This window comes from Trichosurus vulpecula, chromosome 8 (genome assembly GCF_011100635.1).
Source record: "Trichosurus vulpecula isolate mTriVul1 chromosome 8, mTriVul1.pri, whole genome shotgun sequence".
In the NCBI taxonomy this organism is placed as follows: Eukaryota; Metazoa; Chordata; class Mammalia; order Diprotodontia; family Phalangeridae; genus Trichosurus; species Trichosurus vulpecula.
The window spans coordinates 147,495,644-147,602,846 of NC_050580.1; the positions used below are offsets into that span (position 1 = coordinate 147,495,644).

The 107,203-nt window shown below is 37.3% G+C and overlaps 2 protein-coding genes across 2 annotated transcripts; one reads left to right on the forward strand and one right to left on the reverse strand.

Annotated features, from left to right (window-relative positions):
• Positions 1-5,631: 5,631 nt before the first annotated feature.
• Positions 5,632-101,755, forward strand: RAB8B (RAB8B, member RAS oncogene family). The gene is made up of 8 exons (XM_036735142.1): positions 5,632-5,776; positions 76,578-76,638; positions 80,755-80,815; positions 83,292-83,369; positions 85,650-85,739; positions 87,187-87,252; positions 96,332-96,382; positions 97,196-101,755. The coding sequence occupies exons 1-8, from the start codon at positions 5,653-5,655 to the stop codon at positions 97,286-97,288; spliced, it is 624 nt and encodes a 207-aa protein (XP_036591037.1). The 5' UTR covers positions 5,632-5,652; the 3' UTR covers positions 97,289-101,755.
• On the reverse strand, positions 11,092-16,935 carry LOC118828365 (60S ribosomal protein L37a-like). The gene is made up of 2 exons (XM_036734952.1): positions 16,887-16,935; positions 11,092-11,446 (listed from the first exon to the last, which is right to left on the reverse strand). The coding sequence occupies exons 1-2, from the start codon at positions 16,933-16,935 to the stop codon at positions 11,100-11,102; spliced, it is 396 nt and encodes a 131-aa protein (XP_036590847.1). The 3' UTR covers positions 11,092-11,099.
• Positions 101,756-107,203: the final 5,448 nt, after the last annotated feature.

Sequence of the window (107,203 nt, forward strand, 5' to 3'; positions counted from 1 at the left end):
TGATGGACACAACATATGTAATTCATCCCTTTCTGATTGACCATTAGAAGATCATCCTGTTGAAGGAACATAAAGGAAATTGCATGTTTATGAGATTAAAGTCCTTAAAGATAATTAGTGTTTTAAAGGATTTGGAATGCAAAGTGATTTTGACAAATTCGAGCAGTGATTGGTAATGATTCAACGATTATTTATTAAACACCTACCAAGTTCAAAACATTGTATCGGACTGTGGCTACAAAGACAAGAAAAGAAACAGTCCCTGTCTTAAGAAGCTTTCGTTCTACTCAGAGGACAGGGTCAGGGTGATACAAAGTGTACACTAAATAACAAGGGCAGAGAGGGAACAAGCATTTATCAGGAATCTATAAGGGGCTGGGCACTTTACAAAGATTATCTCGTTTGATTCTCATGACAACCCTGGGAGGCATATGCTATTTATATGTCCATTTTACAGTTGAGGACTCTGAGACAGACATAAGCGATTTGCTCAGTAAGTGCTGAGGCCACATTTCAATTCAGGTTTTCTTGACTCCAGACACAGCTCTCTACCTACTGCACCACCTAGCTGTCTCTAAATGGTAAATATAAAAAAAATACAAAGTAATTTCAGGATGGGGAAAGCACTAACCGCTGACAGGATCAAGAAAGGCCTCGTGTAATAGGTAGCACCTGAGCTAAGTCTTGAACGAAGTTGGGGATTCTAAGAAGCAAAAGTGAGAAGGGTGTTCGTTCTAGGAATGGAAGAGACTTTGGAAAGGATTTAAAATGGGAGATGGAATGTCATACGTAGGAAAAAGCAAATGGGCCAAGTTATCTGAACCAAAGAATATTTGAAGGGCAGCAATGTGAAGTAAGGCAGGCTGGTGCCAGACTGTGCAAGCTTTAATGCCAACCAGAGAAGTTTGCATTTTATTCTAGAGGGAGTAGGGAATCTCTGAAAATTCTAGAGCTGCAGAATATTTTAGCAAGATTGTTTTGGTAGCTGTGTGGAAGATGTACTAGAGAAGGGAAATATTAGAGGCAAAGAAACCAGTTAGGAAGCTATAGTTACATATATATATGCACACATATATATATATATATGCACATATATACATATATACACATACATACATACAAAGAATTATTTACTTAGAATCATCTTCCCTGTCCTCCAAACACATACACAAATATAAAGGAATTGGAAGAACTAGGTAGATACCAGAATGGAATAGTATTTAGGGCACAGACTGGATTTTTGAAGGTATTATTATTATCCTTTGGAAGCACAGTAAATAAAGTTAAATCTTTTACGGTATTTTAAAAGTTATCGTTATATTCAAGTGTATTATTAGGAATAGAACTTGTATGAATTATAAAGCTGTCTTTGCACTGTGCTGTTAGGCTCTTATCCAGCACCTGGTTTTGTTATACATATTTTAGGAGGGATTTTAATTAGGTATAACAACAAATTAAATTTTAATACAATGCTATGATTTGTCCTATAAAGAAGGAAGCTATGGTTGACCTACTAACTGTCTTTGAATTTCTGAAGTGTTATATGAGCAACTCAATTCCACAAGCATTTAATAAGGGCCTACTATGTGCAGGGCACAGTGGTAAGCACTGGGAATAGAACAACAAACTAAAACTGTCCCTGACTTCAAGGGGCTTACATTCTATTGAGGGATACAACATTTAGATGGATAAATAAATAATATGCCATTTAAGAAAAAGAAAACATGCTCTTTAAAACCATCGACTTTCCATCTAGGAAGTTAGGAAACACTCAGAAAGTGTTTGCTATTGATTAGGCGACCCAAAACTGATTTAAATTCCAGCAGGAAAAACTCTAAATAATAGAAGAAAACAGGTATGGAATCAAGTTCAGTAGAGATTTTGGAAAACAGGATTATTATTTGATTAAAGCAGCAGAGTCCTCCAAAAAGACCTCTTGAGACACATTTTTGGATTTGGCCAATATGGGAATTTATTTTGCTTATATATGTTTATTTGTTATGACTTTTTTCTTTTTCTTTTTCAGTGGGATGGGGAAGGTAGGAGAGAGGAAAAAATGCTTTATTATTAAATTTTTTTTAATTAAAAGAAGACCTTTTGAACATCCTTCTTATGTTGTGATTTTTACAGAAAACATAGAGTAGTAATTTATTTTTAACCTTGTAACAGTAGACTCCATTGACCCTAGTAGTGATTCTTTAACACCTTATGTGAATGGGAAATCTGCATTTGCATCATCAGCTAACATTTATTGATTCATACAGTGCCTAGAGGCTGCTACTAACTCTAGTGTCTGATTCAGTTAGTCCACTTCATTAGGATGTAGTCCTTATGAGGTCAAGGTCACAGGTTCAATCCTATTTTGGGATTCAACTGTGAGCAAAAACTGTGGCTCAAAATTGAATTTCCCAAACGCAGCTAGCATCCTTGCAAATATCTGTTTTAGTCAGGACTGGAGCAAGGCAGTAGATAGTGAAAACCTCATCATTACAGGAAAGACAGCTTAAAGGTCAGCAGCATCCTCTTTCTATATGAAAGAAAACATTTGTCTGTTACAAAATGAGTTAAAGAGGTAAAAAAAAAAAAAGAGAGGAATCAGAAAATTTAAATCCCCTAAATTTCCTTGGGGGAATTCTGCTATGTAATGGGAGTTTTTAAATAATTCAGCATTTGTTTTCATTTCTTGGATTCTTCTCTTCTGTCACATCTAATGTTGGTACATCCTAGAATGATGTTTTGGTGTGCTGCTGCTGGGTGAGGGCTAGAGCCAGCTCATTCTTTCTTGTCATGTTATTAATATCCATCTTCTATATAAATGTAGCAAATGTGTCCATTTAGGATCAGACGCTAATTGCTTGTGAAATCTTAGAGAATTTGAATGTAAGCTCCCTAAGGGAGCTTTGTGTGAAAGGGCTGGACAGAGAGTTGCATGAGACCAGAGCCTGGGCTGACATAGGTCAGCTTTCCAGACTGCTCTTCTCACCCTCTTTTTAATGGATTTTACTGTGTGATCAAGGAAATAACAACAGCACTTTTCACCAGCAACTTTACCTTGCAAATGATCAAGTGCTTTGATCTATAGGGCAGACACCCTGATTAAATTCAATTCAAAAAGTATTTAGTGGGTACCTACCAAGGTAGTATGGTATTGTAGAGGGTGAACTGGATTTGGAGTTAGAGGATTTCTGAATCCTGGATCTCAACTCCCTACTTGACCATGGGGAATCAGAGGGACAAGATAAGTGGAAGGTGAAGAACTTGAAGGAGGTCAAAATGAGAGAAACTGGATAAGAGCAAGGAAGTGAGGCTGTCGGAGTTCTGAAAAAAAAAAAGAGATCATCAGAAGTCAAAATTAGAGGTCAATTAATCTCTGGCCTTCACCTACAAAATGAGGAGATTGGATGAGATAACCTGGAAGGTCTTTGCCATTTCTATCTAGATCCTATGATTGTGATGAGGGAGGGGAGAGTGAAGAAGTAGGACATGCTTTCCATCATAGAATGATCCAATCTAAGAGCTGGAAAGGATCTGAGGGATCATCTAATCAAATTTCATTGTTTTACAGATGAAGAAACTGAGACCCAGACAGGTGATGTGTCTTATCCAAAGTCACACAGGTCACTAGAGCACTGGACTTACAGTCAGAAAGATCTGGATTTAAATTCTATTTCAAACCTTTTGTTAGCTGTGTGACTTTAGGCAAATCATTTACCCTTTCTCAGCCTTAGTTTCTTTATGTACAAAATGGAGATAATAAAAGTACCTATTTCATTGGGTTATTGTGAAGATCAATTGAGAAAATGTATATAAAGAGTTTTGCAAACTCAACATAAATAGGTGCTCTTATAACTATCTAAGATTATTATAACTATCTAAAATTCAGCAATGAGGACTCTGGACTTAATATATAACATTCACAAGAGGATTATGGTCTATTTGGAAGCAGTCATGAAACATATGAACCGATTAGAGAGCAATACAAAGACAGTGACACAATATTCAATTTAATTTAATTAAATACCAAAATATATGTCATCCACCTGATAAGAACAATTATGCTATGATATAGACATGAATGAAAGAGAATAGCAGCACAGTCTAGAATAGTACATAATGTAAAACTTACTCGAAGCTTTGCAGTGCATGACTGGGATAAGAGTTAGTAAGGAAGATGAGACAAAGGGATAGGGCTGGCAGTGGGGGGCACTAGATGGAAGGAGAAGACCACAGAATGACTTGCCTAAATGTTTTGCTCAGGCTAATGTCATCGTCTTCATTCTCGGGAATCACACCTATCAGAGTATCACTCATGGCCATCATTCTGATTCAAGCCAATATCATCACTCGTCTGGACTATTTACAATAGCCTCTTAACAGATCTGCCTACCTCACCTTTCCCCTGTCCAATCCATCTTTCCAACAGCTGCCAAGTGATTTTCCTAAAGTATGGGTCCCGATGTCACTCTCCTGCTCAATAAACTCCAGTGGCTCCATATTATCTCTAGGATCGAGTGCAGACTCCTGTTTGGCATTTGAAGCCCTTCTTAATCTATTCGCAACCTCTTATTTCCGAGCTTCTTATATGGTATTCCCTTTCGAGAAATGTCCGGTCAAACTGACCTTACTTTTTCCTCACACTAAACATTCCATCTACCCTCTTCATAGCTGGAATGTAACACTGCCTCTTAGAATCCCAGGTTTCATTGAAAATTCAGGTGAAGTGCCACTTCCTACACCTCCTACTGAAGCCTTTCCTGACTCTCACACCATCTCCTCCGTGGCTACTTCTTCCCCCAACCCCGGGAATATTTTTTTCACATTTATTTTCTCTCTCTCTCCACTCCCCCCCCCCCCCCCCCAGTGTATGTCTGTATTTCCGTCTCTGTCTCCATGTTGCCTCCCCTTACAGAATGTAAGCTTCTCGAGGATGCGGACTGTTTTCATTTCTGTCTTTCATTTCTGCCTAGCACACAGTGAGTGTTTAACATAGACTTGTTGATTTCTGACTAACAGCTGGCGGAAGGGCCTACAAGTGGTGCTAGACAACTGCAGGGTAGGGTGTTCTGTGACTAATATTGTCCGCGTTAAAGCATAAAGCGGATAATCTGCAGGCAGCAGAAAGGCCAGGACCCCACTGTACTGAAAACCGGCCCCGCAGGGAAGGTCCCCTTCTGGCCTGAGAATTTCGGGGTAAACTTCTCAATTAGGAGGCGTCCAGGATTGAAGGTGTGCGATATGAAAGACGTCTTACACAAAGAAACAGAGAGATTCAGTTTCGCTCCCTGGGTAGCAAGGCTAGCAATATTTTAGTCCCTTCCCTTCGGTCCCCTCCCGGTTAAAGAGAAATCCCCGAGTCCATGCACTGCATTAGGTCTTTCGAACCCGACTCAGCTTAGAGTGTTCACGCCAAAAGGTTGCGCATCTCTGAGCAGGGGAACGCCCGAAGATCGCGGAGGGGACTACAACTCCCGTAGGCGCCTGTGGCGCGGGTGGTGATGACGAAGGCCCCCAGGATTGGCCGAGCGGGGCGTGGCGCGCAGGCTGGCGGAGGAGGGGCTGGGGCGGGGCAAGCGGCCCCCTTGAGGCCACACCCCCGCCCTCCGCCCCCCATCCCCTCAGCTCCCTCCCGGGTCAGAGGGACAGAGCGAGAAGATGGCGAAGACGTACGATTATCTCTTCAAGCTGTTGCTGATCGGAGACTCGGGGGTGGGCAAGACCTGCCTCCTGTTCCGCTTCTCCGAAGACGCCTTCAATACCACCTTCATCTCCACCATCGGTAAGGGGCCGCAGGGGCTGGGGAGGGGATGGCTGAGGGGGAGAAAAGGGGGGGACAGCAACTAGAGACGCGGGGGGAGACCCTGGGGGGACGGGGCGGGGAGAGAGGGGGGACGCGGGCCAGGGAGAGGGAACAGGGAGAGACTCTGAGGGACGGAGCGGGGGGAGAGGACAGAGGGGGACAGGGAACACCCTGGGGGCCGGGGGGGGGGTGGAGAAGAGAAAGAGGGGACGGGCGAGATCTCAGGGAACAGGGGAAAGAAAAGAGAGGGGATGGAGCGGGAAGCAGAGAGAGGGTAAAGGGGGAGGAGAGGGGGGACAAGTGGGGAGATCCTGGGGGAGGGCGGGAGGAGGCAGAAAGGACAAGGGGAGAGGAGAGGAGACGTAGGAGGAGAAGGGAGAGGGGACAAGTGGGGAGACCATGAGAGACTGGAAGGAGGAGAGAGAGGGGACAGAGGGGAGACCCTGGGGGATAGAGGGGAGAGAGAGAGGGGACAGAGGGAAAACCCTGGGGGATGGAGGGAGGAGAGAGAGGGGACAAGGAGGAGACCATGGGGGACTGGAAGGAGGAGAGAGAGGTGATAAGGGGGGAGGCCGTAGGTGACAGGGGGAAGGAAAGAGACACAGAAGAGACCCTGGGGGACAGGGAGGAGGAGAGAGGGGGGAAGAGAGGAGTAGGGAGACCCTAGGGGATGGAGGGAGGAGAGAGAGGGGACAGAGGGGAGGCTCTGGGTGACAGTGGGGAAGAGAGGTGTAGGGAGACCGTAAGGGACAGGTGTGAGGAGAGGGGGCAAAGGGGAGACCCTGGGGGATGGTGGGGAGCATAGGGGAACAAGAGAGCAGATCACAGTGGGATAGAAGGAGAGAGGGGGGCGGGAGGGAGGGATGGAGGGAAAGAGAGAGGGAGAGAGACACCATGGGGGATGGAGGGAAGAGAGAGGGTAAGAGGCAAGGGAGACCATAGTGGGACAGGGGTGAGGAGAGAGAGGGAACAAGGGAGGAGATCATGGAGGAGGGTGAAGACTGGAGGGAGCAGAGAAGGGTACAGGGGGACAAGGGGTACAAGAGAGGAAACCAGAGGGTATAAAAGAAAGGTGAGAGAGGGGGGACAAGGGGAGAGACCATGGTGAGACAGGATAGGGGAGAGACAGGGGTTGTGGTTCAAGGGAGAAGACCACGAGACAGGAGAGAAAGAGGATAGGGGACACTATAGGTGGACAGGAGAGAAGAGGGGGAGGGGGGACGGGACTGGGGGAAGTAGAGAGAAGAGAGATGAGGGGACAGGAGGGAAGAAAGAGAAGACTAGGAGGGGGAGAGTACAGTAGAAAAGGAGGAAGGAAAGAGAAAACATGAAGGGGACAGGAGGGAGAAGAGAGAGGGAAGCTTGAGGAGATAGGAGGGAGGAAAGGGGGGATGGAGGAATCAAGAGGAAAGAAAGAAGGAAGTTTGAAATAGGAGGGAGAAAAGAGGGGGTATGGGGAGATAGGAGGGGAGGAATATGTGGGCACAGGAAAGAGAACATGAGTGAAAGGAGGGAACATCAAGGTGGAAGTGAAGGAGTACAGAAAGAAAAAGAATGTGCGGTGGGAAGAGGGGACATAGTGAAAAGAAGGGACATGGGGAACAAGGGGTATGGGAGGGAGGAAGGACAGAAGAGAGGAGACCATGAAGGAGGAAAGAATGGGGTATAGAGAAGACAATAGGGAATGTTGTTGGGAGATAGGAAGGAGAGCATGGGAGGAAGGGAAGGAGGGGGATATGATTAGGGAAAGAGGGGAATATAAGGGGAACAAGAAGGAGCAAGAGGGGGACAGAAGAATGTAAGGCATGGGGAGGGACATAAGAAGGGTTAGTTCGGAGGCTCATGGAGGAAGAGGAGGGATGTAGGGTGAACAAGAGGAAAACAGGGACGAGAGAGGGAATAGGACAAGAAATGGGAAGGAGGGATGAGAGGAGGGAATATGGGGGACTATATCGTGGGAGGAGACCAGGAGACAGAAGAGGGAGGGGTACATGGAGAGAGGAGGCAACGAGAGGAAGTTAAAAGAGGGACATGAGAGGACAGGAGGAAAACATGGGGAGTGACTGAAGGGTAGAGGGAGGGAGGGGAAAAGGAAACCAGAAACATGAGAGGGATAGATCTTGAAAAGGGGAACATGGAAGGAATAGAAACATGGTTAAGAGAGGAGAACAGAATAGGGAAGAAGGGAACTTTGTGGGTATGGGAAGAAGGTTAAATTAAGGAGAGGGAGAAAGAGAGGGTGAAAAGGGGGTGAGAGGTTAGGGAGAGAAGATACCAGAGGAAAGGAGAGAATGAAGTGGTACAGGAAGAGGAAAATAGAGGAGAAAATTGGGTGACTGCAGAATTGTAGAGGACAGAAATGGGAAACTGGAGGAGATAGGACTTAATGGAGGTAATTAAGAGAGCCAAGTTAGAGGGAGACAGGAAAGAAGAGAGCAATAATGGGATGGGAAAAAGGACAAAAATGGGAAAGTGCGATATTGAGGGATTGTAGGAACAAGAGGAGTCTGAATCTAGATAAGTGTCAAGGAGTGGAGAACATGAAAGAGATCAGGATAGGGGAATGGAGTGAAAAGGGGGGAGTGGGACTATGGGAGTCCTGGAGAGAGGGATCACTGGAGCAGACAAAATTAGGGGGGAATATAGAATTAGAGAACAAGTGGTGAAGGAAAGAAATGAGGATAAGGAATGGGCTAATAGGAAAAAGAAACAATAAAAACAAAAAGGGAAAGGCTAGGATACAGTAAATGTGATGTGAGCAGAGGAAGAAACTGAGGGAGAAAATATGAGAGACTTATAGAAGAAATAGAAAGGAGTAGGGGCTGGACTCTTTCCATAGTAGTTTGCCCTTTCCTAGGCTTTCACTTCTTTTGGATCAAATTTAAGAGACAAAGATATAAGTGAGCCACAGTGGAATAGTTTGAGTTTTAATTGATATTAAGTATTAAATTGTTGTGACTGAAGGAATTTGTGACTTTTCCTTTTCTGAAGCTACACTTTCAGGTTTTTATTTTTGTTTGCTTTTAAAAATTTAAATGTTCATTAACTTCCTAGCCAAAGAATGTTATCTCATTCTCTTTCCTCTTTCACTCTGCTGTATATCTTTCTGTGGTTTTCATAATTACTTGTTAAATGTATTACAACATGCTATTTACCTCAGTTGGCGACTTCTAATTGATTTGACAAGATTATTTTGGTTTTGCTAGCCCCTGACCTTGTAACTTTGCTATTGGTAGCCATTGTGTTTTCAGGTATGTAGCAATATATGTAGCAATCTTGCTGCAAGCTTCATATTAGAATTAAAGCTGATTTTATGCTCGGTTCAGAGTTGGCATTGCTTTCATTTTTCTTGAAGAAGTACCTGACTAAGAAACTACTATGGTTTTCCTAGCAAATTAACCCATGAACTTAAAAGCCTTATTAGTATGTCATTCTTGCATATATGAATGTAGTACTTACAACTTGTTTCATTATGAGTTGCTGGATTAGGAACCACCAAAAGAGGTACTTTTGGGGAAGGTATATTTGAGTCATCCACCTTTATGGTTTTTATCTCTACATGTGTTTTTAAAAATAACTATTTCATCATACTTTATAAGCCAAATGTTATTTTGTTAAATTAGTTCAGTTCTAATTTTCATGTGATTTGATCAGGGGTGGGGAACCTGCAACCTCGAGGCCACATATAGCCTTGACTATCTAAATTCATGAAATATTATAGTTTAGGGAAGTTTGGGCTGCTAGCGCTTGACATGTGTATGACAAAGGGACAGTCTTCGGTGGGGCTTTTTCTTTCCTGAGGAAGCAGATTTTAAATGTCATCCTTTATGAGTTTTTTATAAGGGGTTTTGTAGGAACTGCTATACAAACTAAAAGGAGTTAATGTCTTAAAGTGTTACTCATTTCAAAACTGCAAAACACTCCTTTTTTTCTTTGTTGAGAATATGCTATTGCCCGCATATAGTATAAGGAATTTACAGATAAGTTGAGCATCATATGGTTTCTTCATCTCCTTTAGGGCTGAAGGGAACAGAATCCTTCAGTACTGTTTCAGATAAACTTCTCGGACTACATTTGTTTGTTTTTATTTGTTCTTTTTTGTTACATTATTTTAATTTTCATTATATTTCATATATTTATTGTAAGGATGTCTATGAGTTGCTTTTTATTTATTTTCCTTTAAAATAATAGTTTCATAAAATACTTTTCAATGTGAAGAATTTTAATATTTGTGTCTGAAAAAAATCTATTTTTAAATGATTGAAATACAACTTCTGTGGAGGGTAGCATTTATTAAGTCATTCGTAGCAGTTCCATGTAATAGTTTAGGGTGAGAAGCAGGAATAAAATTGAATCTGTTCTCACTGGATTTTAGATCTTATGTTGTCCTTAGAATTTATAGGTAAGAAGGTGTGACCTGACAGAAAGTAACAAATAACATTCTTTTGAAATAGCAGATAAATTTAGATTCCATGAAACCTTATGAAATAGGTCTGGAGTGGGGAGGAGTGAGACTAGCAACTTTCAGGCAGAAAGTACCATACCAAGTCTTCTGTAACCACAGGCATAAGAGTGGAGTTGATGGAGTTTTTTTAGCAACAGTACTGTTGCTAAGGCTGGGCAAAATGTTTATATTAGAACAGGTAAAAGAGACCACCCCCTACCTCCTGAGTCATTGCTATTTTCCTAAAAACTTTCGTACAATTTGTGGAGATTTTCTGTCAGAGTTCTGAGGAGGACTGCCACAGGTTCCCAGATAAAATTGAGGAAGATCCAAACTACTGTCATTCCTTGGAAAGAATCATCTCTTCCTCTCAGACTTCTTTACACCAGGGAGTGACTTAGTTTTTAGTACATGCGTCAACCAACAAGCACTTATTAAATGCTGAGTGTGTGCCCATAATCATGTGGGAGAGACAAAAAAAAAAAAAAAGAAAAATGGTCCCTGCCCTCTTGTAGTCGACAGTGTAGTTTTGAAGACAATACAGATCAGGGTAATTTCCCTTGGTTGAACTCCTCACCCCATGCTATTTATTTATGTTTCCATTTACTAAGCAATCGAAATCTGCCTCTACTTAGAATCATAATATAGATTTTTCCAGTTGGAAGGAGTGTGAGATATCATTTAATGCAACCTCTTCATTTTATAAATGAGAAAACATAGAATGAGAGTGAAGTGACTTGTCTGAGTAACCCGGCTGGCCCAGCTAGAAATCAAGAGCCTAGGTTTATCCAATCACCATCCAGAACTTTTTTTTTATTTTTATTCCATAAATTAACCCATTTATTGTTGGACTATGGGCTACAGATATTTGATAAGAAGATTTTGCTGGTCTTTCAATTCCTTCAGTCTTCTGATGGCAGATTTGACTGTGACTGCAGAGGTGGTATTGTAGGTCCATGCACCAGCAGCTACTGTTTTCATACAGGATCCACAATGCCAGATACCCACAGCCCGTTTCTTCATTTTGGTCTTGCCACAGAAGGAGCAGGTATACTTGGCATGCTGGCTAATTTCAATTTTCTTCACCATTTTTCTGAGGGATACACCACAACGTGTTCTATATTTACCAACAATTCCGACCTTCTTGGTGCGTTTAGCTATGTTGCCACTGGCGGGGCTGGAGCTCGGAGAGCCAGAACTTTTATCTGAGCATTAATGATCATTCAGGACTTCTCTTCATAGGGCAGGAAAAATAGCACTCTAGGTCAGGCTGCTAACTTTTTCCAGTTAGGAAGTTAGAATTTAGATAAATCTTATATTTGGAAATTTAAAATATTCCTCTGTTCAGGGAAATAGTTAATGTTAGTTTAACAGAGTTAGCCTACCAGATACTGGTACTTTGCATACTCTTTTTGCGTATTTTTCATGCTTCATAATTTCAGGTTAGGAGATCAAAGTGCATTAAAATTTTTGAAATTTAGTACATTGTTGGGTAGTGGAAGACACTGGATTTGGAATCTGAGGACCTGGGTTCCAATCTCAGCTGCACTGCTTACTACCTCTGACCTTAGGCAAATCACTTAACCTGCCCAAACCTTAGTTTTCTCTTCTGTAAAATAATGGGGTTGGACTAAATTACTCCTGAGACTCTTTCCTAATTCTAAATCTATGATCGTATGAAAATTCATTTTCATGCTCATGGTGACAAAAAAGATCAATTCAGTTTCAGTATGTCTATAAAAGTTGAGTATAATAACTAAGCCAGTAACATTGGATCATTTTGTGTCCACCAATTGGGAAATGGATAAACAAATTGTGGTATATATACCATGAGAAATGTCAAATATGAGGAATTCAGAGGAACATGGTAAGACTTGTATGAACTGATGCATAGTAAAGTAGACAGAACCAGGAAAACAATATATGCAATGACTGTAACAAAATACATAATAATAACAGTAGAACAAAATTGAGTGTTTTATAGTTATAATGAATAATTTTGTGAAGAAATGAGGGCAAAAAGTACCTGTCTGTTGATTCTCTGTCTGTCCCTCTCCATGTATACATAGACATATATTCATTCATACATACATATCTATGTATCTTATTTGAACAAGGTTATTTGCATGTTATCTCACACATTTAATTATGAGCTCTTTGAGAGCAGGGACTGTTTTTTGTTTTATTTTTATCTTTCTTTATATCCCCAGTGCTTAGCACAGTACCTGAAACATGGGCACTTAATAAATGCTTGTTCACTGACACATGGATGTAGTATGTTGCATGTGCTGTCAGAAATACTTGATATATCAGTTGACTTAACTTTTTTTTTTCTTTGTTATGGGTGGAGATCACTGGAGGGGGAGGGCAGTGTATCTCCAAATGACAGTAATGTATGATCAAAAGGCAAATAACAAAGTTTTATTAAACTTTTTAAACAATGAAATAATTTTGACAAATGTTTTTTGGTCTTGTGTTTTTATCCCAAGTTGAATTTCTGATGGACTAAAATTTTTGTTTGGTTGATAACAATTCAAAACTTATACTAAGACACTGATTTAAAAACTTCGTCATATTTACATTTTTATTGAAGATGATATCAACATGGCTAAATATTACCAGGTTATGTTGTATTCCTTCTGACATCTGGAGAAAGTTGACCTTAATTTTTAGAATTATTAGCTTGGTTTCATTTATGCAAGGAATGTGTAACTGGAAAGTAAACTTTTATATATAATACATTATTTCAGAGACTGTTGTGCTATTCTTTTGACGTTATCAACAGACATGCCACCTAGGTATTATTTACTCTGACATCATATAGTGCCTTTTATATTAACTACATTCCAGAAAAAATAATAGTTAGTAATAGGTGATATAGGGTAAAAGTAGTACTACCAAAATAGTAGTGTAAATGTTATAATGAGCTAAAAAATTGAGTGGATCATAGAATTATAGATTTCAACGAATAGATAGATTAATAGATAGAACAAGCATATATTAAATGCTTACTTTGTGCCAGGCATTGTGCTGGATCTTGAGGTAAAACAGACTTTAGAAGCCTTTGAATCCGACACCTTCATTTTCCAGATGAAGAAAGTGAGGCACGAAGAGATTAAGTGACTTATCCAAGGTCACCCAACTAGTAAGTATCTGAGGCAGGATTCGAGTTCAGGTCCCAACGAGCACTTTGACCATTACACCACCTAGTTGCTGGATATTAAGGATAGGATGTGGAATATAAGCACTCTGGATAAAACCTATAGCTATAGTTTAAGAATAAATGGACTCAGGAACTGAGTTAAAGAAAATGTCTTTATACCAAAGGTGTAACTCACTTCAGGGGTCAGCTCACTGTAGTATGGCTTACAGCCTGTACCAGATTAAAATGTCCTTGAGAAATGTTTAATAAAATAAATACAAATACAATACAATACATTTAATGTTAATTTTTGGTTTTCTAAGGCACTATGTAGCCTGCAGGGGTCCATTACTATTTGAGTTTGATGCACAGTAACAATTTGAGGAGAAGCTCCTTGTCAGGAGAGATTAACCAAGAAAAGTAAAAATAACTAAATATGTGTCATTTTGAAGAATGATAAGGTAGTGAGTTGAATATAGATGAAAATTAGAAGCTGGTTTTGAATTAGATATCAAAATGAATCTACTTAGTTCTTTTCAGTTGTGTCTGATACTTTGTAACCCCATTTAGGGTTTTCTTGGTAAAGATGCTGGAGTGGTTTGCCATTTTCTTCTCCAAATGAGGAAACTAAGGCAAACAGTTAAGTGACTTGTCCACATTAACACACCTATTATGTGTTTGAGGCCATATTTGAACTTAGGTCTTCCTCACTCTAGGGAGAGTACTCTATCCACTGCACCACCTAGCTGCCAGAAAGACTGTATAACTGGAACTAAAAAAAAGAACTAAAAAGTTCTTGGAATCCCTAACTTCCTTCTAGGCATGGTAAGATTTTAACTATTATTCAAGGCCTTTCTTGATCCCTACTACTCTCTCAGTTGTCAATATACTCTCCCATATAAAATTACTTTGATTGAAGTTAGCCCTTATGGTATTTCAGGTTACTAGATTAAATTTGAATAAAAATGAACATGAGTGGGAGTAATTGTACTTAAACACTAACAAAAGTCCAAATATCCGCTCCTGCACCCCTGTGGCACTCCTCCCCAAATTTATTTGATACATTTTTTTAAAGCCTCAATTTAAAAAAATACTTTGTTTTTTCCAATTATGTGTAAAAACAATTTTTAACCTTTGCTTTTTACAATTTTAAGTTCCAAATTCTCTACCACTCTCCTTCCCCTGCCCGCACCCTCCCCCCCCCACCCCCCGCCATAGAGAAAGCAATTTGATAAAGGTTATCCACGTGCAAAAGTTAAGAAAAATCATGCTTCCATCTGCATTCAATTCTGTCAGTTCTTTCTGTGGAGGTAGATAGCCATTTTTCATCATAAGTCCTAATCATTGTCTTGGATCATTGTATTGCAGAGAATTCACAGTTGATCATTGTACAATATTGCTATTACTGTGTATGATGTTCTCCTGGTTTTCTCGTTTTACTTTGCATCAGTTCTTGTAAGTCTTTTTAGGTTTTTGTGAAACCATCCTGCTTATTATTTCTTGTAGCAGAGTAGTATTCCATCACAATCATATATTTGTTTAGCTATTCCCTAATTGATGGGCATCCCATCAATTTTGAATTCTTTGCCACCACTAAAAGTTGCTCTAAATATTTTTGTAAATTAGAGCCTTTTCCTTTTTAAAAAAATCTCTTTGGGATACAAACCTATTAGTGATATTGCTGGGTCAAAGGGTATGCACAGTAAAGCCTCAATTTTTAAAGTGATATCTTAGGATGAGGGCATTTTATTTATCTATTGACCTTTTCAAATTGTTAAACTGTGGTAGATTTAATACTCTGATTTCTTTCTTTTAGTTAATTGAAGTACTGAAGACTACCAAATCAAAAATGGGCGAAATCACTTGGTTTGCATTAGAAGAGCTGTTTCTTCTTTGTCTTTGCTCATTAGCCTGAAACAATGCAACAGATACCCATTAACAGTTTCTTCCTTATTTTTAATTGGCAGAAGGATCTGAGTTTGTTTCTGTTCTCTGCTCCAAATAGGGAAGTGGATTAGAGTTGTTAAGAGTTTGAACTGACTAAATCAAATCCTTTTGTAAAACAGAATATCTGTATTAGCACTTACTGTGTAGATTTAGTTGTGTATCATTTGCACAACATATTGTCTAGAGTAAAACTTATGATTAGTTATTAATATTTCTGCTTAGCAAAGCAGCAATAAAATTTAAGACTAAGACATATTATGGATTGGCAGCTATCACCATTTTAAAAAATTCTAAGCAATGGATAGAGCAGTGGCCCTGGAGTCCGGAGGACCAGAGTTCAAATTTGGCCTCAGACACTTACTAGCTGTGTGACCCTGGAGAAGTCACTTAACCCTGTTTGCCTCAAAAAAACCCAATTCTAACATATCACCATTATATCAAAGAACAGATACAGGGTACTCTTAAAATAACATTGCTTTGTATTATGTTAATTATAAATTTAAAGATTAAAATGTTATTGATAGGAAACTATTGTATGTGATTAGATTCTAAAATTGTGATGTTTTGATATGTATCTGAACTTCCAGTTCTTTGATTCTCTTGTTTTATGACCTTTTCCCCCCATTTTTTACATTAATTAGAATTTTAAAAAAGTACTTCTCTGTCCTTATAATAACTGATGCTCATATATTCCCTTAAGAAGTTTTCAAAGCAACTTACATAAATTATCTTACTTGATCCTTACCACAAACCCATGAAGGGTAGATACTTCAGGTGTTATTATCCTCATTTGACAGATGAGGAAACAGATTTGGATGTGATTTGCCAGTGGTCACTCAGCTGGTGAATGTCCGCAGCGGGATTGTTGTACACAGGTCTTCCTATTTAAGTACAGCACACTATCCACTATCATCTGCCTTTTAAAGTTGCCTATGGATTTTGGTTGCTGGAGTGTTATTTAGTAGGTAATAGTAAGTAGATTGAAATTTGAAATGTAGTTTTTATTTTTTCTAAAGACAGACTTCAGGTAGAAAAAAAAATAAGATGCTGTATCTTTCATTGGTACCAGAATAATAACAGCTAACAGTTATATGGCACATACTATGTGCCTGGCACTGTGCAAAGCACTTCACAATTACAGTCAATCCTCATCATTTGCATGTTTAACCTTTGTGACTTCAAGCATTCATGTGATTTTATTAGTAATCTCATTTTCACTTTCATGTATATTCGTGGCTATATGCAGTAGAGAAAAAAGAGAGAGGTACAATGTGCCCTCGAATTCTGACAGGTGCTCCCCAGGTAGATTGAGTGTCTTGCCTCCCCCACTGCCTGTGCTGGAATCCCAAGTGTCCAGCCGGTGCAGCATGGAGGAGCATAGCCCTCACCGAGTCTGGCTGGTATAGAGCGGGGCCCAGCAGCTCTAAGCCTCCCCTGCCATGGAAGTTACAAGCTTGGGAAGGGGCAGAGACTCACCCAGTGGCTTCTGGTAACAGTTCAACAGAGCTGAAAGGGAGATTAGAGATGGCAGGTTGTATCTTTCTCTTTTTTTTTACCTGGGGGGAAGGGTTCTTCTGACTTTGCAGGCCCTTTTCCTCCTGTCATCCTTCCCTGGGTTGCCTTTCCTCTCCACTACTTTTTATGGGTTATGTCATTGTTACTGTGTTAGGAAAAGTATGTGTCAGAATTAATGCTTTTTTTATAAAGAATTGTATCCAAAAAACTATTTTCAGCAATTTCTAGCAAAAGATTACAGTTTTTGGTCATCTAGGGGACCCAATTCCCTATTTCCCATAGGTTCAATGCATCAACATTTGCTTTTGTGATTTAAGCACCATTTTCTAGGAACATTATCCCCTAAAGTTGATCATTGACTGTATTACCTCATTTGATCCTCATTACAACCCTGGGAATTAAGTGATATCATTATCCCCATTTTGCAGTTGAGGAAACTGAGATAGAAAAAAGTTAAATGACTTGACCAGAGCCATACAACTAGTAAGCATCTGAAGCTGGATTTGAACTCATGTCTTTCTGACTCCAGGCTCAGTGTTCTGTATACCATGGTGCCGCCTAGCTACTCCAAATCAGTGTTTCTTTAATCCTGCTTAGTTGTATTAATTCAAATTTTTCTTCCTTTTTCTGTATTCTGGGTTTTGGTGGACTTTTTTTTTTTTTGCATTTTGCCTTTTAAAAATTTTTTTTATCATTTTTATTTAATATTTTAGTTTTCAACATTGATTTCCACAAGATTTTGAGTTACAAATTTTCTCCCCATTTCTACCCTCCCCCCATTCTAAGATGGCATATATTCTGATTGCCTCGTTCCCCAGTTAGCCCTCCTTTCTTTCACCCCACTCCCCCACCCCATCCCCTTTCCCCTTACTTTCTTGTAGGGCAAGATAGATTTCTGTGCCCCATTCCCTATATATCTTGTTTCCCAGCCATATGCAAAAAAACAATTTTTTTTAAGCATCTGCTTTTAAAACTTTGAGTAACAAATTCTCTGTCCTCTTCCCTTCCCACCCACCCATCCCTAGGAAGGCAAGCAATTCAACATAGATCACATAAGTATCATTATGTAAAACACTTCCACAATGCTCATGTTGGGAAAGGCTAACTATATTTCCTTCCATCCTGTCCTGTCCCCATTTATTCAATTTTCTCCCTTGACCCTGTCCCTTTTCAAAAGTGTTTGCTTTGGATTACCTCCTCCCCCTATCTGCCCTCCCTTGTATTGTCCCCCCTTTTTATACCCTTCCTCCTTCTTTCCTGTGGGGTAAGATACCCAATTGAGTGTGTATGTTATTCCCTCCTCAAGTCAAATCTGATGAGAGCAAAATTCACTCATTCCCCCTCACCTGCCCCCTCTTCCCTTCCAACAGAATGCTTTTTCTTGCCACTTTTATGGGAGATAATTTACCCCATTCTGTCTCTCCTTTTCTCCTCTCAATATATCCTCTCACCCCTTAAATTTATTTCATTTTTTAGATATCTCTTCATATTCAACTTATCCTTTCCCCTCTGTCTGTATTCCCTTCAACTCCCCTAATACTGAGAGAGGTCTCATGAATTACACACATCATCTTTCCATGTAGGAATGTAAACATAACAGTTCAACTTAGTAAGTCCCTAAGGAATTCTCTTTCTTGTTTACCTTTTCATGCTTCTCTTGATTCTTATATTTGAAAGTTAAATTTTCTATTCATCTCTGGTCTTTTCACTGAGAAAGCTTGAAAGTCCTCTATTTTATTGAAAGTTCATATTTTGCCTTGGAGCATGATACTCAGTTTTGCTGGGTAGGTGATTCTTGGTTTTAATCCTAGCTTCTTTGACCTCCAGAATATCATATCCCAAGCCCTTCTATCCCTTAATGTAGAAGCTGGTAGATCTTGTGTTATCCTGATTTTGTTTCCACAATACTTGAATTGTTTCTTTCTGGCTGCTTGCATTAGTTTCTCCTTGACCTGGAAACTCTGGAATTTGGCAACAATATTCCTAGGAGTTTTCTTTTTGGGATCTTTTTCAAGAGGCAATTGGTGGATTCTTTCAATTTCTTTTTTACCCCCTGGGTCTAGAATATCAGGGCAGTTTTCCTTGATAATTTCTTGAAAGATGATGTCTAGGCTCTTTTTTGATTTCAGGTAGTTCAATAATTTTTAAATTATCTCTCCTGGATCTATTTTCCAGGTGAGTGGTTTTTCCAATGAGATATTTCACATTGTCTTCCATTTTTTCATTCTTTTGGTTCTGTTTTGTAATATCTTGATTTCTCATCAAGTCACTAGCTTCCACTTGCTCCAATCTAATTTTTAAGGTGGTATTTTCTTCAGTGATATTTTGGACCTCCTTTTCCATTTGGCTAATTCTGCCTTTCAAGGCATTCTTTTCCTCATTGGTTTTTTGGAGCTCTTTTGACATTTGGGTTAGTCTATTCTTTAAGGTGTTATTTTCTTCAGTATTTTTTGGGTCTCCTTTAGCAAGTCATTGACTTGTTTTTCATTGTTTTCTTGTATTACTCTCATTTCTCTTCCCAGTTTTTCTTCTACTTTTCTTACTTGCTTTTCCAAGTCCTTTTTGATCTCTTCCATGGCCTGAGACCAATTCACATTTTTCTTGGAGGCTTTTGATGTAGGCTCTTTGACTTTATTGACTTCTGGCTGTATGTTTAGATCTTCTTTGTCACCAAAAAAGGAATCTAGAGTTTGAGTTTGAGTCTGGATTTGAGTCTGAGTTTGTTTTTACTGCCTGTTCATGTGCCCAGCCAACTACTTGACCCTTGAGCTTTTCGTTGGGGTATGACTGCTTGTAGAGTAGAGAGTACTTTGTCCCAAGCTTTAGGGTCCAAGCACTGCTGTTTTCAGAGCTACTTCTACTCCACCATCACCCCAGGCTGTGTCACTGCAGCCCTCCCCCAAGAACCGCCAGGTAGGACTGCAGTACAGATCCAAGCAGGGCGCAACAAGAGAATTTGTCTTTGTGTCCACAAAGCGCTCCTTACACTCCTGCTCTGATCCGCTGCTAGAATCCTCATATGAGCCAGGGACTCGGGAAGTAGCTGATGCTGTAGCTCTGGAGGCAGCCTCAGGAGTTTCCTGCTGCTGCTGCTGCCACCTCTGCACCAGCTCTACCACCCCCAGGCCTGGTGATTGGACTGTTCTGAACTCGACTCTGAAGTTTCCCTCTAACCTGCTCTTTGGAGTTTGTGGGTTGAGAAGTCTGGTAATTGCCACAGCTCAATGATTCATGGCCCCAAGGCCTGTTCTGGCTGGCTGATTCCAGGTCTGGTCTGTCCCGGCGTGGCCCATGCCGGGCTGCCCTCCGCTCTCAGCAATGGTGACCATCCAGGCTCTCCTGGGCTGGAGATCTGTTTCCTTCTGCTATTTCGTGGGTTCCGCAGCTCTAGAATTTGTTCAGTGCCATTTTTTACAGGTGTTTGGAGGGATTTGGGAGAGAGCTTAAGCAAGTCCCTGCTTTCCTCCTGCCATCTTGGCTCCACCCCTCATGCATTTTGCCTTTTAAGGACATTTTTGGGAGGGCAAGAAAGATGGAACTGGAAAAATAGGAGAAATGGATAAGTTAAAACTTATAGTTGTGTGGAAGTAAGGGTGGGAGTGTTAACCTTTAATAAGCGCTTTGTGAACACTTACAAGTGGGGGGCGGGATGTCAGACACAAACCACACAGTTTCCTTTCTCTCTTCCTCTCCTTACTCTTTCTTCCTCCCCTAAAAAGTTTTGTAGGATGAGGATGAGCTCTGCAAAATGAAAGTCTTCCTTCTATCATGCCACTCCTAGACTACTCTTAATGCATAGATCTGGTTCTAACCCGATTGGGTTAGATCAGTCCTTCCAGGACTTCCTATTGCTTACCAAATGAAGATGAAACTTGACTTGGTATTCAAAGCCCATAGAAGTCTTGCACAAACTAGCACCATCCTAGAGTCAAATTGGAATATTTTCTGCTCCTTGAATTATTCTGTGCTTTCCTTTTTTTTCTTTTTCCTTATGCCATTTCCTTTGCTAAGTATATTCTCTCTCCTTTTTCAGCTATTGAATTTCCTACCCATCTTTTATATTAAAAAAATAAGTTTTTTTAGCTTTCTTACCCAACTCAAATGCTAATTCCTCCACAAAACCTTCCCTGACCCTGTCTTTGTGACAATTTGTTTTCACCCTGGGATTTCAGGTAACATTTTGTTTTGAACCTCTGTAATAAATGACTAACGTATTATGGTGTATCAGAGTTATCTGTGTACTTATACTCCTGTTAGACTGGAAGCTTCATGAGGGCAGGCAGATAGAAACTTACAGGGCTTTGCTTTCATACCTGGGTGCTTAATATGTCTTGAATGATTTGCAGAACCGTCTTCATGTTTCACAGGATAATAAATTTAGAGTTGGAAGGGACCTTCAAAACCTTTTTATTGTCCAGGTGAGAAAACTGAAGATTGGAGTAGTTAATTGACTGGCCAAATGTCACAGAGCTAGAAACTGACAAGGGCAGGATTTGAACCCAGGTTCTGTCTACTCTAGCACACTGTTACAAAAGAGAAAGAAACACTGTAAACATACTTTGTGTGCCTAAACTCTTACGATTACTTTGTATGACATGATTAAAAGCTGAGCTTTCAGAAACTTATGGTACAATGACTCTTGTTTTCCTTGCTGTAGTTCAGTGTTTCCTTTCCATATGACCTGTAGCATTCAGCAAAATTACTCTTTGGCTCCTTGGAATTTACCTGTTACTGAACCTTTGCAGATTTTCGGGGCAGTTCTTTGTCTCTCCAGGCTCAATTTTTTAATTCTTAACTCCCTGGTGACAGCTTTAAAGCTTTGTTTTTGTGTGTTAATTGAAATACAAGTATTGTTAATCTCAAACATATCATCTGTCAGTCAACAAACATTTAATATATTTATGATACTCTCTTATGTAGTCCTATAGTATCATTTAGGATCTCAAAGCACTTTGCAACAGTCTGGATAACATTGATTTCCACTCCATTAATTTCCACTCCATTGGGGGGAAAAAGGTTACAAAGAGGTTAACAGAATTTCCCATATCATAAAGCTGTTTAGCAGCACTGGAACCTATACCTAGAAATGTTGCCCCAATCCTAGTGATTTAGCTGCATATTTTGGCAAAGTGCTTTGCAGAAACTGTTTTAAAAACCTGGATCTATTTTCTCTGAATCATTCCATTTATTAAACATTGTCAAAAGATAAAGTTGAAGGAAGCAGATCTCTGATGTGTTATAATTAAGTATTGGAGGAAACCATTCTGATAAGTGACCAGTCTAAAAGTTGAAGCACAGTCATTTTTTTTTGTTCTGTGGAGCAGTTGCTTATTTAGTATAGGGGTTGCATCCATAAAACATGTTTTGTTTTTCTTTGTCGATGCAAATTACAAAGTGTTTGTAGGTAATCCTTCTATAACAAATCTACGAATTTTGGAAAGGCAAAGTAGTTCACATTCCTCAGAGAGGAAGAGGTTTAACTTTCTTTGCTGAGAGCTCTTGAACTAGAGTATTAAAGAAGAGTAACTTAGTCTTGGTGGAGAGTTCATTGTCTCAATTTGGAGATGATTCATGCCACTTACTACCCAGTTACTCTCGAGGTGACTGCCTTTTGGTCATTTTACTACTTGATAGCACCTCTTGTACCATAGTGGGAGGGGAAAAAATTAGAAAATCCCCTAAAACCCAGACTTTATTCTGCTTCTCATTTGCAATCTGGTTTGCTGCTTGGTGAAAGCTAGGTAATAGATTTGATGAGGGAGGAATTGGAAACTCTTGCCTAAAATGGAGTTTGGGCATTACTAATGATTTTCAGTCAGTTGCTTTAGTCCCCTTTTACCAAAGATCATTAAAAGTTGATTGTGGTTCTCTAGTTAGATTTGAAAATTAACATCCATCCTCTGAAAAAAGCAAACTTTGAGTAAAGGCTATCAGTATACTCAAAGAATATCTGAAGAAAATAAGTCCTTGTCTAAAAGAAGTTTAATAAATACTGCTTTTAGCAGTTATTGTTTTATTAAGTTGTAATAAGAATTCGTATCTATGACTAAGTATTGTTTCATATTGAAATGCTCATGTTTTAATCCCTAGTAATATGAAAAATAGAAAGGAGACATTGTGGTACTAATCACATAGCTTAGAAGTATCAGAGGCAGGATTAGCACTCAGGTCTTCCTAACTCATAGTCCAGCACTCTGTCCACTGTGACACTCTGTCTCTGATTTAGAGCAGCCTGTTCATTATACAGACCCAGAAACTGAGGACCCAGGAAGATGATGTAACTTCCTTGAAGTCCCACTGTAGATAAGTAGTTGGCCTGGGAACCAAATCAAGGCATTCTGCCTCTGAATCTGCTGCTCTTTTACCACCATGCTGCTTGGTGGGAAGCAAATGCTACAGCATCAACTACATCAAGGTATCAGCATCTGTCTTTATGGCACTTGGCTTTACCAGGTTTGAATACCAATTTTGCTACCAAAAACTCTTGAAAAAATACTAGAACATATGTATATATATCTATATATCTATCTGGAAGGAAACTCTCAAACACAAATTTCCTAGTCCTCTCTTCTATACAGTGTTTTTACATGATCTATTAGTTTGGCTTATAGAAAAGGTGCAGTTTTAGATATATCAGATATCTATCTATATCTATACACACACACACACACACATATACACACATACACACAAAGACACTTTTTAAGAAGATGCATTATCACTATGCATTCTATTTTATTACAAATTAATTAAAACAACTAGAAATTTCTTCTACTTGTATTCAACTCAAATGTTTAAGTCCTGTGCAGAGATGTAAATAGCACATGTAATAGAAGTAGTTTCTTGTTTACTCTTCAAAGCAAGATGATTGTGGGCAGGCTAACAGTTCATATATATAATAATAATTAGAGCAAACACTTATATAGCTTTTGAAGGTTTGCAGAGTACCATTTACAGGCATCTCATTTGATCTTCACAACCTCAGGAATTAGGCCCTATAGGTATCATTACCACTTAAATATGAGGAAGCTAAGACAGTGGATAAGTAACTTGTCCACAGTCATACAGCTGGCATGTGTCAGAGACAAGTTTCTAAGCCATGGCTGGTTGACTCCAGATCCAGCATTTTTTCTACTATATGCAAGTTCTTTCAAAAACTTCTCAGAAGCTATAAAATGGATGGAGTCTATGTTTCGTAGAATTACCCTTAAGAAGGCTGCAGTGCTCACTATGTGGTCATGGTTAAGTAATTATGATGAATACTAGAAGATTATAATTTTCATTACATGGGAACGTTATACTAAAGGAATCACAGAATCTTGTGATTGAACTTGTAGTTTCTCTCTTCATTGAATGAATCTAGAGCCCTTTCTCTGGGGAAGTCATGTTTTAGGGCCTTACTTGTTGGAAATGACTTTCAGTGAGTTCTATATAAGGGCCAACCTTTCAAGAAGCACGTTAGGGGAGAATAATTTTTTTTTTTACATTACAACAAAACTGCACCTTTTCTATAAGCCAAAATAATAGATCATGTAAAAACACTGTCTAGAAGAGAGGACTAGGAAATTTGTGTTTGAGAGTTTCCTTCCAGTGACTATAACGTTCGGGTTTGATACTGCCTTTAGGGAAATAACACTGTATGCTTAAGGTAGAGTGTTGCACACTCACAAATAGAAGGAAGCGTAATTATAGCTTAAACCTTATCGCTCTTTCTTCACATTGGACCTACCATACATTTTAGTAATTGTGGGGCCTAGATAGAATGTGGTTGGAACACTAACTGTGAACTTCCTTCCTTTGGTATGCTCAGTTAAAAGCTTTCATGTTAGTTTGATCTTTCTTTTAAGGATAAAAATGCATATTTTAGTTTATGCAACCTTTTATTTCCTAACTTTCTCACAAAGATTCAGTTTTAATATATAGTAACACCTAATTTCTCTAGCAACCTCAACTCTTTGGAACACAGTTGAGAACCAGTAAGAAAAAAAAAAGTCTTCGGAGTAGCTAAAGTTAATGTCACAAAGTCGATGAACTAGCTAAAGTGAATAGTCTTTACTCATAAGAGTATGAAATCTCTGAGTGAATGTCTCTTATAGTACATAAAGTTTTAAATTTGACTAACTTCATAGCCTATTGAATGTTAGAATTAGCAGAGTAAGGAAAATGAGAGCATGAGAGAGATAGGTACTTTGACAACTAGGTATCAAATAGCCTAAGTATAAGCGAGTACAATAACTCTTTTATTCTGAAGTCATTTAATTGAGGCCCTACATACCTCAATAGACCCTGAGATTATCACTCTTTTATCATAATACAATGCTGTTCAATGAACTTGAATTATCAAAAAAAGGTCAATTTATGTTTATTATAGTACTTAAGAAGGCAGCAAAGTATGCAATACATTTCAGAAATGATACCATGGAAAAAGATTATAATTAAACAAGTTTTAAGGTATACAAAGTTATATACTTCCAATTATTCTTGGCATTCTCTGTTCCTTGGATTTTCTAGTGCTCCGTTCTTATGGTTCTGATTCTCTGACAGCTTCTTATACCTTCTTCCTTGGTTCCTCATCTTCTTCCTTTTACCTAAATGTACACATTACCCAAGGTGCTATCCATAGACCTCTTTTGTACCTTTCGTTTTATTGATCTCATTTGCCTCTGTGGCTTCTGTTATCATTTCCATAGGGGAAACTTCACAATCCACATCTTCAGGTTGAACTTCCTTTATAGGTCTAGTCCTTTATTTCCACTATCTGATGAATATTTCCACTGTTATGTCTTTGAGAGGCAATCTTGCATTAATGGAAAGAATACTGGAAGTCAGCTTCTGATTCTGACACTATGTGAATATGGTTCAATTTTTAGAACTCTCTGAGCTCAGTTTCCTCATCTATAAAATGAAGATAGTGCCTGCAGATGTTTCCATTTATTTCACAGGTTTATTACGAATATCAAATTAGTTAATTCAGTTAAACATTTATTAAATTCTTACTGAGTGCAAAACATTTTGTGGTATTGTGGGTACAAAGGTAAACAAACTGGTACCTTCCATTAGTGAGTTTACATTCTGTTTGTGGGAATCTAGGAAGGCTTGCTTCACAGAAGAGGTAGTACCTGAGCTGATCCTTGAAGGCAGGTAAGGAAGTTAACTTGAAGGTAATTAGCATATGTAAGCTTGGTAAATCTTAAAGCAGTACATAAATGCCATTTATTGCCAATACTGCAAAAGTTAAATATTTACTATATTAATCTGTCCCACTCCCCCCAAACAAAACTTTGCCCTTCTCCCAACCTCAGTTTCTGTTGTCACCACCATTTTCCATCCCAGTCACCCAGGCTTGAACTCTCTTAGTCCTTTATGTCCCAACCACAATCTGTTAAGTCCTGTAATTCTACTTCCACAATACTTAAGTACTCTATGATTTCATCATTATGGGTACTCCTTCCACTAACTCAGATCACAGTGACTCTGTAGATGATTGGCCAACCTGATGATGAGCCTCTTCGATATTAGACTGGTGCTCACAGAACAGACTGTGCATACTCAAGCCTTTTTAGCTTATCAGTACTTGCCAAAACTTGTGTTTTACTAGTCTAGGGTCAACTCCAAGTCACTCTTGATGTCACATTGAACTTTTAATGGAGTGATCTCCACAATATCTTTCCCCTTCATTCTCTCTTTAGCATTCTCATTGGGAACACCTCAATCTATCATCTGTTGCCAGAAGTGTGCTGGAAGAAGCTCTTGCTGCTTGACTTTTCAGTGTGTATGTTTATACCTGGGAAATCAGCAAATCCTATAAATCAAGGCTTGGTCTATTGTTTTGTTGATTGTCTAGACTTAAGAAAGTGAGGAGGAAATGTTAATAATGCAGATTAAACTTAAAAGTTTCTTTTTCAGAAAGCCAGTTGTTTAACATTTACCAACACAGGAGAGTCTCCTAACTAGTCTTCCTGCCTCCACTCTATTTTTTCTCTCATCTGTTAGACTGTTGTTCAAGTAATCTGATCATGTTATTCTTCTCAAAAACCTTTAGTAACTCCCCATTGCTTACCAAAATATCAAATCCTGATCCTAGCATTCAGGTTTGGTTTCTTCCTGTTTTTCTATCTTTATCTCACTGTACTTTTGTATTCTAGTCATGATGTATCCTTCTCATCCTGCCCCTTTCCTATTTATATTCTCTTCATCCCTAGAATGGGCTCTTTTAACCCCATCTTTGCCTATTGGAATCTCTTCCTTTATGATAACCTCCATTAAGCTTTCCTTAATCCTGCTAGCTAAAACTAATGTTTCCCTCCTTATGTTCCTTAGAGTTTTTTGTTCTGATTTGACCTTTGTATTTCTTGGGTTCTGCCTTACATATATTCCTACATGGTCTTAAATCCTTTATTTTAAACTTCTTAGATCATCTTTGTGTCCTCCAGACCTGGCACAATGCCTTTCACATGATGAATGCTTAATAAATGTTTGAATTAAATTCTAGCTGGAAGCTTTACTTTTGTGAAACAGCTAATTCCCTAATGATACCAGAAAAAAAGATAGTTAAAGCATTTATCAGGTTCTTACAATGGGCTAGGCACTGTGATTAAATGCAAAGGTTATAAATACAAGCTAACAAGACAGTCCCTGCATTCAAGGACCTTACAATCTAATGGAGGAAGACAACACATAAAGGCAGGGTGGGGGAAGAAGAGGAGTGTTCAGTTTGCAGCATAGTTTGAAAGTTGTGGGCTGGAAGTAAGCTGGAGACCTGCTTTTGAGTAGACTAAGGTGAGAGCTCACTTTCAGAGCTCAGCATCCCAAGGGCAGCATCCACAGTTGAAGTGGATGTGGTTGGGGGAGAGGGAGAATGAGGTTGGTGGGTAGAGTACAAATAGCATAGTTTGGAAATAATGGTCAGCAAAAATTAGATCTGTTTGGTGTTATGGTGTTAGGTTATGGAGTTGTCCAGTCAACTTACTGATCAAAAGTTGAAGGATAGGTAGTAGGATTTATTTGGTGGGGTGAGGAGGTGGTTTTAGTTGTATGATAGACCATTCAGTACTGGATAGAGGAAGAAGAGATGAGTGGTTGTGGTTTGTGATTTCCTGTTAAGGAGAAATAAAAGAGAGCTACTGTGGCCTCCCTGGGCATATATCTGGGAGGTGACCCAGAGCTTTTCAATGTTCAGGCTCCTTTGCTTGCATTTAAGTGCTCTATAGTCTGCTCTAATTCTAGCTTTTCAGTCTTATCTCATTTTTCCCTTCCACATACTCCTTCCAACTAAAATGCCTTTTCAAAGTGCACTAAGCTCTCCTCTCTCTGGGTCTTTGTGCATGTTGGGCTCTTTGTTTAAAATACGCTTTTTTCCCCAATTGACTTACCCAATTCCTGCTCTTAATTTGAGGTCCAGCTCAAATGCTTTTTCTTCCAGAGGCCTTCCCCCTTTTATCTCGACACTTTGCTTATCAACTCTCAAATGCACTTATTTGCTTTATACTATAATGTAATATTGTAATCTGTGTTCATGATTTTCCCTTTCACTAGACTGTGAGCTCCATGAGGGGGCAGTTGGTTATAATGTTTTGCACAAGATGCTTAAATGTTTTTGAGTGTATTATCCTATAGAACTGCCCTTTCAGCTATTGATGAAAAATATTAATTTAGGGAAAAAAATTCTTTCAACCTATTCCTGGGGTGGAGTTTGTTGCCATATCTGCTTGCCTCAGCTGGTTTGAGAAAAGAGTGTAAGAACAACTTTGGGTACAAAATATCAGTGTGAATGCAAGAAGTTAGATTCTCATGGTCCACAAGAGTGGGCAGGCACCTAGGGCATCTTGGAATCTTGTGGAAAAGGGGGAAAAACTGTAGTGTAGACAATGCTCTCTTCTGGAGGAGGGAAATATTTCAATTTTGAAATTCCAGCTCAATTTCCTATGTTGAACTTGTGAATTTTAAGTGCTGATGAAATAGGATTCTTTCTTTGTGGAGGCCTTATGAATTTTAATGAGTTTGTTCTCATTCATGAATAGGAACAATACTTTAAATCTTTGAAACATCCAAGCTAAGTTTTGTGCAGAAAAGTGCCAAACTTGAATATTAGTTAATAAGTTCTTTCTTTTCCTTGCATTGAAAATAATTTCTTAAGGTGGGAAACAATACCATAAATCATTTTTCACAATGTAGATAAAAGCTATTAATTTCTTTTGAAGGTTAATTTTCTGGTCAGAAGAATTATGTAGATAAAATGCACAAGCATATATTAATACCATTTTCTCACTTGATTTTTTTTCTTTGATGTGCAATCCAGATAATGAATATACCCACAAAATATGTATAAAGGTTGGTTTGGATTAAATTTTGTACTGTACTCAATTTTTACTCTTCTCAAATTGAGATTTGAGGATGAAGTAGGATACTAGCCTACTTTTCTTTAGAAGGGCCTGAAACCCTCCTGCTGTCTTTTAGTAGACTTGCCCCAAAGGACTGTTTGTAGAAAAGCTATACTCCTCTTCTTATTTTTCAAATTGAATTTATACCCAAACACCCCACTTTCTTTATTCTCAAACCTACATTTGGAAACCTTTCATTAAAAATAATGTGCTTTCTACATTGTATCATATGTATCATCCTTTTACAATATTATAACCGTTTTATAACTTGGAATGAAGAATCAAGTTGTTGAATTTTGATGGTGCTGATTGGTTGGGTTTATACTATATTTACACAAATTCAACACCAGTTTGACATGACAGCTTTAAAAGAGGTCACCAAGGGTTAAGTGTGGTAGCCTGGAAAGACATGACATGACCTCAAGTCCTGTTGTGCCCTGAAAATGTGTGATATCCAAAGATTTGAAAGTTCTGTGAGAGCAGAGACTTGCAGTGTTCCTCATTTTTGTATTCCTTAGTCTAGTGGTTCTTCTATCTCTCCCATGATGTCGCCTTCTTAAACATTCAGTGTACCAACATTCTACTGCACCACCATCAGAACACAAACAAAATCAAAACCAAAAAAACTTGAGAACCACTGCTTTAGCCCCTAATTAGTACCTTGTATTTACTAAATATTTGAATCGAATGAACTAAATATTTTACAGTGAGTGTCATCTAGATGGGGAAATGGTCATATTGCAACAGTCATAGTCTTTAGACAAGTGATGTTAAGGAACTTTCAGGTATTCCTCAGTGTTACTGGTTGGTATCTCAAAAACAGTAGAGACAGTGACAAAGAGGCATTCCACAAGCAGAAGGTCCTAGGAGGTATCCTGTTGGTAGGAGAGAGAATGAGGAAAGAAATGTTTTCAAGCTGAACCTAGGATTCTCTTGTAGCTTATAAGGCATTAGCAAGAACCTGCTAATTTTAGATTAGATGCATCTGTGCAAGTGGTGTCAGATATCTTTATTCAGGAACATCTGGCAACAAATCTCCCAGTGCAGTGAGCAGTGAGCAGAAAGTTCAGGTCAATAAGTCTGAAGATCAAGGGAAATACTTCTCCCCCCCCCCCATTTATTTATTTATCAAATTATGCTTCGTTTTTTCCCAGTTGCATGTAAAAACAATTTTTAACATTCTTTTTTTATTAAGTTCCAAATATTTTGAGTTCCAAATTTTCTTGCTCCCTTCCCCCAAGACAGTAAGCAATTTGATATGTTATACATGTACAATTATGCAAAACATATCTCCATATTAATCATGTTGTAAAAGAAAACACGGACCCAAAAAAATCATGAAAAACAAATGAAGTGAAAAATAATATGCTTCAATCTGCGTTCGTACTCCATTAGTTCTTTCTTTGGAGGTGGATAGCATTTTTCATCATGAGTCTTTTGGAATTGTCTTGGATCTTTGTATTGCTGAGAATAGCTAAGTCTTTCACAATTGAAAATCATTCCAATATTGCTGTTACTGTGTACAATGTTTTTCTGGTTCCACTCACTTCACTCTGCATCAGTTCATGTAAGTCTTCCCAAGTTTTTTTTAAAGCATCCTGGTTGTTGTTTCTTATAGCACAATAGTATTCTATTACAATCATATGCCACAATTTGTTCATCCATTCCCAAGGGAAATATTTCATTGAGCTACATTCTGTTTGTGTTTCCACTAGTGCTAGTACAAAGTAACAAGTATTATGTGCAGATTGGTTCCTCTACTACCGGAGAAAGTGAAAGATTAGAGGAATGGCTCCCTACTCTTTGGCTTACCAGGGAGAATCAATCAATCACTAAACATTTATTAAGTGCCTACTATGTGCCAAGGGCAACTAGGTGGCTCAGTAGATAGAGTGGCAGGCCTAGAGTCAGAAAGACTCATCTTTCAGAGTTCAAATGTGGCCTCAGACACTGACTAGCTCTTTGACCTTGGGAAAGTCACTTACCCTGTTTGTCTCAGTTTCTTCATCTATAAAGTGAGCTGGAGAAGAAAATGACAACCACTCCAGTACCTTCATCAACAAAACCCCAAATAGGATCATGATAAGATGGACATGACTGAAAAATGACTGTAGCAATAACAGCTATGTGCCAGGCACTGTGCTAAGCACTGGCGATACAAAAAGTGGCAAAAGACAGTTTCTGCTCTAAAGGAACCTACAAACTGTGACCTGTTCCTTGAAAAAAAGTGGAATGTTTCAAACTAGGTGAAGTTGGAAAGAGACAAATTTAAGCTTAGAATAAGGAAAAAGTTCCTAACAATTAGAGCTGTCCAAAAAGTGGAATGAATTACTTGGACTGTTGTTGATTTTCTCTCACCAGATTTTTAAGCCAAAAATGACCACTTCTCAGGTATATTATAGAAAAAAATCCATTCAGCCATGAGTTAAACTAGATGGTCTCTGAGTTCCCTTCCATTTCTGAACATCCATGATTCTGTGCTCAGAGGAAGAACCTAAGGTGTTATATAGTGCTTGGCAGTCCCATGTTGTGCGAAGTCCTGAGATGACCATATATCAGCATGAAATGAATATTTGGGAGGTGGACATTCTTTCTGGGGTACGTACGTGGAATGTGATGGAGTCCCTTCTGAGACTGTTAGACCTGAGAACCCCACCCATTTTTGGTGATTCATGTGGGAACAAATGAATCTAGAAATCACTGCTAACGATTAGGAAGTCCTGGGCATGCAAACTAAAGACCCTGAGGGCCTAGATGCTGTTTTCCTCACTGCTGCCAATTGAAGGTAGGAGTTTTAGAAGAGAAAGGTGAATTTGAAGGGGAAAAAAAAAGGGATAGTAGTTTATGGTACTGTTATTTGAAAATGAGACGTGGATTTCTGGATGAGGGCTTAAAGTGTAGCAATGATAGCCTCTTGGTTAGTGATGGGAATAAATTTAATGAAGATTACCTCATTAGATTATATCTCTCTAGAGGCTTGTGGATCAAATAAAGAAGTCTTTAAAATCAAATTGAAGAGGAAGGGAGAAAATTACCTTTTTATATCCAGTAACTCAGATACCACAGAGAATCATGTGCAAATAGGAAGAAGAAAATCGATTAAGAGGTCCAGGAATTCACAGAAGATAGTTTCCACTAAAGTGGGGCAGTAATCAAACACATGGCTTTAGAGGTAGTTGGTAATGCAGTGGATAGAATGCTGGACCTGGAATCAGGAAGACCTGAGTTTGAATTCTACCTCTGACACTTACTTACCAGCTATGTAACCTGAGGCAAGTCACTTACCATATGTTTCCCTCAACTGTAAAATGGGGATAATAACAGAACCTACCTTACTGGGTTGTTGTGAGGATCAAATGAGATAACATTTGTAAAGTGCCTGGCACTTAGTAATTACTATGTAAGTGGTAGCTATTGTTATTATCATTAGATATACATATACAAATATCCAGAGTATAAGTGCATAGACTAGAGTTCTTAAAATACCCTTTCATAATTTTATAGTGTATTCCTTTCTCTTGTACAGATTGCAGTCTGTCTACCCCTTTTTATTTTTATGCCATTTGTACCTGACTTTCCAGAAATCTATAAAGCATATAGCCAACTTGAGTGTGGCCTTTTGTGGCTACTGGCATAGTAGTTAAGCTGTTCACTGCATGTGTGTGTGCATCACACACACCCACACACACACACTTTTTATTTCATGACCAAAAAACTTGTTTTTTGGTCATACTTCTCCTTGATGGCTTTTATGCTGCTACTTGTTCATAAGTCATTTTTGGTAATATCTAATGGTAATAAAATGAACTAAGATCTTAATGCAAGGAAGTAAATTTGACATCATAGATATCACTGAGACTTGGTGTTTTTGACTGAAATATGGCAGTAGAAGGGTAACCTTTATTTAGAAAAGAACAGATTTAGATAAATGAAGCTGTAGAGTAGTAACCTTGAATATTAAGACTTTATATTCATAATTGGAAATCTATGAACCAATATTGAAGCCAGGTGGAAACCATTTGATTGAAAAATAATGGAAGGAGAAACAGAAGCAATGTTACATTGGGGGTATAATGTTTAAAAAAAAAACAGACAAACAAAAACCCTGTTCCCAAGTGCAGAAATATGTTAAGTGTTCAGGAAGCCAGTTGAGTCAATTTATTAAGTGCCTACTGTGTGCCCAGACACTGTGCTAAAGTATTGAGGATACAAAAAAACCATCAAAAACACAGATCTTGCCTTCAAGGGGCTTCTGATTGAATGTGAGCGACAACATGCAAGCAACTATGTACAAACAAGGCATATATAGGATAATTTGGAGGAAAGGCACTGGTATTAAGGGCAATTGGGAAAAACTTTTTAAAGAAAGTGGGGAAATCATAAACCTGGCATATAGACATTATATAATCACAATAGAGTTTCACAGCTACCTGCATATCTTCAGGAGTGCTCTCTGATAAAAACAGAGAAACTCATTTTTCAAAAGTTGGAAAAAATGCTGAGTGGAATTGCAATTTTGCACTAAATTTTGACCAGTAGGGAGGGTTTATTTTCCAGAGTATAATGGCAGTGAACTTGTAACCATTGATAGGTGAGGTGAGGAGGGGACAGCCAGACATACTATAAAATACTTTTAACACACTGCCTGTTGGACATTACCACCTGGATGTCATAGGCACCTCAAACTTAACATGTCTATATCTGAACTCATATCTTTCCCCCAAACTCACTACTTGTCCTAATTTCCCTGTTTCTGTCAAGGGTCTAGTCAGTCAATCAGTAAACATTTATTAAACACCTACTATGTGTCAGGTACTGTGCTAAGAACTGGAGTATCATCATTCTTCCTATCACCAAAAATTACAACTTAGGAGTTATCTTTGGCCTTTTATTTCCATCTATTCCACCCACATCTAGTTGGTTGCCACATCTTCATTTCTGCCTCCTTAACATAACTTGCAGTGTAGATCTTCATCACCTCTCTTCTAGACTATTGTAATAGTCTAATGATTGGTCCCCTTGCCTCCAGTCTCTTCCTTCTCTGTTCCACCTTCCACAGAGCTACCAAACTGATATCTAAGGCACAGGTCCAACCATGTGGTTTCCCATTGCTTGTAGCAAAAAAAATGCAAACTACTCTGGCATTTTAGGCTTTTCCCAATGTGGAGGCAACCTGTCATTCAAGGCTTATCACACATCACTTCCTGCTTCTCCCCCACAAGGCATTCCATCTCATAAGTCTCTGTTCGTGACTTTGTATAGGTAGTCCTTTATGATTGGAATGTTCTCTCTTTTTACTTCTGCCTTTTGTAAGTTTTCATTCCTTTCAAGGCTTAACTCAGGCACTACTTTCAGAAACCATTCCTGATTCCCCAAGCTGTTATCCTATCCCAGCAATTTCTTTGTATGTGTTTTATATGTATCCATTATTTACTTATCTGTGCACATATATCCTTCCAGTAGAATACAAGTTCCAAAAGGGCAGGGACTATCCCACTTTTGTATTTATATACCCAGTACATGATTTTTTAATTGATTCTTGTTGGTAGATTTTGGAAGAGTATATTTCTGTTGTTTTAAAAACTATTTCTTTAAAGAAATTTTTTAAAATACTTTTTCATTGTGAATCTGACAAACATGAACATTTCCACATACAAAGAACAGGAAGAGGATTATATATGATGTCTTAAATTTCTATTAGATACAATATTTTTTTCAAGTGCACTAAATTTAACAACACTGTTCTGTTTCCCCTTCTGAGTTTCCTACTCTCTTCTGTGTATTTTTGGTGTTTTAGTTGTTGCCTTTTTTCTGCTGTTACTTTCACCTGCTCTACATTTCCCATAGAGCTCCCCTCTCTTGCCCCACCCCCAAATATAAAAGCCCTTTCTTTTAACAAATCTAGTCAAGCAAAAAAGAAAATCCCAACTTGGTCATCTCTGAAAATATATGTCTCTTTCTGAACCTTTAGTCCATCAATCACCTTTCTGCCAAGACGTGGGAAGCATGCTTCATTGTCGTTCTTCTGGAGTGGTAGTGGTTTGGTCATTACATTGGTGAGAATTCTTAAGTCTTTCACAGCTATTTTCCTTCATGGTGTTTTCTCATTGTATACATTGTTCTACTGCTTCTGTTCGTTCTACATTATTTCATTTTACTCTTTATTGGTTCACACTAGCCCTCCAAGGTAACTCTGAATCAGTCCTTTTAGGGAACAATAGTATTTCCTTATATTTGTATCCACATACCATAATTTGTGATTTTTTAAAAAGGAAATATATTTCCTTTTAAATGGAAGACAGGAAAGAGGCATGGTTAAATAGTAGTAAATTGTCGGAAAATTTTGGAAATTCTAGGTGACTGCGGACTTAATATGAGCACATGACAACCTAAAAAGATATCATAATGTCCAAGATGAAGGAGGTTTTGGTCCCACTGTTCACTATCCTGATCAGACCATATTTTAAATAGTCTGTTCATTTGGAAGACTCTTGACAAACTGGAATGTATTCATAGGATAGGGACCAAGATGCTGAAGGAACTGGAAGCCAAGTTGTGTGACAAAGGAGCTGAGAATGTTTATATTCGTTATATAAGAGAGAGGAGAAGATTTGGACGGTAGCACTGAGGTGGGACACGCTAGCTTTCTTTTTAAGTGTTTTGAAGGCTAGTGGGTGGATGAGGGATTGATTAGACTTGTTTACTTGGCTTCAGATGATAGAATTAGAAGTGCATGGCAGTTTCAGAGAGGCAGATTTCAGCTTGATATAAGGAAGAACCTTGACCATTAAAGCTTTCCAACATTGTAATGTGCTGCCTTGGGAAGTAATATTTATCACTGGCGATCTTCAAACAAAGGCTGGACAGATCTTTGGTGGAAAGGTTTCATGTTTCACAAATTGGTGGAAATAATTGAAATCCCAGGGCTCTTCTGGGTCTGCTAGGTGGCACAGTGGATAGAATGCAGGGCCTGAAGTCAGGAAAACTCATCTTCCTGAGTTCCAATCTGGCTTCAGATACTTCCTAGCTGTGTGACCCTTAACAAGTCACTTAACCCTGTTTACCTCAGTTTCCTCATCTGTAAAATGAGTTGGAGAAGGAAATGGCAAACCACTCCAATATCTTTGCCAATACAACCCCAAATGGTGTCACAGAGTTGGACAGGACTGAAATGACTGAATAACAACAACAAGGCTTCTTCCAACTCCAAGGTTCTTTAATTGTAAGGAACTAAGGCATAGTCACCCAGTCCCTTCAGGGCATAACAGAACCATCAGTTTTGAGGAATAACTTGTGATTTCACTGTTTCATGAGTTTTTGTCTATTAATGCATATAGTAAAATTATGTATAGTGGAAAAAATTGTTTTCTGTGCCTTGTTAGGCATATCAGTCTGTTTTAGCAAAAATTTTAGGATAACACATTTGAAACAATTGTCAAATTAAAGAATTTTTTACTCTTCTGGGGAGGGGAAATCTATTTTTTTTTTTTTAGTTTTAGTATTTTATAGTTCTGAAACTGAATCTGTAATGTCTAACAAAAACTAATTTGAAATGACTGAATCTATCTAGTCTAACCAATTTATTTCACAGATGGGTTTGTGACTTTTAAGGTCATACAGGTAGTTGGTGGCAGAGCCAATACAAGAATATTGACTTTCTCTTAGGCTGTGGTCTTTCTACTATACCATATTACCTCTCATAATTTATTCTAGAATATTATTATAGACATCATATTAAAGGCTTTCAGTTCTACTATGAATTTGTGGTTTAGTAAGAAACTTTTTATATATCATCTGATATTTGACATGAAATTTGTATTTATAATTGATTTAGTTAAATTTTGCCAAAATACTTACTGAAATTCTTTTCTTCCTCCAGGCTTAGTTACCACATCCTTGTCTACCACTAAAGTGCTGTCTCTGACTTTGTATATAATGAATCTCTGAGGGAATTAGAACATCAAGTTCACCTGCCACATCTCTAAGTGTGCTTAGAAGAAAGCAATCTTTGTCCTTTTTACAGCCCTGTCACTTACTTTTTTACTCTCACTTAAAACATTTACTTTTAGGTATCAGTTACTCCTCTTGCTTTGCCTAACCCAATTTCTTAGCCTTTTGTTTCTTAAAAATGCAAACTTAGGTAGGTGATAACTTAGATAAGTCTTTTAAAGTGTCTTTACCCCCTTGGAGACTATTGTTAATAACAGTGTTCAGTAATCACTACTTCAGAGATCCCCAGTCTTTTTTGTCTGGGGCACGTAGCAGAGAAGGAAGGACACAAGGTAATGGCAATCAACTTGGAGATATCACAGGTAGGACTTTCAGAGCCTAATTTTCACAAGAGTTGCTTGCCTTTTTCCTTCCATATAATTAGTGCCTTGTCACACATAAAAATAAAAGGATAGAAATTGAATGAGTTCTCTAAAAGTCCAAATACCTGGAGTTGTACCAAAGTAATTTTTTTTATCAGGTGATAATGAGTACTTTAAGACAATGGTATCAGACTCAAATAGAAATGAGCCTTGTAGGCTTAGGAACCACAAATGAACATTATCTATGTTGTATTATATTTTTATTTGTTTTGTTAAACATTTCCCAATTGCATTTATTTTTTATTTTTTGGGACTTTTTTGTTGAGGGGGGAAGGCAGGGCAATTGGTGTTAAGTGACTTGCCCAAGGTCACACAACTAGTAAGTGTATCAAGTGTCTGAGGCTGAATTTGAACTCAGGTCCTCCTCCTGACTCCAGGGCCAGTGTTCTACTCACTGCGCCACTTAGCTGCCTTCCCCCCCCCCCCCCCACCAATTGCATTTTAATCTGGTTCTGGCAGCCTTCAGGAATTTTGGGGGCCTCATGTAGCTTTATGAATTTGATAGCTCTGCTTTAAGGTACATATGTATGATATCTGTGAAGAACATTGCCTTATCTTAAATTAAGCTTTTGTCTCTTAAGTAATTTTTATAGTCTATATTTTATGGAACCTCTTTTTATAAGTAGTAGAAGGAAGACCATGGTCATAAGTGAGGTTTCTTTGTTTTATTTAAAATATGTGTCATATTTAGGGGTGGGGGGAAAGAATGAAGGACTAACTTCTTCCGTAGGGTTATATATTTTTCTTGATATTAAAATTCTTGGATTTTAATTTTACCTTTTAATTCATTAACTTTTTTTTTTTTAGTGAGGAGAAAAATGCTGAAAGGATCCATTTTGTTGATCACAAGTATAGAAATAACATTATCAGAAAATATTTTACAGATGTTCTTAAAACTAAGCCAAATGGAATAAATTCTTTCCTCTTTACTTGTTGGGTGGTTGGGAAAGTAGTTTGATGTGGCACAAATGTGTCTCCATCTTAATCTGGACATAGTCACCAAACTTTTCACTTAACAGATTTACTTATTAACTCTATATGCTTGGTTCTGGTAGTCAGTCTGATGAAAGAATGTAAAAGAAAAATTGAGAGAAGACTTTAAAAATTATTGTACTTTCTCTTTTATAAGAACTTAACAAAGTTGAGTTTTCTTAAAACACATCATTGTAGAGAAAAAACACAAGCTAATATGAAATGATGTGGTTGTCCAAAAGCCTGCCTCAACTGAAATCTAAAACAGCAGTTTTTTTTGCTGTGTATTTGATATGCACCAAACTTTTCTTATGTTACCATGAGTTGACTGGCCAATACATTTAATATAAATTTTAAATAAAAGTGAAATATTACTCATCTTTCTTTTACTACAGTCTCTTAAAAGCATGAATGTTTTTAATTTGCTGCTAATTTAGCAAATAGTATTTCACAGTTTGTTCTTCCTTCTTACTTGATTTAGAAGCAGAAAATGCAGGACCATCTTGTAAACTTTCTAGGTAGTACAAATTAATAATATGATCCTTTTAACACAGGAATATAATTAGTATACTTTCTTGTTTCAGTTCATAAGTTCAGCTCTGAATTCAGTTTGGTGATGGTTCAACTCAATTATGATTAGAATGAATTCATATTAGAAAATATTCCTTTCTATTAAATAAGAAGGAAACGAACCAGTCTGGATTCAACAAACTTCAAAATTAGTGGTTGTAATTTGAGGTAATTTTTTTCTATTAAAAAATATAAAATGAAAAATATTCTAAGGGGCAAAATGCTTTTTATAATTGGGTGGGAGAAAAGAAATGATACCTCTAAACTTCAGGAGTAATGAATCAGAATTAGTAATATAAAATATCTATGTTTAATGAGAAAATGATCAGTTATTGGAGTCCCCTGTTTGGCCACTTAGAGAATCACTTTAGTGAATTGTCCAGTATTTGGAGCATGATCAGAAAATACTAGAACTTTTAAACTAGATCCCAAAAGTCCTTTCCTCATATATAATCATTCACAGATGTGTGCATGTTGTTATATGCTCCCATGGTGAAGAATGCTGGATGAAGCATGATATAATTTAGCTTTGCTTGCTTGCACATTTTCAGGATATAATTAAAAGCACATGTCATTGGCAGTAGTTTACTGTGATGTTCACTTACATTTTTATTAGCCTTTGGCAGGAGCCTGAAGCATGTCATAGTGTCTAAATCATCTAAATTTTTTTTTGTTTGTTTAAGAAAAGCTTTTTTGGAATCTGCAAAACTGATCTCACTGTACTGTGATTATTCTGCCTTACAATTATCCTATTTGAATGGCCATGGGTAAATTCAGCCTACTGGTAGATTTTGCTTCATTAGTAGAGATTTTCAGTTAGAACTATGTTAATGTATAACTCCTTTTTGTATCTCTCAAAAATAAAACCTGCAGAAAATAAAAGTATTCTAGTCCCTGTTTCATTGTTGAGTTTATGCTTTCATGTTCTACCTACAGCCAGGTATCCATTAGTGCAAACAGCAAAACAGGAATCCCTTCATGAAGTGGTCGCACTATTTGAATTTATACTGCATACTTCCATTGGGCTGGAACCAATTGCCATATTTTACATAATTATAACTTTGAATAGTGCAAATTTGAATGCATGTGATTGCTTCATGGGATTCATTATTTTCACTAATCAGAACTTGTGGTATATACACTAGAATTTGCACTTTCTTACATTTTTAATTTTTTAAAATATTTTGCCAATGTCTATGTTGTACCAATGGAGAAAACTCTAGTTTGTTTTAATTCAAATTTGGCCAAATTCTTCTCAGATTCACTCCCTTGAAGTGTAATGCTATTGAGTGAGTAACTCTTGTCAGTAAATCTTTACTCCATTGTGCTAAATTATACTCAAATGTCCTGAAAAGTTATTATACTCTCTTAAGATGTCTGCATTATTCAAGTCTAATAGAGTTACTGTAGTATGTTGTAGTAGCAATTTAAATTTGAAGATCTTTCCCACCCATTAATAGGCCATGTGACCTGCTTACATCACAGGAAGCCTAAGACACATGTGGTGGGAGGAGCTTCCTGACAGGAAAAGGAAGTTGTATCACAAGAAGTGCTGAGAGAGAGAGAGAGAGAGAGCGAGAGCAAGAGAGCAGTTATGGCTGCTGATGGTACTGTGAGTTTGTTTTGGGGAGGACCCCAGCAGGGGGTCTGAGAGGTTTTGGGATGATGAGGTTGCAGGCTGTGATATGGTGTTTTAAGTTCCTTGCTGTTATGATAAAGTGGGCTGACTGTCTGTGGGAGCTGAACGTTTGGTTATGGGATCCAGTTATCTGGTGTCTGAATAAATATTATACTTCTTTTACCTTCTTTATGGAGAGTCTCTCATACTTTGCGATAAAGAACTACATAGGCATATTCACTATTATTGTTGATGTTGTGTTTATTACCTTACTGTTACATATGTCTATGCCCAAGACTATAATCTGTCATCTCATTTAAATTATGTGAACACCAGTTTTGTAATTCTAGCTATTCATATTGTAGGTTGTCTTCTAGCATTGTTAATTTTAAAGAGCCTAAAAGCTTATATTGTAAATTTAAAATCTGTAAGGCTACTGATAAGCCACCTTACAAGGAGGTTTGAGGATGTTAGATTCCTAGAGAAGTTCTTTCAGGAGATTCTCCTCTCCTCCTGAGTGAGTATGACATTGGAATGGACTAGTTCTAATCTCCTCAAAACACCATACATTTTCATTTATTCCTTGCTCTCAAGAACAAGCATTGTGTGAGGTATACCAGCATACATGCCCTTCTCTCCAACAATTTTGTAAAAACATAGGAGTTTCTAGCATTTTAGGTTTTATATCTTTTTTTTCTTTTCAGAGTACTCCAGTTTAGTTGTAAAATAGAATATCATTGATCATAGAGCTTAATATTATTATAGATAAAATTATTTTTGCTAGGGTGCCAATTTCTTTGGAAGTGGGTGTTCTTAGTTCATAACACTTGACAAATTCTTCATGCCTGATAGTGTAAATAAATTGATGCATATGCAACACCACAGTCTTACATTAAGAAGAATATACCAACTAAAACTGTTTGGTGTTAAAATCCCACTGTGTACTATGGCCCATGGTATTAGGCCTAATTTGGAGACTCATTTATGGCTATTCAAATCCAAATAAAATGATTGCAAGTTTGAAAGAAGACTATTGCTAATGAAACTTCAGATTAGCTTTGATTAAGATGAATAAAAAAATCATTGAAGCTTTTAGAAGGTATCTTAGGGCCCTTGGGCCTTGGAGAGCTTCATTTCAGTACATCAGAAGGGAAGTTGAACTTGACTTCTACCTTGGGCTACAGCTTGTTTTTCTGCCCTGCTGTAGTCCAAGCTCATGATTAGTGGTTTTGAATGGTCATAAAGTGGTTCTCTCAGGCTTGACTTGGCCAATCAGATACTCAGCCTGCATGTAGGCAAATTTCCCATAGGAGTAGTTAAAGCAAGAATTTTGTTTGGTAGGACCTTGTTTCAAGCAGGAACTTCCTTCAGATCAACATATTCCCTGAAACTTTTAGCCTTGGGAGAACTTTAGCCTGGAGACATTGAGAAATTAAATGACTTGCTTGCCCAAGGTTTCTTAGCTTGCTTGTGTCTGAGGCTGGTTTTGAAATCAGTCTTCTTATTCAGAAGCCTGTTTTCTACCCATTCTGCTGCCTTTCTTAAAGCAGGAATTTTAGTAATATTTCTATTCTAATTTAGCATGTGATATTTTGGAGAATTAAGAGTTATGTATCAGTTTAAAATAAAGTTGCTTAATACACTGAGGAAAAAAAAAGATGCCTTATTAGTTTTGTTTAGTCTTTGAATCAGAAGCAAAAATATGCAGTTTCAAATTAATCTTTTTTTTCCAAGATCCAGGCCCTTAGTGCAATAGTATAGTTTTTAATTTTAATATGCTATTACAAGTTCAGGACAAATAGCCATTTGAGAGATTGCTCCAGGGGCGGAGCCAAGATGGCAGCTGGAAAGCAGGGACTAGCGGGAGCTGCCCGCCGAGCCCCCTCCAGAAACCTATAAAAAATAGCTCTGAACCAATTCTGGAACTGCAGAACCCGGAAAATAGCGGGGGGGAAGCAGGGCTCCGGCTGGGACAGCCTGGATGGTCTCTGGGTGAGGTCTATCCCACATGGAGCTGGGAGCAGAGCGGAGCAGAGCCCAGCGTGGGCGGCGCGGACCAACCAGACCAGGAGCCGGGGAGCCGGGCGGAGCGTGCAGTTACCAGACTTCTCAACCCACAAACACCAAAGACAACAGAGAAGGTTAGTGGGAAAAGCTGCGGGAGTAGAAGGAGCTCGAGGTTCGGCCACCGCCCCAGGGGCAGCAGAAGTGGGGCAGCTACAGAACTACAGCTGCAGTTACTTCTGGCCCCAGGCTCACCTAATGGAAGGAATTAAGTGGCGGATCAGAGCAGGAGTGAAGAGCCTGCTGAAGATCTAAGTCCAGTCCAGGTTGGGGGTTCTTGGGGAAGGAGGAGTGCTGGTGTGGCAGAGCTGGCGCATCCCCCAAGGCGTGGAACATAGTTCTGTTAATTCTACAAGCAGTCATACCCCGCTGAAAAACTCAAGGGTCAAGTTAGTTGGCAGGGAATATGGCCAGGCAGCGAAAACGCACTCAGATTCAGACTCAGACTTTGGAATCTTTCTTTGGTGACAAAGAAGACCAAAACATACAGCTAGAAGAAGTCAACAAAGTCAAAGAGCCTACAACAAAAGCCTCTAAGAAAAACATGAAATGGTCTCAGGCCATGGAAGAGCTCAAAAAGGATTTGGAAAAGCAAGTTAGAGAAGTAGAGGAAAAATTGGGAAGAGAAATGAGAAGGATGCGAGAAAACCATGAAAAACAAATCAATGACTTGCTAAAGGAGACCCCCAAAAATACTGAAAAATATACTGAAGAAACCAACACCTTAAAAAATAGACTAACTCAAATGACATAAGAGCTCCAAAAAGCCAATGAGGAGAAGAATGCCTTGAAAGGCAGAACTAGCCAAATGGAAAAGGAGGTCCAAAAGACCACTGAAGAAAATGCTACCTTAAAAATTAGACTGGAGCAAGTGGAATCTAGTGACTTGATGAGAAATCAAGATATTATAAAACAGAACCAAAGGAATGAAAAAATGGAAGACAATGTGAAGTATCTCATTGGAAAAACCACTGACCTGGAAAATAGATCCAGGAGAGATAGTTTAAAAATTATTGGACTACCTGAAAGCCATGATCAAGAAAGATTGCTCCAAATCACTAATGCACATAAAAACAACCCTGAGATCCCTCAGCCCTTAGTAAATTGGCAAAATTGACAAAAGATGGGAATAGTTCCTATTGGAGAGGTTGTGGAAATACAGGCACACTAAATATACTATTGGTAGAACTGTGAATTGGTCTAACTCTGCTGGAAAGAAATATGAAATCATTCTCAAAAAGTGAATAAAATGTCTGTATGCTTTGCCCCAGAGATAACACTGCCAAGCATATTTTCCAAGGAGGCTAAAGATACAAGGAAAGATCCAATAGATACCAAATATTTATAGCATCACTTTTTGTAATAGCAAAAAAATTGAACTCAAATTGATACCTGGATTTGATCGGTTTATTGGTTAGTTTTACTGAACTACTTATCCTTCCTCTTTTGTATTCATCGTCATAACGAATTACTATGGTTTTGAAAGGGCAATAGCATATATTGGGAGATGAAGGCAATATTAAAACAAGATCATTAAAACAAAAAAATAAGGTACCAGATTAAAATATATATACCTAAAGATAAGGGAAAACTATTTTTTGGAAGTAATTATCCAATGTATTCTAAGATTCAAGTATAACATATTAAAAAGAATTCTTCTAAATCATTTATAAATATTAAATTTCTTATCTTCTTTGTTCATATTCATTTTGCTGGCAAAGGAGTATGCTTCTGGAAGGTGGAGACTTAGACTGTTATAAAATCAGGCATTTGCAGGAATGGTCTAATTCATTCCATTTAATTTGTATCTATATATACTAAGCCAGAGAGATTTAAAAAAAATATGGCACAGATCCTGATTTTCTATCCCATTACACAGGATAAACCAATATTTTATTTGCCCGGCTATTTTTTACTCTTTGGAGCAGACTGTGTTGTGTCCATTCTATGTTATTTAAGTAAAGTCACTTTATCTTATTATTTTAAAAAAATTGTTATCGATACTTCCAGTTTTATATCATTTTCCTGTCTGAACATATCTTTGCTCACTTCCCCACTAATTGAGCTACATCTTTTGTGATAGGAGCAGTATCTCTGGTTGAAACGTGTGGTAATAGTCCTTATTGTGTAGCTAGACATTGACCATGTATGCCCAAGGACTGGAAATTACCTGCCATCCAGGCTAATTTTCCCTCAAAAATTACTAAAATTCTCCTTGAGACTTAATTAGTCCAGGGGGCTAAGACTTGAACCATTCATATCTTCCCAGTTACCAAAGGCATAAAAGCCCTGGACTTTCCGCTTTTTGTAAATCGACACAAACCATCAAATGTGATAGAAAGGGGAGCTGTGCCTAATCAAACCAACACTATATCTTTGTTGAATACTTTCCTGTACTATTGTTGATTAAATTTATTTTTGTTAAAGGTTATGTGGATTTCAGGTGTCTCATTACATTCTCATCGCAAGTCTAAACTACCAGACCCGCCTGAATCGGGGTTGGCCAGAGCACCTCGTAAAAAAGAATAAAATAGAAAGGGGGAGGAGGAGCAGTTCAACAAAACCCAGCAGCACATTGAGTCTAACAGAATATGCACTGTTCCTCTCCTGTGCAAAGAAGAAAGGGAAATGCATTTTCTCATCTGTTCCTCACAGCCAATCTCAGTCATTTTAATTACAAAATGTTTATGTTTTTAATGTTTTATTCTATTTACATTCTTGTAATTATATAAATTGTTTTACTAGGTCTGATTACTTTGCTCTTCATCAGTTCATCATCTTTTAGAATATATTAACTTCTTTACCTTCATTTACCACTTAGACATTTCACCATTTAGCCATTTCAGAGCTAATGGCAATCTACTTTGTTTCCAATTTGTTACTACTTCAAGTACTACACTTACTACTTCTAGTTCTATTACTACCATCTCCCCCTACTCCCCCAAAAAGCCGTAATTAATATTTTAACATATAACGTATCTTTCGGCTTTTGCTAGCCTTCAGGTATATGCCTAACAGTGACATATCTCAATGTGGTCATTTTAGATATTTTTTTAAAGCATACTGTAATTTCAAATTTCTTTTCAGAATTGTCAGATCGATTCATAGCTCTACCAACATTGCCTAACTATCGACTATTCTCATTTTTATTGTCTTTCCCAATTTGTTGGGTGTGAGGTGAAGGCTTCTTTAAAAAAAATGAACTTAACAAAACAAGTCTTTCAATATAGAAAGTAGAGGAAAAAAAGAGACTTTTACATGAAACTGAATCTTTATACAACTTACTTTTCCATTGTAAGCATATAATAAATTCAGAAATGTAACTTTCTTTTTTAATTATTATTATTTTTATTTTTAGTTTACAACATTCAGTTCAACAGGTTTGGAGGTTCCAAAATTTCTCTCCCTCCTGCTTCTCCCCCCTCCCCCTAAGACAGCATGTAATCCAATGTAGGTTCTATATTTACCTCCACATTGAACTTATTTACATAATAGTCCAGTTATAAAGAGCAGTTATAACCAATGGAATGAATCATGAGAATGGAGAAACGAAACCAAAGAAGAAGGAAAAAGAAAAAAAAAAGAAAGCAAATAGTTGCCTCCATCTGCATTCAGGTTCCATAATTCTTTTTCTGTATGTGCATAGCTTTTTCCATCATGAGTCTTTTGGGGCCGTCTTTGAACCTTGCATTGATGAGAGGAGTCAAGTCTACCAAAGATAGTCCTTATGGATACCATGTGTCTATAATCATGTATATTGATCTCCTTCTGTTCCCCTCACTCAGCATCAGTTTATATAAGTCATTCCAGGTTGTAATGAAGTCTATCTGCTCCTCATTTCTTATAGCACAATAGTATTCCATTACATTCATATACCACAATTTCCTTAGCCATTCCCCAGTTGATGGGCATCCCCTGGATTTCTAATTCTTTGCCACCACAAAAAGAGCTGGGTCCCTTTCCCACTTGTCTGATCTCTTTGGGATATAGCCCTAGAAGTGATATTGCTGGGTCAAAGGGTATGCACATTTTTATAGTTCTTTGGGCATGGTTCCAAATTGCTCTCCAGAATGGCTGGATCAGTTGACAACTCCACCAACAATGTAGGAATGTTCCAGTTTCCCCAGATCTTCACTAGCATTTGTCATTTTTCTGTTTTGTCATGTTAGCCAATCTGACAGGACAGGTGTGGTACCTAAGAGTTGTTTTGATTTGCATTTCTCTAATCAATAGTGATTTAGGGCATTTTTTCATGTGCCTATAGATATTTTTAATTTCTTCCTCTGTAAACTGCCTGTTCATATCCTTTGACCATTTCTCAATTGGGGAATGACTTGTATTCCTATATATTTGGTTCAGTTCCCTGTATATTTTAGATATGAGGCCTTTATCAGAGACACTGGTTATAAAGATTTTCTCCCGGTTTTCTACTTCCCTCATAATCTTTGTTTCATTGGCTTTGTTTATACAAAAACTTTTCAATTTAAGATAGTCATAATTATCCATTTTGCATTTTGTAATGCTCTCTATCTCTTGTTGGGTCATGAATTCTTCCTTTTCCCATAAATCTGACAGTTAAACTATTCCTTGCTCTCTCAAATTACTTATAGTATCAGCCTTTATAATCATGAACCCATTTTAACTTTATTTTGGTATATGGTGTAAGATATTAGTCTATGCCCAGTTTCTGCCATACTGTTTTCCAGTTTTTCCCAGCAGTTTTTGTGAAATAGCGAATTCTTAACCCACAAGCTGGATTCTTTGGGTTTATCAAAGAGTATATTGCTATAGTCATTGACTATTATGTCTTGTGTGCCTAACCTATTCCATTGATCCACCACTCTGTTTTGATGACTGCTACTTTATAATACAGTTTAATATCTGGTATGGCTAGGCTACCTTCCCTAGCATTTCTTTTCATTAATTCCGTAGATATTCTAGACCTCTTGTTCTTCCAGATGAATTTTTTTTATTATTTTATCCAGCTCTGTAAAAGAATTTTTTGGTAGTTTGATTGGTACGGAACTGAATAAGTAAATTAATTTAGGTAAAATTGTCATTTTTATTGTATTAGCTCAGTCTAACCACGAGCAACTGTTTTTCCATTTATTTAGATCTGACTTTATTTGTGTGAAAAGTGTTTCATAATTATGTTCATATAGGCCCTGGATTTGTCTTGGCAGGTAGACTCCCAAATATTTTATAGTGTCTACAGTAACTTTAAATGGAATTTCTCTTTCTATCTCTTTCTGTTGGGCTTTGTTAGTAATGTATATGGATGCCAAGGATTTATGTGGGTCTATTTTATGTCCTGCAACTTTGCTAAAGTTTTTTTTTATTATTTCAAGTAGTTTTTTACTTGATTCTCTAGGATTCTCTAAATAAATCATCATATCATCTGTAAAGAGTGATAATTTAGTTTCTTTTTTGCCTATTCTAATTCCTTCAATTTCTTTTTCTTCTTTTATTGCTAAAGCTAGCATTTCTAAGACCAAACTGAATAATAGGGGTGATAATGAACATCCTTTTTTCACCCCTGATCTTACTGGGAATGCATCTAGCTTATCCCCATTACAAGTAATGCTTGTTGATGGTTTTAGGTGGATGCTATTTATAATTTTAAGGAAGGCTCCATTCATTCCTATGCTTTCTAGTGTTTTTAATTGGAATGGGTGTTGTATTTTGTCAAAAGCTTTTTCTGCACCTATTGAGATAATTATATGGTTTCTGCTAGTTTTGTTGTTGATATGATCAATTATGCTGATAGTTTTCCTAACATTGAACCAGCCTTGCATTTCTGGAATAAATCCTACCTGGTCGTAGTGTATTATTCTCATGATAAGTTGGTGCAATCTTTTTGCTAATGTTTTATTTAAATTTTTTGCATCAATATCTGTTAGGAAAATTGTTCTATAATTTTCTTTCTCTGTTTTGACTCTTCCTGGTTTGGGTATTAGTATCACATTTGTGTCATAAAAAGAATTTGGTAGGACTCCTTCTTCACCTATTTTTCCAAATAGTCTATAAAGTATGAGAACTAATTGTTCTTTAAATGTTTGATAAAATTCACATGTAAAACCATCTGGCCCTGGAGATTTTTTCCTAGGGAGTTCATCATGTAACTTTAAAAGCTATCTTGCATGTCTCTATTACTTTCTGAAGTCCCTTTATTTTGAAGAATTACCATTATTTCATGGTTTCGTTTTGTTTGTGTGGAATGAGTTCAGTTTCTTATCCCTATTAAGTACTTTGATGCCATGGCCTTTTATTCTTTCTAGTGTTACACTCCCTCTGGACTGACTTTCTTCACTTCTACTTCCACTGGATTCATGGGATGGCTGACTACTTTTCTACTTAGAGGTCCTCCACCCCCAGCCAGGGGGCTTATGACAGTGTGTTCTCCTTTAACAATTAGTAAACTAAACTTCATTTAGCTTTTAGAAATAGATGTCAATATCTAAGTATGTATAGCAAGAAAGTTCATACAAAAAACTTCTCCCAGAAGTCTAGGTTACCCTCTCCCATAAGTGTACACATAGTCCAAAGGAAAGTGGGCTCAAGCTTAGAGTGTGGCAAAGAGATAACTAACAGCTCCTATTTGTGTGGAAGCGTTTTTCTCCCCTTTAGGAAGTCCTCAGAAGTTGTGTGGACCCTTATGTTGGATGCCCACATTCAGGTCTGTGCACAATACTGAACTTACCTTTCGTTGAACCCATTTTATACCTTCTATGATTCTGTGATTCAGTAAAAAACATTCTCACCAGATAAATATCAGGGTATATCATCTTTTTGGATACATTAATTGTGGTTGGGAGTGTGAAACATCCTCTTATACTAGCTTTAAACTAAGGATTTCATGTGAGTTAGCTCGGAAAATTTTTAGCAGCAGAATTAATATAAATGTCATATCCCCAAAATAGGACATGTTACTGAGCCAAGGTTTTATTCCTACACCTTTAAAAAATAATAATTTGTTTATTTGTCAATTGCATGGAGAAATAATTTTTAACATTTGTTTTTAAAAATTTTGAGTTCCCAGTCCTCTCCTTCCCTTTCTCCCTCCTTCCCCCTCTCCTTGAGGCAGTAAGCAATTTGACACAGGTTATACATGTGCAATCATGCAAAACATATTTCCATATTAGTCATGTTGTAAAAGAAAAAAGACCAAAAAAATAAAAAAAAAGAAAAGTGAAAAATAATATGCTTTGATCTGCATTCCGATTCTGTCTGTTCTTTTTCTGGATGTGGAGATAACATGTTTTATCATGAGTTCTTTGGAATTGTCTTGGATCATTATATTGCTGAGAATAGCTAAGTCATTCACAGTTGATCATCATACAATACTGTGTACAGTGTTCTCCTGGTTCTGCTCACTTTAGTCGGTATCAATTCATGTTAAGTTTTTCCAGGTTTTTCTGAAAACATCCTGCTTTTCATTCCTTATAGCGTAATAGCATTCCATTACAATCATGTACCACAACTTGTTTGGTCATTCTCCAGTTAATGGATAGCCCCTCAATTTCTAATCCTTTACCACCACAGAAAGAGCTGCTTTAAACACTTTTGTACATACAGTTCCTTTTCTGTTTTTTAAAATCTCTTTGGGATATAGATCTACTGGTGGTATTGTTGGATCAAAAGGTATGTACAGATTTATAGCCCTTTGGGCATAGTTTCAAATTGCTTTCTAGATTGGTTGGATCGGTTCGTGGCCAACAGCACATCAGTGTCCCAATTTTCCCATATCTTTTCCAACATTTATCATTTTGCTTTTCTGTCATTTTAGCCAATCTGATAGGTGTGGCGTGATACCTCAAAATTGTTTTAATTTGCATTTCTATAATCAATAGTGATTTAGAGTATTTTTTCATCTGACTATAGATAGCTTCGATTTCTTCACCTGAAAGCTGCCTGTTCATATCCTTTGACCATTTATCAGTTGAGGAATAAATTGTATTCTTATAAATTTGACTCAGTTGTCTATATAATTGAGAAATGAGGCCTTTATCAGAGATACATGTAGTAAAACTTGTTTCCCAGCTTTTTGCTTTACTCTAATCTTGGCTGAATGGTTTTGTTTGTACAAAATCTTTTTAATTTAATGTAATCAAAATTATCCATTTTATATCTCATGATGCTCTCTCTCTCTTGTTTGGCCATAAATTCTTCCCTTATCTATACATCTGACAGGTAAACTATTTCGTGCTCTTCTAATTTGCCCATGGTATCATCCTTTATGTCTAACTCATTTTGACCTTATTTTGGAATATGATGGGAGATGTTGTTCTAGACTTAGTTTCTGCCAAACTGTCAGTTTTCTCAGCAGTTTTTATCAGATAGTGAGTTCTTGTCCCCAAAGCTTGGATCCTTGCGTTTATCTAGTACTGTGTAATCTATTCCACTGATCCCATTCTAGTTTGTAGTGAGTACCAGATTGTTTTGATGATTACCATTTATAATGCAGTTTGAGATCTCATACAGCCCACCTTCCTTCATATTTTTTTTTCATTAATTCCCTTGAATTCTTGATCTTTTGTTCTTCTAGATGAATTTTTGGCAGTTTGATTTTTATGACACTGAATACGTAAATTAATTTAGGCAGAATTGTCATTTTTATTATATTGGCTTGGCCTACCCATGAGCAATTAATAGTTTTCCAATTGTTTAGATATGACTGTGTGAAAAATGTTTTAAGATTGTGTTCATATAGTTCCTGGGTTTGTCTCGGCAGATAGACTCCCAAGTATTTTATATTGTTTACAGTTATTTTATGAGGAATTTCTCTATCTCTAGCTGCTGGACTTTGCTGGCAATATATAGAAATGGTGATGAGTTATATGGGTTTATTTTATATCTTGCAACTTTGCTGTAATTTTTTAGTTAATTCTCTAGGATTTTCTCATATCATTTTCATCATATCATCTGCAAAGATTGTTTCCTTATTGCCTATCCTAATTCTCATGGTTTCTTTTCTATTTTAGGATTATTTAATTTCCAACTAACTTTTAATCTGTCTTTCCATGGCCCTTTATTGAATGTAATTTTTGTTGCATTATGATCTGAAAAGAATGCATTTAATATTTCTTCTTTTCTGCATTTCCTTCTGAGGTTTTTATGCCCTAATACATGGTTAATTTTTGTGTAGGTGCCATGTACCACTGAGAAAAAAGTATATTCCTTTCTGTTTCCATTTATTTTTCTCTAGAGGTCTATCATAGCTCACATTTCTAAAATTCTATTTGCCTCCTTAACTTCTTTCTTGCTTATTTTTTGGTTAGATTTATCTAGTTCTGAGAGGGGATAGTTGAGGTCCCCTACTAGTTTTATTGTCTGTTTCCTCCTGTACCTCATTTAACTTCTTTAAAAATTGGGATGCTAAAGGAAAATGTACTCTGTAAAAAGTAACAGCAATATTGTAAGATGATCAGCTGTGAATGACTTGGATATTCTCAGCAACACAATGATCCAAGACAACCCTGAAGGACATATGATGAAAAATTCCATCCTTCCCCAGAGAAAGAACTGATGGTATCTGAATACAGATTGAAGCATAATATTTTTACTTTCTTTATTTTTCTTGTGGTTTATTTGTTTGCTTTTTTGGTATATGTTTTCTTTTACAGCATGACTAATACGGAAATATATTTTGCATGACTACATATATATAACTGATATTGAATTGCTTGCCTTCTCAATGAAGTGGGGAGAGAATTTGGAACTCAAAATTTTAAAAATGAATGTTAATTGTTTTTATAATGTAATTGGGGAAAATAAAATACTACATACTTTTTAAAAAATTGGGATGCTGTATCATTTGATACATATATGTTTAGTATTGATAAAAACTTCATTGTCTATGATACCTTTTTAGCAAGGTGTAGTTTCCTTCCTTATCTCTTTTGATTAGATCTATTTTTGTTTTTGCTTTGTCTAAGGTAGTGATTGCTCTCTGCTTTTTTTTTCAGCTGAAGCATAATAAATTATGCTCCAGCCCCTTACTTTTACTCTGTGTGTGTTTCTGTGCTTCAGATGCCTTTCTTGTAAACAACATACTATAAGATTCTGATTTTTAATCCACTGTGCTATCCATTTCTGTTTTATGTGTAAGTTCATCCTATTCACGTTCACATTCATGAATACTAACTGTGTATTTCCCTCTATCATATTTTTCCACTCTTTATCCTTCTCTCTCTCTCTCTCTCTCCCCCTCCCCCCTTTCATTTAGTTCTTCCTCACAAGTGTTTTGCTTCTGACTACCACCTCACCCAATCCACCATCCCTTCTCTTATCCCTCTTCCTCCTGTTTCCCTTTAGGGTAAGATACATTTCTATACCCAACTTTGAGCCAATTCTGATGAGAGTAAGGTTCAAGCATTTCCCACCATCCCTGCCCCCCAGTCTTACCCTCCACTATAATAAATCTTTAATGCCTCTCTTATGAGATAATTTATCCCATTCTACCTTTCCCTTTGCCCTTCTCCCAGTGCATCCCTCTTTCTCACCCCTTAATTTTGTTGGTTTTTTTTATATCATCTTATCATAGTCAACTCAAACCCATGTCCTCTGTCTATGTATAGTCCTTTTAACTGCCCTAATAGTGACATAGTTACAGGTATCTTAAATTACAAGTATCATATTCCCATATAGGAATGTGAACAGTTTAACCTTATTGAATCCCCTATTTTCTCTTTCCTGTTTACCTTTTTATACTTGAGTCTTATATTTGAAAATCATTTTTTCTGTTCAGCTCTGGTCTTTTCATCAGGAATACTCGAAAGTCCCCTATTTCATCAAATATCCATTATTTCCCCTGAAGGATCATACTCAATTTTTCTGGGTAGGTCATTCTTGGTTGTAATCCTAGCTCTTTTTCCCTTTGGAATATCATATTCCAAGCCCTCTGATCCTTTGATGCTAAATCTTGTATAATCCTGATTGTGGTTCCATGACATTTGAATTGTTTCTTTCTGGCTGCTTGCAATATTTTCTCCTTGGCTAGGGAGCTCTGGAATTTGGCTATAGTATTTCTGAGAGTTTTCATTTGGGGATTTCTTTTAGGAGGTGATCTGTGGATTCTTTCAATTTATCTTTTACCCTCTCATTCTGTACTATCAGGGCATTTTCCCTTTGTAATTTCTTGAAATATGATGTCTAGGCTCATTTTTTGATTATGGTTTTCAGGTAGCGTAAGGTCAAGCAAAGTGGGACTTTTTGTTGCCTTTTGTTTTGGAGTGCTTCTCAGCACTATGGCAATCAAGTGCCTTTGATTGAGTCTTGCCTTTTTAGGAAGGCCCACACCCTTTTGCTAATTAAGTCACAAGAGGTGTGAAACCCTTGAGAGGTGTGAAACCTCAAGAGGTGTGAAGCTCTCAAGAGGTGTGGAGCACTCTGACCCTGAAAAAGGGTATATATACTCTGAGGTTAGTATTTTGTTTGGGGCACACTCATTGGAAGAATGTTGGTGTGGAGACTCTGAGTTAAGGAGCCCTTGGCTTTGAAAACCCAGATGTTGGTGCTTCTCTGGTAACTATGTGTTGGTATGGTCGGACAGAAACCTGTATGTTGATCTGTTTATATAATTTCTACTTGTAATTTCTGTTGGTATTTGCTCTGAAGTCCAGAGTGCTGACTTTTTCCCCTGAACTAAGTGAATAATATATGTATGTTTAATTAAAGTGAGATTATAAACCCCTTAAAGTTGCTTTCCTTAGAAAAGCAGATCAAAGAACTTGTGCTAGTAACCCTCCTGTGTGCTGGTGTTGTTGGTCTTACACAGGCACAGCTGCTGCTAGCAACATTGTTGTTGCAGATAGTCTATTTATTCTTAAATTATCTCTCCTCAATATGTTTTTCAGGTCATTTGTTTTTCCAGTGAGATAGTTCACATTTTCTTCTATTTTTTCATTCTTTTGATTTTATTTTATTGTTTCTTGTTGACTTATGGAGTCATTAGCTTCCACTTACCCAATTTTCATTTTTAAGGAATTATTTTCTTCAGTGAACTTTTGTACCTCCTTTTCCATTTGACCAATTCCACTTTTTATGGAGCTGTTTTTCTCAGTTAATTTTGGTACATCTTTTTTCCATTTTTTGGTGCTTCCTTTACCAAGTTGTTAACTCTTTTTTCATGAGTCTCTTACATCACTCTCTTTTCCCAATTTTTCTTCTACCCCTCTTATTTGATTTTTAAAATCCTTTTTGAGTTCTTCCTAGAGTTCTTTTTGAGCCTGCACCAATTCACTTTTTTTTGAGGCTTCACATGTAGCTATTTTGACATTGTCATCGTTTTCTGAGTTTCTGTCTTAATCTTCCCTGTCATCATAGTAACCTTCTATGGTCAGGTTCTTTTTTTTTTTTTTTTTTGAGGAGGGAGTTGTGGTTTTTTGCTCATTTTCCAGCCTATTTCTTAACTTTTAATTTTAGGTTAAAGTTGGGCTCTGCTTCTGCAGTGGAGGGGGAAATATGCCAAGCATCAGGTTTTTGGTGCTGTTTTTTTTTTCAGTTCTAATATTGGGGATCTCTGAGTTTTTGGTTCTTCCAAGGTGGTATGATCTAAGGAAAGATGTGGTCACTGCTCTGGCTTGTGCTGTGGTCTATGCATGACCATTAGCACTCTTTTCCACCTAGATTTGTGATTAGGATCACTGTTCCCCTGTGGCTGCATGCTCACATGTGCTAGTTCTCCTCACTTTGGGATTATGACCCAAGTCTGTGACCTGGATCCCCATTTCAGCAATATAGTAGAATTCTTCACTCAGTGCCAGCATAGTGTTCCCTGTAACATTTTGAGCAGTTATTCTGCCCTGTTACAGTGTGTGGGCTTCACAGAGAGCTCCAAGGGTTGCTGATGAGGCTTCACTTGTCTCTGTGGCCTGCACTGGCTTGCAGTGGAGCTTTGGGCCTCACTGCTGTCTTATATCAGGGATCAGGGATGTGAGGCCTTGCTGCTGGCTCCACCAGGGTTGGCCAGTATGAGGGATGGGATCACAGGCTGCTGGCTTGTGCTGGGCAGGGGGCCCTGATGCTGCTGGCTTGCTTGGGCTGCCTATGCTGGACTGCACTGCACTCTCACCTCAGTAGACAGACCTTTCCTGTTGACCTTGTACATTGTCTTGGGCTGGAAAATTGTTTCACCCCATCATTTTGTTGGTTCTGCTGTTCCAGAATTTTTTTTTTTTGAGGAGTTATTTTAAAGTTCTTTGGAGTGGAATTTGGAAGTGTTCAAATGAGTTCCTACCTTTCTCTGTCATCTTGGCTCGGCCTTCCATTAGTCATATCATTTCTCTGAGACTTATCTCTTAGAATTAGTTTCTGTGGAATAAGTTTAGTTTCTTATCTCTGTTGGTTTCTCTTCATGTTATGTTTTGCTTTCTGGTATAACACTTCTGGGCTGACATTCCTCACTCTCATTGTATTGCACATATTGGATGGCTAACTACTTCTCCTCTTCATGGATCCAAGGGCAACATGAAGAGGGTGAGAGTTTTCTTCTTTTTTATTTTTTAACCAGCAAAGTCCTTCTTCCCTCCCCACCCCCCAAAAACCCTCCAAAACCTATCCTAAACTTAGCATTATACCTCTTTAAATGACCCATTAAATAAGATGAAATTGCTTACTGTTCTTTTCACCCATTTCAAGAGAAGCTAGAGAGTGTTATTTTTACCAGCTTTGGAATTTAAAAAAAAAAACTGTGACCTTTGGTTGACTTCTTGAATGTTCTCCATGCAGTGGTCTGCCAGCTGGAGCCTTGTTCTTTACAAACTAACTCCATTTTTAAGGAAAAATCCATTCTTTCCCTAAAAATGATATTTGACTTTTTAGTGCAGCGGGTCAGCCTTTCGGGACCTAAGACTTGTTTACTGGCTTGATTATCTGTTTCAATTAAGACCAAAAGAGTCATGAATCTACTAGCTGCTTCTTGATGGCTTGCCTTTAATTCTATTTTGAACCAGAGAAGATGTCCAGCGGCTTCAGTAATAAATGAGTTTCCATCACACCCCTAAAAGTCATCACAAATTAAGTAGTTTTTTTTAGATACAGAAATCAAGGTTCCAAACTTAAGAAACATCTCAGTTGTTTCAACTAGAAAAATGTCTTATTTGTACCTTAGATCTAATTTCTATCTCAATAGAAAATTCTTTCATGTAAAAAAGAATCATCAAACATAAATATTCTGTATTTTTTCATAGATGATACTGAAATATAAAATGACCTGTCTTTTGCTTTAGTTTATGTTCAGAAGACTAGGTTTAATTTGACATTTGAACCTTTATTACATGCCAGATCACTATTCGAGATTGGAAGAGATAGAAAGTTTATTCATGGGATCTTAGGAGCCAGGTACTTGGTTTAAAAAATATTTTGGTAATATAATTAGTTGCCTTTGTAAGTTTCTGTGTTTTATTTTATGCATTTAAAAGACATTATTCTGAGAAAGAAACTCATTCCAGCCCTGGAATTCATACCTTTTCTCCCTTCTTCTAATTGGATTACTCCTCTCAGAACCTCCATTTTAGGAAGGCATCCAGGTCAGCCATGTCTCATTCTTCTCCTGGATGCACTCTAGACTTTCTCTGCTATGTGTGGGGTTCCTTTATCCTCTCCCTTTTGAGCTTCCTTTTATGTTTTATTTTCTCCATTAGAATGTAAAGTCTTTGAGGGTGGTGGGGACTGTCTTTTTTCTGCTTGTATTTGTATTCCCAGTATTTAGCACAATGCTTGGGCACACAGTGAGTGCTTAATAAATATTTGTTAACTGACACTTGACTGAATCCATAGGCTTCACCAGCCTGCTAAAGGAATCCATAACAAAAAATTTTAAGAACTTCTGCCTTAAATAAACCATGATTCCTGCCTTTATGGAGTTTACAAGTTTGGTAGTTGCCCACTAAGGATACTTTATCCCAGACTTTTGCTTCTGGTTAATAAAAATGCTCTAATTCCTTGGGCTATATACACATGAATGTCTGATGTCTAGTTATGGTGGTATTCTATATGTCATTGTCATATTTAGTGCCTTACTCCTTTTTTTACACCTAGCCCTATCTAAAGTAACTCAGAAAGTGTTGAGGAACAAAGCTGAGACAATAATAACCTAGTTTTAAATTCAATTTCATTTCCCTAAGAAAATCACAGTTTCGATTTCTGTATTGTGTTAAGCTTTACAAAGCACTTTCTCAACAAAAATATGTGATGTAAGTAGTAGAAAAGTTATTGTTCCAATTTCTCAGATGAGGAAACATGCCTAAAAAAGGTTAAGTGACTTGCCTATGATTAATCAGCTAGCTTGAACCAAGATCTTCTGACTCTCAAGTCCAGAGTGCTTTTTACTCCATCTCACAAGACTACATTTTCATTTGAGGTGCCCATTTTGGGAGTTGAAGACAATTTCTGTGCTTAATTCTTTTATTTTTGTAACTTTGGTTTCCCCTAAAAATCTGATTTTTTGTAGTATTTAATTTTTAAATATAATTTTTAACTTCAAGTTTGAATCATAAGGGGACTCACATATTTGATTATAGGTTATTGGTCACTAAAATATAACTTAGTGTTGTTTAGGTGTAGCTGATCTGAGTTTTAGAAAATAAATTAATGAGTAAATATTTATTGGTAAATACCTTTGTAAGAATTAAAATTATCCACCCGGGGCAGCTAGGTGGCGCAGTGAGTAGAGCACCGGACCTGGAGTCAGGAGGACCTGAGTTCAGATCCGGCCTCAAACACTTGACACACAGACTAGCTGTGTGACCTTGGGCAAGTCACTTAACCCCAATTGCCCTGCCTTCCCCCTTCAAAAAAACAAACAAAAAAACCCCAAAATTATCCACCCTACAATAAGAGAATCTGAGGCAGAGCTCTGAGCCAACAGAACTTTATTAAAAGGTCCATTGTCCCCTCTAATGAAGTGGACCCCAGATCCTCCTCACAATCTGAAATACCCCCTTCTTCCAGGGCCAGAACAGCTATACCAAATAAAGAATAATCCCATTGGTTGACATATGGTGCATAGACTAAAATAAGCAAAAATGATCTGACAGTGGGGTCACAAATTTGGTGAAGCAAGGTATATCTCCTCTGACTGGGTGGTCATAAGATGGATACCTGCTCGTGTTGGACAAGAGAGAATGGTCTGGAGGTACAAAAATAATTGAGGGACTTTCCATGTTCTTGAGTCACCTCCATCACACCTAGTCTTGGTCACAATGAAAAGGAAAAACAAGGGTGGACTTCCTCTAGGTAGCTTCCTATGATTACGCAAGTGATCTTACCATTTGCTGCTCACAAATATATAGCACTTATAATCACTACCCCATGTCGTATCAAATTGATTAGTACTGATTAGAATAGAGTAGGGATCCTCAATGAATCAACTTGCTCATCTTAACAGTTGATTGATCCATTCTTTCTACGTAGTTACTCTTACTGAGCATCTTTTCTGTTAGGCAATGCATTATGCCAGGGGTGGGGAACCTGTGGCATCAAGGCCGCAAGTGGCTCTCAAGTGTGGCCCTTTGACTGAATCCAGGTTCCCCACCCCTGCAATATGCTATAATTTACTTGGAGAGAGGAAAAAATTAAACATCAACAATTGAAACAATAGGAGAACAATTGAGAGTTAAGTTGTGTGATTCTTTAAGTGATCTTAAGAGTTCAAAGAATTGAGAGATCATTATGATCTGGGAGACATGGTACACCTAGGCTATGAAGAATAGATAGGATTTTGAGGGGAGGCAATGTGGTTAAGTAGCTAGTAAGCGTACAAAGCCAGATTTAAACTCAGGTCCTCTTGACTTCAGGGCCAATACTCTGTTCACTGCGCCACCTTACTGCCACTAGATAGGATTTTAGTGGAGAGAAAGAGGCAGGAGAGTTATCCTTGCAGAGAAAATCATGTAAATAAATCACTAAGGCAGAAATGGTGTATGTTGGGGGAGGGATATGTGAAGGGGTAGACTGAAGAAAATCTGCCTGATTAGAACTGAGAATCTGCAACTGTGTTGAAAAGTTGGCCCTTCTTGCCAAGGTCAGCGCCTCTCCTGTGTGAGATCCTACCCACTTCTGTCTTTTCTAGTAGATTGCATCCGTATCATCCCCTTCTTTCTATAATCTGCAGCCTTTTCCTAACTACTGGCTTCTCAGCTGTCTAGAAACACATTTGATCCTACCATCCCTGCTAGTTATCATCCTGTATCTACTTCCATTCTCAGCTAAACTCCTTGAAGAAGTTTAGTGCCTTCTCTTCCTCTCCTAAACTCCCTGTGATATGGCATCGTTCAACTAAAACTACTGCATCCAAAGTTACCAATTTGTCAAATCTAATGTTCTAATTAATTAGTCTACTTAATTGCCAAATCTAATGTCCTCTTTTTGGCCTTCTCATCATTCTTGAGCTTTCTACAGGATTTGAGACTTGGTCAGCCTCTCTTCCTGGCCACTGCTTTCTTTTGGTTCTCTTCCTACTATCTGGTCCTTTTTATTTTGGATGAAAAGATCTTACAGGTATTCATGTCATTTGCACTAACTGTGGGTATCCCTCAGCTCTACCCTGGGTGCTCTTCTCTTTTCTTTCTATTCTCTCTCCTTTATTGATCTCATCAGTTCCCATCAGGTCAGTTATCTCTATGAAAATGATTTTCATATCTATATATCTATCCCTAACCTAACCTAAGCTCCAGTTCTGCATCATAAAGTTCCTATTAGACATTTTGAACTAGAGTTTCTGGAGGCATCTCAAACTTAGAAGATCCAAAAGAGAACTCATCTCTTCCCTAAAACTCACCCCTCTTACTAACTTCTCTCTGACTATCAAGGGTACCACCATCCTTCCAGTCACCCAGGTTCAGAACCTAGGTTCTCCTCAACTGCTAATTTACACTCACCCCACATATCCAAATTTTGGCATTTTTATTTTTATAGTGTTGCTCCTAAATGTCCCCCTCTACTTACACAGCAACCACCCTAGTTCAAGCCCTTATCACCTCTTGCATGCATTCTTGTAGTAGCTTTCTAAATGGGTTCCTTTGTTAAGTCTCTCTTCACTCCTATCCATTCTCCACACAGCTGCCAAGAGGAGTTTCCTAAAGCCTAGGACTGAACTTTCTGTACTCAGTAACTGCAGTAGCTCCCTGTCACCTCTAGGATCAAATGTTTGTTTAGCATTTTAAGGGGGGCATCCTCCATGAGATTGTGAGCTCCTCCAAGGCAGGGACTTACCTTCCTTTGTATCCCTAGTGTCTGGGACTTAATGTATTTTGACTGATTTACTGACATTTAAAGCTCTGCACATACTAGCCCCTTCCTGCCTCTCTAGTCTTCTACTTTACTAAGTTTCCTGTTCACCATGATGTAGCCATACTTCTTTACTTGTTTTTCCTCACATATGACACCCTATCCCCTGATCTGGAGCTTTTGCACAGGATGTCCCTCTTAGACCTAGAATGGTCTCTGTCCTCATTCCTATCTCTTAGGATCCTTCAGAATTCCACTTAAAGGCTTCCCTCTGCAGAAGCCTTTTCCCAATCCCCCCAAATTCTAGTTTTTCAATGTACCTAGTGAGTTACATGTGGGCTTCCTCATCAGTATATAAGTTTCTCAAGAGCAGGAAGTGTTTGTGCCTTTCTTTGTATCCTCAGTGCTTGGTACAGTACCTGAAAGATAGGAATAGCTTAATAAGTGGATCTTCCCTGACTATGTTAGAGAATAACAAGATATTACTTGGTGTTTAAAGTAGCTAATTATGATAGTACATAAACTCTTTCAGGTCACCATGACACTATTTACTACAGTGTTGGCAACCTGTGGATTCGGGAGTAGTGCCAACAGGCCCACAGTCAGATTCAACTCATGGGCTATGATGAGAATGGCTCTGTTCTGGCTCAGAGCTTGAAAATATTGCTGGCTCAGGGCCCAACTTCTGATTTGGAAGGCCTGGCTAACTACTGTGTCAGCATATACCCACTTCCAGTTCATTAGGTCATCCTGCCCTGAAACTTACAGTCGAGTGAATAGCTGCAAGTTGATAGTGAAGGGGGTCTGTGATTCAGCCCCTGATGGTAGAAAATGGGCCACTTTTGAAGCCCAGGCACAGACATATGTATGTACTAGAGGATACTATGTCAGGTTTGCAAATTAAATAAGGAGAAAATATATTTAAAATAATAAGCTATTAAAAAGCAGTGAATATAATTTTTATTATTTTTCTATTTATTTCACTGTTCTGTAATAGAACATTGTAATTTGTAGCAGATTTTTGTTCTGTCATCTTATGAAATCTCAACTATATCTTCTTTGTTTACCAAGGTCTAAAAATAATGCATCTGATATCATGGAATATCAAGTCTCAAGAAGGACAAATGACTTTGACAGCAGCCCCAATGTTTTTAAAGTCGTCTCTGCTCCACAGTACCCTCCAGGAAAACCAGATCAATTCTGGACCTAATCCAGATATTTTAATTCACTTTTGGTTGGACCTAGGGAAACCTCATGGATTAAGAACCAAACTATATCTCTAGGTATAACCTAGAGTGGATCCAAACCTCAGGATTGATTGAGCCTTTAAACTAATCATAGAAATCACCTGGAGCCTAGACATGACATTCTGAAACTCTTTGTAAGAAAACAGACCTTTTCCATTTCTCACCAAGGCCTTTGTAATCTCCATCCACAGTTCTAGTTTTGTCTTGGAATCTGAAATAACCTTTGCAAAGTTCGCCAATGACTGCCATTTTAGCTCCTTGAGGTCTCTTTCATGATGTTTTATCCACTAAATTATCCAATGAGTTTTTAGGTTAGGGAATATAAGATAATTGTGCTAAACATCTTGAAAAAGGAATACCACAACCACGATGTGCTTGTTATCTAGCCATAGCTTTTTCTTTAAACAAACAACAAAAAATATAGTACATATAACTTTTGTATATCACAGAATTTTAGAGTTGGAAGGAACATCAACAGCAGCCATCTAGTCTAACTAGTACTTGAAAGGATCCCCACTATAACATTTCCAGTTAGTACTTATCCAGCTCCTCATTAGAGATCTCTCATGAGAGAGGATCCAATACCTCATGAAGCAGACCATTCAATTATTGGATATCTTTAATTGTTACGAAGCTCTTTTCATCAAGCCTAACTTTACCTCTTTCCAACTTCCATCCACTGCCCTGGTACTGCCCCAGGAGCCAAATGGAACACATGTAATCTATTGAGAGATCTTACCAAAATAGGATCAGAACTGAAGGGGACCTTAGAGGCCATTGATTCCACCTCCCTCATTCTACAATCAAGGAAGCTGCAGCTCAAAAAGGCTAAGTGATTTGCTCAGGGTTCCACAGTTGCCAAGTGTATGAGACAATATTTGAGCCCACATCATCCAGACTCTTTAAGTCTGGAGCCCTGTCTGCTACACCATGTGGCCTCCATGACATCCTTTCATGTGACAATTGTCTTCCATCTCCAGGTTCAGCATGCCTATTCTTTCATCATATCTTCATAACACATGGTCTCAAGACCTTTTATCACTGAGGGGCTCTCCTGGATGCCCTTTAACTTATATCCTTTTTAAACCAATGGGATCCAGACCTGAACACAGGATCCCTAATGTGGTCTGACCCAAGGAGAAAGGGTAATGTAAACTTATGATTCCTAGGAGTTAATGCCTCTTTCAATGCAGACCAATGTCATATTAGGTTTTTTGGGCTGCCACACCATATTGCTGACTTATATTGAGCCTGTGGTCCAGTAAAACTGCCCTTGCCTTTTTCAGACAAACTTGTCGTTAATGATGCCTTCTCTGTGCCTCCTCCATTGTGAAGTTGATTTCCCTAAAATGTGAGACTTTTCATTTATCTCTAGTGGATTTCTTTTTTTTTTTTTGGAGGGGGGAAGGCAGGGCAATTGGGGTTAAGTGACTTGCCCAAGGTCATACAGCCAGTAAGTATATCAAGTGTCTGAAACCAGATTTGAACTCAGGTCCTCCTGACTCTAGGGTTGGTGCTGTACTCACTGCGCCACCTAGCTGCCCCTCTCTAGTGGATTTCATAACCTTAGATTCAACATCCCAATCCTTGAAAATTAATTTTTTATATTACCTACTCTCTAATGCAATATTCTAATAATATGGGATTCAGAATTAATTTCAAATTTGCCAGGATTGTGATTTATTTATTGAGAGCTTAGAAGGGCATATGGCAGAGATGGAGGAGGGTGTTTTGGTATTTGTTCCTGTGTATGTTTTTTAATATGGCATCTCAATTTCAAAGAGCTAAATCAGGCTTTCTAAACAGAACAGTGAAAAATCGCAGCCACCATTTTTCTCATTTGTGACAGACAAAAGCTACTTGTTTACCCTAAGTGTTAGGAGAGATAATTATATGCTTACATGTTGATATGGCAGAATTACTGCAAGGAGTTTTGTATCGTAGAAAAATCATTTAGAAATCATCCCCCAGTATATCATCCAGTATTAATACCTACTTAAAACAGTGAAATATAAAATGTCATCCTTAAATCTTGTCATTAGTCAACTTGATTTTCTTTAAGCATCCCCTTTGGACAGTTAACTAAGATATAATAACCTTCACTTAGTTTATTTATCCTCTTTGAGCAACTTGTACCAGTTTTTATTCCATGTCTAAAAAAAAAAATACATCCTGCTATGTAACTAAAATGAAAACAGAGAGGGTCCCATTTTCTGTTCTGTAATCTCTGTATGGGAAACCTTTTGTGTTTTAAAGATTAATATGGATTTCTGTCCTGAGTACTGCAGAAGTCTTTTGCTTATCACAATATGAATTGACTACTTCAGATGGCCTTCTGATACACTAAACTTACACTGCTTTCCCCTCGTTAGCTCAGAACTGCTGTTGTAAAGAAGTAAAACTTGGTGGTTGTAGGTTTTTTCTTTTTTCACTTCCTGATGCTCACTGTGTTTCCCATCCTGCTGAATATGCCCAGGCACTGTTAAGGGTGAAAAATTTACATTGTCATTGCCATATTTCTTAACTTCTTTGCATCACTGATCGGCACACTTCCTGGCACAATGACTGTCTTCCGCCCAACCTCAGCACCCAAAAATTTCAACTACTCATTGTGGAAATCTTGCCCCAGGCTTGATTCTTAGTACACTGTTAAAATTACTTCTTGTCCAATACATTTATTACATGAATGGATGGTTTTGTTTGTGTTTCTTCGTGTTTTTAACCTGCAGTTGCAATTAGGGTATTGCTAAGTCAGTTCAGCAAAGTCTTTATTAAGTAGAGATCTGTGTAAATAAGTATATTTAAGCATACATGACAGATTTTGTGTGTGTGTGTGTGTAGATATGTATTGCCCTTGGAATGAGCACCCTTACCCCAGGAATTAGATTGATTTTTTTTCCCCATTGCACTCTATTCTTTAAAAACAACAACAACCAAACCCCTGAACAACATGGCTATAATAAAGAGTCCTGAGAATTACGTCTTTTCTCACAGAATGAAGAGGAAATGAAAAATCTGCAAAGCAGAATCATTCAGGACCTTTGTGGGTGTGATAGGATATCAAACATAATATTTAACAGAGTTGCTTTTAAACTCTGGATTCAGTTTCATAAAGAGGACTCAGTTATCCTGTTCCTTTTTATAATAATTGTATTAGTTGCAGATGATTAATAAATTGTAGTGTAAATTAATTACAGAAATCTTTATTTGTAGGCTTTTCCCTCCTCCCATATTTTTAACTGAAATTGTACTTCTGTCCCTCCTTGTCTTTAGTATGGCTTCCTTAAAGTCTCTGCTAAAATTTCCCCTTCTTCAAGAAAAATTTCCCAGTCTTTCTTAATGTCTTTCCCTTAAGGTTATCTCCAATTTGTCCTGTCTGTAGTTTGTACAGACTTGTCTGCGTGTTTTCTCCATGTGAGTTCCTTGAGAGTGGGGCCTGTGTTTTTGCCTTTCTTTGTATCCCTGATGCTTTAGCACAGTGCTTTGGTTTTTGTTGTTGTTCAGTTGTTTCTGGCCCTTTGTGACTCCTTTTTGGAGGGTTTTCTTGGCAAAGATCCTGAAATGGTTTGCCATTTCCTTCTCCAGCTCATTTTACAGGTAAGATAACAGGGTTAAGTGACTTGCTCAGGATCACACAGCTAGGACGTGTCTGTGGCCAGATTTGAAGCTCAGGAAGATGAGTCTTCCTGACTCCAAGCCCAACACTCTATTCACTGCCTGATACATAGTTGGGGCTTAATAAATGCTTGCTGACTTGACTTCAGCTATGAATAAGTAGCACCTCATTAACGGAATTTTAATTACCTTTGTAAACCCAGAGCCCCTTTGGCTAGTACTAGCAAACAAAATGAAACAGCGAAGTAAGACAAATAGACTCAGAAGATCAGCATATGTTATCAGGTTAGTGGATAATTAAGTCCCCCACTGAGGGTGAGTTTATGTTCTTCTTCAAGTTCTTTTGTAAGTTAGTGGTTTGGCACTCAAAATACATTTTCTAATAGGTATAGTGTGTTACATAATAGGATATTAGGCCAGTCCATAAAAGTCTTACTGATAATATACCTAAATATATGTAATGATAACACAAATACACTTAATCATTGTGTATAACATTATTTCTGTAATGGAATGAATATACATTCTGAGTTCCACTTCTAGGCATCCAGGCGCATTGGCTCTGTTGGACAGGGCTATAGAGATAGATACCCCTGGGCACTGCACCAGTAACCATTTTTTCAAGCAAAGAAAAAACTTGAAAGATCCTGCTTTGTTGCCATTTAGATTTGATTGGGGGGGGGGCAGGGCAATTGGGGTTAAGTGACTTGCCCAAGGTCACACAGCTAGTACATGTATCAAATGTCTGAGGCTGAATTTGAACTTAGGTCCTCCTGACTCCAGGGCTGGTGCTCTACTCACTGTGCCACCTAACTGCCCTGCCATTTATTTTTTTTAATTTAATATATTTAGTTTTCAGCATTGATTTTCACAAGAGTTTGAATTACAAATTTTCTCCCCATTTCTACCCTCCCCCCCACTCCAAGATGGTGTATATTCTGGTTGCCCTGTTCCCCAGTCAGCTCTCCGTTCTGTCACCCCACTCCCCTCCCATCCCCTTTTCCTTTCCTTTCTTGTAGGGCAAGATAAATTTCTACGCCCCATTGCCTGTGTATCTTATTTTCTAGTTGCATGCAAAAACTTTTTTTTTGTTGTTTTTGAACATCTGTTTTTAAAACTTTTGAGTTCCAAATTCTCTCCCCTCTTCCCTTCCCACCCACCCTCCCTAAGAAGTAATTTTCTCCCTTGACCCTGTCCCCTTTCGAAAGTGTTTGTTTTTGATTACCTCTACCCCCATCTGCCGTCCCTTCTATCATCCCCCCCCTTTTTTATCTTCTTCCTCCTTTTTTCCTGTGGGGTAAGATACCCAATTGAGTATGTATGGTATTCCCTCCTCAGGTCAAATCTGATGAGAGCAAGATTCACTCATTCCCCCTCACCTGCCTTCTCTTCTCTTACTACAGAACTGCTTTTTCTTGCCACTTTTATGCGAGATAATTTACCCCATTCTATCTCTCCCTATCTCCCTCTCTCAATATATTCCTCTCTCATCTCTTAATTTGATTTTATTTCTTTTAGATATCCTCCCTTCATCTTCAACTCACCCTGTGCCTGCTCTCTCTCTCTCTCTCTCTCTCTCTCTCTCTCTCTCTCTCTCTCTCTATATATATATATATATATACACACACACGTACATATATACATACATACACACTCACATATACATATATATACATAAAAATATATATATATACATGTGCATATTCCCTTCAGCTACCCTAATACTGAGGTCTCATGAATCAGACACATCATCTTTCCAAGTAGGAATGTAAACAAAACAGTTCAACTTTAGTAAGTCCCTTGCGATTTCTTTTTCTTGTTCTTTTTCTTGATTACCTTTTCATGCTTCTCTTGATTCTTGTGTTTGAAAGTCAGATTTTCTATTCAGCTCTGGTCTTTTCACTGAGAAAACTTGAAAGTCCTCTATTTTATTGAAAGTCCATATTTTACCTTGGAGCATGATACTCAGTTTTGCTGGGTAGGGGATTCTTGGTTTTAATCCTAGCTCCATTGACCTCCAGAATATCGTATTCCAAGCCCTTCGATCTCTTAATGTAGAAGCTGCTAGATCTTGGGTTATTCTGATTGTATTTCCACAATACTCAAATTGTTTCTTTCTGGCTGCTTGCAGTATTTTCTTCTTGATATGGGAGCTCTGGAATTTGGCAACAATATTCCTAGGAGATTTCTTTTGGGGATCTATTTGAGGAGGCGATCTGTGGATTCTTTCAATTTCTATTTTGCCCTGTGGCTCTAGAATATCAGGGCAGTTCTCCTTGATCATTTCTTGAAAGATGATATCTAGGCTCTTTTTTTGATCATGGCTTTCAGGTAGTCCAATAATTTTTAAATTATCTCTCCTGGATCTATTTTCCAGGTGAGTGGTTTTTCCAATGAGATATTTCACATTGTCTTCTATTTTTTTCGTTCCTTTGGTTCTGTTTTATAATATCTTGATTTCTCATCAAGTCACTAGCTTCCACTTGCTCCAATCTGATTTTTAAGGTAGTATTTTCTTCAGTGGTATTTTAGACCTCCTTTTCCATTTGGTTAATTCTGCCTTTCAAGACATTCTTCTCCTCATTGGCTTTTTGGAGCTCTTTTGTCATTTGAGTTAGTCTATTTTTTAAGGTGTTGTTTTCTTCAGTATATTTTTCAGTATTTTTTTGGGTCTCCTTCAGCAAGTCATTGATTTGTTTTTCATGGTTTTCTTGCATCCTTCTCATTTCTCTTCCCAATTTTTCCTCTACTTCTCTAACTTGCTTTTCCAAATCCTTTTTGAGCTCTTCCATGGCCTGAGACCATTTCATGTTTTTCTTAGAGGCTTTTGTTGTAGGCTCTTTGACTTTGTTGACTTCTTCTGTCTGTATGTTTTGGTCTTCTTTGTCACCAAAGAAAGATTCCAAAGTCTGAGACTGAATCTGGGTGCGTTTTCACTGCCTGGCCATATTCCCTGCCAACTAACTTGACCCTTGAGTTTTTCAGCGGGGTATGACTGCTTTTGTAGAGTTAACAGAACTATGTTCCAAGCCTGGGGGGATGCGCCAGCTCTGCCACACCAGCACTCCTCCTTCCCCAAGAACCCCCAACCTGGACAGGACTTAGATTTTCAGCAGGCTCTTCACTCCTGCTCTGATCTGCCTCTTAATTCCTCCCACCAGGTGGGCCTGGGGCCGGAAGCAACTGCAGCTGTACTTCTGTAGCTGCCCCACCTCCGCTGCCCCCGGGGTGGTGGCCAAACCACAAACTCCTTCCATTCTGCAGCTTTTCCCACTAACCTTCTCTGTTGTCTTTGGTGTTTGTGGGTTGAGAAGTCTGGTAACTGCTGCAGCTCACTGATTCAGGGCACTAGGGCACGCTCCACCCGGCTCCTGGTCTGCGCGCCCACTCTGGGTTCTGCTCCACTCCGTGCTGCTCTGTTCCCAGCTTCGTGAGGGATAGACCTTACCCAGAGACCATCCAGGCTGTCCTGGCCTAGAGCCCTGCTTCCCTCTGCTAATTTGTGGGTTCTGCAGTTCTAGAATTGGTTCAGAGCCATTTTTTATAGGTTTTTGGAGGGACTCGGTGGAGAGCTCACTCTAGTCCCTGTTTTCCAGCCGCCATCTTTGCCATTTAGTTTTCTTGCCCCTCTAGAAATAATTGACTTCTCCATAGTGCTCTCAACTGGATGAAAAGTGTTTGTCAGTGCAATAGCATGCCTTTATTAAAATGGGCTCCTGTGAATGTAGTTTGGCCTGGTGTTATAGGGATGTCAGTAAAGAATGTAAAGGCCCCTAAAGAATATTTTGGCACTGTATTCATTTTTATACTTTATACATATATATTTTATATATGGGTGTTCATGGGAATACATTGTTTTAAAGTAGCTGTGGGCCATGGGGGAAAAATACCTAATGGAGCTTTTTCCATTTGGTCCAGACTTTGGTGTTGTAATACATCAGTGATAGCTAATAACTAATATTTCAGACTGAAGTAAAGACTTCTCCTTTGCATCTATCCAGTGTCATAATATTACTGGTCTGTTTGACAGAGCCAACCTGGATTGTACAGTTCTTATGATCATATTGTGCTGAGGAATTCCTTATCACTCCAAGGATAAGAAAACAATTCTTAAAACAATACTTTTAAAATTATTTTGGGACATATTGCAAATTGGCTTGTATAAGTTTATTACGACACTGTGCATGTATTTTAGGGTATATATTATACACTTTGAAATCTTGTTTTATAGGGTATTTATATCAGAATAATTAGCAGCTTTAGAGTGGTAGAAATTTGAATTTTAAAATGAGCTTATATGTGCAAAGTGCTTTATCAACATGAAATTAGTGCTATACAAATGTTAATATTATTATCATTATTAATAGTGGTAGTAGAAGGAGGAGGAGGAGGAGGAGAAGAGAGGAGAAAAGAAGGAAAGCATAAAGGAAGGAGTGGAGGAAGGAAAGATGGAAAGAGGAATGGTTTTTATTGCCAAATTGGAAAATATCTTTCTTTTATGCCACTTATGTTGGTTTTTCTCTTATCCTTTCACTTGCCTATGTTCCATCTGTTTGTTTTAACCTTGCTAGTCAGTAATAGATTGTTATAATTATCCATCTGTTATACTAGACATGGTAGATTATAAGTGCCACTTAATTTTGCAGCAGTTTAGTGACAGTAATACTGGTTTGCATCAAGAGGCTAACAAGATCCTTAACATTGTAAGTTGCACATCTGGCACAGCTTTCTTTTTGGATTGGATGGTAGAATGACTTCATTTTTTCCCACTCAAGACATTAGTTTGTGCGTTCTTAAAAGAATGTTCCTTTTGTCAATAGCTGAATCATACTGACTAGGCAAAGCAGATTATTTGATTTTATATCTTTTGGAATGGTATAAAAATAATACTTACAGGAGTAGGGTGACTTTGGGACTCTTTGTGGAAAATAGTGAAACAGGTAATAATTATTTCAGGCGCAATTATTATCTGATTTTTTAAAATATGCATCCTAGCTTCTATTCTCTAACCGTTTTCTTTTTGGTAAAATCTATTTCAGTAGTTCTGTTTAGCTTTGTTAACTTTATGTGGGATATTTTTACAATTTAAATTTTTTTATTTGTTTCAGAATTAATGGAAAGTACAATACATATTCAATGCTTGGGTCTAAAGAATTAGTTTCAATATATTTTTTCAGTGTCATTTTTCAGTGTTATTTTTTCTAGTGATAATTTCAGTGACTTACCACTTGGGCTTTCTTATAGCAATAGATCATAAAGACAGTGTTTTTACTTCATCTTTTAGTTTTATAGGGACCCAGCAAATGAAAGTCATAACTGGCTCATATACAGAAAGTATAAACAAGGAAATCCCCTGTTTAGAAGATTAGTAGACTCAAGTAGTTTTCTAATTTTTAAGGTACATTGTCTAAGAAACAATTAATTGAGAAAAAGAATAGCAAACTTCACTAGTCTTGTTTTTGGATTTTTTTGTTACAGGTTGCCATGAATTTATGGTAGGGAAAGAAACTGAAGTCTTAGGAATATTTAAAGCCTTTTTCCTGCGAGGAATTTTAGATCAGAATTTGGGTATTTGACAAAATATAAATGCTTTTCAAGAAAGTTTACAAAATACTTGTTTAATGATCAGCTCTAAAGCTAACATTTCAACATTGGCATGCATATTACTACTTCCTGACTAATTAGCAGTTATTTACACATTTAATTTTAAATGCGTAAAATTTGTAAGAGACTTGTCATGCTTCAATTTTGTCATTCTCAAATGATAATAGAAATGCTAAATTAATTTTGCTGACTGGATATACAGCTTAAAAAAACTTTTCTACATGTTTCATCATTGTCATCAGAATTTTCACAACAATATGATTGCATTTTATTTTCTGTTCATCTTTTCCCCTTTGACATTTTTATACTTTTAGTATTTTAGAAACCCTTTATCCACATGTGGGTATGTGCTTATATTTTTATTATTAGTTGTCATGTGACTTATCTCCTATCAGAAAATTTGAGAGTTAAGTAGATAATTTACTTTTTAATCTGTAAGATGCCTTGAGTTGCCTAGCTATATTATTAACTTCAGTGTTTTAGCCTTTAGCTTTTGTATTGTTATGGCTCAAAACAAAATGAGGAAATCCTTTCATATTTATAATTCACATATTGATTTTTGCCTCTTGCTAGCGTACTTTGAATTTGCTGTTGTAGCATCCTCAGTGTCTAGTATTGCACTTAATTTAGTACTAAGTAGAAAACCACTATTGACATGAACAGATATGTAACCTGTTCCACAGGAAGTGGTAGCATATATCGCTATTGATTTATGTTGTAAACATAATCAGCTTGCCATTTCCTATTCGCAAAATAGATAGGCAGAGGAATTATTTAATATCTTTTGGTCCATTTTATTTTCTTTAGTTTTCTGATTATGTGTTTGGTATTCAATATTTTCTGTCAAGTTCAAAATGTTTGCTGGATACTTAAGTTAGTTTATTTATAAACCTTTTTCTCCATTGTGGTCAGATTAGACTCATTTGGAAATGATTAGTCTATTCATGTTTATTCCAAGTTAATACTAAAATATATTGCAAAAATTCAGTGAAATTTTCTTTTTTGAGAGTTCTAATAGAAACCTGGGAGTCTCAAGTGATTTTCCTTAGAAAAATTTTGAGTGATTTAACAAACAAGATAAATAGATACATTGTGAAAACAGGCTATTGTGAACTAATAGACTATATTTTTTTATGAAGAATGGTTCCGTTAATAATTATTTAGTGTAAATAAAATTCTGAATTCTATTTTTTCCATGCAAAAGATTATTAAAATCCTTTCTCCTGTGGGAAAAATAAAAATTTGGTCCATAACTCATCTCTTACATTTTACCTCACATTTGTTCCAAATAAAGAATTTCAGGTATTTAAAAATATTTTAAAATTCCTTTATAAGTATAAAATAAAATGTATCTGTTGGCAAAATTATTGAAACTTGAGATCTGTAACTTTTTTTTTCTTTTTCTTTTTTTTTGTTTTTTTTTAAATTTAATTTATTTAATATATTTAGTCTTCAGCACTGATTTTCACAAGAGTTTGAATTACGAATTTTCTTCTTATTTCTCCCCTCCCACCCACTTCAAGATGGTGTATATTCTGGTTGCCCCGTTCCCCAGTCAGCCCTCCCTTCTGTCACCCCACTCCCCCCCATCCCTTTTTCCTTTCCTTTCTTGTAGGGCAAGATAAATTCCTATGCCCTATTGCCTGTGTATCTTATTTCCTAGTTACCTGCAAAAAGTTTTTTTTTGTTTTTAACATCTGTTTTTAAAACTTTGAGTTCCAAATTCTCTCCCCTCTTCCCTCCCCACCCACCCTCCCTAAGAAGGCAAGCAATTCAACATAGGCCACATGTGTATCATTATGTAAAACCCTTCCACAATACTCATGTTGTGAAAGACTAACTATATTTTGCTCCTTCCTAACCTACCCCCCTTTATTGAATTTTCTCCCTTGACCCCGACCCTTTTCAAAAGTGTTTGTTTTTGATTACCTCCTCCCCCTATCTGCCCTCCCTTCTGTCTTCCCCCCCTTTTTATCTTCTTCCTCCTTCTTTCCTGTGCGGTAAGATACCCAATTGAGTGTGTATGGTATTCCCTTCTCAGGTCAAATCTGATGAGAGCAAGATTCACTCATTCCCCCTCACCTGCCCCCTCTTCCCTTGCTACAGAACTGCTTTTTCTTGCCACTTTTATGCGAGATAATTTACCCCATTCTATCCCTCCCTTTCTCCCTCTCTCAATATATTCCTCTGTCATCCCTTAATTTGATGTTTTTAGATATCATCCCTTCATATTCAACTCACCCTGTGCCCTCTGTCTATATATATACACATATGTATATACATACATACATACACACACACACACACACACACACACACACACACATATATGCATATTCTCTTCAGCTACCCTAATACTGAGGTCTCATGAATCATACACATCATCTTTTTATGTAGGAATGTAAACAAAACAGCTCAACTTTAGTAAGTCCCTTATGATTTCTCTTTCTTGTTTACCTTTTCATGCTTCTCTTGATTCTTGTGTTTGAAAGTCAGATTTTCTATTCAGCTCTGGTCTTTTCACTGAGAAAGCTTGAAAGTCCTCTATTTTATTGAAAGTCCATATTTTGCCTTGGAGCATGATACTCAGTTTTGCTGGGTAGGTGATTCTTGGTTTTAATCCTAGCTTCTTTGACCTCCAGAATATCATATCCCAAGCCCTTCTGTCCCTTAATGTAGAAGCTGGTAGATCTTGTGTTATCTTGACAGCTTAAAGGATCAAAGGGCTTGGAATATGATGACCTCCGGAATATCGTATTCCAAGCCCTTTGATCCTTTAATGTAGAAGCTGCTAGATCTCATGTTATCCTGATTGTGTTTCCACAATACTCAAACTGTTTCTTTCTGGCTGCTTGCAGTATTTTCTTCTTGATCTGTGAGCTCTGGAATTTGGCGACAATATTCATAGGAGTTTTCTTTTTGGAATCTATTTGAGGAGGTGATCTGTGGATTCTTTCAATTTATATTTTGCCCTGTGGCTCTAGAATATCAGGGTAGTTCTCCTTGATCATTTCTTGAAAGATGATATCTAGGCTCTTTTTTCGATCATGGCTTTCAGGTAGTCCAATAATTTTTTAATTATCTCTCCTGGCTCTATTCTCCAGGTCAGTGCTTTTTCCAATGAGATATTTCACATTGTCTTCCACTTTTTCATTCCTTTGGTTCTGTTTTATAATATCTTGATTTCTCATCAAGTCACTAGCTTCTACTTGCTCTGGTCTAATTGTTAAGGTAGTATTTTCTTCAGTGGTCTTTTGGACCTTCTTTTCCATTTGGCTAATTCTGCCTTGTTGTTCAGTCATATCTGATTCTTCATGACCCTGTGGACCATACTGTCCATGGGGTTTTCTTGGCAAAGATACTGGAATAGTTTGCCATTTCCTTCTCCAGTATATTAAGGCAAACAGAGATTAAGTGACTTGCCCACTGTCAAATAGCTGGTAAGTGTCTGAGGCTGGATTTGAACTCAGGTCTTCTTGACTCCAGGCCCAGCGCTCTATTCAATGAGCCATCTGGCTGCTGCTAGCAGCGTCATGGGCAGCACTTAATAAATGCTTATTGTTTTATGGTTTTCAGGGTGTCTATTGATTCTCAATTTCTCTCACCTAGACCTTTTTTTTCTAAGTCTGTGTTTTTATATCATATATTTTACAGTTTCTTCCATTTGTTCAATTATTTGGACTTTGTTACAATATTTCTTGCTCTCTAATGGAGTCATTGATTTCTATTTGATACATTCTACTTTTCTTGAAGGCTGTTACTTAGGAGGTTTGCCACTTTCAGTTCTAACCTATTTATTCTCCTTACAATTCTTTCCTCCTGAGCCACACACACACACACACACACACACACACACACACACCCCGTCATACAAAACAAATCTGCACATTAACTATGCTGAAAAAGAAAAAGAAAAAAATGCTTCATTTTGTTCTCTGAGTCTATCATCTCTTTATCAGGAGGTGGATGGCATGCTTCATCATGAGTCCTCTGGATTTGTGGTTCATTACTGTATTGATTAGAGTTTTCATTCTTTCATTTTTTCAAAGAATAGAAATATAGTCTTGTGGGGGTGGCCAAATATAGAAGTGGAACCACCTCTAGAACCAGATTAAAGAATATGATATAGCAGTGCACACTTATCACAATACCATCCTGTAGAGAGACGGCAAGAATTTAGTAAATTACTACTCATTCCTAGTTACTAACTGGTATCTTTAAAGCTTAATTTACTTATAATAAATAAACATTACTTTAAGGTAATAAGCTGATATTTGTAAAGTGTTTGTAGTTCTTGATTAAAATGAACTATTTAAGTGTTCACAGCATTAGTAGTCCAAAAAGGGAGACTAAAATGCCTGAGTCCCAAATAGCTTTCCCACACTGTCAGACCTGCTGATTGCCTTTGAGCCTAATACAAGTAAATAAAGCTAGGCAGCTAAGATTCTAGTATGAAGGCTCTTTTGATGGTACATAGAAATATCTATACAATATATGCTAGCTCTATATTAATGTGAAGGACTTTAATTTTTAATAGCTTTTTGGACTTATTCATTCATTCATTTTTTAAAAATTATGTACGGTACATTAGTGGTAGGGGATGAAAGAAACAAAAAGATTAAAAAGACATGGCTCTTGCCTTTAGGGGACTTATGCTCTAGTTATAGAGCTTTAATGGTCAGATCAGAGAAGAGAAAGAGAAAGTCTCCAAGAGTTCTAATCCTTTTACCAGGGTGAAAAAACCTCAAGAATTTAAGCTAACATTGACATCTATTTCAGGAACAGAACGTGTTACCTAGTCTTACCAAATTATGGAATCCTTATACATGTATTGCATCTAGAGATACTAAAGTTTGTAATATACTATATTTCATGTGTGTTGGAATTCTCTGCAAAGTAGTTGACATTCCTTTCTTCAGCATGAGTTATATTATTCAAAGAAAACATACCATTCACACCCTCTTTGTGTGCACATTTTCTAGTGCGTTGGAGAATATTAAATTCAATGGAAATCTTTGTTTTTTCTTGAAACTTAACCACAAATATATATTTTTTTGAACAGGAATTGACTTTAAAATAAGAACAATAGAGCTGGATGGAAAGAAAATCAAACTGCAGATCTGGTAAGTCAGGCACGAGTGCACCCCCTTTAGCTTAATCAGGAATATGAACAATATCCCACTGACAAAAGCATCTTAATTTTATCAGATACTATTAGAGAAAACTAGGAAAGTAATGAACACTGTATTCTGACTCCATTTAAAACAAAGGCCTCCAAATATGGAAAAGATTTCTTTTTCTTTTTTTAATCTTTCTAGATATCTACACATCCCACCCACACAGCAAATGCTAAGTAGCTGAAGCAATGAGACTAGATAAATTTATGATGGAAATACCTCTCTTCACTTTTGAACCTGAATAGAGGTGAACATTGGCATGGGAGATGAGGAAAAGATTAGTACCATCTCCCATCTCTATTCCCACAGTAAGTGAAAAGGAATGAAGCACATCTTTAGGTTTATCTAAGTGCTTCTCTATTGTGATCACTTGACTTTTACTTTTATGTTTAGCTAGTTAAATGCCTATAACTAGGTGGCTCATTGGATAGAGTACTGGGCCTAGTATCAGGGAGACCTCAGTTTTAAATCCAGCCTCAGACACTTAATAACTGTGTGACCCTGAGCAAGTCACTTAACCTCTTTCTGCCTTAATCCATTGGAGAAGGAAATAGCAAAACACTACGGTATCTTTGCCAAGAAAACACCATGGAGAGTATTGGTATGACATAATCCATGGAGTCATGAGTTGGACACAACTGAACCACTGAACTTTAAATGCCTGAGGAATTTAACAAAGGCCCCAGAATAGAATAAGGAAAGGACAGGCTGGAATGAATCTGGGAAGTTGCAGAGTCTGCATTTAATGACTCCAAGCTTCTTCTTGGAACACCAATATTCTCTTGGTGACCCAGTGATTCTGTATGACTTTGAAACATGGAATAGGCCATTCATATGAATTTCCATGAGCCAAGATGGTGGAATAAGCAGTAAGTTGATCCAACCCTCCCTTATTGACCTCAAAAAACCTGGAAAATATTGCCCTAAGAAAAATCCTAGAACACTGGAGCCAGCAGAAAGACAGGGTGTGGATTCTTTTAGTCTGTGAGACTTGAGGGATTAACAGGAAAGGGCCCTCTCACTCTGGTGGAAGGGGGACAGTACAGGATGGGAGGTGTCCCAGCAAGCAGCAATCCCCACCTCAGCAAACCAGCGGGAGATCCTAAGCTTTAGAAGGTGGTAGAGCAGGCAAGTGCCAACACCAGCCCACCCCCCCTCATGCTGCCGCCCCCCCATTCCCCCTGCATGGAGAATCACCACATATGCCTGTGGGCAGCTGAACCTCTCCATGCTTCAGCACAGCCCCGGGTGAGCGGCTGTCCACCCCCACCCTACTAGCTTTAGTGTAGCACCAGGAAAATGCTGAAAAACCACACTTGGCCTCAGCACATACCGGCCACCACCACCAGCTCCAGCTTAGCACTAGATAAGCTACCAGACCCCTACAGCCTCCAGCTGCCAGCATCTGAGGTCCCAGCACACAAAGCCAGTGATCGGGCCCTGTACCTCAGCACAAGAAGGTTGGGACAGTGTCTCCTGTGCCCCAGAAGCAGAGATCAACTTTAAAAGCCAGGAAAAAGACAAACACCATGAGCAAAAAGCAACGACAAAAAAAACACCACTGATCACAGAGAATTTATTATGGTGGCAGGGAAGATCAAAACACAAATTCAGAAGAGGACAACATTGTCAATATACCCACACGTCTGAAACCTCAAAGGGGAATATTAACTGATCTCAAGCCCAAAAAGCCTTCTTGGAAGAGCTCAAGAAGAATTTTAAAAGTCATGTAAGAGAGGTAGAAGAAAAATTGGGAAAAAATTAGAGGTATGGAAGAGAGAGTCAACAACTTGGAAAAGGAAGGACAAAAAATGTCGGTAGAAAACAATTGGCCAAATGGAAAAACATACACTGAAGAAAACGATTAATTAAAAATTAGAATTGGACAAGTGGAAGCTAATGACTCTATGAGATATCAAGAATCAGTCAAACAAAATCAAGAGAATGAAAAACAGAAGAAAATGAAACATGGAATAATACTTTCCTCAAAGAATTAAAGTTACAGATCCAAAGGGCAATGGAAAGATGCATGCTGAGCCTGTATAGGGTCAGTAATGAAAAAATTTTACAAAAGTAGAGTGAGTAAAAAGATACTAATAAAATTATCTATAGTCAGAAAGGGAGTAGACCAGTAATGTAACAAAAAAGAGAGCCAAACAGATGGATAGTCTGAGTGCTATATTGGTACCCATGCAATGTAAATAAATCTAGAAAAAGAATCCTCGTTTTTTAGATAGACCTTCTGTAGAAAATATGGGAGAATGTGGATAAGAATCTTGAAGCATGAGAAAGCATGGATAGGTTGCAGTCTGCACTGTTGCACTGACAGCCATGGATTCATCCAAACAATTAACTAAGATGGTTCTTATAAATTGACAAATTAAATGGTTTTCTCTTGAGGGCAAAAACCAATTGTCCCTGTCTTCATAGAATCATAAATATCAGAGCCGAAAGAGACCTTAGACATCAGTAGTTTAATTTTCACATAAAGAAAATTGATTCCAGAAAGCGTATATTGCTCAAGGTCACATAGCCAGCTAGTGACAGAATCAGGTTTCCTGACTCTCAGGTCAACACTTTTTCCATCAGACCATGCTGTCTTCATTGGAACGCAGTATCAACAACATAGGTTTTCCTTTAATGATTTAGTACCCAGTGTTACTGGTGCACACATACTCTGTATGGCATAAAAGTTCTAAGTACATCACTAGTCATTCTTTGAACGTTCAAACATTTAATTCTTGACTTTAAATGATGAGTTCTCTTTCCTTTTATGTTTTATCCTAATGTTATTTCCTGTGTGTTTCCAGAGAGAAAGAATTCCTGATCCCATGTCCTTATAATTTTGGGTATGGGAACAAGGAAACATGGGTGCAATAATCTTTGAGAACTTGTTGATGAAAAGATAATTGCAGGTTAAAGAGGAAATTGGATTATATTTCCAGGGTTGCTGTCTGCTGATATCTTTAGAGTGAGCAAGCTTTTGTGATTTTGTTCATTATCACCTCCACTAGCAACCAGTTCTGCATTTAAACCTCCAGGCCCTCACTTCTCATGGCCAGTAAATCTGATGAGGCTGTTCCAAAATATTTGTTCTCTCTGCCCACGGATTTTCATTCCATTGCCCTCCTCTGTATATCTATTTGTTTTTACATGTATCAGACAGATACATGGAATTACATGTTTCAATTTTCTAATAGATTTACCCAATTTCCCCTGAGGCGTGTTGACCTTAGTTAGGTCTACACTAGGCCTTTTTTGTGCATGTTATCTTATCTAGCAATTTGCAAGTGCCTTTTAATGCTACCTAGTTTCTGTGAGTCCAGTTATTTCTAGATACAAATAGCAAATTTTGGGACATTGACTTTCCCAAATGTCAAGAAAATCTGACTTCTCACTAGATATTTCCTGATAAATATAACAAATTTGGAGCCAATTCATTACACAGACCCTAGTGCTTATGGTCTATCACCTACCTAAAAACAAATGATAACTCCAATTTAAGTAGCTTGGAGTTTTTGTTTGAAAGTCTTTAGGATTACTAAAGGATATATATTAGGCTCTGATATCTCAGTTTAATAATGGGCTCTATTGTTCACAAAATTATTCAACAAACCCAGTTTAGCATCTTTTACTGAGTAATTTCTGCATTATTTCAGCCCACTTGATTATTTTGTGAAGAAATCTATATTAAAAGGGAATTTATTAAATCTTTGTAAAAAAAAATTTCAATAGTCCCTCTTGGAGTCAGAAAATTTGAAACTCTTGTATCCTCCCACGAGTTTGGAATGGCATTATATTCCAGTTTCCAGTAGAGTTCACCTATTTTTCTCTTGCTCTGTGGATCCCTGAGATCCAAGATTTTTACAGATGTCTTTGTGATTTCCTGTCAGGTTCTGTAACTGCTACCACCTCCAAATTTCAGGGGCTCCTTGGGTTCCTTTTCTTCTTTCTTAAGAAAATATTGCACTTGTTACCCTTAATAATATCACCCATAGTTTATAGTTTTTCTTCAATAATGATGACTTTTAATATTATTGTTTTCTTTCTTTTGAATTTTAGGGACACAGCTGGGCAGGAAAGATTCCGAACAATCACGACAGCCTATTACAGAGGAGCCATGGTGAGTATATATTAAGGTTTTCTAACTATTCAGGTGAAAATAAAACATTAGTTACTCCTTTTTCAAGAGTATAGCATTGAAGTTAGATTCTAAATTATAGTTGTCATGGTTGAAAGAACTTTCTTGATAAAGAAGAAAACTAGTAATAAAAATGCATTTTTTTTTTGCCATGCTCTTTGCTATTGTCACCTTTTAGTGATAATCACATGGTTACAGGTTCTGAAATTGTCTTGTACTTTAACATATCACTGGCCTTATAACTGTTCACTGTTACCACATTCTTCTTGTGCCTTCTTTAGTCACACCCTGCTGTCACTAAGTCACCTCTTTTCTCTGTGTCCACCCTAACATCATCCCTTTCTTGTGGCTCACCTCTGCTGGGTTTCTTTGGTAGCCTTTTTAACTGGTGAGAAAATAACTGACTGGAAGATTTGCAGCTCTATGAAGCTTGGAATCTAGTGGAGATAAATATTGTCCACCAGATCCTTCTTTGTTACTTCTTGATCCAGCCCCGCTTCGATCCCCTACTTTTTTGGCTATTGTTTTCCCTGGTAGCTGGGGAGAAAGGCTGGCCTGCAGTATAAGCTCAGTTTCAGTCACCATGGCTTATCTCTGGCTCTCAGACCTATGTTCAGGAAGACTCACGTTAAAACCTTGAATTATGATACAAAAATATGTTCAAAGGTACTTTTGGGCTTTAGTACCAATTAGACCTGGAATGTTTTAAGGTACATCCCCATAAATAGCAATCAAAGTTTAAATGGCTTGCCAGTAAGGTGAGAAGTAGGAATACCTAATTGTTATCATAACTCTTCAGCTTTAGACAAATTGCTTAAACTTCCATTCCTTTAATTCATTTTTTGTTAAATTGAGATCTTAATGTGTTAGGAGAAAGATAGTCTAGATTTTGGAGCCAGGTGTTAACTTCCCCATTGTCTTGAAATATGTAATATTAAAATGAAGTGTAATGTTTTTGCTGGTTTATTGACCTTTAAAGTCAAAGACTTTTTCATTATGGTGCTGAGTATTTTAGAAATACTGAAAATAGGGTTTACAGCTTTAATTCGAAGAACATTTACTAAGTATCTTATAAGGACAGGTGAGGTGTTATGGTAGGCTCTGGGGATACAAAGAAAAATGAGAAATATGCCCTCTGCCCACAATTAGCTCACATTCTGGACTGTGTATTTCAATAGATTTGTATAACAAATATGCTGTATTTTAAATATGTATGGTTTTACCTAGATTATTCCTGAAATTTTGACCAGATTTTGAAGAAATCATTTAAAAGTAATATGGTTTCACTCTTAATTCAGAAGCATATATGCATATATGATATATGCAATTTCTTCTTTTTTTTTGACAGAGCAATTGGGGTTAAGTGACTTGCCCAAGGTCACACAGCTAGTACATGTGTCAAGTGCCTGAGGCCAGATGTGAACTCAGGTCCTCCTGACTCCAGGGCCGGTGCTCTACTCACTGCACCACCTAGCTGCCCCATATACAAGGCAATTTCTAAAGAAGCATGAATTGTGCGATGATAATCTATCACAAATGATATTGCTGCTTTTAACATTTCAGTACTAGTCCAGCCATTCTAGAAGGCAGTTTGAAACTGTATCCCTAAAGCAGTATATTAATCTGTGCATACCTTTTTACTCAGTCACTTCACTACTAGGTCTCTACCCTAAAGAGATCAAAGAAAGAGGAAAAGTATCCATAATATATAAAAATATTTGACAGCCCTTTTTGTGGTGGCAAAGAATTGGAAACTGAGGGGATGTACATTATTTAGGGAAATGAGTAAATAAGTTATGGTATATGAATGTGATATAATACTATTGTGCTGTAAGAAATTATTAAAAGGATGGTTTCAGAGAAACCTGGAAAAGCTTACATGAACTGATGCAAAATGAAGTGTGCACAACCAAGAGAACAGATTATACAGTAATCATAATATTGTAAAGACAAACAATTTCCAGAGATTTTGGAACTGTGATCAACACAGTGAACAACTACAATTCCAGAGGACTCATGATAAAACATGTTACCCATTTCCAGATAGAGAGGTGATGGATTTAGGATTCACATTGAGGTTTAAGGATTTTGTTTTGTTTTGGTTTTGATATGACTAATATGAGAATTTGTTTTGTTTGATTATACATGTTTGTTATAGGTTTTGTTTTTCTTGGTTTCTCAATGGGGAAAGAGGAAGAGGGGGGAGGGAAAGAATTAGGACCTAAAAATAAAATAAAATTGAATTAAAAAAATACTCTTTCAGTGCTACTTAATTCTGATTTGTATCATAGGATAAAATGGAATGGTTGTTTCACTTAAAACTAATGTGATTCCTAATGAGAGCTTAATTATGATCAAAGTCTCATAGCACCTTTGTAAGGTGCTTTTAGGAAAGATTCATAAGTAATAACGATATATAATGTAAAAAAATAGTCAAATATGTTTTTTTCTCTTTTAGGGAATTATGCTGGTATATGACATCACTAATGAAAAATCTTTTGAAAATATTAAAAACTGGATAAGAAACATTGAAGAGGTATTTGAGAAAAATTTTTGTTTAGTGGGAAAATTGAGGAGAGGCAAAGTGAATGGGGTCTTTGAAACTAACTTTTCCTCATGGACTAATGAGGCTTTCTTTTGTCTATCTAGGAGTTAGATCAGTTTGCTGAGATGTGTGAAGCTTCTGTGTTATAGAAATTATCTGAAACCATGACCAAAAAAGAGTCTAGATATCATGCTTCAAAAGATTATAATGGAGAACTTCCCAGATTTCTTAAACCTGAGAGAAAAGTAGAAATAAAGAGAATCCATCATCAAATAAGAAAGGCTCAAGTGAAACTTCCAGAAACTTGGTCAGGATCACAGACAATTTAGTAGCCACCACTATGAAGGATCTTGGAATATGATATTCTGGAATGGGAAAGATCTAGGCTTAACAACCAAGAATACTTTACCCAGCAAAATTGAGTATAATGCTGGGGGGGCGGAGGGGAGATGGATCTTTAATGAATTAAAGGACTTCCAAATATTCTTGATGAAAAGAAACTTTGAAGTGCAAACACAGAAGTCAAGAGAAAAAGGTAAACACAGATAATCATGAAGAATCTAACAAGGGTAATGGTACATGTCACTCCTCTGAACCCTATCACCATGAGTAGGTCATAGAAAGCATCTAATTAGAAGGCTTAGCACTGGTTCTATTATGTCTTAACGATCTTAAAAGGAGAATGGGAAGGGAGGAGAAGAAGAATACATAATGAGGAAAGGGAAAGGAAAGTTAGGTTATGTCACATAATCGGGGGTACACAAGTAAAAGTCTATACAAACAAGGAGGAAGAGATGGGAAAGTGGCTGGCGCTTGAACCTTACTCTCATCTAACCTGATCAAAGTTTATACATACACACGCGTGTGCGCACACACACACACAGCTGGGTATAGGAATACATTTTATTCAATAGGGAAATAGGGGGAAGAGGGAAGATGGATAAGGAGGAATTAGAGGGTAGGTAGATTTAGAGACGGCTTAGTCCTCAGCAAAACAAACTGAGAATGTACCGGTAATATGTTTAGCTCTTTTTGTGGTGGCAAAGAATTAGAAACTGGGGGTTCCCATCAGCTGGGGAGTAGCTGAATAAGTTATAGCACAGAAACGTGATAGAGTACTATTGTGTTTTAAGAAATAATGAAGGAGATGGTTTCAGAGAAACCCAGAAACATGCATGGACTGATGAAGAGTGAAATGAACGGTGCCGAGAGAACAATTTATGTAATGATGACGATATGGTAAAGACAATCAACTTTGAAAGACTTAGGAACTCTGGTCAGTGTAATGACCAACCGTGACTCCAAAGCACTGATGATGAAACATGCCGTTCATTTCCTGCTAGAGAAGTGAAAAATTCAGAGTGCAGAATGAGACAACTTTTTTTGGACATGGTCAATGTGGAAATTTATTTTGCTTGACTGTATATTTGTACCTGGAATTTTATTTTTCTTTCTCAATTTGGACTGGGATATGAGGGGGAAGGAAGGTGGATTTTTGCTGACTAAGAAAAATAAAATTTTATTTTAAAAAAGGATGAGAAAAAAAGATCTGGTCCAATCTCTTCATTTTATAGATAATGACACTAAGACCCCAAGAGATTGTCATCAGTCATTATATAGCTAATTAATAGCGACTGTAACTAGAATTCAAGTTGATTCTCAATACAATGTTCTTCCCCCACTAGCTGTTGTTATTTTATTATGATTTTGCCCTTATGACATTTTTTTTCCTTCTTGGCAATCCTTAGATTTGAAGGTCTAAGAGCCGTAGTTTAATTTAAGCTTCATTACACATTTTTTAAATTCAAGAATTTTTTTCTCTTTGACTTTTATAAAAAGGGACTATCAATATGAAATGATTTTTAGGCATATCCATATCAACCTTCCAAAAACTTAATCTTACAATGTTTCTGGATCCAAGATATTTTTCCTACTATTTCATTCCAAGATGTATTATTGGTATTAATCATTCAAAAAGTGAACATTTTGTGGATAGATAAGTTTTATTTCAACTTGTTTATGCATAAAATAGCCAGATCCCAGAATGAAACTAAGCAAATCTTTGCTCAGGCTCTCTGAAGTCTTATGTTATAGCTTCCTCTGTCTTGTTTGCTTTTTTTTCTTTTTAAGGATAAAGCTTTATATCAAACAAATTATTTTGTTTTATTTATTATAAAATGTATATATTTCTGACAGAATTTAGAATTTGACTGTTGAATAACTGTTACTTTCCTCAAGATCCCTTTACGAGGTTTTCTTTTCCCTCTTTAGCATGCCTCTTCAGATGTTGAAAGAATGATCCTGGGCAACAAAAGTGATATGAATGACAAACGACAAGTATCAAAAGAAAGAGGAGAAAAGGTAAATTTTGACTGAATAATAAAATAGTTGAAATTTATCCAAGATAAGCAAACACCATCTGTAGCATTAAAAAAAAAACCCAATAGCTTTTATTCACTGTCCTGAATATGTATTTGTTTTATAGTTCTTTAAAGATATACATTCACCTAAGAAATAATCCATATCAGAAAGGTGTAAATTAGTATTCACATCTGAAGCTACTGAGCTAATAACTCATTGATGAAAAATGTGTTACATGTTGTCTATGAAAAGAAAGGCTTTTTAAACTCCTTACAGCATTAAAGGTCTTATCTCTAAGTTTGTTATGTAAATATACCCAGAAACTTTGAGGGTAAAGGGGTGGGGATCAGACTGTCAGTGAAGTTTTAATAGCTGCTAATTCTCTATTCATAATTTTTGTAAGAACTTTTTACTGCACAATAGTCACATATCACTTTACACAAATAAGCCTTTTAGTTCTTCAAGCTATGAATTAAACTTTTCATTCTGTATTTTTAGAATTTTCATAATTTCATGTCTGCTTAACTCAAGTACTTGGAATTCACTTTTAAAGAATAGCATATTTTTTTATATATCTTTTAAATTGGTTTCAAGTGTTAGTAGTATATAGTTTTTAACTCTTATAATTTAGTTTTATAATTGGCTTAAATGATGTGTACAAGATATAGTTCGTGTGTTTCAAACAGTACTGCAGATTTTTTTCCTCTTACAACATTTACTATTAATGGCCTTCAGTAGTATAAATTACTTACATTTCTATTTGAGAGTAAGTGAAAAAGTAAATAAATATTTCATTAATCAAGAAAAGATAAAGGCATGCATATTTGGTACTTAAACTTGTTTCTGTACTGCTGGATTCTGTTACACCAATGAATCTGTTCTATCACTATTACAATGGCTATTGAAAAATTGTACAAGAAGGGCTAATTTAGGCCCTTAGACCGATGGGCTGACTTAGGCATACCCCAAGTTAACAACAAGAGTTTCTGTTTTAGAGCTAAAAGACAAAAGAATGGCCTTTATCTTGTTGCTCTATAAACAGAAGATATCATATGTGTTCTGAAAAATAAAAGTTGTAAATTTATTACCTGCCACCTGCCTTTTATACTGAAGTCAAATTATTCTATTTACGATTATAATATAGTCTGAATTAGAAGTCAGCATAATTCCAGACTTCCAAGATAGACAGCTTGTTTCTTGCTCTTGAAATGTAAATCTTAGGAACTGTTTATGGGCTTCCTTTGTCTGATCAACTGTGGGGAAGGACTAGGAGAAAACAGGAGGTTACCATATCAGCTTGCAGTCTATTAAAAAAAAGTGTGTGTATATGTGTGTATATTTTATATATATATGTATATATGTATATGTATGTATATTATATATGTACTTGTTTCGGGTATGTGAATAGCTTTATATGTAATAAAAATATTTTTCATTTCTTTTACAGTTAGCAATTGATTATGGAATTAAATTCCTTGAGACAAGCGCAAAATCCAGCATAAATGTAGAAGAGGTAAGAGGTTCTTGGCCAATTAATTTTTATAGTACTTAGAAACTTGTGACAGAACAAATTCCTTGATCATTTTGCCTCTTAACCTAGTAAATAACTTATATTGACAACCTATATTCTGCATTCTCTTTTCTGCAACTGACTTTTATGTTGACTCTGGTTGTTGGATTTTTAGTGTTCACCCTTGACATGGATTGCTGTTGCTCAATAGAGAATTAAGTTCTATTGAATTAAAGATAGAAGGATAATTTCATTTTTTTCATTCATCTAAGAAGTTAGAAGTCTTAGAGTAGCAGACATAGTAGTTTTTCTTACCTATTTGTAACTATTTGTATCATCTTAGAAAAGCCCAAAGCAGAAAGATATTAATTGCTTTCAAATCTGTGCCTTAGAACTCCCTCAGGAGGACTGAACTGTTCCTTTCTTATACACATTTGGAATATATCAAGTATCATGTACTATGACACAATGGCATTTGACAACAATGTATGATTTATCAGAAAATATCTTTAATTAAATGATAATAAATTTCAAGGTTAAAACACACAGAAACCCCTATAAAATCATAAGCTTTTTAAAAGAAAGAATTGTTGATAGTATCCAACATTTAGTTTCTTAAGGCACTTAATTTATAATTTAGCCTTGAATGCATTAAGGGTGTACACAGCAAAAAGCACTTTACTTGAAATCCGGAAACACTCAAGTTCAAATCCCATTTCCCACACTTAATGACATTAAGCTTTTGTGAGTCTGTTTCCTAAATTGTAAATGGGGATAATAATACCTATAGTACCTTTCTCACAAGTTTGTTGTGAGGATAAAATTTTTAAAAAGATTTGAAATGCTTTGTAAAACTTAAAATGCTATATTAATGTCAGCTATACATGCATGCACACACATCTATGTATATATAACATTTATAAAGCACATTTATAAACCACTTTACGTGTGTCATCTCATTCATAACAACCCTGTAAGGAGTGAGTACAACTATTATTAGTAGATCCATTTTATAAAAGAGGAAACAGAGATTCATAGAGCTAAGTGGACATTCCAAAGGTTGTATAGCTACTAAAAAGCAGAACTGCCCATGTCTTCGGACTCCCAAATTCATATTATTCTCTCTATGCTAAAAGGATAGTTACTGAACTTTTGATTTCATTGGTATAGGGAACTACTGGACTACATAGGGAACTACATTTTCTAGCAATGCAGCTTGGCAACTTCTCTGCAATTTATAATCTTAGAGAGTTTCCTAGCATGCTGAGAAATTAATTTACTTGCCCAGGAACACATGGCCAGTAGGCATCAGAGGCAGGACTTGAACCCAGATCATTTTGGTCTGACGCCAACTCTCAACCTACTATGCCATGCTGCTTTTATATTATACTATTTAAAATATGGTAAAAATGCCTTAGACAACTACAAATTAAGTGATTTTGAGAATTCCACTTTTGACTGAAGGTAGCAAGTGATCAGAGAAGACCATGAAATAGGTAAGAGTGTTCAAGTTGAGCTTTGGAGGATGAGAACGATTTCTTGAGATAGAGATGAAGTAGATGAGATGAGTGTGTTTTAGGGATGATGCAGTATGAGCAAAGATATAGAGGAACAGAATTTTTCGGCTTGGCTGAATAATCTACAATGAAAGCAGAAAGGCAGGTTAGGGGCAGGTTGTAAAATGCTCTAAAAACCCGAGGAGTGAATCATGTGACCAACAAGATGGAGGACTAGACATTTCCTCAGTCAGTAAATAATCATTTATTAAATAGTTATGTTAGAGGCGGGTCTGATTCCACCAGTATCCAGTTGGTGTTGGAATGAAATGAGACTTTCATGGATCATTCATCAGTTAACAGAACTGAGCTTTACTTAGCCTTAACATAGGAGAACGATATTCAACTAGCATACAGTAGCACTCAGCCTCAGTAGATATGGCCCCTCTCGCCTCCTTATGGAAAAGTGTCTGATCAGTAGAACAGGGAAATGTGACTTGAGCAGCCTAACCTCAAGTCAGAAGGGCCTGGATGGGCTTTGGGTGACCAGAAATCCATGTCAATCTGGCCTGAGGCCACCAAGAAGCTGTTTAACACATGCTTGACTTGAGCCTCAGTAGCCTGCAATGCTCAAGTCATAAGAACAGCTTTTTCACCTTTAAGGGGAAAAATCTAACCTTGGTAAGTAGCAATTCTATTATAATTTACGATTTGCCAGGCATTGTGCTAAGCACCAGGAATATAAAGAAAGTCAAAAATGAAGTCTTTGTCCTCAAAGGTCTTAAATTCTAATTGAGGAGAAAACCAAACAATCTTTATATATATTATATATTATATGTATGTATATATATGTATATACATGATATATGTAGTGTAAATTGGAGATGATCCCAGAGGGGGTACTTGCAGTGGGGGAGAAAACGAGGGAGAAGGCATCTTGCAGAGGCTGAATTTAGTTGAATCATAAAAGAAGCAGGGAATCCAAAAGGAAAAGATGAGGAAGGAGAATTCCAGGCAGGCACAAGACACAGCCAATGAAAATGCAGAGTGAGATGTAGTATCATGTACAGTGCTTCCTCGAGACCCACAGTTTCAAGAAGTGCTGCAGGGGTCACAAGTGGAAAAAGTTTAAGAAGTCCTGTTCTAGAATATCCAGAAGAGAGCAATTAGCAGTGCCAAAAGTTGCAGAGAAAGTAAGAATGCTGAGGATCAAAAGGAAAACATTAGATTTGATAAATAAGAGGTCACTGGTAATTTTGGAGAGGTTAGAAGCCAAACTACAGATGGTTTAGAAGAGGGTCAGAGGAGAAGAATTGGAGGCACCAGTTTTAGGTGCCTTTCTCAAGTAAACAAGTCAAGTCAGCAAGTGTGGTTTAGTCAACTAGGAGTTTAGCCACAAAAAGGAGGAGAGGTAGAGGTATTGGAGATACGTAGGTATTGGCTAATGTAGATTATAGGATAGTGAGGATTTTTTAAGGATAGAGGAGACATGAGTATTTTTGTAGGCAGCAGGGAAGCAACCAGGAGACATGGGGAAATTAAAGATAGTGGGGAAAGTGGGTATGTTAGAAGGAGAAATCTGTTGGAGAAGATGGAATGGAATCCAAGGTACACGGAGAAGGCTTTGTCTTGGCAAGGAGAACAGTCACCTCTTCATGTAAGAAAGGGTGAAGGAAGAAGCAGTGGAGGCGGATGTCTGAGTGATGTGAAAAGAATTCTCAACAAATGGCCTCAATTTTTTTTTGTGTGAAGTAGGAGGTAGGGTCCTTAGCTAAGAGGTTGGGGAAAGGGGATTGCTTGGGAGGCTTGAGGAAGAATGAAGGTTTGGTGATGAGTGGGAGTGAAGCAAGTAGGGAGTTGTAAAAGTATTGCCTTATTGCAGTGCCCAGTTAAGATTATGTAACAAATTTGTCTCTTGATTTTCTCTAGTTTCATTCAATACAGCAAAGGCTCCTAGGAGTAATGGTGGGAGAAATCCGTGGTTGGAGTTTGACAAAGCATGATCAGTAATAGGATAAAGGGGGCAAGGGACTTTAGTGTAAAGGATAAGATAGAATTTAACTGGTTCACAAGATAGGGAAGGGTGGAGATTATAGCCATGTTTGGGGTGATAGCCTGAAAAGGAACTGTGGGATAGAGGGACTGGAGAGTATAGCAAGGGTGAAAAATAGGGTTAAAGCTTATAAGGCAGAGGGAAAGAGGGAATGTTATAAGGTTATGATCAAATAAAGGAATTTCAAAGTTAACAAAAATGGAAAAACACTTGTGGGTGATAGCAAGATCAAAGGCATGACCATTTTTGAGTGTAGCTGAAGTTGAGTGGAAGAAGAGGTCATGTTAATTGAGCAGATTGAGGAACTGGTAAGTTTGGGTATTTTTGAGTATTGATATGCATTCTGAAGTCCCCTAGTATGAGTTCTCACTGTCAGAAACTGCCAGAAGAGGAATTATATACATACCAGAGGTAGAACAATTACAGCTGCCTCCACAGACTAAGAAACCAAGAAGTCTGACAAAGTGACAGCCACCATGGCCACTTGATTAACTAATCCCTAAGCTACTCATTTAGCACTTATTTCCACACCCCACCCCCACCCCCACCCCCCCTGCAGCTTCCATGTTCCATGCAGCTGGGTACAAACCACACCCACTTAACAATTTTCCTGCTACTATTGCAGTCTCATCTGGAATATTCTGCCCCTTTCCTTACCCCACTATTCTGTGAAACACCAGACTTCAACTGTCCCCAAACATTTGTGGTAAAGGGAAATGTAAATGAAGTCTGGAACCCATCCTTCTTTTCCTAGGATGAATCCATTTAGCCAGAGAACTAAAGAATGGTAGAAATGAAGGCAGAGTGCCAGCTTGTGGAGCCGTACTAGGCCTGAACAGGGATTGGCATCCAACTGTTGCAAGTGCCATCCTCCCAGAAGTCACTTGGGGCTGGGACTGAGGCCATTGGAAAGTCAACTCCCTGAAGTGGGAGGAAACTGAGACACCTTTGAGGTCCATCCAGAAGTAAACCCACCATCAAAGAAGGAATAAGAAAGTGAGTGATAGGGAATATAAGGGGAAAAAAAATCACCAAGGGGCCAAGGGGAAGGAGGGGAAGAGAGTTAAATACTTAGAACACAAGCAGGTAAATTACCAGGAAAAATATTAAAATCAGAAAGGAAGTTGGTTACCAAGACACTTAAAAGATCACAAATCTCTAAGTAAATACTGCAAGACAAAAGAAATTAAATCAATACCTGTTGAAACACAAAACCCTATGGATTTTCATGAGAGCAGAGAACTGCAGCAAGATAATCCTGAATGGTTCAAGAGAGAAATCAGAATCTTAAAAAGCAGTTAAGGAGGAACAAATGGAAGAATTTGGCCTTTGCAATTGAAATAATCAGAAGAGAAAAACTTGAATGCATGGCGGTGAATCTCTCCAAAGAAGTGAAAGAGAAAACAATCATACACCAGAATGCAAATATACTGAAATAAAGGACAACCTAGGAGAAAAAAATCAAATGCTAGAACACTAAATTTTAAAGCACATGATTTCTATACAAGCAAAATATATCAGTCTTGGAGATAGGATGCATAAAACAACTTTAGGATCACAGGCTACATGGATACGAGAGGTATAGAGAGAATATTGTCGTATCGTTGAACCAAAGATGTGTCATAGATTCTTTACTTGGCATATCATTAGAGATGGTTGTATTGCCCTCTGATGTGGGAATAGGGTCACGAAATTAATCTTGACCATTTTCATCTTGAGTCAGTGAGAATGTCTAAGATATTTTATAGGCAGAGTACTACACAGGCAGGTACTAAAAGAAGTTGAAAGAACTTAGGGATAGAGAAATAGATTTGTGTGTACTTTATTCATTGAGAGTTATTGAATCTATAGGAAAACATTGCTTTGCCCAGAGTACTGCTATTAAATTGTTACTAATTTGATGCAAAAATAAGTGAGGTCAGAGAGATAAGAGCTAAACTAGGTAAGAATTGCTTCTTAGAAGCTCAGATCAGAGACTATATTGAAGAGTAGGTCCTAGTCCACAGTTACAAAAGGAGTACTAAAGTTGAAAAGGATAAGGATAGTTTTTTAAACTTGTTAACAAGAGGGTAGCCAGTAATTATAGTAAGTGCAGATTCTGTTAAGTGCAGGTAGCAGAAATCAAGGGGTCCAGGAACAAGGTAGCTGACCGGAAGTTCACATGGGTTCAGAAAAACACCTCTCTGAAGGAGAAAACAGTGCAATAAATGGAGTGAAATGAGGCAGTAACAGAAATTGAATTACTTCTACCACCCATCTCCTTTGCTTCTATTCATAGTTAGTAAGTGAGGCTGGAGGGAACTGTGAAATGGTGCTGACATTGTCCATATAAACTTATATTATCTAATCTCAACTGGGTCCTCAATGCAGCAAGCAAACATTCTATTCCTTCCCAGTTGATTTGCTATTCCTCTTTCCATGGTGGCTGTGCCAAACCACCTTGTCTCTCTTCAAGTCATCTGTTGCACCCTCTCCAGCACCCTCTCAGCTAAGGACCTGGCCTCATAACTTCACTGAAAATATGGAAGCCTAGACCTCCCTCTTTTCCCTTCCTCATCTTATACCACCCAGATATCTTCCTTGTGACATTTAGAAGGTTCAAGAGACATAGTTTCTGGGTAATTAATCATTTTATTAATAATGCTAGCATTTATTAATAAAAGGGTCAGTGACACTCTTGAATGCCGAAGACCGCTCATGAAACCTATTCGGTGCTTATATGTCCTTGGAAGGGTGGGTGTTCCTGAGGGTGGCAGTCAACTCTGATTGGTTAACAAGTAATGAAAGAATGAATATTGTAATGAGAGGTGGACCTATTCCAATGAGGGTCTTGGGGCACATGACACTGAGCACCCAAATATTGGTCAGAGAGACTTATCAATTTCCATATTACTCATCTGACAAACAGGAGAATCCATTTTCTCAGAGCTGTGTGAGTAAACACAATGAGCAGGAATCAATCCATTCACTTAAACTAGGAGTGGGGAACCTGTGGCCCATTAAGCCACATGTGGCTTTCCAGGTCCTTGGGTGCAGCCTTTTGACTTAAGTCCAAGTTTTACAGAACAAATTCTTTTATTTAAGGGGATTTGTTCTGTGAAGTTTGGAGCCAGTCAAAAGGCCACACCTGAGGACCTAGTGGGCCACATGTGCCTGGAGGGTTGCAGATTCCCCACCCCTGGCCTAAACTTAGAATTTCTTTACTGTCTTTGATTAGATCTTATCTTTCATGGCTGAGTAAGCCTTTGAGTAAGATTTGTCACACTAGTTGATTTCTGGATAAGGAAGTAGAAAAGGAGAAAAATCTTGGCCCTTATTCAATAATTAATTATTAAATACAAAAGAGAAATAATCATTTCTCTCATTCTCCACTATTTCCTCTTTCACTGTGGTCTCAGATGAAGAGATAGCTTTTCTCTTTGCTCTATACAGCCTTGCTCCCATCCCCTTCTGTATTTTCCAGCAAATTTCCCCCTACTATCATCCCCACTCTCATCCTCAATTTCTCCCTTTCTACTGGCTCCTTCTCTGTTACCGACAAACATGACACGTCTCTCTCATCTATAAAATCATCCTCTTTTGATTCCACAATTCTGATATATAACGGCTAAATTCTTTAAGAAAACCATCTATCCTAGGTACCTACACTTCCTAATCTCTTACTCTCTTCTAAATTTTCTGTAATATATCCTCATCTTTCAACTGAAATTGTCCTCTCCAAAGTTACAAATTATCTTTTAATTGCCAGATCTAATGGCCTTTGCTCAATGCTCATCCTGCTTGATTTCTGCTACACTTGACACTATCGATCACATTCTCCTGGATACTTCCTCCTCTTCAGGTTTTCAGGTGTTAGATAAATTTTAGAAATAAAAATGAACAGTTAAAGATAAAGAGGAGAGAGATTATGAAGAAGGAAGGCAATAACTTATAAAGGCGAGAGCCTTAGGATCCTAGTTACAGCGCCTGGAATAGTTGTAGTTCACTGTGAAGAAAGAAAGCAGACTCACATAAAACATTCAATTTTTTTGTTTTACTTTGAATTTAAAAAAATAAAGCAAGTCTTTCCATTACATAGTAGAATGGGGTGGGGGAAGGTGATTGCACATGAAACTGCAAATCTATTATGTACAACTTGTTATTAGTTATTACTTTTAAATATACATTAAAGTTATCATGTAACTCTTTTCCTTTTTTTCTTCACTCCCCACACTAGAGATGGCTACCATTAGATATAAATATCTATATTTATGTAAAATCATTCTATATATTTATTTATCAGTTATTTCTCTGGATGCAGATAGCATCTTCATTCATAGGTCCTTTGTAGTAAATGTGGGTATTTATAATAATCAGAATTACTTAGTTGCTGAAGGTTGTTCTTAAGACAATATTGCTGTTACTATACACAACGTTCTCTTGGTTTTGCTTATTTTGCTCTTCATTATTTCGTACAAGTCTATCCATGTTTTTCTAAGATCATCGAGCTCATCATTTCTTATAGCCCAGTAGTATCCATCACAATCATATGGCACAGCTTGTTCAGGCATTCTCCAAATGATAGACATCCCCACAATTTCCGGTTTTTTGCCACCACAAAGAGAGCTGCTATAAGTATTTTAGAGCATATGGGTTCTTTTCCTTTTTCTGTAATTATCTTTGGAAACACTTTTACTCTGAAACACCTTAAATCAGATGTGTTCCTTCTGATAGAGAACTCCCCTGACAAGTGAAACTCAACCTTGATTGGTGGACATTTAATAAGGCAGTAGGCTAAGAGCCCTCAGCCCCTCCTAATCACTTCATCCTAAGGGGAGGAGGTCAGCTGAGAATGTGGCCTAGTCATGAGGTATGAGCCCCCTTCAACAATCTGGGCACCTCACTCAAGTTCTCTCTGGTTTGATTTCTCCTTCATGAGCTAGGTCGCCCTAAATTCTAATAAAGGGAAGCAAGGACAAGAGCTCCATTTCCCCACCCCCCAACCCTTCCTGCAAAAAGGACCTAACCTACACTAGATCCTGTTTATTTGGCAGATAGCAATCAGGTTCCCAGTGAGGTGGGGCCTAACCCAGATGCTTTGAAAAGAGCTGGATTGTTTTTGACATTCTTTACCTGGGAGGGCTTCTCTTTAAGTTAGCCTTTTGAGAGAGAAGGGAATATTACATATTTTTGTTGATAACTAAATGACACAGTATTAAAATGAATTTATCTCAAAAACCAGACATACTAAATACCAGGGAAAATTAAAAATGAATATAAAGACAAGATATGAAATTTTGAATAAAAAAGTTTAAGCACTATTTTTCCAAGATCATTTTACCAATGATACACTTTTAGAAATTTTATTTTAATACTGAAAAAAATCTGGACTCCTTTTTTCTGAAATGGTATCTTGTCTACCTATTTTCTTGGCTTCTCATTTGACAGAAGTAGATGGTTAAAGAACAAAAGCCTAAGTTTTAGTAAAAATTTTAATAAAAACATTTTTATTAGTGTAAAAATGAGTATGTAATAATTTTTTTTTAATTTTCAGGCATTTTTTACACTTGCACGGGATATAATGACAAAACTCAACAGAAAAATGGTTTGTGTCTTCTACGGTTTTTAATTTTCTAATAGGTCTTTTATTAATCAACAAGCATTTATTAAGAGTTTACTACTATGTGCCAGCACTGTGCCAAGACCTATGGATATAAAGAAAAGCAAAAACAGTCAGAAAATGTGTTTTAAGGATGTGTACATACAGGTGAATATGAGTGATAGGGATGGAAATAGTCTCTCTGAACATTGATCCTTATCTATTTCTGGAAGCTTTGATTCCTTCTCTTGACAACATTATTAAACGATCTTTAGTAATGCAAGGAGGTTCATTGACAAAAATCCAGAATTACTGAATTTTTAACTAAATAAATTAAATGCTTTATTATGTGGACAGTTATATAAATATATAGTTCTGGTCTTTAAGTGTCCATCATAAAAGTATCTCAGTGACATACAATAGATAATTTTGGCAGCATATTTTAGCTTGACCACTAAATAAAATCCTTGAATGTAATTTTATTGATACTTATCTTAAAATGCCAAGGCATACAAGCAGTGCTATTATAATTAGACATAAGCTCTACATTCTGTTGCCTATTGTTTCTTTAAATATGGGAACAAGAACTTCCTTTTTATTATTTAGATGATTAATCTAAATGTTTTATAGCAAAGCCTTTTCTTCCCTTTGTCTGTCCCCCTCCAAAAAAAAAAACAGTCTGAAGGGTTTTGAAAATTACTTTCTTATTAAGCTTTGCCAAATACCTTTTTAATATGATAGTTTACCCCAACATCCTACAAGAAAATTAAACTATGACATCATCTATCGATTAATTTTATTCTATTTTCTTCTCTTTAGAATGACAGCAATTCACCAGGGGCAGGAGGACCAGTGAAAATAACAGAAAATAGATCAAAGAAGAGCAGTTTCTTCCGCTGTACACTCCTTTGATAAACTCTTAATAATGGACTACATCACACCTAGAAGAACCTTTCCTGCTTTCCCGAAAGCACAGGGTCATATCATAGCCCCAGAGACACAATACCACCAAGCTGCCACTGAGAGCTCCATGGAACTCAGACTTCTTTAAAAAAAAAAATACAACATGGATTATGGCCATGTGGCCTTTCAGCAGGTCAGGCTCCTTTCCTCAAACATGGAAGCAGTGAAGTGGAGACACACGCAGGAGTTAACTTTTTGTTTGTTTTCTTGCCTGTTGCAGAAGCTGCTATCTTTCTTTTAACTTTGCACATCAATGTTAGTCCTTGCCTGTTACAGCACAATCATACACTTGTATTTGCACAGTTTTGTCTTGTGAAGTTCTTTAACAGATTTGTGCATTTTGGGGGAAGTTTACAAAGGAGAAATTTTTAAATTTACACAAATTCAGAAACTTCATCTGGTTCATAGGGACAAATATAATTTGTAGTATGTGTTTTGAAGGGCTATAGTCTTATGTAAATTTCTTAAAAAGAAAAGTTAAATGCTAATGAGGTTTTTTTTTTTTTTAAAAATTCAAGAAAACGCACTGGTCTGTACCTAGGCTACTACTTCTTCCTCTCTTCAGAATATAGGGCTTTGCTTCATTCTCATCTATTTGACCCCAGAGGTATTGGGAGTAGCTAAGACTATAATTTTCTAAACTTATATCCTTTCTTCTTAGTTTGTAAAAACTGCTCTAAATCACTTTTACTTGACTATTCTAATGCAGTGTGGTATAACGGATGAAGGTTCAGCCTCAGAGTCAGGAAGACCTAAGCTCAAGTTCTGTGGGGCTTAATAGGACTGTGTGCCCACAAGCAATCACTTTTCCTCCTAGATAGTGCCCCAGGTTACAGACAAGTTGATAATTCTTATTCTTGGGGGGAGTTTCTCCAGTGGAGTTCTCTATAGGTGACTACATCTGACTCCACCCCAGTACACTTTCCTCTTCCCCCAATTTTTTTCTTAGCCTCCTCTTCCCTTCTCTCTTGTCTTAGCTCCTCACTTTCTGTCCAACATTCTTTGACTTCCCAGATTTCTTTTTAAAAATTGAGACCTTGAAATTTTATATGTGCGTACGTGCATGCGTGCGTGCGTGTGTGTGGCTGGAATGGTTTTTTTAGTGGCTTATGGTAGCTCCTCCATAAAACAATACTCAAAATTTTCTTCTTGGATTTACAGCCCCTTTGCTTTTTGGTATCTCCTTTATACCAACTATTTCTAGCATAAACTCTGACCAGGGTTAGCAGCTTACCTGTATGAAGAGAGCAACCTGAATAAATAGAGTAACTTAGGGAAATTTTAGGGAATTGGATTTTTAAAACACATATATACTTAACTGGACTTAGTGAAACCTCTACTAAATAATGCCCTTTCAATAAAGAAAACATGAACAATGTTTTTAGTTTCAAAACAGCTATTATTGAATTTGTAAAACCTAGTTCCATCTGGTCACATTCTAAGTTACTGAGTATAGAGGTTGATGGTGTTATTTAGGGCAAAGCCAACCAGAAGTTTGCCAGCCTTTCTCACTGAACACTGTTCCCTGGTGTACTTTGCAGATTTTTTTTTAAAGGGAAAAAAATGTTCATGGAGTAGAAATAAGAGAAATTAGTGATATTAAGGTGCCAAATTCAGGTCAGTGCAAACCCAACAATGTAATGAGTGTTGTAACATAGAAAAGAATGACGAAAGGATGAATAGGTGAAATGTATCCTTGTTAGGAACTTTTTTTTTGTATACTTGTTCTGTTTTACTATAGTCACTGTCATAATTGGTGGGTAATAGGAAAAAAAATGAGTTGGCTGTCACTACTGAGAATTTGTTTGAAATAAAATTTGTCGTTAGGATGCTTTGATGGACTTACCTATCTCCATGTTTCAGAACTTAAACATATTTCATCAGCAGTAAATATGCAAAAAGCTATTTCTGATTGGTGTTAAGATCTTACTACTAAAAATCATCAACCTCATAAGACTTTGTGGTCACCTTTATAGGTGTGATGGTTGAGGTGTTTATAGATGAAATAATGCTCCCTGTTGCTATTTCCCATAATAATGTTTTCTTATAACTTGCCTATAAATCACTGTTATTCAGATGGATTTTTTAAAAAGAAAAAAAAATCATGTTTAAGAACATCCCTAATCATTCTGTGTGTACTTAACGTGTTCTAGAAAAGGGTCAAGTAGTTAAGTTTTCTGTAAGGTAGTAAAGTGCTTTCTATAAAGGCAAGTGTTATGACACCATTTATGAATGTAATTATCTTTCAGTAATTTACCTCTGACTATTTGGTGTCTTAATACTGATTTTTATCTCAGGGGTTGTCTGCAAACCAAAACTGACATATTCTGTGGTTAGCAATGTTGTTGGCTTGTTTTTAATATAATGCTTTGCCTTTGCTCCACTTTCTCTCTGGTTTTGTCCTGTATATGTTAATGCCTAGTCTCCATGAATTTCCCTCTGAAAGAGCCTGTGAAAGTTGAGTCTAAAATTTTAGCTTTTTGAAGTAGCAGCCATTTGGGGTATTTGCTCTGTTGTATAAAAACAAGATGTCTTTGCTATTTTCTTACATTTAGCCATGCTAAATTGTATATAAATTTGAGGTGAGACCATAGGAAATTTCACTTTATGCATGGTAAAATGATCCAGTAAATATTTCATTTTGCTTAATAATGTTCATATAATACATTATTTTTTTCTATTTGTAGAAGGATTTAATAACAGACAGTTTTGTCTGTTCCCTGCTGAAACTGAAGAATTCTAGTTTCACGTGAACATTTTTTGGTCTTATAAAGTAAAATACAGATATTTGCAGCAGTATTAAGTGGTTCAGTGGCTGCACTTTATTATCAATGTGCTAATTTTTTTATAATGGTTGGTGTAGACCTTTTCAAATATAGTCTGAGAGTGTCAGACAATGAAAAATGCTGTATCTAAGTAGCATGTAAATCACTGATTGTACCATTTCGCTGGGAACCTATTTTAGCTATATTTTACTTTAGAGAAACAGATAACAATAAATGGTATGTTTTGCCTGTGCATCAGTTCCTGGGTGCTGCAGGTTTTCTTACTATCCATATGAACATTTTGTGCAGTCTTTGTAAGCTTTCAGAGGACTATTCTCTTTACTTTGAAGGACTTTTTAAAACTATACCTCAGTTTGAAAACTAGTATTCTAATGTCTAATAGAACAAAGGTGAGCCAGCTGTTAACATTTTACAAAATAGTACATTTATGTTTTATCTTGATTTAAAGGCATCATTAGTCTTTAGATTAAAGTGGACATTTCAAGTTTAGAGTAGAACCTGTTATGTTATGTCCAATAATGCAAAAAAAAAAATTATTCCAGCTCTTTTTTTTTAAAGTGTAGCTGTGCAATATAGGTAAATTTCTGCAAAAGTTCCTCCAAGATTACAGCTTAAATTTTTGGGTCCTCAATGGTAATCATCTCTGTTATGTCTAATAAAGCTTTGAACTTAGGATCAACAAGTGAAACATTTATTCAGATTTTTTCCTTTTTTCTTTTTCTTCAGATTTTCTTTTTCCATGACCAAGACTGTTTTATATAAATTTAGTACTTAACATTTGAAAATGATCTTTCATACTTAAAGTTATAAAACTATGTTTGGTTTACTTACATAAAATTTAGGGCATTTTTTCTAGTTGACTTTGCAAAAATCTCTTTTTAGAAAGAGCATTTCCTCTTCTTTTTTGCACCATCTGAAAAAAAAGGGATGCTTCAACATGTGACCTACAGGAACAGGATGTTAGTGAAAATCACATTCTTCGACTAGCAGTTTTACAGTAGAATTAAAATGTTTTTAGGCTAATAAAATTGATGCTTCTTGTTCACTATTAAAACTTATCTTTAATCTGACTTTCATTTAGTGAAATGTACAGATATGAAGCTTAAGAAATAATTATTTGTAGTTATTTTCAGATCACTTCATCTCTTATGCTTGTGCCACATTTGATTACATTTAATTATGCCAAGAAATAACAATTTCCATTTCATTTTCTTAGTTTCCACTGAATTTAATTATTTCAGTGCATTCCTATGGCCTTACAAATGGGTGTTTTTTGTTCATTCGCAACTGACACTGCTGAAGTAGGACTCCAATGTCTTTAATGCAATATATAGTTTAAGTATCTGACTAAAAAACAAAACCCTAACAGAAGAGGCTTAGTTTTTCAATAGATTTGCCCTACCCTTTGTGTGTTTAAGCACATTTTATCTCTGCTCCAAAAGCTTAATGTGAAAAGCTCCTGCAGATAAACGGATTTGTTATGTGGTTAAATTTGTTTGAATCTAATCATTAACTGTGTACTGATATTGATGCTGTGTTCAAAAGAAAAAAAATGGATTTTATTCCATGTCAACTTTTTTTACAATAATGTGTCTAAAATAAAGACTACATAATTATGAAATACATTCCATTTCATAATGTTGTTTGAAATTTTCTTCAATCTCCCAAGAATGGAAAAAAATCTTAGCTTACATGTGACATTTTCAACAAAAATGAAGAAACACAATACACAAGCTGCTGATTGCAATGGAATTGTCTCCTAATCAGATTTCTGACTGTTTTGAAATAGCAAAGTAAGAAAGGTGAGTGCTTAATGCAACTGTGCAGAGAACCAAATACTTGAAGCCTGTAAAGATGAACAGGGGAGCAGTAAGGAAAATGAATTTTATTTTTAGTCTTATGGACAGAATAAAGTAAAATTTTCTTAAATGTCAGTTATAACATTTTTTCCTTTGAAAGGCAAGGTTTAAGTAATGGGATGCTTATCTAAAGAACGCTTTTTTTATGGGTAGGCATGTTATATGAGTGAAATTTAAAAAAAAACCAAATACTTGGATTTGCAAGTATTAGATTACATGGAAAAAGGATAAAGATGGCAGGAATAAAGTCTGGGAAAATTGGCCAAAAAAATGAAATAAAAATAAAACATGTGAGGGAGAAGAGGTTCTTCCTTTTCCTTTTATATGATTAATTTGTGAAATTTACCTCCAAATTTGGATTATTCAGTGTCATTTCCATTTGAATAGTTCTGAAAAGTTGAAAGGCAGAAAAAGATTAGCTCTAATTCATATGTACTGGTTAGAAAGTAATTCTGATCTATATAGAGTTTATTGTTTAGTCATTTTTTAGTTGTGTTCAATTCTTCATGACATCATTTAGGATTTTCTTGGCAAAGACATTGGAGTGGTTTGCCATTTCCTTCTCCAGCTCATTTTGCAGATGAGGAAACTGAGGCAAACAGGGTTAAATGACTTGACCAGGGTCACCCAGGTATTAAGTGTCTGATACCAGATTTGAACTTAGGAGTTCCTGAGTCCATGCCTGGCACTCGATCTACTACCCACCTGATTGCCCCTTATGTAGGGGACAAAACTAAATTGATATCACACCGACACTTCACTTCTGAACTTTCATGCTCTTCATTTACAACATAAATAACTCTAAAATTGTAGTACTTTAATGGTTATTGCTTACCTTAATTTTTAGAAAAAGTGTTGTTTCAATCAGCCAAGATTCATCTTCTCATCCTTCTACTCCAGTCCATCTCCCAATTGAGAACATAAGAAAAACAAAACCCATTACTATCATATATAGTCCACTGTAATGTTAATGGAACATGAAGATCTTCCCCACCCATTAATAGGCCTCACATGGAGCCCATTAAGGGAAGCTTGCTTAGCGGAGGCTTGCTTGTAGGAAGGCTTTCACACTTTTTGGTACTAAGTTGATTAGGCACTGAGTTGTGGTGCTTTCTGGCTCTGAGAAGTATATATATACTCTGAGTTGGTATTTTGCTTTGTGGGTTCATTTATGAGAAGGGATCTTTTGACTCCTTGGTCAAGATTCTGAGTAGCTGTATGTTCAGACCCCCCGACTGCTCAGATGTAAAGGCTCTCAATCTAGTGGTGCATGTAAAGTATATAGCAATATTGCTTTGATTCAGGCAGTAAAGATCCCTGTATGTTGGTCTTTGTGCTAATTTCTCTGCTGGTATTTTCTCTGATGTTCAGGGTGCTGACTTTTCCCCAGCACTAGTGAATGTAATTAAAGAAGATTGTTGACCCTTTAAAAAGCTCTCTTTCCTAGTAAAGCAGATCAAAGAACCTATGCTAGCAGGCCATCCTGGGTATGCTCGGGTGCTTGCTGCTACATCCACCCAAATAAGTTTCCACATTGGCCATGTCCAAAACAATTTTGTCTCATTCTTCATTTTGTGTCCTTCACCTCTCTGTTAGGAAATGAGTAACATGTTTCATCATTAGTCCTCTGAAATTATGGCTAATGGTTACACTGATGAGAATTGAGCACAACAGTATTCCATCGCATTTAGATACCATAACTTGTTCACCTATTCCCCAATTTATGGGGACCTCAAATTCCCCATTCTTTGTCACCTCAAAAAAAGCTATAAATATGCTTATATATGTTTAGAGTCTATTCTGTTTAGGACTAATCCCTCAGTCTGCCACCCTCTCTTGTTCTCCCTCCCCACTTCTCCTCTTTCACTGTTAAGTGCAATGTATTTCTGTACCTAACTCTGTGTGTGTGTGTGTGTGTGTGTGTGTGTGTTCTTTTGACCAGTTCAGAAGAGAGTGGGGTTCAAATGTCAGCTACTATCTCTTTGTTTGTATAGATGTCAATTCTCATATGTTGATTATATGAGATAATTTTCCCTAACCTTCCTCTCCCTTTCCTCACCAGTGCATTTCTCTTCCTTTCATTTCCGTCCTTCTTTTAAGATTATCAAGACATAACAGAGCCACTCCTAGGCATTCTATCTAACTGACACCTTTTTGGCCTCCTTATGATGATATGATTCAGAGGGGACACGTATCATATCTTCATATATGAATATAAGCCGTTTATCTTCTTTAGTCCTTTATTATTGTATATATTTACATTTTTATATTTCTTTTTACTCCTGTGTTTGAACTTCATAGCTTCTGTTCAGCTCTGGTCTTTTCATCAGGCATGTTTGGAGACTTGTCAATTAAAGGTCCATTTCTGTCACAGTAATATTACACTCACTTTTACTGAGTAAATTAGTCTTGGCTGTGAATGCATATCCTTTGCCTTCTGTGATACTGTATTCCAAGTTCTCTGCTTCTTTTTAATGGTGACTGCTAAATCATATGTGATCCTGACTGGCTTGTTGGTACTTGAATTTTTTGTTTTTGGCTACTTACAATACTTTTTCTTTGACCTGGAAATTCTGGCATTTGGCTATGATGTTCCTGGGAGTTTTTTATTTTGGAGTTTCTTTAAGGAGGTGACTAGTGGATTCTTTCTATTTCTACTTTACCTTCTGTTCCAAGAGATCTGAATGATTTGCTTTTACAATTTCTTAAAATAGGATGCTTAGGCTCTTTATTTGGTCATAATGTTCAGATAGTCCAGTGATTCTCAGTTTTTTTCTTTTGGATTTGCTTTTTTCTGTATTTTCAGTTTTTTGACTTTATGATAATATTCTTTGTTGCTTCATGGAGTCACTGGCTTCTATTTGGCCTATTATAATTTTAAAGGAATTAGTCACTTGGGCAAGGGTTTGTACTTCTTGGGCCAAGCTATTAATTCCCTTTCCAATTCTTTCTTTCGTAGCTCTTATTTCTTTTTCATTTTTTCTTTTTATTAAAAATATTTTTTTTAAAAACTTCCACATCATCTCATCTAGGAATTTTAGTTGAATTTTTCTCAAGCTGTAGATTTCCCTGAGGCTTTACTTGTAAATATTTGGTAGCCCTTTTCTTCTGGGTTTATGTCTTTAGGTTCCCCTCCATCATTAGGTTCCCTGCTTACCATACTAGCTTTTTGTGGTGGAATTCTTTTTTTGTTTGCTCATTCTTCCAGCCTACTTCTTGACTTCAGACTTAAAGTTAAGGCTTGGCTTTGTGCACTTCTGGAGAAATGGTCTGGGCTGGGTCTTGTTGCTTATTTCTTCAAGGTATTGAGTTCTATGCTATTTTAGGATATCAGAGACAGGCTATGTACCTGCAAGCTTTCAGTATTCTCAAAGTAGTCTGATCAAGGGCAAAATGTATTTGTTTCACCCACAAATTTCTGATCTTGGTTTGGGTCTGAGCAAGAGTGGACTGCTGCTGCACTGAGTCCTTATCAGCCAGCTAGAAAAGCTCTCTTGGTTCAGTGGCAAAATTGTAGGTTCCCTTATGGTTAGGTATTCTTGCCCTGGTTATTCTTCTGCACGCTGGGCTAGATGCTGGAAATGAGACCCTGCTCTGCTTCTGGGGTCTGAGCCACACCTCTACTGCTGGCTTCAGAACTTCCTTCTTTCTGGTACAGGACCTCTTTACCTGGAAATGTGTGGATTCCCCACCCCTCCCCTGTCCCCCTCCTTTGACCCTGCTTCCCTGAGGAATTACCTACCTAAACATTTAAAAAGTGTGTCCAATATTCATTGCCTCCACTTCTTTACCACTCATTCCTTAACCATTTTCAATCTGCCTTCTCTTCACACCAATCAAAAGAAATAGGTTTCCTAGTTACCAAAGTCTGTGGTCTTTTTAAAGTCTTGTTCCTCCTTGGGCTTTCTATAGCATATGATGTTAGAGCCTGGAATTCCAACCATAGGAGCAAGTCCCCTCCTTAGTTTTTCCTCAGTCTATGACCTAGAACTAGGTAGTGAGTGACCAAGTTGCCAATTAGCACTTGTTCTCACACCCTGTATGACATCATGGCACCCTAGATGGGTCTTGCCCTGGTGCACAACCTCAGCCCTTTTTTAGTCACTGGGAGCTGGACAAATCTGCTGAGTGAGCTCCTGGCCAGACCCAGTCCCCAGTGTTCACAAACCTCTTTGTCTCCCTGTGCCAGCTTGGCCCGGAAAAATGAATCACTGTGACTTTTTCTTAAATTTCTCCAACAGGATTTGTCTGGTGCATTTTCTAGATGTGATTGGAGTTTCAAGGAGGAAGGAAACTTGCTATAATTCTTCCTGTTACTCAACATTTTGGCTCTGCCCCCTGTAACTAATCACTAAAATATAATGATTTCAACTCTCTAATCTCTCATATCCACCACCACCCCACGTCTGTTTCCACTGCTACTATTCTAGTTCACATTCTCATTGACTCTTGCCTGAACTACTGCAACATGCTCCTAATTGGTCTCATAAGATCAAACCCTGAGAGTGAGAACAGACCTTAGCGGTCATCTAATCAAGCGCCCTCTTTTTACAGATGAGGAAACTGAGACACAAAGACAGTAAGTGACCTGCCAGAGGTCACACAGGCATTAAGTATATTAAGCTCAATTAAGATATTAAACTAGGATTCAGTCCTTGGTCATCCAAATTCAAACCTTGTTCTTTCTACTTAGTATATGACACTGCTCCTTAGTCTCCCTGTCTCCAGTCTCTCATTCTACTCCTTATAATCAATAAGAATTAACTTTTTAATGCATAGGTCAGACTGTATCACTACTCCATTAACAACAGCAACAAAGACAAAACAAGATAACTTCCTATTTCATACTGAATAAGATTGTAACTCCTTAGCTATCCTGGACTTGAAGGCTCTCCATAACCTGTTTCCAACTCCTTTTTATAGCCTTATGCCATACTGTTTGCCTTCATGGTCTCTATATTTGAGCCAGACTTGATGATCTGATGTTCAAATTCTGTCCATTCTCACCCGTTAAAATCCAAGACCCAGCTAAAATGCCAGCCCTTCCATGAAGCCGTTCTTAATCCTCCACTGAGGAATTTCTCTTTTCTCTGAACTCTCATAAGCAGGTTAGCCTCTTTTATACACTTACAAAAACCTGCATTTGACTTGTATCTTTATCTTCTCTACCGTAAGCTCCTTGCAAGCTGGGGCTGCTACGTCATCTATCAGCCCCATTG

What these genes read in the sequence shown, in the direction of transcription:
- RAB8B (XM_036735142.1), top strand. Translation starts at nt 5,653, where the DNA reads ATGGCGAAGACGTACGATTATCTCTTCAAGCTGTTGCTGATCGGAGAC. An exon ending in AAAATCAAACTGCAGATCTG is followed by an intron (nt 76,639 to 80,754) that starts GTAAGTCAGGCA and finishes TTTGAATTTTAG; the next exon opens with GGACACAGCTGGGCAGGAAA. An exon ending in CCAGCATAAATGTAGAAGAG is followed by an intron (nt 87,253 to 96,331) that starts GTAAGAGGTTCT and finishes TTTAATTTTCAG; the next exon opens with GCATTTTTTACACTTGCACG.
- LOC118828365 (XM_036734952.1), bottom strand. Translation starts at nt 16,935, where the DNA reads ATGACAGGAGGAAAAGGGCCTGCAAAGTCAGAAGAACCCTTCCCCCCA. An exon ending in AGAAGAACCCTTCCCCCCAG is followed by an intron (nt 11,447 to 16,886) that starts GTAAAAAAAAAG and finishes ATTAATGCTCAG; the next exon opens with ATAAAAGTTCTGGCTCTCCG.